Genomic DNA, 122,110 nt, shown 5'->3' with positions numbered 1-122,110 from the left:
ATGAAGAGAATTAAAAAAAAAAAAGCAAAAAGGCCAATTCCATATTGATGTCTACAGTTTTGGAACTGGAGTTATATAAATATCAGGCGCCTATATGAATGCGCTAAATACTGTATTTGCAATTGTAGCAGTGTGACCCTTAATCAGTCAGACATATTAGAAATCTCAAGTAGTTGTTATTGCTGGTTAAGACAATGTATGAAATGTTTTATTTGTTTTGTTCATTTTGGTGCTTTTTTTTTGGTGCATTTTTACTTAATCAAAATATTAATTTCAACAAATTGGTCTAACTGCAGTATAGTCATATTGGATATGCTGAGGAAGACATTTTATTTCACATCATATTTCAGTGAACAATTTTCCCTAGAACACTATATACTACCTAAGAACTGCTGCTGTAATAATAAAGATTGCTCTAAACCTATCCTAGCATCATTTTCACAATAAGCTCATACTGGACAACTTCTGAAAGTGGACTTTTTTTTTTACAAATATATTCTTGAATGATTTCTAATCACATTATTCAGTGTGAATAAGGATTTGTTTATGGTTCCTCCCGAAGGATCTTCTTCATGTCATGCAAATGTAACCTATTAGATGGTCATTAGCGATCTGGATCTGGATTCATTATATAATTACTTTTTTTGTCAGTTATATGTTCAGGAAAAGCAGATCTTTAATTAATGTCTAAAAAATAATAGTTCTTTAGAAAAGGTGGCATACTATATAAAATAAACAACTGTTTCACTGATCCTGTGATGTATGCAAATAAATTACAAGGTGAATAAATCATATTTATAATGTAAGACTTTTCTTGTGTTTAATCATCTCTTAATGCTATTTTTAGAAGTCATGAAACATACAAAAATAGATCATCATTTGATTAATGATAGTGTGAGATGACTCTATGAACTCTCACGACAGTTTCAAGACAATTCACATTTCTACATCTACAACAAAAATCTAAATAAACACTCTTGAATAGGTTTGGCAGTTTACAAATTATTGTCTTAAATAAATAGGTGTAAATAAGTAATTGTTTTCAGTTTCAGGAAAGTCCCCTAGGTGCCCACAGTGAGAAAATACTACTAGTACTGGTGTTTTAATGTTATAGGTCATTTAACATCTCTTATTTTGTAATAATTATCTAACAAGGGTTTCATAGTTACTTCAAAAGACCCATTGTCAGAAAGTTATTGAGACAGATGTTGAAGTTGGATTTCAATCTTTCTAATGACAGCAATCCAAACAAATCCAAATCCAGCAAGGTCAAGGTAAATTAGAAAAAAAGCTTTAATACAGGATCCATATTTGAACATTTTTGCAAAGGAAAAAAGGCATGCATACAAACAGTTGAAAACCAAGGCAACAAGCATAGACAGTCTTGGTAAAAGCTTGGTAAAAGTCAGATGTACAAGATGAATTGAGTTCTGACTGCAAAAATACTGAGAATAAAAGTCTGTGTGAGTTTGTGAGATTGTGATTCCTCTTTTCCTCCTACCTGGTGGCTCCATCTTCAGCATTTTTTACCAATATAATTCATGTCCCTTCTCTGCACATGTCCAAACCATCTCAATCTCGCCTCCCTCACCTTGTCACCAAAACATCCTACATGTGCTGTCCCTCTAATAAACTCATTTCTAATCTTGTCCATCCTCATCACTCCCAACGAAAACCTCAACATCTTCAGCTCTGCTACCTCCAGCTCCACCTCCTGTCTTTTACTCAATGCCACTGTCTCTAATCCATACAACATCGCAGGTCTCACCACAGTCCTATAAACTTTCCCTTTCATTCTTGCAGATACTCTTCTATCACAAATCACTCCTGTCACTCTTCTCCACCCACTCCACCCTGCCTGCACTCTTTTCTTTACTTCCCTAACACACTCTCCATTACTTTGCACTGTTGACCCCAGGTACCTGAACTCCTCCACCTTCTCCACCTCTTCTCCCTGCAACCGCATCACTCCACTGCCCTCCCTCTCATTCACACACATGTACTCTGTCTTACTCCTACTGACTTTCATTCCCCTTCTCTCCAGCGCATATCTCCACCTCTCCAGGCTCTTCTCAACCTGCTCTCTACTCTCACCACAAATCACAATATCATCTGCAAACATCATAGTCCAGGGAGACTCCTGTCTGACCTCGTCCGTCAACCTGTCCATCACCACTGCAAACAGGAAAGGGCTCAGGGCCGATCCTTGATGCAGTCCAACCTTCACCCTGAACCAGTCTGTCGTACCTACTGCACACTTTACTGCCGTCACACTGTCCTCATACATGTCCTGCACCACCCTCACATACTTCTCTGACACACCTGACTTCCTCATACAATACCACAACTCCTCTCTCGGCACCCTGTCGTACGCTTTCTCTAAATCCACAAATACACAATGCAGCTCCTTCTGTCCTTCTCTATACTTCTCCATCAACATCCTTAAAGCAAATAAGGCATCTGTGGTGCTCTTCCTCGGCATGAAACCATACTGTTGCTCACAGATGGTCTCCTCTTCTCTCAACCTGGCTTCCACTACTCTTTCCCATAACTTCATGGTGTGACTGATCAACTTAATTCCCCTGTAGTTACTGCAGGTCTGCACATCTCCCTTATGCTTAAAGATCGGTACCAGCACACTCCTTCTCCATTCCTCAGGCATCCTCTCCCCTTCCAGAATCCTGTTAAACAATCTGGTTAAAAACTCCACTGCCATCTCTCCTAAACATCTCCACGCTTCTACCGGTATGTCATCTGGTCCAACCGACTTTCCATTCTTCATCCTCTTAATCGCTGCTCTCACTTCCTCCTTACTAATCCTATCTACATCCTGCTTCACCAACTCCACATCCTCCAACCTTCTCTCTCTCTGATTTTCCTCATTCATCAGCTGCTCAAAATACTCCCTCCATCTTTTCAACACACTCTCCTCACTAGTCAACACATTTCCCTCTCCATCCTTTATTGCTCTAACTTGCAGTACATCCTTCCCAGCTCGGTCCCTCTGCTTGGCCAATCGGTATAAATCCTTTTCTCCTTTCTTAGTGTCCAACCTCTTATACAGTTCCTCATATGCCTTTTCCTTGGCTTTCGCCACATCCCTTTTAACCTGCTGCCGCATCTCCTTGTACTCCTGCCTACTTTTCTCATCACTCTGTCGATCCCACTTCTGTTTTGCCAACCTCTTTCCCCTAATGCTTTCCTGCACTTCCTCATTCCACCACCACGTCTCCTTGTCTTGCTTTCTATTTCCAGATGTCACACCAAGTACTTTTCTAGCTGCCTCCCTCATCACTCCTGCAGTTGTTGCCCAATCATCCGGCACCTCTTCACCACCACCGAGCCCCTGTCTGACCTCTTCCCTGAACCTCACACTACACTCTTCCTCCTTCAGTTTCCACCATCTTATTCTTCTTTCAAACCTTACTTTCCTCCTCTTCTTCTTCGCCTTCAAAACCATCCTACAGACCACCATCCGATGCTGTCTAGCTACACTGTCCCCCGCCAACACCTTACAGTCTCCGATCTCCTTCAGGTTGCATCTCCTACACAGAAGATAATCCACCTGTGTGCACCTTCCTCCACTCTTATACGTCACCCTATGATCCTCCTTCTTCTTAAAATACGTGTTCACCACTGCCATTTCCATCCTTTTAGCAAAATTTACCACCATCTGCCCTTCCACATTCCTCTCCTTAAAACCATACCTACCCATCACCTCCTCATCACCTCTGTTCCCTTCACCTACATGCCCATTAAAGTCTGCCCCAATCACCAATCGTTCTTTCCTAGGTACACCATCTACCACTTCATCTAATTCACTCCAGAATCTTTCTTTCTCCTCCATCTCACAGCCAACTTGTGGAGCATAGGCACTGATGACATTTATCATCATCCCTTCAACTTCCACCTTCACGATCATCACCCTATCAGAAACTCTCTTCACCTCCACTACACTCTTACTGTACGCTTCCTTCAGAATCACCCCTACACCATTTCTCTTCCCATCCACACCATGATAAAACAGTTTAAACCCACCTCCAATGTTCCTGGCCTTACTCCCTTTCCACTTGGTCTCCTGAACACACAACACATCTACTTTTCTCCTCTCCATCATATCAGCTATCTCTCTTCCTTTACCCGTCATAGTACCAACATTTAAAGTACCAACCCGAACCTCTACTCTCCTACACTGCTCCTTTTCCTGCCGTCTCTGTAGACGCCTTCCTCTTCTCCTTCTCCTCCTTCGGCCAACAGTAGCCCAATTTCCACCGGTACCCTGTCGGCTAACGATACCTGTGGCGGTCGTTGTTAACCCGGGCCTCGACCGATCCGGTATGAAATTCTCATTTGTGATCCGCATATTTGATTTGGCACATGTTTTACGCTGGATGCCCTTCCTAACGCAACCCTCCCCATTTACCCGGGCTTGGGACCGGCACTAAGAGTACACTGGCTTGTGCCCCCCATACATTAAACAACAATCACAAAAACACAAAACACAGGGCTAAGGACTAGTAAGTGTCCTCACCACATAAATTGCATGTGTGCAACCTGGAGCAAACAGTGCAAAGACAACAAAGGACAGTGTAAAGACAACACAAGACAGTGCAAAACAACACAGGACAGTGCAGGACAAAACACAAAACACAAAATTGCTCTGCCAGTAAACCTGTTGTAACGAGACAAAGTGAACAAAATTGAACAGTAGCCAAAATGTAAACAAAAAGTTGTGCAAACGAGCAATAAAGCAGCAGTTCAGGAAAGATGTGCAAAAACAGCATGTAAACAGTTTATAGTACTAAAGTAATGTAATATGAGTGGTACTGAAGTCATGGGTGTGTGAAGTGAGTACAAGTTTGTGTTGAGTCCGTGTTGTACAGATCAGTCATTACGGTTGTGTGTGCGCGTGTGTGTGTGTGTGTGTGTGTGTGTGTGTGTGTGTGTGTGTGTGTGTGTGTGTGTGTGTGTGTGTGTGTGTGTGTGTGTGTGTGTGTGTGTGTGGAGTTCAGCTCAGTTCAGTTCAGTTCTTTGTTGAGGAGCCTGATGGCTTGAGGGAAGAAGCTGTTACACAGTCTGGATGTGGCAGCCCGAATGCTTCGGAACCGCTTCCCTGATGGTAGAAAAGTGTGTGTGACGGGTGTGTGCGGTTGTCCACAATGCTGTTGGCTTTTTGCGGATGCAGCGTGTGGTGTAAATGTGCATGAAAGAGGGGAGAGAGACTCTGATGATCTTCTCAGCTGTTCTCACTATCCTCTGTAGGGTCTTGCAATCCGAGACGGTGCAGTTCCCAAACCAGTCAGTAATGCAGCTGCTCAAGATGCTCTCAATGGTCCCTCTGTAGAACGTGGTCAGGATGGGGGGGGAGATGGACTTTTTCTCAGCCTTCTCAGGAAGTAGAGACGCTGCTGGGCTTTATTGGTGATGGAGCTGGTGTTGAGTGACCAGGTGAGATTATCTGCCAAGTAAACACCAAGGAATTTGGTGCTTTTGACAATCTCCACAGAGGATCCATCGATGTTCAGTGGAGAATGGTCACTCTGTGTTCTCCTGAAATCAACAACCATCTCTTTAGTTTTGTCAACATTCAGAGACAGGTTGTTGGCTCCACACCAGGCTGTTAACCGTAGCACCTCCTCTCTGTATGCTGACTCATCGTTCTTGCTGAAGAGACCCACCACGGTCGTGTCATCAGCGAACTTAATGATGTGATTTGAGCTGTGCATTGCTACACAGTCGTAAGTCAGCAGAGTGAACAGCAGTGGACTGAGCACACGGCCCTGAGGTGCCTCAGTGCTCAGTGTGGTGGTGCTGGAGATGTTGTTTGTGATCCGGACTGATTGAGGTCTCCCAGTCAGGAAGTCCAGGATCACTTTATCAAGATGGGTGTGAGTGCGACAGGACGATAGTCATTGAGGCAGGAGACAGTAGACTTCTTCAGCATGTGAACGATGGTCATCGTCTTGAGGCATGTGGGAACAATGGCGCTGCTCAGGGAGATGTTGAAGATGTCAGTGAAGACATCCGCTAGCTGTTCTGCACATTCCCTGAGCTCTCTAACAGGAATGTTGTCTGGTCCAGCAGACTTCTGTGGGTTAACTCTGCATAGAGTTTTCCTCACTTCAGCTGTGGTTAGACAGAGCACCTGGTCACTGGGAGGAGAGATGGTCTTCCTTGCAACTATGTTGTTCTGCACCTCGAACCGGGCATAGAAGTCGTTCAGCGCATCTGGGATGGAGGCGTCACGGTCACAAGCAGGTGATGTTGTCTTGTGGTTCGTGATCGCCTGGATGCCCTGCCATATGCGCTGGGTGTCTCCACAATTAGACAGTGCAGTTGATTAAGGTTAAAAAAAAGCACATTTATCTGCACATCCGGCTTTAGTCCTTCGTTTCAATTTTCATACTGTGTGCTGATGCCTTTCACAGCTACCAAGACTTCCTGCTTCACATTCAGGCCTAAGTGGCTGTGTGTAGCCTTCCTGTAAATATACTATTCACTAAAAAGCATTGGAAAGGCAGCATAGTGAAAACCAGTATTACATAATGTAAACTTTCTGATTAGCTGCTGCTTTTAAAATAAATGCAAATTCCCACATTGGGAATTTAGTTTTCCGTTTTAGGTAACAGAATCTACAGCATGTGTTGTTTTCTGGCCTTTTTTTTTTAGAATTTAGGTCTTTGCTTCTAGAAGACTATGCAGCAGTTTCAGGGTGTGTCAGTGCAATAAGTTTCACTTAGCTGGAAACTCCAGGCTGTTATACAATAATAGGAACAGACTACATGCTTTTGGGATTATAAAATAGTATTACCAATAGCTCAAGTATCATGAGAGTGGCATATATAAATATACAGCATGAGGCTACAAAATGGTTCTGTTAACACCCTATTGTCATTGAGCACTGTTTGTTCATTATAAGTAAATTTGTGGGAATAAAAGCCTAAATAAAAAATATATATACTGAATTTATAGGTTTATATGCTTCCTGACAATATCTATAGTTAAAAACAATATGCAAATTAAAGTTTAATTAAATAGTGAACTAATGGTTGAAACTATCTCATACTTGAATAAATTACTTTAATGTGTGTGTGTGTGTGTGTGTGTGTGTGTGTGTGTGTGTGTGTGTGTGTGTGTGTGTGTGTGTGTGTGTGTGTGTGTCTCCACAGACAATCTCTAAAATGTCTTATATTTTCATAAAAATTTAAAATATTGAAAAGAGTAAGCCAACTTATTGCCCATGGTTTTGGAAGGTTAATTCAACAAGCACATATGTGTGATGGACAAGTATTGGGGCACCTGACCATTGCACCAACAGGGACTGTAATGATTTTAAAATACATGGACAGAAATATGAAGTTGGTCCCCACTTTGCATTTATAACATCCAATCTTCCGGGAAGACTTTCTGCAATATTTTTACCAGCACACTCCGTCTCCATTCCTCAGGCATCCTCTTACCTTCCAGAATCTTGTTAAACAATCTTGTTAAAAACTCCACTGCCATCTCTCCTAAACCTTGCCATGCTTCTACCGGTATGTCATCGGGTCCTACCGACTTTCCACTCTTCATCCTCTTAATCGCTGCTCTCACTTCCTCCTTAATAATCCTATTCACTTCCTGCTTCACAATCTCCACACCATCCAACCTTCTCTCTTGCTCTTACTCCCTCCATCTTCTCAACACACTCTCCTCACTAGTCAACACATTTCCATCTCCATCCTTTATTACTCTAACTTGCAGCACATCCATTCCAGCTCGGTCCCTCTGCCTGGCCAATCGGTATAAATCCTTTCTTCTTCCTTAGTGTCCAACTTCACATAAAGCTCCTCATATGCCTTTTCCTTTGTTTTTGCTACATCCCTCTTCACCTGCTCCCGCAACTTCTTGTACTCCTGCCTACTTTTCTCATCACTCTGTGGATCCCAATTCTGTTTTACCAAACTCTTTCTCCTTATGCTCTCCTGCACTTCCTCATTCCACCACCACGTCTCTTTGTCTTCCTTTCTATTTCCAGATGTCACACCAAGTACCTTTCTAGCTGTCTCCCTTATCACTTCTGCAGTACTTGCCCAATCATTCCGCACCTTCTCAGCACCACAAGCACCTGTCTTCCTCCTTCAGTTTCCACCATCTTATTCTTTTTTCAGTCCTCACTCTCCTCTTCTTCTTCTTCACCTCCAAAACCATCCTACAGACCACCATCCGATGCTGTCTAGCTACACTGTCCCCTGCCAACACCTTATAGTCTTCAATCTCCTTCAGGTTGCATCTCCTAGATAGAACATAGTCCACCTATGTGCACCTTCCTCCACTCTTTTACGTCACCCTATGCTACTCCTTCTTTCACTGCCATTTCCATACTTTTTAGTCTACCACCATCTGCCCTTCTGCATTCCTCTCCTTAAGGCCATACCTACCCATCACCTTCTTATCACCTTTTTCCCTTCACCAACATGACCATTGAAGTCCGTCCCAATCACCAATCGTTCTTTCCTAGGTACACCTTCTACCACTCCATGTAACTCACAACAGAATTTTTCCTTCTACTTCATCACACAACCCGCTTGTGGAGCATAGGCACTGATGATATTTATCATCACCCCTTCAACTTCCAGCTTCATGCTCATCACCCTATCAGAAACTCTCTTCACCTCCACTACACTCTTACTAATCTCTTCCTTTAGAATCACCCCTACACCATTTCTCTTTCCATCTACAGTGTGATTTAACAGTTTAAACCCACCTCTAATGTTCCTGGTCTTACTCCCTTTCCACTTGGTCTACTGAACACACAACATTTCTACATTTCTCTGCCCCATTATATCAGCTAACTCTCTCCCTTTACCAGGCATAGTACCAACATTAAAGTACCAACCCGAACCTCCACTCTCCTCCACTTCTCCTTTTCCTGCTGTCTCTGTAGATGTCTTCCTCCTCTCCTTCTCCTCCTTCGGCCAGAAGTAGCAAAATTTTCACCAGTACCCTGTTAACTAACAATACTTGTGGCGGTCGTTCGTAACCTGGGCCTCGACTGATCCAAAAATCTAAATCAAAATAAAAAAATTTTTGTCACATACACATACATACGAGTACGACATGCAGTGAAATGCTTTGTACGACTGTTTCCGGCATGAGGGAATAGGATGGAGAGAAAAAAAAAATAAAACAAAGAAAAAAGATGGCAGATAAAGGCCGTGTGGTGTGGTATAAAGTGCACTGTGCTGTGCAAGTCCACAGTTAAAGTGACAGTCCAGAGTTTAAAGTGTTGTAGTGTGAAAATAAATATTTGCAGAAATGTGATAATGGAGAGAGTGACCAGCTTTTAGATCCTGGGTGTTTCCTGGTTCAAACTCTGAATGGCCTGCGGGAAGAAGCTCTTCCTCATTCTTTCTGTGTTTGCTTTCAGGAAGCGTTTCCATTGTTGGGATTTATTTCAATTCAATTCATTTTAATTTGTATAGGGCTTTTAACAATAAATGTTGTCTCAAAGCAGCTTACACAGAAAATGTGGTGATTAAAAGTGAATATGTTCTTTATAAGTAAGTTTGTCCCTGATGAGCAAGCTGGTGGTGACTGTGGCAAAGAAAAACTTCCCAAGATGTCATAAGGAAGAAACGTTCAGGAACCAGACTCAAGAGGCAACCCATCCTCATCTGGGTTGCACCGAATGTCCATTTATAGCCGATATACGATGTTGCGGGGTACAGTGATGATGGTCAGAAGTGAAAAGAAGTCCTGAGTCAATGTAGCACTGTTGACATTAGCTACAGTCCAGGAAAGAGAGAGAGAGAGAGAGAGAGAGAGAGAGAGAGAGAGAGAGAGAGAGAGAGAGAGAGAGAGAGAGAGAAGAGGGGCGACAGGGGGAGAAGGATATGGATTATTATGTGTCTTTTTTTGTTGTATGAAAATTAATGTCACTGTGCAGTTTGGACTCCGGCAAGACAACATAGCATAGCTAAAAGGGAGAACCAGAAGGTAAGGCAGACATGAGGGATCTCTGGGATAAGAGACGACCCACTACACCACCATCAACAAACCTGAGCGTATGTGTGAGGGGACGACAGCATACAAATATCCCAATTCACCAAACACTTTATATCCATATTCCCTCCAGATCTGCGCCTTTACCTAAGAAAAAAAATCTACTGATAAATGGCTTGACTAAATAAATACGTTTTCAACCTCAACTTAAACAGTGAGACTGTGTCTGATTCCCGAACACTGATTGGAAGGCTGTTCCATAACTGTGGGGCTTTATAAGAGAAAGATCTGCCCCCTGCTGTAGTTTTCATTATTTGAGGTACCAACAGATAGCCTGCACTTTTTGATCTAAGTAGGCGTGGAGGATCATACTGGTATAGAAGTTCACTCAGATACTGTGTTGCGTGACCGTTAAGTGCTTTATACGTCAGTAGCAGTATTTTATAATCAATGAGAGATATGATTGGAAACCAGTGTAGACTGATCAAAACAAGGGTGATGTGGTCATATTTTCTAGATCTAGTGAGGACTCTTGCTGCTGCATTCTGAACTAACTAAAGCTTATTTATGCACTTACTCGCACACCCAGATAGTAAAGTGTTACAGTAGTCTAATCTAGATGTAACAAAAGCATAAACTAGTTTTTCTGCATCCTGTAACGACATCATATTTCTAATTTAAACAATATTACTAAGGTGAAAGAAGGCGATCCTGGTATTATTATTATTCATGTGAGCCTCAAAGAAAAGACTAGGGTCAATAATAACACCAAGGTCTTTAAAAAGTTGTACAGAAACACCATCCAGAGATGCTAATTAATCGGAAAGGTTGCTTCTAGCTGCATGTGGTCCTAGTAAAAGTACTTCCGTCTTATCTGAGTTGAGCAGTAGAAAGTTATTAAGTATCCACTGTCTAATGTCCTTTACACACTCCTAAACATTGTTAAGCTGATCTCTCTCATCTGGCTTTGCTGAAATATACAGCTGTGTATCATCAGCATAGCAGTGGAAGCAAATACCATGTTTATGTATAATTTCTCCCAGAGACAGCATATATAAAGAGAAAAGCAGTGGGCCTAAGACAGATCCTTGCGGAACACCAAACTTTACCTCAGAGAGTGTGGAGAACTCATTACATTAAATTTAATTAAATTAGTTTACATTAACAAACTGATAGCCAGTGTTGGGCAGTAATGCGTTACTTTTGACAGTTACTAATACTGTAAGGCGTTACTTTTAAAAATAAAGTAACTTTGTTACCCTTACCGTATGGTGTGTTACCCGTTACTTTTTTAAATGAATGAATTTCGGCTGAAGTGTAGTCTATAGTCTAACCTGTTTACAGCAGCGAAGCATTGTAGGATTGGTGGGTGAACCACTGTAAACACGATGAAGACGCACTGTGGGCATGTCTCCATTTATTCAGGTCTGTGCGGCAGTAATGGCAAGTCGAGGCGAGAGCAAGATGAGTTTCTCAAATTGGAAATTTGCTCATTATTTCACTTTAGTGAGCATAAAGACAAAAACTTTTTTGTTCGAAGGTCGTATCTACTGCGATAAACAGCAACTCCAATCTGTTGAAGCTTCTCCAGGAACTCCATGCTAGAAGCTAGAAGCTAACCCGGTGTTCTGTTGTACATTGTTGATAGTTTTCATACTTCAGCTGTGAAAGGAACATTTTTAAGAGCTCAACACAACAGCAGAAGCCACTTTAGTTTTTGATTCTGAATATATTATTCAGTTTGTTTTGTTATTTATTTCAGAAATCCTTGTATTATATTCAGTTTTTGCTGGTCTGACTTAAATAAAATAGTGTTTAAAAATTACATTGTGTTTAAGTCAGTTTTGTGTTTGTATAGACCATAACGCATAAAAGGGCATTAATGGGAACATTAAAGAACGTTCTTTAAAAAAGTAACTAAAAAGTTACTTTTAACAGTAACGCATTACTTTTTGGTGTAAGTAATCAACAAAGTGACTAAGGTACTTTTGAATGAAGTAACGAGTAACTGTAACTAGTTACTATTTTTTTGTAACTAGCACAACACTGCTGATAGCGATCAGTCAAATAAGACCTAAGCCAAGAGAGAGCTGTTCCCTTTATTCAAACAACGTTCTCAAGTCTAGCAAGCATTATAGTGTGATCAATGGCATCAAAAGCTGCACTAAGGTTGAGCAAAACAAGTAAAGAGACAAAACCCTGATCAGAGGCCAATAGCAGGTCATTTACCACCTTAACTAGCGCCGTCTCTGTGCTATGATGAGGCCTAAATCCTGACTGATACAAAAATGTTATAAGTACATGTGAGCATAACTGCTGTGCTGCAACCTTTTCTAAAATTTTGGATATAAAGGAGAGATTTGATATTGGCCTGCAGTTGGACAGCTGACATGGGTCAAGATCAGGTTTCTTAATTAGGGGGTTAATAACTGCCAGTTTGAAGGATTTAGGTACGTAACCAGTGCTAATGGAAGAGTTTATTATTTTTAAAACAGGTTCACTTACCTCTGGAATTATCTGTTTGAGGAAACTTGTAGGCAAGGGATCGAGAATGCAGGTTGATGGTTTTGATGAGGAAATTAATTAAATTAATTCCCATGAATTGGAGTAAAGCTTTGTAATTGACTGTCTATTAAAATTACACTGCTGTCTACAGGGTTACTTGAAAAATAATTTGGATTAAATTAATCGTTTGGATTTCTTGCCTGATGTTTTAAACTTTTTTATTCAAAAAGTTCATGAAATCATTACTACCTAATGATGGTGTGCATGTTAGTGCAGTGCTTTTATTTCCTGTAAATTTTGCTACCGTGCTAAATAAAAATCTAGGATTATGCTTGTTATTTTCTATGAGGGTGGAGAAATATGCTGATCTAGCAGCACTAAGAGATTTTCTATAATTCAGGAGGCTCTCCTTCCATGCTATTTGAAATACTGTTAATTTTGTTTGATGCCATTTACGTTCTAATTTCCGAGTGGTCTGTTTTAAGGTGCGCGTATGTTCATTATACCACTGTGCTAATTTTTTTTCCCTGATCATTTTGGTCTTAAGGGGAGCTACATCATCTAGAGTATAACGTAACGTTGATTCTAGGTATTCAGTGGCCCAGTCGAGCTCTGCGGGGTCAGACAGAGATCTATTAAATATCGTAATTTCTGGAAGATTATTGATAAAATGTGCTGCTGTAGCTGACGTGAATGTACGCTTAACACGGTAACGTGGTGAGGTACTAATGCAATGACTGAGGCAGATTTTAAAAGAGATGAGATAATGGTCTAAAATAGCTTCAGACTGTGGAATTTTGACAAAAAAATGTAATCCAAATGTTAACAACAAATCAAGAGTGTCCACCACGATAAGTGGGTCCTATAACATTCTGAATAATTCCAACTGAATTTAGAATGGACACAACTGCTGCTCTTAAGAAGTCTTCCTGATTATCAAAATGAATATTAAAGTCACCAATTAACAATTAACTATTAATACTTTGTCTAAAGAAGTAGCTAAATTTGTGATGAAATCTGCAAATTCTATCAAATCAAATCAAATCAAATCAAATTTTATTCATCACATACACATACATACAGGGTACGACATGTAGTGAAATGTTTTGTACGATGGTCCGGCAATGGTGGTCTATGATGGTCTATGAGAAAATCAGAGTAGGGCCCTGGGGATCTATAAATAATAATTAATGGAATTGACTGACTGGAGCTGCTTTTGGACACTGAATATTTTATGTTGGTGTAAAGAACTTCAAATGTTTTACATTTGTGTTAATTTTTGTGTGTGACGCTTAGATTATTATTATAAATAGCTGCGACTTCACCTCCTCTGCCATTTAGACAGGGTTGGTGTATGTAACTATACCCAGGAGGGCTCGCTTCATTTAATGCTACAAATTCATACGGTTTAATCCACATTTCTGTTAAACGCATTCTTTTAAACTCCTGGTCGGTAATAATTTAGTTTATAGTAAGCGCTTTTGACATGAGAGATCTAATATTCAACAATTCTATCTTTAGATCAGAGGTGTTGGCTGTGCGTTCAGTCCTATTTAATTTAATGTTAATCGGGTTACTTAAACAGACTTTCAGAGAATTCCTACATTTTGGTTTCACTTGGGGGACAGACACAGTCTCAATTTGGTGGACGACGCTACATTTGCGGCATTTAGCAGACGCCCTTATCCAGAGCGACGATGTTTCAGCCTTTGTTTGTAAACAGGTATGAGGAAGATGGCGGCATGGTCCGATTTCCCAAACGGTGGACGTGATTGTGCCTTGTAGCTGTTCTTGAATGGTGTGTAACAGTGGTCCAGTGTCCTTTCGCCCCTGGTGGGGCAGGTGATGGGCTGCTGAAAGTCTGGTAGTGCGCGCTTGAGATTGCCACTGTTGCAATCTCCTACCACAATAAGCGTAGCATCCCGATGCTGTGTTTGGTGAAGTGTTAGTGTTTCGTGTAAGTCCCATACTGCAGTGTCCGTGTCCGTGTCCGTGTCCGCTTGAGGTGGAATATAAACGGCACTGACTATGACCGAGCTGAATTTTCGAGATAGATAAAAGGGCCAACATTTGATGGTCAATAGTTCCAGGTTTGGTGTGCATGAGCGTGAAAGGGGAACGATGCTCACGGTGTAGCACTAGTGGTTGTTTACAGCTAGCTGGCCCAGAATAGCGTTGGCATTTCTCCGTCCTCTGATTGGTTGGTCAGAGGGAAACGGTTACAAGTTCGACTGGCAAGAAACTTGTGTATCGTGCTGCACACATTAATACATTTGAGTTCGACTTTTTTATGCCTACAGAGGAAGAGAAATTGATTTGGTCTTAGACATACTTAAAAATACATTTTCAAGAAAAGCTAGACATTGTGAGGAGAGACCGGCCAACCCCGAAGCTAGCTAGCTTGTCTCAGCCCAGGAAAGGGTTTGTTCACCACTTCCAGACTAGTGAATACGAGCGGTATCACTGGCTTACAGCCTCTGAGGAGCAGTGCAAATTATGAATATGCATCTCTGGTGATTTGGTTGTATTTTATTTACATTTTAATGTTTTTGTTATGTTATTTAACAAATATTGATTCTCAACTGCTCCAGATGATGTAGGTGCACAGTTGCGGTTGTAGTGTAGAGGTTTGGAGTTGTCTTAACTGGGTTTCTTGCTTTAGTAAAATGGTATTCACCCTTCATGTGAGATGTGAAATATCTTTGTGAAATGCCTCTCTCTCTCTGTAATGCCACGCATTGTTATATTGCATTTTTGTATAGTATTCATGGTTTCTATAATTGCAACATGATATTGGTGGTATTAAGAGGAGTATTAAGTCAGGTAAGTCCCCACTGAAGGCCCAGGTACCAAATGCACGGCCTGCCACTGTCTTTGATTTTAATAAAAAAAAATTTTAGCTAAAAGAAATTTGGTGAAATAATACACAATACTATAATAATAATAATAATAATAATAATAATAATAATAATAATAATACCAAATAAAATAATCATCATGCTTTATTTTATGTCCATTAATCACTCAAAAACAAGACTGACTATTAATATACATGCCTGCATATAATTTGTCAGTTATTAATTTTCCTTCACTTATAACTACAATGAGAAAAAAAAACCCACAAAGAACAATAGTGTTACAGAATATTTTTTTAAATTAAAAAAAAATAAAAAATATTTTAACAAAAATTAAAATAAAAACATTTTAAAAGATATACACACATATATAATTCTTCAGAGATTCTTGGCCATGTTTGACCCACAATGTAACAGTTCATATGGTTTTGACATCGTATACAAACAGATGTTTTTATTTAATTAACTTTTATTTGTTTAATGACATTGCTGTTTATTATAGCATGCTGTTCTTCACCCTCTCAAAAATCTGCTCCACCTTTGTTGCAGGGACACAACCTTCACGTAGAATATTAATTTTACCTGAAATCCAAACAGAACTAGTAAGCACATTGAAAAAGTAAAACTTGGGCATATAAATATCTTGGGAGTATGATTTCAGATTACCTTCATCAATTTTTAGACAGCTGACCACTGTTGAAGCCACTAGCTCATTGGAATGCCCATCACACAGTACTCCATGAATCTTATGTCCAAGGCGGCTGTCACAAAAACAAAAAGTGGTTCTGTCATGCCTTGATATCAGTTCTATCAATTACTGCCCAATAAAGCAAACATTGGCAACCATTGTACAATTGTTTACATTTTACAAAAAAACAGTAACGGTAACTTTAGCGTTACAGTCTTAAACAATATGAGGGAACTGAAATTGCCAAATAATTGCAAAATTAGCAAGGGGAAATTAGCAAGACATTAGCATGTTCACATTATGTATTAAATAAATCAATAATTATAAAAAAAATATCAGATTTGGCTACAAACAGCTGTGTATTTTGAACTTACTTAATAACCATATCATGATGAGTGCTGTCAGGTTCACCACTAGGGTTTGCAGATGTGATAGCCAAAGGCCCAGTAATGTTACAGAGGTGGGCAGTAACCGTGTGGTCAGGCACACGAATCATTATGCTATCCTTGGTACCCACACGTTCATATGCAGCCCCCACACCTAGAGAAAACAATAATTACTTGTAGCATACTCAAAAGAAAAACAAGTAAGTTTGATAATATATTGCATGCTTCTCTCTTACCAAGTTTGAGGAGCCAGTCTCCTTTTGGTACAATACAACTAATGCCTCCTGGATAGACATTTCTCATAAACTCCCATAACAAAGGACTAAATGGTGGTTTGGTTGCAGCAAGCTGTTCCAGACTAGAGATGCAGATACAAATAGGCTTCTCTGCAGGACGATCCTGTGAAGTGCAGTTTCGGGCAACGATGTGCAATACTCATTTATTTATTTATTTATTTATTTATTTATTTATTTATTTATTTCAGCACATATATAAATTAAGAATCAGTTAGTACTTACTTTGATATTGTAGATTTTTTCAATCGCACTTGGATTCTTGCAAGAAGCAGCCAGAGCATAGACAGTATCTGTTGGAATGCCACATACTCCACTGCATTCCAGCAATTTGGCAATCTGTAGGAGGCCACTGGTCCCACGAGATAATGGTGTTGGACATAGAGCTGTAGCAAGATTTTTTTTCTTGTTATTATTCTAGAAAAAAAGAACAAGATGTAATTGTCAAACATTTGATTACTCATAATAACTTTCTTAGTTCCATACTGATCAAAGTTTAAAGTACCTTTATGAGTGCAGGCCCAACTGGTATTAGAGTCTTGGAGAATAAGCAGTTAACAAGTGATGCCAGAGTCCCATATAAGCAAATGATGGCAAATATTGAAAGCATAGCAACTGCAAAATAATATTTATAAAATTATATTGGTTATTTAGTCATATTTAAAAGTTGATGAATATTAAAGATGCATTGTCTGCTATGGAAAAAAACTGTACCTTCCAGCTGGTATGGTAGTCTGTCAAGAGTGGAAAGAAGAAGGCACACCACTATGACCTCCATGATAGTGGTTAATGCTAACAAAACTAGATTGCCATAAGCAGCTGGAAATTACAAAAGTAGCATACTCATGTAAATACTCCACAGGAATGCCCTGCATTGTACATATTAAAACCAGTACTAATACTTACCAACTAGTATAAGGAAAGCATTAATCACCAAGAATGCTATTGCTCCTGCTGTTACCGCATTAGCTGATTCGGTTGAAAATTGCAGACGATGTCCTGTAAAGAATCATTCGATTTTATTGAAAACAATTTAAACATATGTAAATCATATCAAATGTTTCAGAAATTTAGTATACTTAATCTAGAAATATTTTCATATAATCTTAAAATACCTGCAAATCTGAACCAGGTCCAGGTGGCCCAAATGGCTAAATAGAAGGATGGGATAATGGATCCAAACCTCTGCCCTCCTTGAACCTGTAGTCGGCTTACATAACCTTGAATGATAGCCCCTGGAATGAACACCCAGGGTACAGTCAGGTCAAGAAAACTCTGCTGGGATTGATTGTTTTGAATAGCTGAGAGAGCTGCCACTCCATTGGTGAGGTAAAACAGAGCATCGGGTAGTTGGGTACCCTTTGCATAGTGCTGCTCCTTTTCAAATTTCCTATGACAACCAAGGCTACTCTGTAGTCTGTCAGTTGAGACAGGCTGTGGTCCAACTGGAATTAGTGATTTCTCAGCAATGGTGTTAATGAGGCGTGCAAAGGTGCCATATAGTGAGACAGCTGTGAAGATGGAGCAAGCCACACCATAAAAGATGTAGTATCCATTAAGAGGAATCTGTGAGATTGTTGAGATAGTCAGCAAAAAGAAGAAGCCATTGTGGACCAACTCCAGCATGTCCATGTTCAGACTGGCAACACAAAGGATTACAGCTGCAGCTAGGAAAAACCAGTTACCCACCATAGCTTGTCTTGCTGTAGCTGCTTCACTCCTTCCAGTTAGCACAGATATCACATACTCTTCCCAGGTCTTCACAAGCCAGAAAGTGCAGTGCATGCCAAATTTGGTTGCATGATAGCAATCTTGTCGCAAATAAGCATAATAACTAGAGAGGAGCTGAGCAGCAGAGTTGATGGATATCCAAACTGCAGATACTTTGATTGATGGAAAGTACCCAAAGGCATAAAAGGCAAATATGAATGGTGATACAGTATCACAGAAGAACCCTAAGGCCATGGGTTCAGCATATTTGGTGTTCTTCTTTTTTTCCTGACCTAAACTCTTGAAGTTGCTGGCATTGGTTGTTCCAAGAAGCAACACATTAAAGAGAGGGTTACCAAAACCCTTGAGTACATAGCGCTGAGCCACTCCTTTGATGAGTAGAGCTGTTGAGCCATATATGGCGAAGAGCAGGATGAGAAGTTCTAGCACTCCTGATACCACAAGAGCCCAGTCAGCCACCAGTCCCACAGCTTCAAAAACCAGTGTGAGGGTAATTGACCCAAACACAAAGGGCATAATGTAGTTAACTGTGGCTGAGCAAAATGCCAACAGTAAAGAGAGCAAGATGTATGGCACCAGTCCAGCTATTGCTGACTCCCTAATGTATGTAGGAATTAGGGTTTCATCAACAGAAGAAGCATTTAAGTGAAGGTTCCCCAATGTACTATTTATCATAGTGCTGTTAATATTGTGCTGATTTGCTCCTAGGAATATTCTTGTTGCACCGTAACTTCCCCAAAGTGCTGCATAGCCAATGAACGAAGTGCCACTGAGATGATCATATTTACGGAAGGACAACAAACCAGCAATCAGTTGGCACACTCCACCAATTAGAACCAGATGAACACCTAAACAAACATGCACAAAAAATAGGCCATCAGCTATTTTTGGTGTATATACAGGTTTTATGATCAAATTTGTATATTGGCATGGTCAGATATGCGATACCTAATATTTATATATCTCATAACATAACTATTTATATTTCTCATTTTGCCCTTTGTGTTATTTACATTGGAGCAAATTGTTTATACACAACTATTTATACTAAAATAGAATAACAGTGTTATTAAACTACTGAATAGCAGGTCTTTGAACTGGGGGGGGGGGGTTGTTAGGGTTTGAGTGGATATATGAATAAAACCTAGAAAACAACAATACCTGCAAGGATGTTTTCTACTCCAAATGCTGGAATGCCAGTTCTGGCACCATGAAAGTTCTGCAGAAGAACTAAGAATGCACTTATGCCATTAGCCAAGAAGCCAAGCACACCAGGCTCACTGTAGAAGCTGGCAGGAAAGCCACTTGCTGACGCCATTTGATCTGTTCACTTTAGATGATAAGAGTATGGTCAGATTTCAAGTCTTTTGGTAAGACACTGAATATCCCTATCAATCATTTAATTTAATTCAGGTAATATTCAGGTAATTTTTACATTTTCATCAGCTGGTTATTTGTTTAACAAATGTATTTACAACAATGTATTCTGTGAATTGATGTATAGTAAAAACATGTAAAATACAGGTTTTGGAAAAATCAAATAGTTTAATAGTAAAATATTTTTATTTTTATAATGTACATGTATATATTTATAAATTATGTACATATACACATACTGTAATGAAGTGGAATGTAGCTAATAGATCATTTAAACAAGATAGGTTTGCTTTCCTCTAAAATGCACGTCTCATTTAAAGGTTACATTTATTTTCTATTGGTTCTGTTTGTTTCTTCATGTCCATGCTCCACCTTATACATGTAAAACTTAGTCATAGGCCCTCTGCAGAGCTATTTCATTTCATGTCCCGCCTCTGCTTTGAGTTTACACAGGTGCTCTGATGTGCTACCAGTCAAGTGAAACCTGTGGCAGCTCTTAGGTGGCGTAGAGATAATGATATGGCTATTGACCCTGTAGCTCCACACAGAGGCAGAGTATAACACTACTTGTTTAAAAAATAAAAAAAAACTCTGCTTTCTTCTCTGTGGACTGACACTGTTACAAGTCTTGTAAAGAACAGGGTTTGAAGAAAAAGCTTTGGCTCAATACTAGTTCAAGATGGAGATCAATGCAGGACCTAAATGGGTAAGATTTATTACATTTTCTTAGAAGTTAAGAGGCAATATTGATGATCAGTTATCAAGACATGCTCTACTAAGCTGTTGTATAATTAAATACATTAAATATAAAAGCAGATACAATTTCACTTACCTGGTGCAAGTATCGTCCCTATTCGGTGATAGTGGAACGACTCTTTTTGTTTATAAGAAACATCCTTTAAGGGGAGTAGGAGGGGCTTCAAGGCTCTTGACCAATCTCTTGCCTTACCCTGAAGGATTACATCATTGGAAAATGGTAAGAAAATATGGTTTCTGGTCAGATCCTGTAAAATCCCACCCATGTTGCTAAAAAAAGATTTTGGAAGTTCCAGTCTTGCTTTGGTTGTGGACATCATTGTATATAAAGAGACCATGAAGACTCACCTGAACAGCAAGAGCATCACAGATGAACACTGCATCGTTAAGTCCAACAAAGGACAGAGGAAGACCTAGATTTCAATTTGTCATCCACAGAAATCATCTCAACCACACAATATGCTTTCCACACTTCAGGTAATTTGACTTTGCATTTGTTCATGTAAGTGTTAATGGGTGACAAAGTGGCAGTGTATACTGTATGTATATTTCAAATGGTCTTTTTGGTCTAAATAAATATTGTTTAGTGGCCTAATTGCTAATTTCTTGGCTTATTTATTTTATTCATAATGTTCTGAGCCACAATTGTTTATAATAGTAGAACTTCAACATCTTTTGCCAAACAAATGTACACATTCTTTTGAAGAATACTGTACAGGCCATTTATTATAACTGGTAAAATGCAATTATTCAGATATATGTTAATTTAACTAGATTAAATATAATCTATTAAAAACGAATTATCGAGATTATGTAGAATAAGAAAATTATTCATAAAATTATTATTTAAGGTGAGTCAGCTTTACATCAGAACATGGAACACTTTTGTTAATCTTAACAAATGTATTTTGCAATATCTAGAAAGCAACCAGACAAGTGTCAGCCCTGTCTGCAATTAGAAGTTTCCATAAATCTGCACTAGATGGTAAGTCAGCTCTACTACTCAATACATACATTTTATATTGATTAGGTTAGACTAAGTTTTAAGATAACATGTTATCAGATAAAACATATTTATCACACTTTTGGTTGCTAGGACAGCGATGAAGGCAGAAATGTCTCATCCATTCCATTCTTCCATCTTTTTTTTTTTTTAAGTCATGGAGCGCCCCGCCCCTGAGGAGACTGTAACGAGTAGCTTTGGCCGATTTATTCAGGGTGTGCAGCCAAGGCATCTCTCAGCAGTCGTACTCCATAGAAGCAAACGTATGGTGCTGGACAGCATTGGTGTAGGGCTGCTGGGTAGCACCACTGAAGTGTTTGAACTGGCACTCCAGCACTGCCAGGTATTGGCAAATAAAAAAACAGCTGCATGTTGAGCATAAAAATATACATAAGTAATAAACATATTCACTATTTGTATATATATATTATAGCTTGAAATAGCAAAACATACATGCACATACACAGTATCACAAAAGTAGGTTTGATTAAATGATCAGGTACACTTATCAGAATAAAAAGATACAGAACATTTCTGAAGAGTGCAATATTATACATAATAATCATTAAATGTTGAAACCTAAATGGTGGCCTGACCTTTACACTCTTCTTCACACCTCTCACTTCATTTGACTTCAATATGTATGTGCTTCGTCTAGACTCTCAAGCTATTCCAATCCCCAAACCCACATTTGTACAGAACCAGTGCTGTATTCAATGCTTACACAAAGTCTGTCCACAGACTATTTTGGCCCAGTAAAGTGTATGTAGCAGCAATCAGTCAAGTGATCCTTCTTTTCCCTTTTCTTCCAAAGCACATGTATGCTCCCGATGACATCAGCTTTGTCTATGGGCGCAGTGGGACCAAACTTTCCCCAACCCTGGCTGCATTAGTCAATGGAGTAGCTGTAAGAAAACTTTTTTATTAATTTCTATCCTTTATGTTCTTTAGAAATACTAATTCTTTTTCATAGTGTGTGGCATAGATTGGATTTAAAATCTTTCAAAAAAGCATGGACTTTTTCAATAACGTTGTTTCCTTTTCTTAGAAATAAAATATTTATGATGTTAATCGACAGGTTGTGAGAAGAGTGAATCGCAGTGTTTTATTTACTTTCATTTTCACTATTTCCTATTATAAGCCTTACTCATATTTTCCTGTGATCAAGTGTTAATCCACTCTTGTTTTTTTTTAAACATGGGTGAACAACTACATCTTTATAATAGAGTTAACATATCTTTGAACTATGTCTAGCAGACAACTTGCATTGCCAAGGATAAAACAAAACACACAGTCACTAGGCACTATATAATTAAAGCAATGTGCCAGTCATTGATAAGTTGGTCTTTCTCAGGTTCATTCCATGGACTTTGACGATACCTGGCACCCTGCAACTCATCCATCTGGGGCAGTGCTTCCTTCTCTCCTTGCCATTTGTGACATGTTGCCTCAAAACAGCAAGCCAAGTGGTTTCGACCTCCTGATTGCATTCAACATTGGAATTGAGGTCCAGGGTCGCCTTATGAGATTCTCCAATGAGGCTCACAACATTCCCAAGAGGTGAGAAATGTCATACACACAGTTCTCTAAAAAGCAGCATTAAAAAAACGTGAGCAGCCATCATAACAGGATACCTCAGTGCTCTCGAAATGAGTAATAATAATACTAAATGCAGTTTCATTTTGAGGCAGCCTCAACAGAAGTGCCACTGTGGCAAATAAAATGGTTATTCTACAAGCTATTAAAGAGATGGGAGAGGTTGCACCAGCTGGATTTACACTAAGTTTCTATGAACTTATTGAGACAGGTGTTCATACAAACAACTTGTGTTTATGTTGTGCTTATTGCCCTATTACTGATGTTTTTACTCCCAGAGTGGAATAAAATGACTAATAATGTGTTATTTCCCTTAAATGTTCTTTAAACAGAAACACTTTTCCATTTCAATTATGTTTGTGGACATCTGAAATAATTTTTTGAAAATGCTGACTTTGTTTTCAAAATGGCTTTAGAGAATCTTATGATATTTAATGATATTACTTAGACAGTTTCTTATACAGTTTCATGTATTCATATGACTGTGCAGGCTTTTTTTAGTAAAAGCATAACAACATAAATATGATATCCCTATTTATTTCTATTCAAAGGTTCCACCCCCCTAGTGTCGTGGGTACACTGGGCAGTGCTGCTGCATGTGCCCGGCTTCTTTCCCTCAACCAGACTCAGTGCAGCCATGCTTTGGCCATTGCTGCATCTTTAGCAGGTGCCCCAATGGCCAATGCTGCCACTCAGGCCAAGCCACTACACATTGGTAATGCATCTCGTCTGGGCCTTGAAGCTGCCCTACTAGCCTCTCGTGGGATGGAGGCAAGTCCACTGGTTTTGGACGGAGTGCCTGGGGTAGCTGGCTTCAGTGCTTTTTATGAAGATTACACCCCAAAACCAATGGTGTCCCCTGATGATGCAGAGCACACATTTCTTCTAGAGACACAAGACATTGCTTTCAAACGGTTCCCTGCTCACTTGGGCATGCACTGGGTTTCTGATGCTGCTGCTCATGTCCACAAAGCCTTGCTGGCTCTTTCGGGAGGAATCATCTCCCCAAGCTCAGTGCAGGAAATCCTGCTACGGGTGCCACACTCTAAGTATATAAATCGCCCCTTTCCAGAGTCAGAGCACCAGGCACGACACTCCTTTCAGTTTAATGCTTGCACCACACTGCTGGATGGGCAGGTAACAGTGCAATCCTTTCATTCTGAAGCACTCATGAGGCCAGAGCTTCATGCCTTGCTCTCCCGTGTTCGAGTAGAGCACCCCCAAGACAATCCAGCTAACTTTGATTGCATGTATGGTGAGGTGCAGGTCACTTTGGTAGATGGTATTGTGTTGCAAGGCCATTGTGACACTTTTTATGGCCACTGGAGAAATCCACTAAGTAAAGAGAGCCTGCACAAAAAGTTTTGCAACAACGCAAGTGTAGTGCTCCCACCTGAGAGGGTCAATGGGATCATAGAAGCTGTGGAGAAGTTGGAGTTTCTTTCTGACTGCAAACCACTGCTAGATCAGTTGCAGTAAATATCTTATTTAAGTTTTCTTTAAGCAATCTTTCTACTGAGAGACACTTTATATAAGGAATAAGGTTTACATGCAGAACTTATTTGTTTTCTTTTTAAATTGTTTTCTTCGAAATGTACTATACTAGCCAAAACAGTGCAGCTGTTTGCTCTCTTTATTCTCTGTATGCATTGTTATTATGATATTCTATTTAAGTTTTTGCAATATGACGGTACAGGAATACAATCAAATTCTTAAATCAACTATTAGTAACCAAAGAGCTCCCCTGCAAGTTATACAACAGACAACACTTTGAAATATTGTACTTGATATATACTAGAGATGCAGGTTGGCAAACAATACAAGGCTACTGTGTCTTGCTCATGGTAGGCAGTTAGAGAAACATCAGCTAAAGGTGTGTGTTTGTTTTTTTTTCCATAGTGATCTAAAGCAAGTCATACCTATCAAGTTAACCAAAAAATAAGCTTTATTATAATACCACACCTCTAATAATGAGATGAGTATAATGATGCAAGGAAATTATTTCCTCCTCTGATTTCAACCGGGATTCTACAGGTTTTTTACTTTTGTGACCACAAAGTGCAGATGCAAGTTGTAAAAGTTCTATGTATACAGTTCTTTTCCAAACGAAAATAAATAAATTAAATAAATAAATAAATAAATAAATAAATAAATAAATAAATAAATAAATAAATAAATAAATAAATTTAAAGACTTGTTTTTGATAGACTTTTTTCTGTATTCTGATATTTATTTGTGTATGAAGCAAAGGTGTTGAACAATAATGATAAAATAACCTGGTGACTAATAAAAAAAAGTGATACAGAATAACAATGTCCAATGAAATGTCATGTCTCACCATAAAGGGCTGGTGTTACGTTACTTTTACGTTTTTTCTTTGGGTCTTTATGTCTCCATGTTTTTTTTTTATAAATACAATATAGTATGTATCATATTCAGTGAAGCCAAAAGCCTAAAAGGAGCAGTGGGAATGCACGTTTTTCTCGAGTTCCGGTTTTTACGCCTGACCCAAATTTTCCATTGTAACACCCACTCAGGCCTGCTATTACCTTTAATTATATAACTATTAAATACCTACATATCTTCTGACATGTCAGAAACTTTTCTTATTTATCATGTAATACGCTATGTTAACTGATAAATTACTAAAGTACTGAAGAAATCATTAACAAAAAAACCCCCCTTGTATTTGTATTTTCCTGCTTCTGTATGATACGTCACATCAGTATGGTGCAAATGATCTACCCAAAGATCATATCTCTCACAAAGAGCCATACTATCTCTGTCTTACGCAAAAAAGCAAACAACTATATATATCTTCCAGAGCAGAATGTTTCCCCATGCTTTTGTCATGAGTAAAATGGTTTCTTTCCATGCGCATTGTCATCAAGTAACTGTTTGTTGAACACATCCAGACTAAAAAATTGCATCACTTTACAGAGTTTTGACACCCACATTCTGTTTGTTTTATTTTGGCATGTGAGTAAAATTGATGAATAGTACCTTCCTTATTATAAAATGTGATAAAACACAAATCTTGCTTTATATAATGCTTTCTGAAAATATGGGTAAATCTATTTATTCTAGGAAAAAATTACTTTAACTAACAAGCTGCTGTTTAATTTCTTATTTGCATTCAAATCCATCAGAGCAAGGCACACTTTTTTACAGTTCATTATAATTATTTGTGACAGGCCAGAATGGTGCAATTAATTAACATCTTTACTTAATTCAAAAATAAAATGTCATTATGAATTAAAATAAGCATTGAACATTTGCATGTGTTTGAAATGAAAATAAATGGCGTCATGAAACATCTAATGAGTCTCTTAAATATAAGTTAATTTTAAACTTTGGTTTACTAAAGCTAAGTGGAATGGTTTGCTCAGAACCTTGGATAAAAGAAAATGCTTGGTTGAGTAGTTCTGTGTAAAAGCTCATATCAGATCATTTCAGCTGATAAAGCCTTTTTATCATACTACAACATTTACTGATAAAAACACATTAGATCCTTGTTCCTTATAATAATCCAATGAAGTATTTTTTAAACAACATCCAGGTTTGATAAAATAATTAAAACATGACTATGCAAAGGAAAAATCATATCTTAACAAAACACTTAATAAAGAAATTATTTTACAATCAATAGAAGAAACTGTGCCAACCCTTATTCATCCAATTGCCTATTGCTGACAGGTATTGTGAGTAGTTGCAAATAAAAAAAAAATGCATATAATATTATATAAAATGTAATAAAAGTAAAAAAAAATTTTATTATTTTACTTTTTTATCTGCCAGAATCAACACAATAATCTAAGAAGCCAATTTTATAAAAACAATATAAAGAAGTCAATAAAATCGTGACGTGCAAATAGTTACAAACGGCAAAGTACAAGATACTCACTGTGTGGATTAAGGGATTTTATTACAGTAGCTAGAACTAATTCAGGGCTTTCATATCAAAAGCATGAATGATTACACATAAAACTTGTTTGTTTGTTTGTTTGTGTTATAACTGTGAAGATTTGTGACAAAAAAAAATATCATATGATCATATCTGTGTCTAAAGTATGGATAAGGAACTGGACTGAGGTGTGGATGAACGCCAACTTGGACTTCAATTTCAGGATGAAAGCTAACTCAGAACTGGAACAGAACTGGATAGGCAGCACATTAAATATAATTATAAAGGTTTATTATTGAAAGCATTATTTTCTTCCGAATTGATTCATTATCGAACTACGCAGATTGTGCCTGACAAGCTCATGTACAACAGCCGTTGCAGCAAAAATACAGAGATCAAATGATGTTTTCTGTCAAAATGGCATAGTTGAAAAAATTGTTTAACAGTTTTAGTAATAAAAGTGACAGTTCACATGAAAAGAACATTGTCTTAATGTCCTCAGTAAAATAATGCTTTTTATGTTTTAATATACTATATATACTATATTATAATAATTATACTATATTAGGTTCCCTGGTGGTCTAGTGGTTAGGATGCGGCACCCTCCCCGCTGTGGCCCGGGTTCGATCCCCACTCTCAGTGCCGGTCCCAAGCCCGGATAAATTGGGGATGGTTGCGTTAGGAAGGGCATCCAGCGTAAAAACATGCCAAATCAAACATGCGGAGGATCCGCTGTGGCGACCCCAAAAACGGCAGAAGCTGAAAGAAAGATAATAATATATTATGTATTTAGCCACCCTTTGCTCTCATAATAACCTTCACATTTCTGGAAAGGCTTTCCATTTTGTAGCATGGTTGTGAAGATTTCAGATTTTTCAGCCACAAGTGCACTAACAGGGTCAGCTGCTAATGTCAGTACCTGAATTTACTGATCCAGTTCGTTCTAAAGGTGTTCAATGGGGTTGAATTTAGGGTAGTCCTGTTCTTCCACTCCAACCTTAACAAAGGTTTTCATTCAAATTGCTTTGTGCACAGGTGCATGTGATGATGGAACATGTTTGGCTTTTTAAGTTAATGCAAATAACAGCATGAAAAGATTCTAAACAATTGTAGTGTATTTGATATTGTTTTATTTTATCATTTTAGACTAAATTAATATAATGTTGTAAAATACATATAATGAGCTAATTGTTTAGCAACACAACATCTCATTTAAAGTAAATAATAAATAAAGCAAATAAATATAATAAAATAATAATAATTTACGTGAAGAAAATGTTTTTTTCCTGATTATAAAAACATTTGCACTTAAAACAAATTTGTACTTAAGAGCAAGGGACATTAGACCATGTTTTTACAGTTCATAGTAATTATTTGTTGAGAGCTAAGAATTGGTGCAATTAATACACACCTTTGTTAATTCAAAATTCACCCAACACTTGAATGCATTTGAAATGAAAAGAATGTCCTCAAAAAACATCTTATTAGCACCTTTAATATAAGTTTAAAGACAAATAAGATATTACTTGAGGTCATTGCTTCCCATTTAATATTCAAAGGTTTACTAAAAATGGTTTGCTTAAGTGCTAAGGAACCTTTGCTAAAAATAAATGCAGTTCTGTAGTCATTCTGTGGGAAAGACCCATTAAACCATTTACTTTGTGGAAACCTATTTATAGAACTACAACCTGTACTAATAAAAACACTTCAGATCCTTGTTCCTTATGATAGCCTAATTGAGTCTTTCTGCAAAATAAAACCCAGGTTTGGTAACTTGGAAACACACAGCACTTCACATGAATGATTCTGTATAAATACCTGACACATGAATGATTCTGTATAAATACCTGACACATGAATGATTCTGTATAAATACCTGACTATGCGGAGGACCAATTCACTCTTAGCAACACTTCCTCAATGCACCTTATCACTTCCTTAATGCAATAAAAAGGTAATAAAGAACATCCAAATGAATAGATAAATATATTAAGAAATAATATAACTCCAAAATGATAGATATTGGGAGTAGTTGCAAAAAGCAAAAAATATATGTTAAATTGTTTATTATCTAATTCAGTAAAATGTTTAGTATGCATAAATAATCAAGGATCATATAAAGTAAATCATCCCCTCTGCCTCCCTTACACCCAAAATATGTTACAGTAATTAAGCTAATTATTTTTTCTTTATTAAAATGTGTTAATATAAGATAAGATTTGATTTCATTAGCTAACACAACTGGATATGCAGCTCATTAAGTATCATTATGAAGGTGTATTAATAATTATAAAAGTATAATGTTCATCAGATTGATTCATTATCTAACTATGTAACATTAGTATTAGTATTAGCTCACGTATAACAGTAGCAAATGTGCAGCAATGGTCAGCAGCAAACATGCAGAGATCAGATCATGTTTTTGGGGGAAAATGATAATTCTATAATAGAATGTTTTCAAATAAAAATCATCTAACAGTTTTAGTAATAAAAGTTACAGTTCACATGACAACATGAAATGTAAATTTCCTCAGTAAAACAATGATTTTTATGTTTTAATACTAGGTTAAAATGAGCAGTTTCTTTATTGTAGCTGGTATAATATAATAACAAAAAATCTCATTATAAAAGAACCATACAGAAAGTCTCGACAATGAGCAATAAAAAGGTAGACGACATTTCACAATAGCAAAGGTAAACTTGATATACCACCCTGTATAAAGACCTCTAATGCTCCGAGTAGCAGTCTGTGCAGTTCGTCCACTTCAACCTTAACAGAAAAACTTGCTTTTTGCACAGAGGCACTATTTTTTCTATCCTTTTTGTTTTGTGCAAATGTGTAGAAATTTGTTGGCAACAGACATGAGAAGACCCATATATGCTTGTGATGGTCAGATATAAACTGGTCAGATATCACTTACTCAGGTAGCAATCTGGCTGTATAGTCAGAAATAATAATGTGTCATTATACAAACGTAATAAATGAGCTCATGACCCACACCTTTTGTCTCCATTTTATTTTTATTGTATTTATACCTGGTACTACATCAGTAGAATTCATATAAAGCATCTTTTCTGCCTCCCTTAATACAAAAAAACATGTTGATGTAATTAAGCATGTATTGTGATAAATACAAAAAAAAGGCTTATTATGAAAAAAAAAAAACAAAGAAAATTCCCACAATGAGCAATAAAAAGATAGGTGAAAATGAACAATAGCAAAGATAAATTTTAAATTTCACCCTGTTTAATAACCTTTCACACCCTGCGACAAGTGAGGTCTAAATTTCTCTCATGTTCACCTGAACATCACTTCTGAATACACTTTGTAGGTAATATACAATATTATGGATTTAGTTCCTTATTTGCTGTTATAATAACCTCCACACTTCTGGGAAGGCTTTCCATTGATTTTGTAGCATAGCTGTGAAGATTTATGATTATTCAGTCACAAGTGTCTTAGTAGGATTAAGTGGTGATGTAAGTGCCTGAAAACACTGTTCCAGTTTTTCCTGAAGGGGTTCAATGGGAATAAAGTCAGGTTCAGGACACTCCATCCATCCATCCATTTTCTTCCGCTTATCCGTAATTCGGGTCGCGGGGGCAGCAGTCTAAGCAGGCCCCCGCCTTCGACTGCTGCCCAATCCTCACAGCACCGTCCCTTACGGTCCCTCCTGCAGGTGGTGAGCCCACGGGAAGGCGGCCCCACGTCACTCCGACGTCACGGACCTTGATATTTCCCTCGTAAGGGACCCCCGGAGCATAGAGGGTTAAGGGCCTTGCTCAAGGGCCCAAGAGTGGCAGCTTGGCGATACCGGGGCTTGAACCCCAGATCTTCCGATCTGCAACCCAGCGCCTTAACCGCTGGAGCCACCACTCCAAATTTGTACTATCATACTATTTATACCATTTACACAATTAATACTATTCTTGCCTGTTATGGTGACTGGTTTTAGTGTTCTAATTTCCCTAACCTATGTGTTAACATTAAAAACACCTGAGAAAAAGACAGAAATTGGTTTTTTATATGCTAATTAAAATGTGTAATGCTAGACCTGAGGTTAAATAGAAAGAAAAATATATGATTAATGGTTTAACATCATGTGCCTGGTACATGGAAAATTGACGATTTTGAAGAATTTACATGTCTAACAAAAAATTATTCACTTTCTTGAAAGACATCAAAGTTCTAAATACACAAAGTACAAACAGTAAGCTATTAAAAGAACCAGGAAGCACATTGTTTTAAAACTCTTTTGCATATGCAGAACAGTTTCCAAACATCCTTAGAAGAAATTCTACTGTTTTATAATCTTTATTGGTGTCTTGGACTTTTACATCATTTGTTTATTCTAGGGCAATTAAAAGCCAATTTATTAAAGTGTAGGCAAAAAATCTACAATCGCAGCCAATTTAGTTATTACAGTTTATTTAACAAGTGCCAGATTGTACATTATGTAGATTTTTAATTTAAATTTTTTTTTTTTTTCCATTTTCTGATTTTCTATGGGCTAGTACCATTTTAAGGCCTGAAACTCATAGTTGCCTCTCAAGGGCCAAACAAGATGTGAATGTATGTCTTGTCCACATCTTCTGCCCTTGCACAAGAAAAACAAACATTCCAGACTTGAGCACATGAGCATAGGACAGGATGTAGCTGTGGGCACATGGGTGTGTATTGGGGGAGACATAACAGCATAACAATTTGAGGCATGAGACTACTCTGTGGCACTTTTCTGGACCATTCTGGACAAACTTCCTGCACTCTCAATCTTTGTTTGAGTGCATACCACAGAGTGAGGTCACAAAATCTACAGCTTCTCCCACACACACACAGGTACACGTGCACACAACCACACGTGGCTATAATAAAGATAGTATTCATCCCATCTTGAGTTTCCATTGCTTGATGGTGACAATGATTATGATTATGATAATGTTGAACGGAAATAGTGCAAAAGAGTTTCTGTTGCAACACACTTCCTGAGAAAATATTTACTGTAAAATAAATCGATATGGGTGTTGTTCATTTACAGTCTTAATGACTCAAACTTGTCAAAAGTTAAACCAAAGTTGCAGGGTAAACTAGAGAATTTAGATTTCTTGGGTCATGTGCTTTTTTTCAGTCTAAATATAAACAAAACAAGAATAATTGCACCTAAACCTTTACCTGAACCTAAACCTTTATAATTAAAAGTGTATTATGTGTAACATAATATAGTAAAGCTTTAGAAACACCAAATAAGTAAACGGCTCCTCTATCAGGTTGAAATAGATGTTCAACCATTGTGTGTTTTCTGTATTCTCTTGATCTGTCCTGTATTGGGGAAAAAAAAGAAAAGAAAGTCTGGCTTGCCCAAAACACAAATAGAATGGTAGTCGAAGTGCATTTGTTAGTCTGCTCTGATGTGAATTTAACCATTACACTCTAACAATAGTTAGAGTACTGAAAACTGCTTTTTGGTATCACATATATGTAATGTGTGATTAACAAACACTGAAAAAATTGCTTCAAAGTAATGTATCATTATTATTATTATTATTATTATGATTATTATTATCAAAGCACTGTTACACTACTAAATCTGATTGATCAACAATAGATTTAATTCAAATTACTAGTTTATATTAATGTGCCTATTCTAATTAGTTATTATTTAGTAACAATACCATGTGTATACTAGGCTCTAAATATAAGACTAATTATAAGCAAATATGAAAAAATAAAAAATTTACAGTCTGGTTTTCTAGAAGATTATTGTATAATTCATATTAATATTTTACAAGGAGTTTCCAGTGTTTGTGATTTTTAGTGTTTCTGTCACTTTATCATTAAAAAAATGCAGATGTTCTACAAATATTACATGTCCAGTTCTTTACATTTGTTAAAAAAAGAAAAACTTTTAATGAATTATGAGCTATCAAATATTTTAGTGTGGGAGTGAGCATTGTAAATGTTGCTGAATCAGTGTAAACTAGTTGAGGTAATTGATGACTACAAAATAGAAAGTTCAAAAGGCTCATATCAGATTGTTGGGCAGAAAAGCACAACTGAGAACTCAACTGAGTCATCCAGATTGCCAAAATGTAGACCTTTGAGATACAAAGATAGAGTTTAAAGGTCAGTTGCAGATGAAGACCTCTATGTCACTTTGGACGTTTGCTGTATAATTCTCAAAAAAAAAAATTTTTTTTATTTTTTAATTACCAGAACATACATTTTATAGAATAGAATTATAAAATAGAATTTATTACATTACATGTGCTGTTAGAATGATTTACATTACTTTTCACATTACATTTTACAAGTTTTATAAGATTCTTCTGGGTGATTTTGGTCTTGTTCTTAAAGTTAAGATAGCAACAGCCAAATGTTCCCTTCACAGTTAGACTGCACTGGACCAGGTCTTAGTTGCTGTAGTTTGAAACTTCTATCAGGTTGTGGTCAGGGTCTCGGAAGTACAGAGAATTGATGGGGCCTACCGCTCCTGTCCTCTCGACTGGCCCTTCCTCAATTTTCACACCACATTCCTGTCAATGGATAAGATGAAAACAGCACAATTAAAATTATAAAAGCAGAAATCAATTATGCATGTTCTCCTGCAGTTTAAAAAAGAGTTTTCTAAAGTAGACCTTCAGATGGGCAGCGACTGTTTCCAACGGGGTCTTTGTGATGAGACAAAGATCTGCTGAGCCTGGCAAAGGATTATTGGCTTTTGGCTCAAACTCTTTTCCAGCTTCATGTAGGTTGAATTTCTGCTCTCCAAAGCTTAAAGCCTTACGGTTTCCCTAAGATGTATAGCAGAGTAAAGATGGAATGTAGGGTAAAGCTTATCAATGCAGAAAATCAGCAAAAACAAGTAAACTGTTGTGTCAATTTCATTGGACTGAAAGAAAGAAAGAAAGAAAGAAAGAAAGAAAGAAAGAAAGAAAGAAAGAAAGAAAGAAAGAAAGAAAGAAAGAAAGAAAGAAAGAAAGAAAGAAAGAAAGAAAGAAAGAAAGAAAGAAAGAAAGAAATTTAAAGTTCCGTTTTGAGCATGGCTCCTGTTAAAGTTTCTTCCTCATACCCTCTCATTTCTAAATTTTTCCCTGCCACTGTTACCATTGGTTTTCTCATTAGCGATAAGCTTATAAATTATTTTTTTATAGACTATGTAAAATTGATTAAACATAAAAAATGCTATACAAACAAAATTTAATTGAATTGAATGAATAACTGCAACTTCTCACCTGGTAGTGCACAATAACAGTAATAACCGAATGCTTCATCATATATACGAAATACTATAGTAAGCTAGAGACATCCTCTAAATTGTTTAAAACTAGTTATTTATCTATTCCTAAATTCTAAATTTTACATTTTACAACTGCACAAGCCTATAACCATTGGTTTGAAAGAGGCAGATGTAGAGGACAGATATGGAGACGGATGATACGCTGTGGCGACCCCTATTGGGAGAAGCCGAAAGAAGAAGAAGAAGAAGAAAATCCTATAAACAATACAGATTGGTTTAAAGTGCATAAATTATTTTCATGAAGTAAACATTTAAATTTAATATTGTCCTCTCGAAAACACATCCACTGCTTAATTTTAAGAAACATCACTACATCCTATTATTGAAAAATTGTTTGTGGGGCTAATTTCGGTACAACGTTGCCACCGTGTGGTTATTGTTATATTGCAACAATTACACTCATCAGTAATAGAAGACTGGAGAGGCCGCTGATGCTGCAAGATCTACCTTAAATGTAACTACACCCATTCCCAAGACTGAGGAGTAGAAATCTGTGCTTCTCTTTACATCCCGGACCGTCAGCACGAGATGATCCAGATGGCTGATCTGAACCGGACACGAGCTTTTCAGGCGAGCTCGGACTGCTCCAGTCAACACAGCCGACTTTATAAAATATGAGTAAAAAAAAAAAAAAAAAAAACATTAAACAAAGCGCAAAATAAACACACACATACTATACAGACGTTATGTCAGTGATCTGAAGAGAATCACGTGTATTACATTTCTTGTTCGCTTTCTCCACGTTATTCGAGTATTTACGGTACAAGGAAATTCGCCAACTGAGTCAGCACGTCAGACTTGTTAAAATAACAGTATTTCCGTGTTAAGCTTTGAATTGTTTATTAAATATCTAATTAATAACGATATTTCTAACGTGTAACACATCCAACAATCTTATGACGTCTTTAAAAAACTTAATTCGAAGGCTTTTTTTACATTAGGAAAGTGTTTATTCATTCACAAGCACAGCGCATCGATCGCGGTGTTTGATTTTACCGTAGTGTTGATTCCCTGACGGAAAAACGAGCAGAGTCGTAAAGCCATGAAACCGCTGAATAAACCCGGTATGGTGTGGACCTGAAGCTGCCTGGTGATTGTGTTGCTGCTGTTGCGTTCAACAACCGGAGTTTAGTTTCAAAGGATATTACCGTAATAACGGTAATAAAGATGTTGGACTTCTGATCAGAGGATTATGGGTTCATATCACAGCACCACCAACCTGCCACTGCTGCGCGCGTGAGCAAGGCCCCTAACCCTCAATAGTTAAACTGGGATAACTGTAAATCTCTCTGGATTAGGAGCTATAAATGTAATTGTACTGTAACTTACTAAGCAACTTTAGAACCATGAGGATTGATTTGGACTATAAGTAATATAAACAGTGTAGGACTGCAATTTGCATGAGCAGTTCTGCATTTAAAGACTGAACAGCTCACTTCAATGATGAATCTATAATGAATGGACATTCAGTGTTTCCCAGATGAGGATGAAGTTCCCATTCTGGTTCCTGTCAAGGTTTCTTCTTGATATCGTTTTAGGAAGTTTTTCCTAGCCACTGTCACCACTGGCTTGCACATTAGGGATAAACTTATAGGCACTAAATCAACTTTATCTTTGCAAAGCTTCTTTTGGGGCAGTGTCCAATGTTATAAGCGATATACAAATAACAATGATTTGAAAAAATTCAGAACTGCAACTGCTCACCTGGTAGTGCACCAGACAATAATAGTAATAACAGCATACTGTCTCGTATACGTATACAAAACACTAATGTAAGCTAGAGACTAGAGAATTGTATGAAACGAGTTTATCCATTCCTAAATTCCCTTTTTATTATTTTTCTGTTAAGCAAAAAATGTAGTGTGTCAATTCCTTTGAACTGATGAAGAAAGGAAGGAGTGTTAAAAGTGACAAGCCTCTACAACCCTATAACCAATACATTGTGGTGAAAAATGCCTGAATATGTTTTTATTGTATGAATTATATGTTCATCAAGCAAACATTTCAATTTAATCTTGTTCTTTCGAAAGCACATCTACTGATTAATGTTCAAAAAACATTAGTACAGCATGCTATTATTAATGGTTGTTTGTGGAGTTAATTTCTGTACAATGCTGCCCCCGTGTGGTAGTTCTTACAACTAATCGAAGACACTGGAAAGGCCACTGATGCTGCAAGTGGTTTAGATCTACCTTAAATGTAACTACACTCATTTCCAAGACTAAGAGTAGAAATCCGTGTTTCTCTTTACATTCCAGCACGAGATGATACATTATTTAAGGTTCATATTATTATTAACAGACTGTAGACTGCATTGTAGACTGTAACAAGTTACACTAGAGCGGTTGTCCAAATGTTAGCTAGATGACAACAATTTTAAAGTGCGATAAAGAGATTACCTGTATAAATAATTGGAGATGTAGTCACTGCATAAACAAAAGTGTAATAAGAATACCATTTGGATAAAATATCCCTGCTCCAGAATACTTGTTACATGTATTCTGGACCAGAGATGTTTGGTTGCTGTCATCTTATAGACAGTTTGGGGGCAGGGCTTTGTGGACATGGGTGGGTATCAAAGACTCTTGATCTTTAAAAGAGTTATTATATGTCCTGGGAAGCTGGTAAAAGTAAACTGGGACTATGTGAAATATTAATATATATGTATGTATGTATGCAAAATGTTAATAAAATAAAATAAAATAAAATAAAGAATTCAGCCTTTTGAACGGAAATCATTTCCTTCACCACTATTAAATGCTAGAATCTTACTGTAAAGGTGAAATAATGCAATATTGACAATAATACCAGTTGCAAGACAGCACTTGCTCCATTCCACAGTTTCTCCAGTCCCAATTCACATAGGGCCTTGTATGGCACAGATTTTACAACCTTAATTCCAAAAAAAGTTGTGATATTGTGTAAAATTTTCAGTGCCACCCAGATGAGGATGGGTTCCCTCTTGAGTCTGGTTCCTCTCAAGGTTTCTTCCTTATGCCATCGCATGGAGTTTTTCTTTGCCACAGTTGCCACCGGCTCCTTCATCAGGGACAAACTTACACTCATAAAGAACAGCTTCATTTTTTTCACCACATTACCTGTGTAAAGCTGCTTTAAAACAATGTTCATTGTTAAATCAATTGAATTGCATTAAAATGTAAATAAAAAACATAATGCAATGATTTGCAAAATCTCATAAATCCATATTATATTCACAATAAAACAAAATGCATATCAAATATTTAAATTGAGAATATATACCATTGTAAGGAAAAAAATAAGGTCATTTTGAATTTGACGGTGTTGTCTCAAAAAGGCTGGGACGGGGTCATGTTTACCACTGTGTAGCATCATGTCTTCTGTATGTGCACATCTGGAAACTTTTCCAGTTGGAGAGGTTTTGGAGAGGATTTTTTTTTCTCATGTGTCTAATATAGGATGCTAGCTGCTCAACAGTTCTGGGTTTAATTGTATTTTTGTTTTTCGTTAGTTTTTTAGTTTTATGATGCACCAAACTGTTTTCAAATAGTGAAAGGTCTAGACTGCATGAGGCCAGATTAGCACCCGGACTCTTCTACTTCTAAGTCATGCTATTGTAACAGATGCAGTATGCAGTTAGCATTGTCTTGCTCGAATATGCAAGTCCTTCCCTGAAAAAGACATTTTCTGGATGGAAGCATTGGTTGCTCTAAAAAAAACTGTGCATACGATTCAGTATTGATGGAAAAGCAAAGGTGAAAGCTGCCCATTTCAGAGGCATTAATGCACTCTCATTCCATCAAAGATTTGGCTTTTTGAACTGAGTGCCTTTATTCTGGAGGACGTGTTTCCAAAAAAAATTCACATTTTAAATTGTCTGACCACAGAACAGTTTTCCACTTTGCCTCAGTGCAAATTTAAATGAGCTTTAGTCCAGAGAGGACTAACAAGTCTCACATTGCCTGTATTGTCTTGTCTTTTATGTTTTGTCTTGTAGAGGCCAAGCTGAATGTATAGTGTTATATCTGTACTTTGATTCACTAACAGCTGGAACCAAATTCCTTGTGTGTATCAACACACTTGACCAATAAACCTGATTCTGATTCTGATGAAGGTATTTCTGGATCATGTTCACACATGTCTTCTTCTCTGCATGATAAAAATTTAACTTGCATTTGTAGATGACATGGCAAACAGTCTTCACAATGATTTCTGGAGGTGTTAATGAGCCCATTCAGTGATTCTTATTACAAAATCATAATAAAGCCCAAAGAGGACAGGCATCCAATATTGATTTTTCCCCTTGTCCCTTGTGCACAGGTATTTCTTTGGAAAGTTTGATGGCATTGTGTACGGTAAATTATGAGAAATTCAACTGTTTTGCAATTTCATGTTGAACAATATTCTGAAATTGTTCCACAATTTGTACAGTCTTTCAGATTGGTGAAGCTCTGCCCATCTTTACTTCTGAGAGACTCTTCCTCTCTAAGATACACTATTTATACCCAATCATCTTACTGAGCTGTTGTCAATTAACCTAATTAGTTCTTTATGTGGTCTAGTGGTTAGGATGCGGCGCTCTCACCGCTGCGGCCCGGGTTCGATCCCCGGTCAGGGAACCGACCCCAGCCATTATTGTTGCACAAGCCTTAGTGCCGGTCCCAAGCCCGGATAAATGGGGAGGGTTGCGTTAGGAAGGGCATTCAGCATAAAAACATGTGCCAAATCAAACATGCGGATGATCCGCTGTGGCGACCCCTAATGGGAAAAGCCGAAAGAAAGTTTTAGTTATTTAGGTCTTTTGTTGCCCCATCCATATGTTGCAGCCATCAAAATCGAAACTTTTTTTCCTTGAAAATGGCACATTTCCTCCACTTTAACTTTTAGGTTTGCTATGTTCTATTGTGAATACAATATGGGTTTGAAATTTGCAAAACATTGATTTTTTTTTTTACATTTTACAGTGTTCCAACTTTTTTTGAAACTGGGTTTGTACAAAACACATACACTGATCAGCCATAACATTAAATCTATTGGCAGGGTGACATAAAAAAAAAAGTAATTACAGTGGCACCTGTGAGGGAGTGGGAGAACTGGTCAACCAGTGCCCGGGTCATGTCTTGTCTTTCATCTTACAGAAGACCAGACTGTGTGTCCATACTGAACATCAAAAGCACCTACAATGAGCATGTGAACATCTGAACTGGACCATGAAGAAATTTAAGTAGGTGGACTGGTCTTTTGATGAATCACATTTTCTTTTCTACCATGTGAAATGTCGATAAATTATCTCTGGGAAAACTGGGTCCTGGCATTCAGGTGGATGTTAGTTTGACACGTACAACCTACATAAACAGAGTTAAAGACCAAGTTCACCCCTTTGTGGCTAGGATATTCCCTACTGACAGTGTCTACTTTCAGGATAATTTTTGCTACACTTGAACATGACACAGACTTTTAAGTGAGCTCTTGGCCTCCACATTTTCACATCTCAATCTTATAAGGCATTTGTGAGATGTGCTGCATAAACACATCTGTGCCACAGAGGCCCCACCTCACAACTTACAGGACTAAAAGTATCTGCTGCTAATGTCTCGGTGCCAGACATCACAACACATAGAGGACTTGTGGAGTTCATGCTTCAAAGCTGTTTTTGGCAGCACAAATGAGACCTACATGATATTATACAGGTGTTTTTAATTCTTTTTCTTAAATAAGTTTGTTATGGCTGATTGGTGTATTCATTTGCTTTGATGCAAATATTTCTGCAAATGTTTGGAATCATATTTATCATGACAAAGGAAGAACTGGTCTAAAAAAGAAAAAAACTCGTGTAAAGCCAGTTATAGTACTGTTAATACTGGACACCTTCATAATCTTCATTTCAATTTTAAACACCAAAAAAAAAAAAAACTAAAAATGAGAGTTACATTTTCAAGGATTAAAAAGAACCTTAAGCGTTCAACTTTTGAGTCATATATCATTCCAGTTTGAATTAGGGCTGCAACAACAAAAAAATCGATCAAATCAATAATAATCAATAATGAAATTCATTGTCAACGAATGCCGTTATCGATTAGTTGGGCTGGTCAAGATACAGGTTAGCATGATGGCAAGATGACACAGCCACTTTGTGGAAATGGCAGACAGTACAGTAGTACTGTATGTGGAAGTTATACAAAGCGGAGATTGAATGGGATGGAAGTACCACAGTGTTGCACGAGCACGTGAAAAAAAAAACACATTGGTGTCACGGATGAAGGAACAAAAACTGTGAGCAAAAACTGTATTTCCTCATCATGTGGAAAGGGTGTAGTTTAATGCAGTACTGTTGTGTAAACTGTTTGTTTGTAACTTCGGGACAGTCGCACTGGATATGTTCTGTCGTGACTCGCGAGCATCAGGTTGATTCAATTCAAAACGATGCAAACAAACTAAATCCAAAAGCAGCAAACGAATACATTTTTAGTCACTGTCGTGGCTTATGCATTTGTACACCAATGCATTTTTTTTTTTGTTTTTTTAAATTAAGCCTGTTAGCTTGAAGCGTTTCTCCGTTCCATTCTCTTTTTATAGCGTTTGTTTGCTACATAAAACGTAGGTCTTTAATTGTGATTTATTGCGGCTTTACTACGTTCAAATGCTTATTTTCAATGTTTTTATATTTTATTTATGCATATATCATTTATTATAGAAAATGTAATCAATTATATATTCTAGATGCTTATATCTTCAGAACTGAACAAAATGTGTATTTTTTTTAAAACAATGTATTATTTTATATAGATTTCTTAAGCATTGTTGTCAACTTGCCATCTGAAAAATACAATACAAATGATAATTTACACTAACTGCTTCACCTTTTATACTCAAATGCTGGTGGTTTTTTGTTGTTTTTATTACAGAAAGAAATAAACCCAGCATGAGGGAATTTGTTCAAAGGACAGTTTTTGTTTTTTTAAATGGCTGAATTAAAGATAGTTAAACTCAATGTGTGGTTTTTGCAATTTTAAGTACACTTAATATTATATATATATATAAATACCCTGAATTAGGGTTTGATATACTTCTAATAAACTATTAAACTAATAATAAACTTTACAAGCAAAACTTTTATCCAATTAACCGAAGAAGAAAAATCGTCCGATTAATCAATTAACAAAACGATCGTTAGTTGCAGCCCTAATTTAAATACAATGGAAGAGACTGTTTGCATTTCATTTGCTGTTATAAGGTCCATATGGTCAATTTTTCTAAAAAACACAAATGAAAATATCTAATTGGATAAATAAATACAAACACATGAGGTCCATTGTAATATGCACAGGTTCTGATATGGTTTACTCAAAAAGTTAAACATTAAGTGACCGACTTTAAGTCACCAAAATGCAGGTTTTACAAACACAATCCATAGCTTACATTCTCTTTTTAAACCAATGAATAAAAAAGCCTTCAAGTGAAGCTCATCCTTAACTACCCAAGCTTATTTAATAATAATAAAAAATAGGATAGTGCAGTTAGTTTGTTATGATTCACATTCTATATAAATAATTAGGCTTTTGTGGTTTCACACTGTATATTTTACACACACACATACAACATGGCTTGAAGGAACCCATATATACACTAGTTGCAGCAGAATATCAGCTTCTGGGGAGAACATCCAAAAATCAACTTAATGAAAAGAAGGGCCAATATTAAACCAAGATCCTCACAAAACAAATTTAGGAACATCTATTAAAAGTTTAAAGCCTGCGTTTTCCTTCTTGAATTCAGATGCACACCTACGCACACTTTCCTGGAGTTCAGAAGCTCATATAGTGACTCATTCAGGTTAATAATAGAGCGAACTGAACATAAGGTGAGAGAACACACAAAAATACTGACAATGTGCAGAACTAGAATTCATTTCATTAAAAAAGTCCAAGGGGTCCCACATTAAAATGTATTAAATGTCACCATCACAGTCTCAGAACGCGCCCAAAGTAGGAAGCACTATGGGTTCAATTAGCACAACACACTGCTATGGGGTGATTTTTTGTTGGGTTTTTTTATGTAATAAGTTTGTCAGCATAATTGAAGATTGAAACTTAGTGGGTTAGCCATACAAACGACCAACAAAATATTTCAACTGAAGGCCTATACATACTAAAAAAAAAACTCCACCCTCTTGACTATAATGTAACTTGTATTTATAAAACATTCTGAACTATAGTTAAACTGCATTAAGGGAGGCTGCATGCCAAAAGTGCAACAAAAAAAAAAATAATAATAATAATAATAATAATTCATAATTGTGAATTCCTGCTGTGACCAGGCAGAGAGAATACATGGGATAATAAGCTCCACTTCAGAAGGATTAAGACAACTTTATGCTTGTTTTTTTTTTTATCCATCTTTACTTATTCTTCTGTACTTTTCAACCAGAACCTTTATTTACCAAATACATTAAAAACATACTATTGTATAATATGAAGAAATAACCTTCAGTGTTTCAGTTCGGCACAACAGAGTAGTGCTATTGCAATATACAGAAGACAGAAAGTGTTTCTATGAGATAACTCGTCAAATTAAACTCACAGTCTGTATCATGTTTATACAGATCAAATCCTTTGTTTATAAATATTGCACTAGCAATTGTGATATGTAGGCAAGTCTTTTACCTTGTTCTGAAATATGAAATGATATGAGTCAGTATCCTAAACGACCTATTTTAAGATGAAAAGCCTCGGGAGTAAATATGACATTATTATAGGGCTTGAAACTCGCATCTAAACAATTTTTTATTTTTTTTACATAATACCCAGGAAAGCATTTTCTACAAAAACCAGTAAAAGATATTCCAGAAACAGATTAAATTAAGGCTAAAAATGCTTTTTTAAGAACTCCCAGTGACAATATATTAGACTAAGCATAATTGATGCTTGAGGAAACAATCCTTAGTTGAAGTAAAGGTTCTTGTTGGCCAAACTGAAAACTCACTTATAGATCATTTAATAGCATTAAATCTTTTTACACTTATATTTAATAAAAAATAATAAAAAAAAAAAAAACGTATTTCGCTGAGAACCTAAAATGGTGTCCAAACTGTAATTACACTGGATCGAAACAATTCTTTAGATAATCCAAAAGCAATACATTGTACATAAATATATCTTTCGACTATCAGTTTGCCTGATTTCCATCTAATCAAATTGTACCAAGTCTAACATATAAGCACAAATGATTAGTTCTTAATTCTTAAATCACAAGGTTGCAAGGGAATCAAACATATTTTGGATAAAGAATATTTACTATTTCACTGAAACCTTCAGGCAGTAAAAGTCTGGATTCGAGCAGAAGTGAAGTGTCTCTGTAAATGTATTCTACACATCTTGTCAAATTGATGCTTTAATATAGTTAGGGTTTTCGTGTCTACAAGACACCATTCGTTACAAGGTACCGAATATTATAGTAAGGCGAAAGAATAAAGAATAGTATGAAGAATTATAAGTGTCTAGACAACACTCTCTCTGTTGGCAGTAACAAGAACTGCCCTGCGGCAGATGGGGCAAGTTGAATTCTCCGAAAGCCAACGGTCTATACAATGCACGTGGTACTCGTGTGAGCAGGGAAGTTTACGAAGCTTGTTGCCTTCAGCATACTCTGTAATGCAGACACTACAGGTCTTGAGTGCATCATTCTCACCAAAATTGCGCATAGAAAGGTTATCAATTTGCTCTTTGGTGAGGCCCCTGGGCTGATCATCATCTTCATCGTTGAGCAAGAAGAAATGTGCAAGTCGCAGAAAGGGCAAAGAACCAGACTCCTCTAGGCTGATAGGAGCACGTTGCCTTGCCCTGCTCTCTCTTAGACTCGCACCAGTTTCCTCCCTCTCTTCAGTCTGTGCTTCTAAACCACTCTGATTTGAGCCTCCTGCCCCAGGTGATGGCTCAGTTACAGTAGATGGACTTCCAGCATCTGGATTTCCCAGAGCATCAGCGAGATCTGCCGCAGGATTGGAGCCACGGCTTGAGTCTGTGGAGTCTGAATCAGAGTCCATAAAGTAGCTGAGTTCACCAAAACCAGTCATTATCTGCCGGATCATGGACTGCAGAGCCATGGATGTGGCTTCACCAAGCCCGGCATCTGAGATCCTCCTGATGGGAATACGGATAGTGCTGACATACGTCCTCACACCAGCCCGCTCCGACCGTGAAAAGGTCCTTCGAAAGCCTCCACGCTCTGTTTCATACAAGAATGTGTTGTTGGAGGTCTGTGATCGTGAGCGGGTACGGTTAGCAATGCTGTCTCTCTCTCTGTACTCACCTGGTCTCACCCGACGAACCTGCAAGTCCAGCATTATTGTTGGGGGACGTCGTCCAGAAGCACCCGCTTCACCTGAAGGTGTTTCGTTTTCCTGATGGGGCTGAGGTGCTGGTTGGGGCTCCGTAGATGCTATAGTTTCCTCGCTTTCTAACTGTATATTCTGCCGAGAAAGAACATGTAGTCGTGTCCTGGAGCTGCCATCTTCATGAACTTCTGGGACAGGATCTGGACTTCGAGCGGGTAGTCCATGGCGAGACTGCGGAAGCCCATCTAACTGGTCCAGGCTGACAGCTAAATGACTCCTAGCTGTTCGTGCCCTGGTTCTGCGCTGTTCTGGGCTTGGGCTACGAGCTCTAATCTGGCCTCTACTTGGGCGCTCTACTTGAGGAGGATTTAGAGAAGGTGGGGGTTGCTGATTTTGTGGGCTTGCCGGCCGAGTTACAGCTGGGATATTAGGTGCAGGAAGCTCGGGTTCAACTATAACAGCCATCTCTTCTACCACAGGCTCTTCAACCACCTCTGCCGCCTCCATGGGTGCCTCAGGTTCATCTACAGAGTCTTCAGCACGGCTTTGGTCTGTGTCTAGCCGATCAGCGTCAGTCTGTGTCTGCTGCTCGGCTAGGTTGCGATTGATGTTAATCTCCAAGCTGAAGCGGAAGTCTCCACTGCTTGGATTGGTTCGGCTCACTGCCCGCCACGACTGGTTTCCCCGGTGCCCGCTTCTTGTGGTGTTTCCAGTTTGACGCACAGTGTTGAGCCAGTCAAGAAGTGTGTCGCCATTAGATGCATCTTCGGTACCCTCAGTCTCAGAAACTGGGAATAAAAAAAAAATAAACTGTTTAGGTACATGTTGTGATCAAATTCTCTAAAACAAGCTCACACTGTGTGATTGCTATATCATGTATTTGTGAATTAGAGGACAAACAGACATACCTCTGGGCTCTCCCCTACTGACTTCAGGACTGTTGGTACTGCTGCTGCTACTATGTGGCTGCTGCTGTTCAGAACCATCCCTAATTTGATGAAGGCGGTTCAACAACTCTTCCTCTGTAATTTCACCTAATAATAATAATAAAAAAAAAAAAATACATTCATGGTTAAAATATTGATCAATCTTTATATCTTTAAGGTCCGTCTGTGATTTAGAACCACATGTATACGTGTATGAGTGTTGGGAGAATGGGTAAGAGGGATGCCAAGGGCTTTCAGCATCACTTTATTCAGCGACTTCAGGCAAGTACAAAGACTACTGAAAGCAAGTAGCGAAATTAATATACATTACCAGAAATATTAATTCTTTATTTAGAAATTATAGACATGTAATGACATCAATAAGTAGCTAAGCGCTGTATAAGAATTTGTAAAATGCTGCATATCCGACTTTTAGTCTTTAGATTATCACTAGTCCAACAACTTGGCTATATTAACTAGAGGGGGAGGGGGGGGGGGGGGGGGGGACAGTACATGAGAACTGTGAAATTATACAGTTAAAGAAAGTCCAAGCTAAATTATAATAATAATGAAAAAGAATGAATTAGATTGTCTGGTGGTAGACTGGCAAAATAACAGACAATAGTATTGTCCATTTCAGGATGCGACTAGCTTTAGTTTCTACTTCAGTTTTTTTCCAGCAAATTAAACGACCATAGACAATTAAAGGGGGAATTTATAACCAATTGCTTTGGTGCAAACTCCACTCAAAACCCACAATACCCTAATATGGTAAATATGTCTGTTTTATAAACTTTATGTTTAGACAAATGCAAACCAGATTTCCTTGATTTGGTTTCCTCTACGGCAGGGCAATATTCATCTGTTAGTCTCTGAATGCAAAGTGCCAAAACATTTTTCATGACCAAGGACTAGTCAAATTGAATGAAATCATGCATGTACCTGAACCGCAGAGACACAGTTTACAAAAGAAAGAAAAAAAAAAAAAAGAAAAAAGCACCAGAAAGCTAATATGTAAAATTACTCAACTGTCATCTTTTAATGAGAAGGAACAACTGCATCTAACAAATATTCAACACTATGTAATGAATGTTATATTCCTAATAACAGACAAAAATGAAGTAAATCATGGATGCATGAAATGCTTTGCTAAAAACTTGAGGGACAAACTATGCATAAAATGGTTCCAAATCAAAATCTTAATTAAAAGGGGCGAGATCATACCTGGCCCTTCAGATTAATTTGTGCCAAGATTCACAATCTTCATTTCTTTCGGCTTCTCCCATTAGGGGTCGCAACAGCGGATCATCCGCATGTTTGATTTGGCACGTTTTTACGCTGGATGCCCTTCCTAACGCAACCCTCCCCATTTATCTGGGCTTGGGACCGGCACTAAGGCTTGTGCAACAATAATGGCCGGGGTCGGTTCCCTGACCGGGGATCGAACCCGGGCAGCAGCGTTGAGAGCGCCGCATCCTAACCACTAGACCACCAGGGAACCTGTGCCAAGATTCACAATGGCTCTGTATAGTGCTTTCCATTTTGACCAAGAAGCATAGGCAAAACATAAGGACCAAAGCTGTTAGATCTGTCAAGACAAAGTCGAATATGCAGAATATCACAGTGTTTCCGTAACGTAAGTGGACGATGTGTTTGGTTTAAAAAAAAAAAAAAAAAAAACTTGTGAACCAGGAACAGGACATTACTGAAAACCACCAGACTTACCAGGACAAGAATTGTCCATTCAATGCCATCTCCTGGCAGGGGTCTTGGCTAAAGGATGCTCCAAAATAACATTCCTTTCCACTATCCTGGGACAGAAATGAATTGGACATCTTCAGAGGGTCGTAAAATTGTGTGGTTTTGTTTTAAGCAATTAAAACACACTTTTAACCTAACCACACAATTATAACTCGGTTGCTTCTGCTATGGTTTTCAATAGCTTTCCAGAACTTTTCCAGAAGAGAAAAATACTACACGTAAACCTAATATCGTCCCACCCCCGAGAAAAAAAATTACAAGTATTAAATCTGCACACATAACTGCAAATCCAAAATCCACAATGACAAACACTCATCCTTAATTTGTGTGTTACCAGGATTTAGAGTGTGGGAGGTAAGTACATACAATGTACCCAAAGTTTTTACTCTTGTACGTTGTTCTGGACAAGGGCGTCTGCTAAATGCCATAAATGTAAATGGCATTAAGTATTGATCATACCCCACTTTAAACAATTTAAGGTAACCCCCTACTGAAGAAATGAGAAAAGTACTATATGAAAGGTCTGTAGCGATACCAAGCAACAATGGATAAAGCGTGTAGAGAATCACTTGACTTTTAAGAGTCCCCACAAACAGAAAGAAGCAGTAACATACAAAAAAACAACAGTAATAAGCAAACAACAAAGAAAAACAGCACAGTTACCTGGTGTGCCAAAAAGATTGTTGTCTCTCATCATCCTGTAGTCCTCCTCACTCAGATTATTAACAAACTGGTAGAAAGCCTCTTCTCGGTTGAGGCGATCCTGCTGTTGCCTGCGTTGCGAATCGGCCTGTTCGTTACTGCCTTGATCTGAATTGTCTGAACCCTCCATTGCAGACCCAGGAGGAAGAAGTCAGCACCACCTGGTGAGACAAATCAGCAAACGTGTTCAACACAAGGACAAAATAAAGAGTTATAAACAAAGCATTTGAAGCTCAATACATGTTCAGCTGTAGCAAGGACACAGAGGATACCGTTCTTTCACGCATGTGTTGAAATAAAATGACTGGATCTGGATAATACTGGATACTGCTCTTAGATGAGTACAAATGACTCAAGGTCAAGAAGCAGCTGGTACGATTGATCTAACAGAACAAACCTGTCTGTCTTTCAGACATTACAATCATACTAATGACATTTTATGCATCCACATCAGATTATGGAACTCAAATCAAAAGCAACTCTACCACTCAATCTTAAAAATGGTGTAATAATAATAATAATAATAATACTATGATAATAATAAGTGTTACAATATGCTGGTCTACCAGTCTGGCCAGCTCAGCCTGTGTGTTAGCAGCTTCTGGCTGTTATGAAGCCTATCCAATCATTTCTAACCGGTTAACACGTTTCTCTCGAACTGGCCTTAAAAATGGACCCTGACAGAAAAAATGGAAACAAAATGGCACCATGAAAGGAGACCAACACGACAACTAACCGAGACTAGATCACCCTCAACCAGGCAACACATCCTGAACTACACCGTCCACCAAAACCGATGATCCAATTAAAGCAGCAGTCTGGCTAAACAGCTAGCGATCAGTCTTTTTTACGTCATAAACCAAAATTTAACAACGAACAGGAGGATCTTGGTATTTAACACGATCATATCCATAACTATGGTGAAAATGTTTAGTCGTTTATATCACCAGCGACAGCACGTATTCGTATTTATCGGTGGAAAAAATGTTCCATTGTTATTAGCGTCACCTAATAAGTCATGTCAATGATAACCAATAGGCTAATAAAATAGCTAGCCTAGTTTGCACACAAATAAAAAGTGAAAGACAAACAAATACACAATGGTACTACTGTCAGTAAATTTAAAACTGGCTAATTGTCAATGTTGCTTGAAGACCAAATGATTCTTACCTTTGTTTGCCCAACCAAATCTCGTTTCCTTTGGAATTGGCTACCTGCTAGTTAGCTACTCAGAGGCCTTCTCACTTCCGACAGGTTTATAGCCTGGAAAACGAAAAGGATCCCCTCAAAATCCGCAAATGTTTTACTGATTAGAGTTTTAAAGACATCGTTTCAGACGCTGGCTACGTAGACCACTAACGAAGGAGAATATGGGCAGATGTGATGACCCTGGCCTCAAACTGCGTATTTAGCCAACGAGTCAGTTAGCGTAGTTAGCCGAACACGAGCTACACCTCACAGGTCGGTAGAAAAAAAAAAAAACTAACCACTGAAATAAAACCTTTTTAAATCCGTTACTACGATAATAACCCGTAAGCCACTGTGTCTAAACGTGTATTTCAACAAACAGTGATATTTTCCGGCATTAGGAATCTATTTTCTCGAACATCAGACCATCCGTTATCTTCACACTTATTTCCGTTTCCGGTTTGAGGGACTGATGGGAAATCTTATGAAATACAGGACTCGGAGAAAGCGAATGTGACGTGATTTTTTGCATCTAGAAGAGAGGGGTCCAAAGTTTTTTTTCCTATAAAGGGCGTAAAATCTAACTTAAATATCAGATATGGGACAAACAAATAAATGTTGAATTATACTAAATCATATGACATTATATTAAAGTTAAAGCTGCCCATAGTTTCCATAATTTCTGATTTCATAATATTTAGGAAATAATGACTGTAATTATCTGGAAAGTAAAAAAAAATACAACAAAAACACCTCTATTAATTAATCCAGTTTAACTTTTACATTTTTCTAGTTTAATTAAACGTATAAATAGTACACCATAAAAATAGAAACAATCCCATTTATAGTACAATTGCAATCAATGCCCAGTGCAGCGATCAGGCTATAAGGTAGACAGACATTTGCTTGTAATATCAGTGACCTCTAATGAGAGACATTAAGCAGCTCCTTTAAAAAAAAAAATATTTGTACAAATTGGACTGATTACAATTCAATAATATTCTCTACATTTCACCTTAATTTACATTTCTGCAGCTTAAAAATAAAACAAAATATTATATTAAGTACTAAATTATAAATAAAGATTTCAATTAGTGGCTTTTTATTAATATTATTCTCATATGAAGCATTGCAGGCCAAATCAAAAGTGGGCTCTAGTTTGGGCATCTCTGATATAGAGGTACTCAGTGTTAACCATTTATAATGTAACCTGCCAACCAAAATAATACCAAAATGGTGACCAAAATATGAGCTGAAATTCAGTAAATAAACCTTTTTTTTTTTCCATTATTATAATACTAACATTATTATTTCATTACTTGGGCTTAGGTTTATTGCCATCTCTAATTTCTTCTTTCAGCTTCTCCCAATAGGGGTCGCCACAACGGATCATCCTTCTTCATACCCCCCTGTTCTGTACACCTGCCTCTTTCACCCCAACCACCTGCATGTCTTCCCTCACCACATCCATAAACCTTCTCTTTGGCCTTCCTCTTTTCCTCCCTCTTGGTGGCTCCATCCTCAGCATTCCCCTACCGATATACCCATGTCCCTCCTCTGCACATGCTCTGCTACCTCCAGCTCCCCCTCCTGTCTTTTAGTCAAAAAGCTCTAAACCATACAACATCACAGGTCTCACCACAGTCCTATAAACTTTCTCTTTTACTCTCGCAGATACTCTTCTATCACAAATCACTTCTGCCACTCTTCTCCACCCACTCCACCCTGCCTGCACTCTTTTCTTCACTTCTCCAGCACACTCTCCATTACTTTACACTTTTGATCCCAGGTACCTGAACTCCTCCACCTTCTCCACCTCTTCTCCCTGTAACTTCACCACTCCACTGCTCTCCCTCTCATTCACACACATGTACTCTGTCTTACTCCTACTGACTTTTATTTCTCTTCTCTCCAGCGCATATCTCCACCTCTCCAGGCTCTTCTCAACTTGCTCCCTACTCTCACCACAAATAACAATATCATCCGCAAACATCATTGTCCACGAAGACTCCTGTCTGACCTCGTCTGTCAACCTGTATATCACCACTGCAAACAAGAAAGGGTTTAGAGCCGATCCTTGATGCAACCCAACCTCCACCTTAAACCAGTCTGTTGTTCCTACTGCACACTTCACTGCTGTCACACTGTCCTCATACATGTCCTGCACCACCCTCAAATACTTCTCTGACACACCTGACTTCCTCATACAATACCTCAACTCCTCTCTCGGCACCCTGTCGTACGCTTTCTCAAAATCCACAAACACACAATGCAACTCCTTCTGACCTTCTCTATACTTCTCCATCAACATTCTCAAAGCAAATAATGCACCTGTGGTGCTCTACCTCGGTATGAAACCATACTGCTGCTTACAAATGATCAACTTTATTGCTCTAACTTGCAGCACATCCATCCTAGCTCGGTCCCTCTGCCTGGCCAATCAGTACAAATCCTTTTCTCCTTCCTTTTTGTCCAACTTCTCATACAGCTCCTCATATGCCTTTCGCCACATCCCTCTTTACCTGCTGCCGCATCTCCTTGTACTCCTGTCTACTTTTCTCATAACTCTGTCGATCCCAGTTCTGTTTTGCCAACCTCTTTTTCCTTATGCTTTCCTGCACTTCCTCATTCCACCACCACATTTCTTTGTCCAGATGTCACACCAAGTACCTTTCTAGCTGTCTTCCTTATCACTTCTGCAGTAGTTGCCCAATCATCCAGCACCTCTTCACCACCACCGAGCCCCTGTCTGACCTCTTCCCTAAATCTCATACTACAGTTTTCCTCCTTTAGTGTTCACTATCTTATTCTTCTTTCAGGCCTCACTTTCCTCCTCTTCTTCTTCAGCTCTAAAACCATCCTACAGACCACCATCCAATGCTGTCTAACCGGATTCTGTTTGTTGACTTTAGTTCAGCTTTTAATACAATAATTCCAGGAATTCTCCAGTCCAAACTCCTAAACCTCACTATACACCCTGCCACCTGTCAATGGATCACCAGCTTCCTGACAGGCAGAAAACAACAGGTGAGACAGGTAACTCTCTAATCATACCTGACACACAATACTGTCATTTGCACTACCATGCACTCTCACACTTTATGTACATTACTGATCTGTATCCCTATTTAATACCCACACTGTCTATACTGTCTCACATTGTCTGTATTGTCTTGTATAGTCTGTTTTTGTCTTGTCTTGTCTGTTTTGTCATGTATAGGTTTTATTTATGGCTGTACTTTTGAGAGTCACTAACAGCTGGAACCAAATTCCTTGTGTGTGTCAACACACTTGGCCAATAAACCTGATTCTGATTCTGATTCTGATTCTGAACCCAATCACCAATCGTTCATTCCTAGGTATACCTTCTACCAGTTCATCTAACTCACTCCAAAATTTTTCCTTCTCCTCCATCTCACAGCTGACTTGTGCAGCATAGGCACTGATAACATTTAGCATCACCCCTTCAACTTCCAGCTTCATGTTTATTACCCTATCAGAAACTCTCTCCACCTCCACTACACTCTTACTGTACTCTTTCTTCAGAATCACCCCTACACTATTTCTCTTTCCATTCACACCAGGAAAGAACAGTTTAAACCCCCCTTCAATGCTCCTGGTCTTACTCCCTTTCCCCTTGGTCTCCTGAACACACAACATATCTACCTTTCTCCACTCCATCATATCAGCTATCTCTCTCTTTACCAGTCATAGTATCAACATTTAATGTACCAACCCTTATCTCCACTCTCCTACACTTCTCTATTTTCTGCTGTCTCTGTAGACGTCTTCCTCTCCTTCTTCTCCTTTGGCCAACAGTAGCGGTCATTGGTAACCTGGGTCTAGACCGATCTAGTATGAGATTCTGATTCCTGATCCGCATATTTGATTTGGCACATGTTTTACGCTGGATGCCCTTCCTAACGCAACCCTCCCCATTTATCTGGGCTTGGGACCGGCACTAAGAGTGCACTAGCTTGTGCAACCCTAATGGCTGGGTTCTCACCATACTACTGAATATTTCAATAATTAATAACTACTTGTAATACACACATAATACAACTTGTAAACAAGTCTTTTGTCATGCAACCAAACACCCTAGATGGGCATTAGTAATGTAAATGAATATGTATTAATTTCTCAGAATACATAATTGCTAAATTATCAATGGTTTGAGTAAATTTATGCATAAATTATTTTGTCGGTAATTCAAATCTGGGGACTGGGAAGGCCACTGGGATGGCCCTACAGTTATATAAATAAGTAGGTTTAAATGTGTTTCTAATAAAGTGCTTTAGACTGTGTGTACACATGCAGCAGATTGTTGACAGTAGATTACGCCATACCAGATCAGACACTTACAGTATCAGTCATGAATAGTTTTGCACTCAAGTCTCCATAAGTAAACAGTTGATAACCTAAACAACTATTAAAATATAATTAATAACTACTGGGAGTGTTTCCTTCCCGGTATCGCTGCTGGCTCACTCATTGGAAAAAACTTATAGGGAATAATTTCTTCTCTTTTTCTTCTTCTTTCGTTTTCTCCCATTAGTGGTTGCCTCAGCGGATCATCCGTCTCCATACCCCCCTGTCCTCTACATCTGCCTCTTTTAACCCAACTACCTGCATGTTTTTCCTCACCACATCCATAAACCTCTTTCTTGGCCTTTCTCTTTTCCTCTTACCTGGCGGCTCCATCCTCAGCATTCTCCTACCGATATACTCCTCTGCATATGGAATAATTTATGGAATAAAATGTATATTCTTAATATGTTTACGTCTGTAAAGCCGCTTTGTAACAATGCCCATTGTTGAAGTGCTATTCAGATTAAATTAAACTGAACTGAATTCAATTGAACTTATCTGTCTTTAAAATGACACCATGAAATGCAAGCACTGGCAAAATTAATTTAGATATTTGAATTAGCCAACTGAATGAAGTGTTACATTGCATTAAAAGAAAGTGAAAGATGAAGAAGAGCCAATTCATAAGGCAACTTTGGCTCTTAGAAGAAAAAAATGAATCATACTGGACTCAAAATTCCTTCCTTCTTCCTGGCAGCTCCATCCTCAGCATTCTCCTACCGATATACCCCATGTCCCTCATGTCCAAACTTTAAACATTAAACTACTGACTTTAATGATCAGCTTCTGACAGGCCTTTAGTTCTTCTGTTAGTTCTTTGGGTGTTTTTTTCCTTTTATGATGTTAAACAAATGCTCCGTCATATTCAGCTTAGGTGATTGTCATAACCATTGCAGAACATTCTCTGTGTTCTCTCTCTGTCTGAATTGGTATAGGAGTATTCTTTGGGTCTTTTATCTACATTATTAAGTACCATCCAAAAAGCTTTTACACATATGCTGATAATAGCAGATAATATAGCACTACTGTACACTCAACATTCTTTTATTTTTATTTTTATAAAAATTCTAATGTTTTGTTTCATAAGCAGTTGATTTCCGTCTGCATTTTGAGTTCCCCTTTCATCATTGTGGTACAATCTGGGCTTTCTTTCATCTTTGTCAACATTCACAGTATGTTGTTCCAGGACATTTTTCAGACCCTTTGTCAAATTTTAATCATGTCTTCTGGTGTTTAAGGCTTAGACATGGATTCACTGTTATGGTAAACTGTACTCTAATGAAGTCCTTTCTTGATTGTTGACTTTGACACAGATTTACCTATCTCCTGCTGGATGTACTTGATCTGGTCAACTGTTGTATAGGGGTTTTTCTTTAACAGACAAGAAATTCTTCTGTTATCTACTGCAGTTGTTCTGTGGGTTTCCAGGCCTTTAATTGTTCTTAAGTTCACTGATGCCTTCTTTCCTTTCAAAATGTATAAATAGTTCATTTGACCATGCCTAATGTATTTGCTATCTCTTAAACTGCTTATACAAACCCGATTCCAAAAAAGTTGGGACACTGTACAAATTGTGAATAAAAAAGTAATGCAATAATTTACAAATCTCATAAACATATTTTATTCACAATAGAATATATAAAACATATCAAATGTTGAAAGTGAGACATTTTGAAATGTCATGCCAAATATTGGCTTATTTTGGATTTCATGAGAGCTACACATTTAAAAAAAGTTGGGACAGGTAACAATAAGAGGACGGAAAAGTTAAATGTACATATAAGGAACAGCTGGAGGACCCTTTTGCAACTTATTAGGTCAATTGGCAACATGATTGGGTATAAAAAGAGCCTCTCAGCGCAGCAGTGTCTCTCAAAAGTCAAGATGAGCAGAGGATCACCAATTCCCCCAATGCTGTGGCGAAAAATAGTAGAGCAATATCAGAAAGGAGTTTCTCAGAGAAAAATTGCAAAGAGATTGAAGTTATCATCATCTACAGTACATAATATCATCCAAAGATTCAGAGAATCTGGAACAATCTGTGCGTAAGGATCAAGGCTGGAAAACCATACTGGATGCTCGTGATCTTCGGGCCCTTAGACGGCACTGCATCACATACAGGAATGCTACTGTAATGGAAATCACAACATGGGCTCAGGAATACTTCCAGAAAACGTTGTCGGTGAACACAATCCACCGTGCCATTCACTGTTGCTGGTTAAAACTCTTTAGGTCAAAAAAGAAGCCATATCTTAACGTGATCCAAAAGCGCAAGCGTTTTCTCTGGGCCAAGGCTCATTTAAAATGGACTGTGGCAAAGTGGAAAACTGTTCTGTGGTCAGACGTATCAATATTTGAAGTTCTTCTTGGAAAACTGGGATGCCATGTCATCTAGACTAAAGAGGATAAGGACAACCCAAGTTTTTATCAGCGCTCAGTTCAGAATCCTTCATCTCTGATGGTATGGGGTTGCATGAGTGCGTGTGGAATTGGCAACTTATATATCTGGAAAGGCACCATCAATGCTGAAAGGTATACCCAAGTTCTAGAACAACATATGCTCCCATCCAGACGTAGTCTCTTTCAGGAAAGACCTTGCATTTTCCAAAATCACAATGCCAGACCACATACTATTCATTTTATTTGTATAGCGCTTTTAACAATGAACATTGTCTCAAAACATACTTCATCAATTACAACATCATGGCTGCGTAGAAGAAGGATCCTGGAGTACTGAAATGGCCAGCCTGCAGTCCAGATCTTTCCCCCATAGAAAACATTTGACGCATCATAAAGAGGAAGATGCGACAAAGAAGACCTACAGTTGAGCAACTAGAAGCCTGTATTAGACAAGAATGGGACAACATTCCTATTTCTAAACTTAAGCAACCTGTCTCCTAAGTCCCCAGATGTTTGCAGACTGTTATAAAAAGAAGAGGGGATGCCACACAGTGGTAAACATGGCCTTGTCCCAACTTTTTTGAGATGTGTTGATGCCATGAAATTTTAAATCAACTTATTTTTCCCTTAAAATGATAATTTTTTTCAGTGTAAACATTTGAAATGTCATCTATGTTGTATTGTGAATAAAATATTTAAATTTGAAACTTTCACATCATTGCATTCTGTTTTTATTCACAATTTGTACAGTGTCCCAACTTTTTTGGAATCGGGTTTGTAAATTGATTTTATATGCAATGGCATATGTTAAAGCTTTCCAACATGTCCAGTGAATTGGCTGACACATAAAACAATTATATATTATCAGTTCCATGTGAGATATACTTTTACATAATCACCTAAGTACAACAGAAATATTTTTTTGTCCTCTGTGTACCTGTCACACAATTTTCTTAATTCACACCTAATTTTTCAGCTGTTGGTACACGGCTAAATATTTTTCTTGCTGTAGAAGTGAGTCAAACTTTCACGTCTACCTATATGCGCTCACTTTTACCAATTAGTTGTAAATTTATGTTTTTTTAATAAACTGTGTTGGCAACACACTTTATATTATGAGTGATTAATATAGTTAAGCAATTTAACACACACATTACACATTACTTTAATAAAAGACTGATAAATGAGGTCCATTCAGATTACATGGAACCATTTTATGCACTTTTATACAGACATTGGTTACACCTAATTATTTATGTAATAGATACTATATTTATATCAAATATTGTTTAGTACACTGTATTTTGCTGCTGTTGATTATCTACTGCAACTGATTTAAATGTAAGATATAGAGAGTACTTCCCGTGGGCTCACCACCTGCAGGAGGGACCGTAAGGGACGGTGCTGTGAGGATTGGGCAGCAGTCGAAGGCAGGGGCCTGCTTAGACTGCTGCCCCCGCGACCCGAATTACGGATAAGCGGGAGAAAATGAATGAATGAATATATAGAGTACTTCTTGTATAATATCTTTAGCAAAATTAACTGCTCTCAGAAGGTTTTTTTTTTATGCTTACACATCTTTTACCAGGCAGTGAGCTGTAAATATGCTCTTGTTGCTAGTGGCAAAGTATTGATATTGGTTATTGTAGCTACATAAAACCTTTTTCTTCACAGAAACATTGAGTTAATGCTTTCTCTGATGTCTTTTTCATCCAAAAAGCTTTCACGGTGAGAATGTAACCTGTACCTTTGAACCTCTTTTATACAGTCACAGACATTTGAACATTTATTTAATTCAGCAACTGTGAGTTTGCAGGTACACAGGTTTTCTGTTATTTTCCTTAGTAAAAGAAACATAAAAATTCTCCTATACTGCCTGGCAAAAAAAGTCACACACACTAATATTTCCTTGGATGCATTTGCCATGCCATTGTTTTGATAAGCTTATGCAATGTCATTAAATGTATATCTTTCCAGAACGGCATTAATTTTTTTTATTATCTTGTACTGATGATGGGAAAGTCAGGCCACTGTATAAAGCAAATATTCTAAGTAAAGTTAAGGTCTGGATTCTGTGGTGATTAATCCATGTGTGAAAATAATGTCTCATGGTGTCATGCTATCACAAATGAAGCTTGTTGAATCCTGGCACTTTATCATGGATAATGCCTGTGCATATTTTATGCACTTTTGCTGAAACCAGACCTGACCAACTAAAGCAACCCCAGATCATAACACTGCCCCACAGTCCTGTACACTGATTGTATAGTAAGCATTAGACATGATGGGTTAATCTGCCTCTCATCTTACCCTGTTGTGTCCATCACTCTTGAACACATAAATTTAGACTCATAAACCCACATGAACTTTTTCCTTTGCTCCAGAGTAAATTTTTTATGCTCTCTAGCAAATGAAAGCCTTTTTTCAATTAGCCTTACTGATAAGTAGTTTTCTTAAGGCTACACAGGTCTAGGCTACCATTGCCTCGAGTTCTCTTTGCACTGCGCATGTGGAAATGCTCTTAATGTAACTATTAAACATAGCAGTGAGTTCTAATATTGTTTTTGTATGATTTGTTTTCACCAAATGTTTTAGTGATCTCTGATCACAATAATTTATTTTTTTCTTTGAAGATGACTGTTTACATACACCGTAGTATCCAATCTAGCTGTTTAGTTTTTTTTGGCCCGGCATGGTAGGTAGTAATTGCACATTAAATGTGGTAGACCAAAACTAGTTTGAAGAATACTGGGAAAGAAAGTGAAATTTCAAGTTTAGATTAGTGGATAAGAGGTCAGATTATTTAGGTTATTAAGCAAACATAGGCAAAGGGTAAATCTTAAGCTGTTTAAAGATCAGGCTTTTAGGATGTGTTGAAGCCAAACTGAATCATGTTGAAAGTAGCCTCATGTTGTGAGGTGATTTTCTTCAGCATTGTCCGGAGAAATTGTCAGTGCTTTTTTTTGCCAATTGGGCAGTGTCACCCCCTCTGTAGTGCCAGAAAGCTTTACACATTGAAAATAAAATAGTCTACAATTAATAGAATCGCATGGTATCAAACTACACCTCCGATCCCTGGAAAGAACTCTGTCTAACAATCAGCTCTAAAGAATTCGGAACAAGACAGATGAAGTAGAGGAGCCTCATTCATACACCAACAGCTTCAAACTTCAGGCCAACCATATGGTGGATGGACCTGAAATGTTGGATGTTTATGAGAAAAAAAGTCAGAATTAGTCAAACTTTTTTTTACGTGGCAGAAATGGGCTTCCATAGATTCAAGCCAAAGAATAATCAGCAGAATACTCGAGTATTAAAATAATCGATAGCTACAGCCCTAGTACTTACTGTAGGATAAGATGGTGATTCCAAACAGATTCTAGACGAAAGCCTTTTTAGACTTGCAAAATAATTCAAGCTTGAGGAGACGGTTAATCTTCTGAGAGAACGACCTTACACGTACTGCTACAGTTACAGTGGAGTGGTTCAAAACTATAATGTCATACATTTCCCCAATTCAAGCCCAGATCTTAATCTAATTGCAGCAGGACCAAAAACTGCTGTTAAGCAATGGCCAATCTGACAGAGCTTGAGCAAAATATAAAAATTTGCAAGTGTGACCAACATCCAACATGTCTGCTTGTATTAGTTTTTGTGTCACAGTAAAAAATAATTTGCACTTTCAGTTGTTAAATATTATTTTAATCAAACAGTAAAATCTTAATTATGTTCATTGTATTTCTTGTGAAATACAATGTATCTAAGCAAGGCACTGGACATGGTTGGGCTGCTTACACTATATTATGTAGTTGATATGAACTTACGAGTCATTAGTGGAACTCAAGTTCATTCACAACTACACCCAGTTTACACCATACCAGTTTTAATTTGAATCATTGTCTGTAAAACTACAGATGCCATTAAAAAAAAAAAAAAAACATATAGTAAATTATGTAAATAAAAGAAACCCAATTTATATTAATTACCAGTTATCAGTTCTTAATTTTTTTATTTTATTAATCAAGAAGGTAAATTTTTTTCATCGTTTTTTAGAAATAGAAAGTAATTTGTGACCACAGTAGGCACAAGCCTTCACAATGATTTTAAAATACAAAAGTTGTTTTCAACTTTTTATTTTAAAGACAGATGTTGACCTGAGAAGTTACAAATTGTGTTAAATGACCAGAGTGGAAGCGTTCTGAAGAACTAGAACTGTCTAGTTAATTCTAAATGCTGCAAACAAGGAAAATAGAAAAAAGTAATACACTGCACCCACGTAACAAATGTTCAGTATGCCTATGATTAAGAACAGCATGTGAACCGCCATGGTTCACATCTACAAGTCAAGCAACCCAGAAGATTCGGGCAGCTAAAAAACAGCGACAGGACAAAGTTTGACAATTTCCAAAAGCAGCATTCAAAATCTCATTTTAATTTGTATATTTACTCCATAAACATTATTACAAAACTCAGCAAGTTACCAATATTACATTGTCACCATACAGGCGGGTTCACAAATATTTAAAACTTTTGCAACAGTTACAACATAAACCAAAAAATACTAGAATAATTTACATGAAAAAATCTATAAAACAGCAAGTAGTTCACAAATTAGATTTCGTCTTCATTTTTCTTCAGTTATGTATTTGTGTTTTTCACAATAACACAATACTCCCACAACATGTTAAATTTTGTTGTACAAAACTCCCAACAAAAATGTCGATTTTTTTTTTTAGGTTACTTGACATTTTGGTTTTTAAAACCAGAAAATTGTGTATTATCCATCCTTTTCACTGCCTGCATAGGCACAAAAAAGGTTACTCACACATACTAATACTTCACAGCACTTTCTAAGAAAAATATACACTTACAAAATATGTTACAAATTGGCACAGAGAAAAATATACAGTGTTTTTTGTTGTGTCAAGAGTTTGTAAAGAATCCCTCTGATATCAGCTCTAGACAATATTTATAAAGCTCAATAATTTTTTTCAAAAGTAATCCAATTAACGTCAAATAATTAATGGTGTGGATACATCAAACATAACCATATATTATACATTCATAAAGAGAGGATTAGGGTTTACTTTTGTTTATAACTATATATATTAAGATATAGTCATATTAGGGAGGAGAACTTTTGCTTTCTTAGCACCAGTAAGAAGAGGCAGCTTAACAGTGGCACACTGTAAATCTCAATGAAGTACATTCAATTGAAAATAGGCAGAAATGAAAGAAGGCAGGCAAGAGGGCATGACAGCCCATGTGCAGTTTTTTTCTACCACCAGCATGTCCTGGTCCCTAATTATAGCATGCTAAACAGAATGAAGAGAGGCAAAAGGACACAGAGCAAAACTGAGCAAAAAACTGTTATGTTGAAATGTTGCAGTAATGAGTGAACATACTTTTAATTATTAAGGCATTTTCCATGTCAATTGTCCTTCTCAATATTTTCTATAATATTCGTTTTTTTAATCAAATGAGAATAAATACAACATGCACATATATTTACCAGCAACTTTAATAACATTCATGTCATTGTCCAATCATGTGATAGCAGTGCAATGCATTCAAATATGAAGAAGTCAAACGCTTCAAAAACATCAGAATGGTTAAAAATGTGATCTTAGAGACTTTGTGGCTTTTGTGGCCTAGTATTTCAGATACTGCAGAATCCCCTGGGATTTTGTATTATGTGAACAGTAAATGAAGCTCTTGAGCTGTATGATTTTATGCATTGTGCTGCTGCAACAACTGACTGCATAACTGCATGGACGTGCAAGAATACATGCATTCCTGTTAAAGTGGCTGGTGAATGGTAAACGGAAAATTCAAGGTCAGTGTTTGATTCCATACTTTCCCCAACTTACAAATGACTGAATAGGTCTGTACATATGTAGAACTAAACTAAGTCACCAAATGCAGCATTTCCTATGCAGAGTAAATTTCTTGACCTTCATAGATGTTAACAAGTGTGACCTGTTTTTAGCATTTATAAGCAGAACCTTCACAGCTGAAATTCCAGACCAAGCCACATTATATACCTTCTGCACAATTTCCCCATTCACATATACAACATGCAGGTAGTAACTGCACTGTACTTCAGTAATCACCAGAAAAAAACTGTAATGGCTAAATATATTAGGTACAAGTGCATGTGTATGTGTTTATGTACAATATATATGGATGATCATGACCAAGTTAATTACTGAATGTTGACATTATTTCACCGGTTAATGTGTTCGATATGTTAAATGCAATGTGGGGGAAAATCTCATTCACATACAATCATAGAAGTATTTGGACACCATTGTATTCCACTACCAGGTGCATTTAAGGTTTGTAAGACATTTAAGATTAACAAATTTTAAATGTACAGAAGGTTTCACTTGGACCTTCAGTTCATGCAAACTTTCCGCTTTCATTCAAGGCATTACACAAAATATTGCATTATTTATTCAATATTGTAACCAGTTAGGAATTACAGCCATTTTTTTTACACAGTCCCTCCCATTAATTACTTAAAAGTAATTGGACACTTGATGATTTGCAGTTTGTTATTTTATTCCAAGTCATATACTCATGAACAGAAAGTTCAGATTAGTCTTTGCTATAAAACATCTATTAAAAGAAGCCTGTTCAATTCTTAAATAATTCTTTGGACAGATATAACCAAGATTATTGGAATTATGTAAAGAGAGAACATTGAAGAAAGGAAATGAAGGTCTAAAGGGCACTATTTTTATCTGTCAAACATGGAGGCAGTGTTATGGCAAAGGTTTGTATTGCTGCCCGTGGAACTGGGTCACTGGTGTTTATTGATGATGAAGTCTAAAGCGTATAGAGCTATAATTTCTGCTTAGGTTCAGTAAAGATAAATAAAGACCCAAAGCATAATGTGAACCCAAGAGTTTCTTAAGGTGAGGAAAAGGAATGCTCTCAAATGGCTGACACAGACATCTGACCTCAACCCAATTGGACATGCTTTCCGTTTACTGAAAACACAGCTGAAGGCAGAAAGAGACACAAACAAGCAGCAACTGAAGGCAGCTGCAATAAAGACATGCCAAAGCAATTCAATTTGGTGATGTCTATGGTTTCCAGACTTCAGTTGGTCAAAGAATGCAAATGATTTGGTCTCACGTATTTAAAATTGTTACTTTGTCCCATTTTTTTCTGTCTGTAAAAATGGAGAAAACACTGTAATTCCTAGAAGTTTGCAATATGTGTTGTTAAACATCTTGATTTCTTAATTTCAAATACATGGTTGCAGTGACCTTAAAAGTCTTACAAACAAATCCAACTTGTGGTAAAAGTAAATGATCTTCAAATACCACCAACTATCAACCAATTAGGGCAAAAAGCATGTCCTCACACATTTCAACTAATACTGTTTTCCAAATAATACTCTTTCACTTTATTACCTAAAATAAAATAAGTAAGCATTTTAAAAATAAAGATCAAATTGTATTTTCAACCAGTCACTGCTAGCTTTCAGTTTTGTAGGTTAACTGGATATAAAACAGCTTGTTTTGTTCAACAATATAATAAAAAAGATACAGGGATCCATGCATGCACATTCACACCTTGGAGCAATTTAGTATCACCAATCTGCCTACCTGCATGTTATTGAAAATCAGTAAACCCACACAGACAGTAACCCATGCACAGACATAACCCCAGGGCCTTTGGGTTGTGTAGCAGCAAAGCTAGCCACTATGCTATTGTACCACCATTTGAGCTAAAGATTTTTAAGAAAGTCTGCCTGATAAGTTTATTGTCTCGACAGAACAATTTCCTACCACATGATTATGTGAAAATTAAGTTTTTATCTGATGATAACTGGAATGTAATAAATGGATGGCTGCAGAATCTTAATAAATCAATGCTTATAAGCTTTCATATTAAGTTTGTTAGCTATGTAGTTTCTGAAGCAGAATCTAAATACCAAATATTTTAATAATTCAGTTAGATTTTCATAGAGATTAATCTTTCTTAACCTGCATTAAAGGCATGAAGAAACTTGAATTTTTCCAAAAATATTCCTTTTAAATTAAGCACTTCCTTAAATAGCTACAACCATGCATTCCCATAAATTTCATTCATTACCATGCTCATCCTTTAATATCAGTATGGTGTCCTTGTCTAACTAGAAGTGACAGTGTCCTTATCTTCTGTGCTTTTCATCATTCTTTGTTTGTCTTTAGTTTCAAACGCCACATAATGCTGAGGTAAATTTATTTTGGCAAGTCAGTGGAAAAAAAAAAAGAAGAGGATAGTTCAGTCTTGTTTTGGTTACGTGAGTGGCCATGTACCACTGTCAGCTGCAGGTGCTCTTCACAATATCGGATCCCAAAAAGAAAAAAAGAATAATCTGGAATGTTAACTCACAGTCTTGAAAGGGTGCGCCCAAAATTCTCGTGAAAAGTAAATTCAACAGCCAGTGTTTATAATGATAATAAATTTGCACAGATATTACATTTGGCACATTGATCTTTAGAATTCATGTCGTCATTAAATAGTGCATTTCTGTACAGGGTCACCCAAAAAAGTGAGTTTCCATGGCTTAGAAATGTCCCTCTAAGATAAGTTCCAGTAATACTCCTGTAAAAGCATAGTAAAAGCATTAGAATAAAATTATGATTCCATGCCATTGGTAAGAAAAATAGGACAAAATGTTAATCTGATATGTCTTCGATACAAAATGGTCCCAATATGTGCTAGTGATGTTTTAGGGCCTACAAAGGATGTTGCTTATCCAAGATAGCAGGATGAGCATTTCGATTTTAAAAAGTCAGGCAGTATGAGAGAGAGGGCAAGATGAGGTCATCCTGTTTATGCATACAAAATGTAATAAGGGAGCTTACTTTACACAACACAATTTTTTTTTAAATCCAAATAGCTACGTTTTAAACAAAGAAGTATAACACAAAGTTAGGGTAGTAAATTTCACTTTAAAAAAATGGCTCCCGAGAAGACACGTTGCATTAATGAAGGATTTTTGTTTAACTTCAGACAAAAAGAACCAAAACAACTACAAGGAAAAAATTGCAAAAGCATGAAAAAAATGCAGCCATGGTAGGTTAAAATCTCAATCAAGCCTTGCACAATCACTCAATAGGTAGTTTGTAAGTACATATAATTTCTCATGCAAGATATCTATATCTTCTTCAAAGGGCCAAAATAAGGAGGGTGGGCCAAGGGTAATTTCCATGCATCTCTGGCTTTGAGTCAGTGCAGGTATACCAGGGATTGAGGGCTGAGCAGGAGGTTTGGGAAAGTGAGGAACGTGCATCAGCAACTAGTTACAAAATATTACCTCAGTTTTTCAAATGAGGTCATCAATGCTATGTCCTTATTTGGGTCAGCCCTCTTGCCTTTAGGGTTTTCGATCCGAGGGAATTTTGCGCTGGTTTTGTGACGATACATCTTTTTGTGTGCAGGTCCATTTATGCCTGGTACCCCAAGATTAGACTTATCGAACATGTTACAGCCCAAAGCTAACTGGGGTAAAAGTGGATGAGAGGCATTGAACTTTGCTTGATTTTTTCCACATTTTCCCCCTCCTTTCTTGCCTTTTGTACCTTCAGCAGACACAGCACCTTTTTTCCTGGGCTCTGACGAGGTTCCTGCCAGGATTTTGAGAGTCTTCAGCTTTAGACTATTTGCCTCTGAGGGTAAACACATGTCTGTTGCAGGGCCCCATATTGGCTCAATTGAGGTCATCATGAAACGCTGCACTTCAGCCATCCCTGACACTATGTTAGAAAGGATGTTGGATGGCTCTTCAAACTCTCGCTGGTCATCCGTGCAACTGTTGGCCTCTGACCAGCCCATTCCTGGCCAGTCCTCAGAGCTGCTATCTGTCAGCTGGTGTGTCATACACTTTGAATCCCCATTCTGGCCTTTAGTCTTTTCATCCAATAAGGCTTTTAGTTTTTTGGATGCACGTGAATTCTGTCGTGGGGTCTTGACTTTCTCTCCCTTTGCAGCTTTTGGTTTGGTTGCTTTGCTTTTTTTACCATTTTGTCCTGAAGTTTGCTTGTTGCTGCTTTTCTTCTTTGAGCCTTTTTTGCCACTGATCATGTCAGCCCCTTGCTCATCAAAATCAGTTTCATTCTTGGACTTGGTTTCCAGGCTTACATGGTTGTCATTATTAGAACTGTGCAACTGATACTTGTGATTATCTACTGCAAATCCAGCCAGATGTTCTTGGTGTTCTACCGTGTTGCAATTCCATTTCCCCTCTTGAGCACCCTCCAATGTAATCTCAGACCCATTCTGGATAACTTTGGGATTTCCTAATCGCTTCAACTCTTGCCATGTGACCTGCGGGGACAAGTTAGGTGTTTCAGGAGGTGAGAGCTCTGACAGTGATGCATGTCTGAATTTATCAGGAGTGAAGTTTGAGATATCTAGTAAGTCCGTTGACTCCCTTAGTGGGGTGATTGCATCAATGCTCTGCTGAATCACCAGTTTGGGACTACAGTGGGCCAGAAAGTTCTCGTTCACATCATTCTCGCTATCTTTCTCACAAGACTTGAGACTTAGCGAGCTGTAATTACTGGATGTAGCTGACAACGAGCCAACCGAGTCGAAACTGATGAGCCTTCCATTGTCACTGTGCAGTGTCCCTCTTTGAAACTGTAGCTGGCCTTCCATACTGGGAACCTGACATGCTTGAAAATCTGAATTAGGTGGCAGTGCCTGCTCAGGCATGTAATTTTTTTCATAAAGCATTCTGTTAGTATCCAGCCCCAACTGACTGTACCCTGTAACTGTAAGGTTCTCTGAGATTGGCAAAGGCATGGGATTAGGAAAGTTGTTAGGCAAGACTGTTGTCTCAGGGATATCAGTAGTAAATTGCGGATTCGGGTCAAGCTGGGTGTGCCACATTTGGGTGAGACTGGGGCAGTTCTGAGGAGACTGCTGGAGCTCTGATTCAGAGGGTGGAGAGAGTACACAGCTTTGGGCTAGCTGAAGACTAGCAAATTGCTGCTCTTCCAGAGTGAGACCCAGAGATTGCTGCCTGGGGTTCTGTTGAGAAAAAAAAGAGCCACCAGAACCACCCAAGGAGTCTGAGGCTTCCAACAATGTCTGCAAATAGCCTCCAGGGATAACAGACATACCTGTTGCCACATCATCAGATGATGTAGCTTTGTTATAGGAGCAGGTGTTAGACATGAAAACTATTTTTTCAGTGGTCTCAGCTGTTTGACTCTGAGGACTGTGTGCAGCAGAGTTGATCTCAGTTTCATTTCCACCCCCTACAGTGTCCTTATTTTCTGTCACAGCACAAGTATCAGTCTTGTTTGTCTGGCTTTCTCTGTTCTCTTCAAATTTCTTCATTTTCTCTATTCTGAGCCTTGCTTCACTTTTAAATTTACGGATTTTGACCATTTTATTTCCTATTCTTCTCTCCTCTCTCTCCTGTGATCTGCTCTTTGGGGTAACAGTGTGTATAATGTCATCTGGGTCTAATGTACTTGAACAACTTGGGTCTAATATTGGTAATGATTGTACTGTGGGAGCTGTCTCTTCTTTAGATCCAGAATCCTGTCTCAGATCAGAGTAAGAGAAGCCATGCTTGTGGGGTGATTGTAGCACAGCTTGAATTCTCTGAATCCTAAGTCTGTTTGCTAGCTTGTGTTTCCGTTTGGGAGGGCTAGACCTAAACGGTCGATTCTGTCCATTAAGATGAAATTTGTGTTGATCTGCTGCGTGCAGTCTAAGCTGTTCTTCATGTTCCCTCTGTTTTCTCTGCCAGACATCCTTAAGAGGAGCTAGTTTTTCATATTCACTAATTGTGTTCTCATTTAAACTTACAGTCATGGCTGTTGGATCAGTTTTGCAGAGCTTTACACACATGTATTTTTCTCCTTTGAACCTGTTGATAATAATATATTTGATTATCACCGGTGGCTCTTTACGGGATGATTTTCTTCTCTTTTTAGGGCACCAATCATCATCCTCTTCCTGTCTTGGACCAGAAGGTATCTGCTCACGCTTTTCATTGTTTTTTTCACTTTCAATAGAGTCAACATCATAAAGGTAGTCATCACTGTACCTGACTTTCCTTTTTGCTCTTAATCCATAGTTTAGAGGGTTGGAAGAGCAAATATTCTTTAGTGAAAATACATTTCTCTCTTTGCTCTCATTAAAAGTGTCAATGGAGTACCCAGTGCTAGAGCTGTCATCGCTATAGTCCTCCGAGTCTTCAGTTGAGTTGCTAGAATCAATAAAGTAGTTCATTTTTGGACTGTACTCAGATGCCCTCTCTAAAGAAATATAACTGCCATTTTCTTTATGTTCATTTTCTAGTGCAAGTTCTTCAGGTTTAGCTAAGAGGTCATCTTCACTCTTCTTTACCACACTACTCTCTGTCTTTGTGGCATTTACCAGGACACTGGGAAAAAAGTTAAATTGTGTTTCCTCCTGTAGGACATTTGTCTTTTCCCTCATATTGTCCTGGAAAGACTCATAGCGGATTTTCAATGAGCACATGTCACTGCTCAGGGCAGAATCATCATCGTCATCAAACATGTAGTTATCCACATCCTCCTCTGAGAAAAGGTTTACTGAGAGCTCATTTTTTGAGCATAAGTCTAGCAACTCCATTTTGCTCTCACTGATAAATGACTCGATGTATCCCCAGTCTTGGTTGGAACTGGGGAGTAGACCATCCTCTCCATTGCATTTGTCCAGCATTAAACCTTCATACATGTTTCTGGATGTCTGATCTTGGTCATTTTCTGTTTTATCTAAATTCTTTTTCTCTCCCATCTGGGATTTTGGCATAGGAAAGCTCAAAAGCTGGTCAGCCAGAAGCTGCTCGGAACAATTGCCTGTTTCATTGAGTCCCATGCACTGCATGGAAGAAATTGAGCAAGCATCGTATTCACGGTTCATGTCAGCCATTTTTAGGTTGATAATGGGCTCATTATCCAGTGCATCCTTGGTCTCAATGATACAGCCCAGGCAAGTGCGACTTTGCTGGATTAGACAGTCCTCGGTCATCCCAGATATGCCCATTGGTTCCATCATGGTGAGGAGTGGTTTATTAGTGTCCACTGACAGGGACCAGGGATTTACATCCTTGGTAACACAAGCTGTGAGGGATATGGCACAACTGCTGGATTCATCAGTGGGCTGCTCAGGTGTCTCAGTTAGAGTCTGTGGTGAAGGTAGGCTTGGGAGACAGTACTCTCTTAATGCCAAAGCTACTCTGTGGCCATCTGAACCACCTCTTTGGGCACTCAATACGGCAACCGAGGAGGAGAGGGGGAAGGAGTTATCTGCAGCACCATACAGCTTTAGATTACCTTTCAGCTCACATGATCCTACACAAAGAAAGAAAAAATAATATCAGCACCACACATATATTTGACCAAGAAATAACCATTTTTTGATTAGCTTTATTTGACTCAAGTATCAACAATTAAGTCTATCATTGAATCGATATAAAGACACATTTCCTTGTATACTATATAGCCAAAAATATGTGGATATCTGGTCCTCTTTCCCATAAATTAGCACTAAGTTGGAAGCAGTTGTCAGTAATGTCTTTTTTATATGCTTAAACATTACGATTTCTCTTCATTAAAAAAGAGAAGACCAAACCTGTTCCAGCATGACAACTAGCACAAAGCAAGGTTCATATACACATTGTTTGCCAAGGTTGGAGTGAAAGATCTCAAGTGGCCTGCACAGAGGCCTGACCTCAACTCCATCTACACCCAGTAGCAGTATCTGACCTTCCTAACGCTCATGTATATAAAAGCAAATACCCAAAGCCATGCTCCAAAATCTAATGGAAAACCTTCCCAGAAGAGTGGAGGTTATTATAAAAGCAAAGGAGATTTAATCTGAATTTTGATGTTCATCCCAAGCACATATGAGTGTAATTCGTAGGCGTCTATATATATTTGGCCATATAATGTATATCAAGGGATGGAAGCTATCTCATTCAAAGATATATACTTGTTTGCTTTGAATAATTCATCAGTATCAGCTGAAGCAGTGAACTCACATGCGCACACACGCACACACGCGCACACACACACACACACACAGACACACACACACACACACACACACACACACACAGGTTCATTTTATAGGCTTGAAATTAATTATAAAGGGGCTATCCAGATTTGTTTGTTCTGCTGCACACCATTCTTTATGCAAATAGTTTTGCCAGAGACACTCTCTTGACTTTCCAGAGGTTTCAACATCTATTTTAAACTGTTCAATTTAACTGCTTGAGTTAAGACTGAAAATCAAAGTTAAATTACTTTAGAGATTTCTTAAAAAGAAAAATTGAAAAAAGAAAAAGAAGATGTGATTTCTAATAAGCTATTTCTTGAGAACGGATTTATTTTTTTTTTTTTTCGCTTGAATGCACAGAAATATAGGATAGCATGGACTATAATGTAGCATTCAGAAGTGCTGCATAGTATGCTTATCACCTGAAATTACATTGCCTTGTGGAATACTTTAAGGAGTAACTCATTTCAGTGCCACATGAGTACCACTCTTAAAGCCTATGCATGATTGCTAGAATGATTAGCTCTTGTTTTGTTTTTTTACCATATCAGCTCCTCCTACAAGGCGGAACCAAGTATAAATTATTTAAAATTTTAAATTATTACAACATTAACTAATATAAATTCCAATAAATTTTACATATTGATGTATGCTATATTTAAGGTAGCTCACTCTGAAACTGCAAAACAAACATAAACAAATATGTAATATGTAATATGTAAATGTATGGAGTTGACCTTACATGTCACCAGTGAAAGATGTGTCAATTAATGCAAATATAGCACTGCTATCTAGTCCTTTAACAGTTACATTCACTGTGGAACATAATATAGATTATGACACATTATGTCCACTTTGTCCCTATAAATAAATAAGATATACAGGAAAACACGTTTGCGCTTAGAATGCTAGTAGTAAGTTAATAGAATCCAACCTTTTATTTTCTGACACTGGGTTAAAATTTCATTCAGGACAAATAGACAATGTCTTCAGGTCTTCTAGACAATGGATTGCACTCCATGTTCGTGACAATTCGCTGCCTAATGTAACAGTTTTAGCTGTTATGTATTGGAATCGACTTTGCATGTTCGTCCAGAATCCTCAGCTGTTCCAACAGCCGATTGCTCCTCTTTCTGCCAAGCTGTGGAGCAGAGTATCACAGGGAGTTGACAGAAGCTCACTAATTGGTTCTGACACTAGAGGGTGAGAAGGAAGTAGCATCACATATTTTTTGCTTGCTCTAAAAAAATCTGAAACATTTAATAGCACGCATACAAAATAACTAAATGTGTTTTACAAATAGTGGTCGTTTTTATTGTATGCACATCACTTTATGTTCTTTTTTTTTTCTTTTCAATCGCTAGGCAGCCATAAACCAGCATATGGGGTTATTCTGACTTTTGGCAATAGGTTACAATATCCTGAGCCTTCACTTCTTAAATTTTTTTTATGCTAAACACACAGTAAGGTGAAGAAACTAAACCTTGTTTCACTGTTAGGATTTAAGGGGTTCTAACTAAATACCCTCTCTAATGCCACACATGCTCGAAAACAAATATTGTTGGTTTATAGAAGTGGTCTGGACACAGGCTGGTGGAGGCATCCCCAGACATTTGCAATTTGTAGTCAGTCTCTAATCCCCAGTCCAGGTTTGGTTCCTGCCAGATAGCTCTGTGAATAAATGACCACATGCCTGCTTGTTTTGAATTGGCAGGATGAAGATTCTGGCTTGTATCCTTTTACTCAGAGAAGTTTCTCTTCCATTGATTTGAGACAGAGCTAAATTTTAGCATGTCAAGACAACCGACAGGCTTTGAAAACCTTATAATGTGGCGTTATAACAATAAGTCCCATTGTGAAATAATAACTGTGAATACATTCTGAGGATGTCAAAAGGAAATCTATAGCTGGTGCAAATTCAAATATGGCAATTTTCCAATAACTGTGTAAAAGTGAAGTAAAAGCCACAGTGAACGAACACCATTTTCATTTCTGACAGAGTGTCTTGGTCGTTCCCTCAACCAACACTGCGGAACACCAAAGCGCTTAAAGGTGTGTGTGTGAGCAAGCAACTACCAGCATTTGTGTAAAACAGCTGTCAGTCTGGTCCGTAATGGCCTTTGGCATTTGTGAATTGTGGCGAAAAATCTATTTATCCGCACCAGATTTTGGTAATGAGCGCCAAGTAACTGCAGTATGATTCATCGCCTGAAAAAAGGCTCTGATCCAGAGTTCAATTGTTCTGTTTTTCACTTGGTCAGAGTGAAGACTTGCTCCAGTTCTTATCTTTGTGACTATGACAGAGGGATTGGCTCAGCTCTTAGATCCAAATCCCTCTGCTGGAATCGAGTAGGGGGCTGCTCATGATAAAGTAAAGCCTGACAGGCTTATAGACATGGCGTAGAAACGCAACCTGCGCTGGAGCATATCACTGTATAGCAAGTGAAAAAGGGATCTCGTAAATAAATGCTAAAACTAATGCAACATTTAGATAAATCCAGGCAGAAAAAAGTGTAATGTCATGGTAGCTGTACAACCTCAGAGCATTTTAAATTTTTGTTCTTCATTCAACAAAAGAACACCATAATCAGCCATAATCATGCTGAAATGACATAATGCTAAAAATGTGTCTTTGGGCAATCAGATGAAAATGAGTTAAACACTAATGGATTTAAAAGAAAAATAAAGTACCAGATATTGGATTTTTTTATTAAATAAAAAATCCCCTTACCGGTCTGGTCCAATGCATTAGTCTGCATTGAATTCAAAGCCGGCACAATGAGACTGGTCTTCTTTAATACATCCATCAATGAGAGAGGGTGTTACTCCACTTGTGCATCATCTCCACTGTCCCACCTGAAGAAAGAGGCAAACAGAACTTGACATAATTTCTTTGTGAGCATTTGCACACTGTCATAGCTACACCTATTAAAGCTATTGGTAGAAAGTAATGAGGGGTTGTTTTTTTCGTATGCTGACCCGTGTAGTGATTTGACTCGCACCTGAGTCAGTCACAGTAAATAGCTGCATCTACCATCACCAGGGAAACACAACCCAGCATGTTTCTCTCAATTGCAACTTGACATTATAGTTGTTAACCCCATGCACCTTGCAATGTAAATATAGATTTCAATTTATTATAAATAAAGTACTTGGGAACAGACGCCTCCTAATGTGTCAAATTAACATGCACTGAAGGATCACGTGAACCATGGAGCTGATTTTCAGGTACAATAGGTTAAAGCCAAATGAGATTTTCAAGTAGAACTCTAGCCATTATGTACAAAAAAAATAGGTCATGCATTATACAATGAGCAAAGGGAAGTATAAAAAAAAAGGGGATGAAGAGATTGTTCTTATAGAAAACATGAGCAGGAGTTTATGAGCAGAGAAGTCAGCCACGGGGCTGAAATAATACAGTTTGCACTGTGCATTGTGTGTGCTGTCAGCGAAGGTTGCCTAAAGCGTTGGAGAGCAAAAGAGGCCCTCTGCAGTGGTGCAGTCATGCACACAATGTATTAAATGTCAGTTGAGGGATGTTGATTGCATGAAATAGCATCCCTCTGGCTTTTGCATTCAGCTAAAGAATAAACCAACAGCCAACAATGTGCCCCTGGCCCCCTAGCACAGGAAATCCTCCCATAATTGGCTTTGTGTTAAGCCTGTCTGTCACTCAATTTCTTTTTTTAATGCTGTGTTTATTTAACCTTTACTTAACGAGGATAGCCAATTAAGAACAAACTCATTTGAATGAATGAGTTATAAAATCAGTGCCTTGCCCTTCCGTCAGCAACCTTTCAAATTTACAGTTTAATGATAATTTATTAGACATGAATTTCACAGCCGTTACAAATGCCAAATCTATTTCAAAAGGTTTGTTTGCGGGGGGGGGGGGGGGGGATATATTTGCACAGTGATTCAGTTCAATAATAAAACGATGGCATCGAAAAGATGCTTATCTATATGAGACAAGTTAACAAAAGTCAATTGTGGGACCTTATTTCCAAGTCCAGGTAGAACAATAGATGAGAAACAATGTGGGCGCAAGTGGGCAATTCCTCAGCACTCAGAGTCTCACTGGGTCAGTGAGTAATTACCATGCTGCGTGTGGTAAGCCTCGTCTTTGGGCAGAAAGTCAATTAGGCTGTTTTGCATTTGTATTGCTTGTACAGGGGAAGTATACACTTAGGGATATTCACTAAGAGAGACAAACACACAGCAGAGAAATACAACAAAGCAAAGTTCTCGACTAAGAGAACAAGAGGCAGTGCTTATCGTTGATGACAGCAGGGACCACAAAGATGGAACTTTATATTGTTGTTTATTTTTGGCAAGACCTAGGTTTTGCTTTGTTTTGTGTGCTGACCAATTATATGTTTTATGTTGATTATATATGTTTTTAAATGTTAGTTTGGTATTAATACCACTATCTTAGACAACGTGATATGATGTCACAGTGCAAAATCACAGCAATATATATATATATATATATATATATATATATATATATATATATATATATATATATATATATATATATATATATCGCAGGATTAAATAAGACCATTAACGGTGAGAGCAGCTGATCTGAGTTCAAAAACCGTATTTGCGAGCATGGTCGTCAACAATGAGTGCGAGGTGCATGTGCTGGAAGGTATTTTCTGAGCACGAAGAGTTGATATAACCATGCGGAGAAACTGTCAGGTGTGAGAGCACTTCAGTTTTGTGAGCGCTGAGATATGCAGGCTTCCTTTTACCAGGAAACATTTTGCTCTTGAGTCAAGGTGCATATTACAGTACCTTGCACTCATTTTTAACGACAATGATCTCTGGCACTGCTTTATGTCCTCTAGCTGCTTATCCTCATGCTTAAAGACGCTGTTTACACCATAACATCTTAAACATCAACTAATTACCTGCATATACAGGGCAAAATCGTGAGTAAATTGCTATTGATGTCATTACTGACTACTAATGACCACATGAAAAATATTGTTAGCAGATGTTTGGTTAGCATCATCCAAAAATGTTGCATATAAAATGATCCTGATATTTAACAGAACAAGGAGCATGCAGAGGTTGAATAAAAGTGATGATGGCTAATCGTGCGATAGTGCCCGAGTGCGCGCCTTAAACACAAAGCTAACAGGCCTGGACAGTGGTGTGATTCATTCAAGTGGACTCTGAACTCATTATCTATAAAGCCTGCCATTTAGACATCCAGGCGCATGAAACCCGCTCAGCCCTTCACATCCACGTCTATAATTACCATCCCAGCTTCTTGTTCATTCATAGCTTTGCTCGTGTGACAAATAGTAATTTAGACAATAATGGCAATATGTTGAGATATATATATATATCTCAACATATTGCCATTATTGTCCAGTATTATTCATGCTCTTGGACAGGTTGTCTTCAGCAAACTGTTTGAGGGGATTTCTTGTAAGCCAGATTCAGAAAAGGCTTCCTTCTGGGACAATGGCCACCTCTAAAGCAATGCTGCAGCACTCATGCATTTTCTGAAGCCAGCTTCTGCACATGCTGTGCCTCAGGTGCAGAAGCCAGCTTCTGCACCTGAGGCACAGCATGAGGACTCAACTTTTTTGATGGACCCTTGCGAGGCCTGTCCTGAGTGGAACCTGTTCAGAAAACCTCTGCATAAACCAGGCCACTGTACTGTAACTCAGTTTCATTGTGTTACCGATCTTCTTATAGCCTGGGCCATCTTTGTGGAGAGCAACAATTCTAATTTTAATGCATGTGTTGAACATCTAGTGGTCAGTACGAGAGAATTGTACTCAAAGCACAGAATTTTAACTGCTCTTATACAAGATACACAAATTTGTTTGTTCCTGTCAAGCAGACAAAAACATGAACATGATAAATAGGACATGTGGCTTTGCATGGTTACACGACATACAGCTGTTATCACTTAGCGTGTACTCATTTTGTTGCCAGTTATTTTGACAATAATGGCTGTATGTAATACTAAAATGGTTGCTGAACTGTGAGGGGTGTACTCACGCCTGTGAGATACTGTGTGTGTATATACCAGCTTATCATAATGCTTCTTTTTCCTTTTTCAAGCAGTAGTTGAGATTTGAAATACAACTACTCTGTATATGCTTTAGTGAGCAGAAAATCTTTTCTACCTGGTTTAACACTGCAGTGAGGTTTAATTGCCATAATAAAACAAGCGAATGGTTGTTGTGGGAACTTGTGATACAACATAAGTCTTGATTTTTCAGTTCAGAAGAATGCAAATCATGGGAGGGAACCCAAATCTGTGAACCAGGATAAAAAAAATAAAGTCTAAAAATGTTGACTGTGTGGTTAGTCCCTACAAGGAAAACTGCTTGAATGCTTAAAATGTGGATTTCATAAAAATAAAAAATAGCATTGGTTTAGGGATAGTACTAATAAAACTTTCTTTTCGGCTTCTCCCGTTAGGGGTCGCCACAGCGGATCCTCCGCACGTTTGATTTGGCACATGTTTTACGCTGGATGCTCTTCCTAACGCAACCCTCCCCAATTTATCCGGGCTTGGGACCGGCACTAAGAGTGGCTGGGGATGGTTCCCTGACCGGGAATCGAACCCGGTTCGCAGCGATGGGAGTGCTGCATCTTAACCACTAGACCACCAGGGGACCTTAGGGATAGTACTAATAAACAGCATTAAATTCCATCCTTGAAAAAAAGTGAGACAAACGTATATGTGGTTGTGTATTATATTACAATTTTACAATTGTTATTTCCATTGGTGTCCTGAAGACCTGATGTTATTGTCATTGTTATTGGCTGTCCATTTGATAAAAAAATACTGATGGCTCATTAACAATTGCTTTTTACAGAACAATCCTTAAGAAACACACAACAATACATATTACAATAATAGTATAATCAATCATTTATTTCTTTAATTTATGCATAAAAAAATCTCATTACAAATTACACATTACAAAAGTAAATCATTTTTCCTAAGTATCGTGTACTTGGGGAAAAAATCATGGTGTAATTAGAGGTCCTATTTCTTTTCCACTTTAGCGTAAGTAAATAACCACAAACTTTGTCAAAAGTTTAAACAAACAAAAGAAAATCAATATTAAAAAACTGATGAAATGCAGTGTGCACTAATGAGCACACAATCCCCTCCCTGTTTTATGTTTATTTTTAGGATTAAGGGAATTTTGGGTCATCAAGCCACAGCGATTTTCACCAAAATTATGCAAACCAAATATCTCCTGAGATCTCTTGCTGCTTCACCATCCTCAGCCTGCATCATAAATGTTTATTTAGTTTCAGGTGTGGTCTGTTTTGTTCCTGTCTATTAGAAATTGGAAATTTTCACACAGCATGCTTTAAACGTTGTATTGAATATGCAGCATTACAATGTTTAATGTCTTATGTGTAGATCCTAAGCAGTGACCCACCTGTAGAATTAGTACTATTTTGCCTATTTTTGCCTATAAAATGAAATAAAGAGGGAAAGAAAATTGCAAAATAACTCCACAGTCTACAAAAATGTTAAAATGACTGATCTACGATTACACTAATTGACCAATAGTATTACTTGTAATCTTCTGGGAAGGCTTACCCCTAGATTTTGGGGCATAGCTCTGAGGCTTTCTCATTCAGCCACCAAAGTCTTCCACACCAACCTTGGCAGACATTTTTTTTTTACCATGCTTTGTGCATTCTCATTTTAGTGCTTGTCTTGGCTCCTTTGGTCCAGTGTAGAAAAAGTGTTACAGCACAAAGCAACAACATCATGGTGTGATGGTCAGGGGTCCACAAACCTTTGGTGACATAGAGTATGTTATGAAAGGAATGTCAAATACACAGCACCATGCTGGGACCAGCCCCATTTAGGTTCTAATCTGAATGGATTCAGAATTGATCTAAACTAAAATCGTATTGTGGCCCATGACTGAATTAAAATGGTAAAAGATTGCTAGTCTCTGTTTTTCCACTAGAGGGCAAAATAAAGCAATAAACATCATTTCATTAACAAACAAAATTGGATTCAGTAATAACTTCAAAAAAAACAAATATATTAACAATATTATATTGTTGATATGAGGTGATTACTTATCCAACCCAATGTGCCTGCAGTCCTCTTCAAAAGAATTGGAACAGAAAGCCCAGTTCTTTTGTTTTTTGCTACACCCCGAAAATATTTGGGTTTAAGGTTACACAATGAACATTTCAGCTTTTATTTCCTGATATTTACATGCAGACCTGCTAAACTCTGTAGAACATGACACCGTTTAAAGTCATCCATTGATCAAGTAATCTAAATACTGGAACATGTGACTGATAGGTATTGTTTGTTGGCCAGGTATATATACTGTATATCTTTTTTAAGCCCTGAAGTTCACCTGCATTTGTTGTTTAAAAAAGAAAAACAAACCTGAAGCCCAGAGAGCTGCGTAATAGAAAAAGAAGCAAAGTCTTTATACTTTAGGTTTGTGTTATTATTGCTATTAGGTAGGATCTGAACATTTGGCAAAACCAGGTCTCTAATGATTAAATATGTAGAGTTGAATAAGATTTTAATACATTATTTAAGATTTCCACACGTGCAAAATGCTATTTGCTCCACCCACTGATGAAAGTTTTTTTTCACCCAGCAGTAAAAACATCTACCAACAATTTCATAATACACTGACTGGTAAATTGGCATGTGTGAATGTAGCATTAGCAGGCTACATACAGCTAGCATACACAAGTACTTTCATTGCAACTCTTTATAAGTGTGTTTCGACAATCAGTTGATTGTTGGTATACAACATACAGACCAAAAACCAGGCCTGACCAGTCTCTAGCATCATCCCTTTCACCAGTAATAAATGACTTGAACCACTGGAAATGCACTGGAAATGTTTATTATGGTTATACTGTGTTTCTTGTCATTAAGGTTTTTCAATGCACAAAGTGTTTTGTTCTCAGGAGACATAATCTAACCACAGACCATAAACATAAGCAAGCCTTCCAGGCCACAACACTGTTACCAGATCATGTAGTACACTGGCTGAGGCCATGGATTAGCATGATATTTATCAAAGAAATGAATAAAATAACTGTTATACCTTTAAACTGAATAATTTGATTCTTACTCAATTGCATTTCCAAGAAAAACTTTACCTTCAAAGTCCTTTATACAAATCTCAAAGCTCTCATCCAATATCATCCAGTCGATGGCTGAATGCCATGTCAATCAAATAGGGTCCATTTAGCATTCGCGTAAATCTATTTCAGTTTCTCAATTAAGATTATCAGTGCAGAAAAAAAAAATAACAAGAACTATCATGGAAATTCATTCATTGACCTTCTCAAACTACACAATGTATTAAGCACGTTATCAATATAATATAGAGAAATATGTTTAGTGTATGTGAGTCACTCATCCTTTTTCAAACTCCAGGCCTTACCTCATTAAAATCTTTCAATATGCTGGAGTAAGCAACAACTTATATAAAAAATTGTTGCTTCATTGTCATGAACAGCATCTTTCCTGAAAAACTAAGTACTGTAGTAACTTTCCTTAATTTTCTAACATTAATTTACTATAGTGAACTAAGTTAGCATGTTTCCTACACTAATACCTGGTAGGCTAGCATTAAAAACCATTAGTTATTAACAGTATATTTAACTTGTGATTCATTAATTACCAAACTACATAGCTATAATCACATATAGAGATAGGTTTGATATTAACTTAACATTTAGTTGGCTTTTATAAATCTATTAAGTCCTGATAGACTAATTACCTGATAATCCACTAAAATTTAATATAACGTTTGCCTCGGATTCACATTTACAAGTTGACACTAAAACCAATTATCTATAGTTTAGTACAAGGTTCACACTTGTTTTTCATTAATTACCTGAAAATGTTTTTCAGGTTCAAATGTTTTTTATGCTTTAATGAATAAATGCTTTTAATTAATTACATTCTGAAAAGCCAAATCTATACAAAAACACAAAATAATAGCAATAATAATAATAATAATAATAATAATAATAATAATAATAATAATAACAATAATAACTGTTATACATTTATTTATTAATATAAACTCTCCAACCACTTTGATACGAACAATTGTCCACCTGCTTATTAATGCAAGTGTTGAATGTGCCTGTAGTGTAGTAGCAGCACAATGCATAAATTCATACACAAAACCAACAATTAAGCCTAACAAACGCCAGAATGGGGAAAATTAGATTTCTGTGACTGACTGTGTCATGGTTGTTGGTGCCAGACTGGCTAGTGTTAGTATTTCAAAAACTGTTGATCTACTGCAATTTTCACACAATTCTTTGCGGTTTTGAAGTAAAGGGGAAGAGGAAAATTGGCCAGACTGGCTTAAACTTGCAAACAAGCCTATGGTAACACAATCAACTGCTCTTCTAACACCGGTGAACAGAAAAGCATCTCAAAATGCACAACATTTTAAAATGTTGAGGTGGAGATGCAACAACAGCAGAAGATCAGATTAGGTTCCACTCCTGTTGCCCAAAAGACATCTACTGAAAATACTGACACATCTTCCAAATCTTGTTGTCCAGCTTCTCTACCTGGCATATTTTATTCCTCATTCACTTAATATAATTATTAAGGTATCAAGCAGATTGGCACAGACTAAAAATAAGAATACTTCAGGGTTTGAACACTTGTAAAGTACATCTTGTCTTAAATATAACATAAATCCCCCAAGTCACCTATTTCATTTGCGATGACTAAAGGGCGATTATTCATGCTGGGCTTCTACCTTAAATTCTAATGCAGAAAAAGAACTTGGATTTACTGGCATGCTCATGCTGTGATAAATGAAGATAGTTTAATTAAAAAGAATAGGTTCAGCATTTGCCATGCCATTTTATGTAACTTCACACGTTTGAGAAAAGAAAAAAAAAAAAAAAAAAAAATCATGCTGGCAGCCAAGCTAGACTCTGTACCAGCCCAGCAAGCTAATCAACCTGAGTTCAAATTAATTCATTGGTGCTAAAGAAAGAAATCTTTTCCATGACTGTCTGTCATGGTTAATTTGAAATGAAGTTATATAGCAGCGTTAGTAACCCTTCATTGTTTGCAGGGTGCACAGGCTTTGGGGAAATGCTAACTGTGGACAGAAGGCGACGGCGCCCACTGACGCAATCTCACCCGACTGGGTGCCTTTTCTTGGAAACAGTGTTGCTGTTAGTGACAGCAATGTGTCATCCTACAACTATTTACATTTCTTAAAGATCACATCCATAATGATACTGTTTTAAGACAAATGTAAGGCCTTAACAATAATTAACAAAAGTTCGACCTTTCCTTTCCATGCACCCCCTTCCTGTTTTAATTATTGTCATGCAAAAGAAAGGATTCTTTATTGGAAAAGTAAAATACAGGAAGTTAGTGTGTTAGTATTAACTTAACCGTAATGCATCATACCAGCATAAATACTAACAGAGGAAATGTGTTAATTTTTTCTTCATAAGTCTTCACTGTTTATGAACATATATTTAGCCTTATATTAGAAGAAAGCAGTCAGTGGATACATTTAAATGTAATGTGGGTAAGTTATAGAGAGGCAGCGGCACCTAATAGAAGTGGTTTAGACTTGGCAAAAATGAGTTGTGTCATGTAGAAGATGGTGCTTGAAACATAATAGGCTATCATATTCAGGCCATTTAAGCCACAAAGTTGAGCTGTGACAATATTCATCTTTGTACTTGACACGTCAATCCCATTTTTACAATCAGCATGGGTTGTCAAGCAGAAGGCTTTGAGGGCCTTCAGCTTTTTCTGTAGTGCTAACAAGCAAAGGAATACAATTTGAAACTGCACCACCAAGTAATGCAGGCTTTGTAAAGGCAGCTTTAAATTAGATTTTTCTTCAAATATCAGGCTCTTTCTGATCCAGACAAATTCTCAGTAGAGTGGCACTTCATCCCTCAGTCAGGGGGTTACACTAATCCTCTAAAAGTCATTCACTTGACAGCTAATATTCTGTTTGCTACATGTCTGGAAAGCTTCTAGAGATGATGTTTAGATAAAAAAAATCAAGTCAGAAACTACAACTGGAACTATTTGTGAGTTGTAATATTTCAAAGTCGGTGAATTAAGTCTGTAAATCCTCCATCCTTGGACTGTGAAATCGTGTTGTGCTGCATACTCGTCTGTGTGTTCAAGCCAAGAGGATGGGGAAGGGTTGAGTTTCACCATCTGTTCTTATCTGCCTCTCATTATCCCCACTGTTGACATTCACTCGTTAATTGATGGGTAGCTTGGAGAGGCTCTCCTAGTACTGTGACAGAGATCTCAGGAAAAAGGCTTGTGTGTATTCGACTAGCAATAGTAAACCATCTTATTGTTTGCTTTTCCAAAAGGTCAAGAATGAGAAGCTGAATAACTTTACCCTTTCGGGAGTACACATGTGGCCTTATCAATAAGGTGCTTCTAGTATTCTGAGGTCCGAACATGTCATCTGCAGTTTTGTCATTTCTGCCTTGTTCCTAATGTTTAAAATACTCCTGGATTAGTGAATAGGGAACAGTACATAAATGAATTGTCAGAGAGGAAAACAAAACACGCAACGTACACACTGAGAGCCTAATACTCCCTACTAATTCATTCCTTGACGCGTTTCTCTGTTTCCAACAAAGACTTCACCTTTGACAGATGACAATACTGATAAAATGTTGTGAGGGTGGGTTTTGACAAGCCATGCAACGCAAGAAGAAAGGAGGCAGAGAAGCAGTGGCAGGCGCTAACAATAGCTTTCAGAATTCCAGACGTTCTTTCTTTATGCAGAGGCAGCAGCGCGACAAATAACCACCCTCCAAGCACGTGAGTTGGTCAAAACAGAACAGCCATCCCTACAGAGAAGATCACACAACCTTATTTGCTTCTAAATTTACCAAACCTCGAGGAGCTTTGCCATAACACTTCTGTCTTTTATTACAAGAATGTACCACAGCCTCATGAGAAAGCACCCTCTAAATTGAGCAGATTTTCTCTGGAGTAAGGAAGGCGAAGGGCTTGTCATGATGGCACCAGGTGATTCTGGGCCACTGGCCATCTTCCTTCCTGTCTCACCAGGTGACGGGATCCAGTGAGGTGTTAAAAGTTGATTAGGTGTCTAAAGGTCACCTACCCACGGCCGTGTCAGAGTCCCAGAGGCCCACAGTCTTACAGTTTAATGAGCCAAAGCTAGCTGCATTCAGCTAATGGAGCTGCTGCTCAATGGTCACAAAGGTCTGGGCAGGTGCGCCATAGCGGTGGATACTCTGATTGATGAAATAATTCAGCCAGAAAAATAACAGTAATTGATGGAAAAACACATTTGTTTGTCTTGATCAAATATTGGAAAAATACATGGCCATCCAGGATGGCAATAATCATATCTGTGTGCAGCATGTGCATTAAGTGATATCTAATAGGAGGCAAAAAAGGTCATCTATTTGAGATGTAATTATCCCCACTTGCGAGCTTGCTTCTCAGCACGTCATTTTTTTGTTTGCTTGCCTGAATCCAAATCAGGAGCGTGGAGGGGGGCAGGATACGATAATGCTGCAGTGATCGCTGCTAATACAAGGCACATCATGTCCTGGAGGTGTTGCAAGCAGCTCAGGCATTCCATCAATGTCTTTATCTACTCACATGCTATTGGAGCGACACATTATTGCTAAACTCAATCAATATTTTTTATTACTGCCACTTTGTTCTGCCAGTGCACAACCTGCAAACGAATAAACATTTATAGCATTAAAAAAAAGTTCCCATGCCTCTGATCTATAGGTGCATGTTAGTGTGAGCACAGGACTTGTTATCACTGACAGTAACAGTCTGTGCTTTTAAAAGAAATGTTCAATTAAGATGTATTTCAAATCTGTATTCCTAAAAGACTAGGAGGTGCAAAAAGGAGCAAAAGTGTAATTTACATTTTTGTCAGTGTTGAAGTGGTGTGTGTATTGCTCATATCTGCAGTTTTGTAATAGTTATAATTATTTAAATTGGCTTGATTGTCTTTTGGCTATAGGTTTGTATTAAGCCAGTATGGCTGCAGGTGCTACGGGTACAATATAGGCATTACATGTGACTGCCTCCTTTGGCATCGATGACATTGAGTCACTGATTTAAGAAGTCGCTTTTGATTAGTTCCCCTTGTTTGGAGCAATGACTTGCATTTTCCACTGTGCTGTCAAGCCTTCACAGCCTATTGGAGAGTAGATGATCCGGATTCATACTGTGTACATGATCAAACCCTCATAGCTTGGGAGGAAGTTTTTTTAGGTTTGCTTGCATCAATGCTCAAGACATATAGCAATATTTACAGAATAAAGCTATCAAGTATAAATATAACCATCCTGCACCCACTTAACGAGTTGCCTATATTGCCTTTATTGAATGTCTCTCAAGGTTTCTTCCTCATGTCATCTCAAGGAGTTTTTCATTGCTATATAAATAAATTAAAACTGAACTGAACTGAAGAGCACCAAGCTTATTGTATGCAGGACATCAATAGCTGGAGTTATAATGTGTGCGTGTGTGTGTGTGTGTGTGTGTGTGTGTGTGTGTGTTTAGGGGTGTGTAGGGTGGTACAGCAACAGTGAACTGCTGTACAGGCCTGTCAAAAGTGTTATACATTTATCTGATCATGTAAAAGACACAAATATGCTAAGTACATCCAGTTTTTATTCGGATGATAGCACGTTAGTAGGGATACATAGCAGAAACATCAGGCAGGTGTGAAAATAACCCTACCCATGACAGCGGTGTTTACACCAGTCACACTTAATTTGCTGCAGCGTCTGAATATGTCCGCCAAGAGATAAAAAAAATAATGCACACCCTTGCATTGACGAGGCCAGCGTGGGGGTGAGATCTCAATTTTGACTTGACTGCCACTAAAATCAATGTAAATCCGACTCTCTGGTTTCCCTGAGGGAGCTAGGTCGGTTCTTGTGCTGCATGTCAGCTGCAACAGTGATGAAATCTGCTCTTGTCTTGTCTATCTCGGGGTGATGAGCTCACAACACTGTTCCAGCCCATTGACAAGCACAGATCAACGACCAGTGCAGGAGTCTATTCCATCATCTGCTCTCAGGGGAGAGAGAGGCTGATCATTCGTTTATTGCAGGACCTTTGACCAAAGCCAGTCGTGGCTGATTAAGAGTGTTTGCATTACACATCTGCTCCTCTGCTGTAGGAGGTTGAATCTGACTGCATTAAGCCACACAGCCTGTCCTCACTTCACCAAGCTGTCTGAGTGCTTCACTTTTAACTCTGCTTAACTGTACATATATTTAATTGCTTTTAATTCGGTTAGCAGTTAGCAGCGTTCGCTACGTGTGATTTATTTATCTAGCTTTCGAAAGTGTTCCCATGATTGGATTTGCAAGCAGAGCAAAAGTAGTTGCACAGAAATAGAAAGCTGTTACAAGAGTCTCTTAACGCAAATGAAACACTGCTTAGAAAAACAAGATGCTTGGAAGTTTCGTTCGGATAACATAACGTTAAACATCAGCCTACCAGGGTGCACTTATTAGTGCTAAATCTACATTTTGCAATCTGTGCCACATTTGAATCACATCTCTGTATTGATTAACATGCACATTAGAGTTGCTAATTAATGAAATAGCCATTATAATAAATCCTTCTGAAAAGCTCCACCTGGGTTTTATTCGTTGCCTGTCTATAGCTGCTGGAGCCAGCCAATTACTCTGAAATTTATTGGACCCCGCCGCATCTGAAGTGTGATTGGAATAACAACGAATCTCCAAATGGCACATTTTAGCTCCTTCACCACCGCATGGCAAAGTGTACAGAACACAGGCACGAGAAAAATTTTGGTGCAAGAAGACTCCCTGGCAACGCTGTGGCTCATGCCAAAAACAGAGACACAGAGACAGATCGAGAATGAGAGAGAGAGAGAGAGAGAGAGAGAGAGAGAGAGAGAGAGAGAGAGAGAGAGAAAGAGAGAGAGAGAGGGGTAAAAGAAGAGAAAATAGAGAAGGGCAGGGGAGAGAGTAAGAGAGAAAGACAGTCACAACAGTAAAACAGAGAGAAGGAGCAAAGAGATATGAAAGAAGTGATCAGGTAAGAGGGAGGGAAGAGAGCTAGAAAAAATCCAAAAGGACATAGGACAACAGAGAGAGCAGATGATCAAGATAAAATAAAAAAAATAAAAAATAAAAGATAGAAGGAAAGAAGAAACAGGCAAAGAGAACACAGGAGAAAAAAAAAAGCAGGGGCAGGAAAAACAAAGGAAAAAACGTCAAGAAAAAAACAAAGAGCATATAAAGGGACAGAAGAGTTAGAAGGGACAATTTAGTAAAAACAAAAAACAAAAATAGGGATAAATGACAGCTCTGGACAGGACAGAAGAGATGAGTGCCATTAAAGCTATGAGAAACGGATAAAATAGAGGGAAGGATAGAGACAGAATTTACAGGATACAGGATACAGAATTTGGGAGTGGAGAAAAAAAGAAAAGTGTAATGAGAGAAAAACATGAAACATGAAGCATAGGAAAGAAAGCGAGACAAGGAGAATAAAAAATAAAAAGGAAGAAGAAAGATAAGGGCATAAAGAAGAAGGGAAAAAATGAGCTTACAAAAGCAAAGAGAGTAATGTATGAAGGACCAATAGGAATTAAATTGGATAGGTAATGATAGATAAAGAGAAAAACAAAGGAAGAAAAGAAGGAGGTGCACACAGAAAAAGGAAATCCGTGAGTTAGAAGGACAGAAGGAAAGAAGGGAGAAAAAAAACTCTCACTCATATCTGCACTCAAGGGAAATAACCTCTTAATCCAGCGTGAACTATTATACTGACAGACAAGCAGCTTTCTCCAACAAGAATATGAAAGTCTTGCTGGTGATTCAGATACCGGCCAAAACAGAGTGACGCAATAATCCAGGAGGAGCAATTTACCCAGCATCCTCCTAACACACACTCACACACACTACACACACACACACACACACACACACAACACTACCTCCACCACAGCTGATAGATTTCTACAGTAAAAGTCAGCTGCTTGCCTAAAGCACTGCTACAGAATGATTTTAAAGTAAAGTGCTGAAGGAACTTGGATGTCTGCTAACGCCTTCTCTCTCTCTCTCTCTCTCTCTCTCTCTCTCTCTCTCTCTTCTATTGCTTCTGTACCTGTGACTGCTGACACAGCCTACTCCACCTTTCTGCACACTTCATTTCCTAACTACTGTGCCTGGCTCTTTTCATTATCTTTTGAAGCAATGCTGCTTCTCAAGAGACAGGCGTGTGTTTAAAGTGTATGTGTGTGTGTTTGTGCACTGGAGGAGGGGTGTTTGGAAGAACCACAAGCATGTAGGTGGCTTTCTTTCTTCAGCCCAAACTACTCATTCATATTCATTTAAACATCTAGATTGAGAAACCAGTGCTTTTTTTTTGTTAGTTTTTTTGTTTTGTTTTTTAATAAAAAATCAGCCACATCGTTCATAACAATGAGCCAAATCAAGAATCCGATCGAATTAAGGTAAAAAAACTAAAATCCTGCTTATCGGGTACAAACCTTATTATGTTCTGTCAAGCATTTTTTTAATGTACAGAGCAAGAGGATTATACACTGTGCTGTGTGCTTTGGGCCGAAGTTAATTAACTGAACGATGCACTGAGGCAATAAGGAGAAATCAAAAAAAGGGGGCAGTGCAACAGAACGCAGTGGCAATGCTGGCTTTTTAGCTGTGTCCAAGGGTGGCCGTTTCCTTCTCCATAATTCCTGTTAAATCATGCAATTGCAATGGAGCACAAAATGCACAGGCTGTGCTGGCCCTTACACGGTTTGATATTATATTAGCATTACAAAGGTTTTTTTTTTCCACCATCTGTGACACAGCCAGGGGACGGGGGGGAAATCATTTTGCTTTTCAATGCCAGAAAATTGTTTCCATAGGAATTCACTGCTAGGGTTGATAAGGCCAAGAGTCAAAAGAACTGTGTATTGCTATTGTTATACCTTTTCAGTGTTTACTGTAAAGTAAAAGGATGCTAGTCATGTAGAAATTGTCCTACCTTCGAAACCAAGGATGTAGTGAAAAAGAGAACATACTGCCTCCTACAGTGCTGCATGTAACAAAAACTCACACTTAGTAATCTCAGTACACTTTACTCAGATATATAGTTCGGGAAATCAACGCTTTTTGGCATGCATGTGCTAATCAGAAGAATAGACTTGGCACTTCTACACAGATCTCTCTCTACTATCGGCTGTTGTCACTAGCCCCTGGGCATGTGCCAGTCGCCTACTTGGCAGAGTAAGCATCCTCACACAGAAGCTGGCAGGTCTGAGGAAAAATTTCTGATAAAGTGCAAAAATGCAACTGTTCCAGGACGCTGTTCTGACCATTGTGAAAAAAAAAGGAGGAGATAAAGAGACAAATGTGCAATAGCATTGGAATCCAAGCTTTCAAGGTTCATATGCTGTAATGCCAAAGTCAAACAAGTCAAACATTCAGTGAAATTTCATGTCCTTAATTAGAATAAATATTACTTTGTCTATCATCACATTTCCCAGGACTTCTTTTTTTAAGATCAGTGGGTAACAAGTAGGATTCTCCTTAATTAAAATAAAAAGAACTAATTACAAAGCTAGGCCTACTGTGAGCAAATGTGCAAATAGAGGACATACCAGGGTCCAAAACGTGTCAGTCCCCTAGAGCTATATCATAATATAAAATCATGAGAGTTATATATCTTAATGTGACAAGTTCTCAAAAAACAATTTAAAGTAGTTTTCTCTTCGTTAAGACCGATTCTGAATCATACCCAGGAACACTGTCAACAAACTAGAGGAAATCAATGCTGGCTTGATTTAAAAAAAAAAAGAAAACCTCCACAGAGTAGGCAGTAAGGTCTAAGTGATAAAGTAATGATAAAGTTTAGGATAAATGTCAGGACCATACGCCTGCTGCATGACACAACTTTCAGTAAACACTTCATCCTGGTCAGGAAGAAGTAGGAGTGGATCTGGAGTCTATCCCAGGAAAGGAACACTTGGCACAGGGTGAGAATATGTCTGTCACCTTTTTCCGCATCGGAAATGTGATTACACAGAAATGTACTGGAACGCAAAGTTAAAGTTATTATGTCCAGGAAAGAAATACCTCAAAAGCAGACTTAAGTAAAGTAATTGTACTTTTTACTTCCAGCCTTGTTGGTTTGGGGTTTAGGCCTTTAGACATTTAGCCCTTTATACAAATAAAAAGGTGCTATAAATGTAATATAGATGTGTCTAGTCATTATATATTATATATAGGAACAGAGGTACACATTGCGTCAGGCAGCCTCAGCTAACAGTCTTTGTTCCCCTTTAATGAATTCCTGGTGAGGAGCTTCCTATTACTGCCAGCTATCGTCCCCTTAACCCTTTCTAAAATCCAGTAATAAGATACACCCTTAAAAAAAGGAAAAGAAAAGCAAGAAGCCCCAAGTTAATTACTGTTCTACCATCCTTCCTGTAAATCAGAATTTTAAAAAAACATAAGCAGTAAACAATGTTTTTAAGATCCTGTAGACAAATTGAGAAAGCCGTGTTCCCACAGCTGAGTTGGACTGTGGTAATGCGATCATCAATTAGTGCTAGCTATCTTTAGTTCCACACGAAAGCACACGCAGTATGAAAAGAGGGAGGCAGAGAGAAAGGGGAAGATCCTTGTCAATCAATGTGAGTGATGAACAAAAGTGGGTTGGGGTAAATATTTAAAAGAATTCTTTTCAGAAGTGAGGAGAATGAGCATAATTACAGGACCCTTGTCATCTAAAAGAAAATTAGACACAAGGGACAAATTAAGACCATTATTTATAATAATAGTTTTTTTTTTTTTTTTTGCATTCTATCCAGTACAAGATCTTTTTCATGGCACCTGATAAGTGTCTTATGTTTTTTGGTCATCTATAAAAGTTCAACTATATGAAGTATATCTGTAGCCAGCATTTATTATTGTAGTAAGTGTGTAATAGCCATATTGCATATTGTACTTATATACACATTAAATGTGTAAAGTGAAGTAAAATGAAAGCATTTTAAACTGAAATGACAGTAAATTAAATTCAAATATTGCACAGGAGCATCACAGGAATTTGAAGTGCTGGTGTCTGCATACAAACTAAATTGATTAGCCTTATGTCACAGCTATTACTTTAATTACTGTAATGACAATCAGTCGTGTTTTTTTTTTTTAATACCATAGTGTGGTTATAAATGTATAAAATAAATGCCATGGATTCAGAATACAGTAGAAGCTCCTTTAGAAACCGCAACAAGGTCCCGAACCACGATCAGTGGTTCTCATTAGATGGCTGCAACACATATATTACACTTATTATTTTATTGATAAAAACCATATCCATGTACATTTGAATAATAAGAGACATCTTGTTAGCATAATGTGGATTTGAATTTTCATTGGATCCATAACACTGATACTCCTAAGAGCTAAGGTATTTTGCTGGGTTAGTGTTAATGCTGGTTTAGGAAGGGCTTGTGTTAGTATTAAAGCCTGAAGCTGTAGCTACACACTCTGACCTCCTGGTGTGTACAATCCGATTCTGCCACCCTTCACTGCCGACCTCACACACAAATGCTGGCTTTTGTATCAGCAGCTTGCCTCAGGTGGCAAAACTGCTGTAATTATTCATGTTTACCAGTAGGTCTGCATTGAATCATGCTGCATTTGTCAATTCAAATCAGGCATCGGATATGGTGCTGTCATATGAATGAATGCACTCAGTGATTAGGATAAGGCTGCTAAAGTGCTGTTTTAACTTGGATGAAATAATTACTCTGTAAACCATGGATGCTTTGGCTATTGAAAAACCCTGATTACACACACTCATTCACCAGTCACCTTTTTTGGGAACCTCTGAACACCTGCTGATGATGAACTATTCTAATCTTCACTTACAGTACACATCAAACATCAAAATGGAAAAAGAATTATGGTCTAACTTCGACTTTGACCATGGCATGCTTGATGGTGCTAGATGGTCTGGTTTGAGAACAATGATATAAACTGTGCATAATCTTGTGGATCCTGGTTAATCCACAAGAGTATGTCGAGTTGATATCAGTGCGCAGCAGTTCTGCAGGTGGAAATGGATCGTTGGCAAGAGAGGTTACAACTCACTTTCAACCACTTTTTGCAACCATGGTGAGCAGAAAAGCACATCAGAAGTATAAAGCCGTGAAGCAAATCAGCTACAACAGCAGAATAACATATCAGGTTCCACTCCCGTCAGACAAGAACAGCATATATTCGGCATATATATCACTTGAACTGTACACCTGAGGGAAATATCACAGAGTCTGATCCAAATTTATGCTTGTATGTGGTAGTTTATGAATCTGACTTTGATAGCATTAATTCATGAAACTAACTGGCAATGTTTAAGCAAATAAAGCTGCTGGTTGTGGTGGAACTGTATGTAAGTAATGTCCTCTCTGTGTTCTTGTGGGTTCTCTCCTGGTTCTCCCGTTTTCTCCCACTTTAATACATGAATGAATGAATGATAGATACAGAATGGATATAATAAGATGTTTTGGCCCCAATAAGCCACCAGATTCAGTGTGCCTTGGCAAAAATTTAGAAAGTTCCTGGATCTGTGCTGAAAGCATGAACCCCATTCTTCCTTTAAACATTCTCTCAGTTGATGCTTTGATAATAATGATGAAGAACCCTGTCTAACAAGTCAGTCTAAAATCTTTCACTGGTGTACAACTGACAGTGAAGGCCATACCATATAATTTATATGGCTTACATCCCTATCATATAATTCAGTGAACCCTGAATTGTCAGTCTGGAAGAGACTCCTCCCTCAAAGAGGAAAAATAAAATCCAACCATTAAAAGTTTCTCAGACAATTCCTTTAATTTGTCTTTTCTGGTTCTGTGGCTACAAGTTCTGGAATCCACATGTGCAATGATTTTGATATCAGATAACAACAAGCTCAAAGTCTCGAGCTCATCCATTATGCACAAAAACCTGTTAATGCTGAAGTTGTTCAATTGTTCTTCGGAAATAAATATAAACATATATTGCAAACTACTGTCTATATTCTCTTAATCAAATCGCCTACAGCACAAGAGACTCAGTAATTACAGTGGTCAATGAGAAACTCCCATTCTTTTCTGCTGGATCTTATGGTTAAACTGTATCGTATGGTTAAACATACATCAGTGTAACTGAATAGAAATAACCAGGGAGAAATAAAGCCAGTTATAGACAACCAAACCGAGAAAGAACTCGCACTGGAAAAATACCAAAAAACAAAGCAAGAGAGAGTGAAACAGTGTACTTGGCATTGACGATAACTCGGTGCGCATTTTGCAATAGTGGTGCGCAGCCAGAACAGCACTGAGTTGTGTTTGCGACGTGGATAGCAGGTGATGCACTCCTGCTGACCCAAAGCTGTGATGCCACTTTTTTTTTTTACAGTAGTTGCAAAGCGCTTTAGTTCATCCCAGAGTGCGTTAACCCTCATTTCACTATAAATGCTAGGAATTAAGCCAGAGTTGAAGCGTGGGCCACTTAAAATGAAAATGCTAATTTAAATTCCATTAAGTGCATTAATGGAAATGCATCTGTTAGTGTAATAGAAGGCAAAAATGATCAAGTATAACAAGTCTTGTTATGCGATTGCACCCCACGCATACATTGCTAGCTTACAACATAACTAAAAGGAATGCCACTACTGCCTTGTAAAGATGCAGGTATGACACTATCATAAGTAAATCTCTTTAACTATGTCTGGTATGTTACGATATCTGCTGGTGGAAGTGTTTTTATATTTGTATTTTGCTTCATAGTGCAGTACTATGTGCTAACTTTGAAAACAGCTAATCATTGTATTTAATGTGTCGCAGCATTGTTTGTTTCAGTTAAAATGCTTATGCGCGTTTATTGATTCAAAATATTAGAAAATGTTATTAGAAACACGGTACATGTAAGTTATGTAGTTGATAAATAATGGTGTAATGTTTTTTAAACTCACGTTTTCTTTTTCTTTCTCTTAGTAGTTGTAGTAGCTGGAAGTGGTGATATTGCTAACGGAAAGATTTACTATCCAATGGAGGTGAATCCTACTAGAAAAACCTAATGTACATTTGGTTGGCTTAGACAGTCTATATTTTTCCAGATGCATCTCAAGCATCATAAGAAAACAGCAAGTAAATGATTTTTCTCAAATCACTATTTAATAAAAAGCAGCCAGAATAAGCACTCAAGGAAACCGCAGTCCTGCCTTCTTGTTTTCCATTAACACATCCCTTCAGCTAGAATAGTCAATCTAAAGCAAAAATACATATAGGGTCCTTTTGACTTAAAAGCAAATTGATGGATTTAACAGCTGTTTATTAAAAACTAAGTGTTTTGTACTTTGCTATATTTTCATATCGTCACATTGGAGAGCTCTAAAAAAACAATGTAAATGCTACACCAAAGCTGTATAGCACATCTACAGATGTTTTGTGTGATTTTGTTTTCCTTCATCCAGGCACAGGCAAGCTGTGCCAATCCAAGCATAACATTGAATATAGTAAAAGTACCTTAAACTGTACAAAAGTAAAGGGTTAGAAAAAATTTGAAGGTTCACTGCTATTGGTCAATTGCAGTTTAATACTGAGCTTCATAACAAGTAAGTACACAATAAAAGAATGTGTGTATATAAATGGCAATACATTTTAGCTGTAATTCTGTCCAATGATATAATGAAAGTGATGACAGATGAATGTATGGTCCTTTGAATTCTGCAATCCAGAGATTTATTTAATATATTCTGCTGAATCTTGCTACTGTGCCTTATGTGTGTATTTATATATCACAGAATGTCACATAGGTTTTATGAGTTTAGCTTTTAAGTGCAAATCTGAAATTGCAGAGTAACACCATGATTCTCCAAACAGTGCATAGAGTGAGGGTTCTCTCACTGTGTGTCTGCAGCAAAACAAAAAATTAGGAACATTAGAAACATATAATGTACTGAGAATAAAAGGTTGAACTGCATAAATGATTAAACTATCATTGATCGCTACGTTCGGTTCTGACATTTAAATATAGTTCTCAAAGATCAGTATTTTTTTTTCCATCTAGAACTTTCCTTACAGATTTTTTCTGTGCGTTGTTTAGTCTGCTATATTCTATATTTAGCATAATATCTGTATTACATCTGCCTGTATGACATGGTAATGAGTATTGAATATTCTGCTTTGATAATCATGGACATATTTCTCTTCTGCAAAATGACATTTCCCACATCTGGTTAAATATTACCAAGAGAACATGACATTATTGTGTGTGTGTGTGTGTGTGTGTGTGTGTGTGTGTGTGTGTGTGTGTGTGTGTGTGTGCGCACACAACATAGATAAAGAGGGAGTAAGAGTGTAAATGAAGAAGAAGTAGAGACACAGAAATCCAAGTTTTTTTTCTCTGCCTGATGGCAGCCAGAGCTGGAGCAACCCAGATTACAGCATTCTGCTCACACACACACACACACACACACACACACACACACACACACACACACACACACACACACACAGTCCACATGCATTGTTTGTCAGAGCTTTTCCCTTACATACATTTTTGCAAGAATTTATTTTCTGCCTAGCCCCTCTAAACCCAAACGCATGCTTAGATTCTCTGTACGGATATTTTTATTTAGACTACTTTAATCGAGTGAAAATAAAGCAGCTTTAAAAAAAAAAAGAGCGAGAAAATTGTAACTTACATTGTAAAACAGATTCGCAAAGAGAAAGCTATAGTTGTATTAACCAATCAACAAATTAGTGTTATCGCTTTAGAATTCCTAATCTTAGCTTATTGTCTGTGTGGAGTTTTGCACATTCTTGTGTCTAGTGGGTTTCCTTGGATCTCTAGATTCCTCCCATAACCATGCCAGAATGTGGACTGGTTAAGCTAAATTGCCATTAGGTATGAACGAGTGCTTGCAGGGTGTGATGTGATGGACCAGTGTCCCATCCATGGTGGATTCAAGCCTCACGGCCAGTTTTACTAAAAGCCAGTGTCACACTGATCAGGAAAAGCAATTACTGAACATAAATAAGAGATATTTTAAGAAAGCAGGAACAGAGGCTTTTTTGGTTTGTTGTTGAATAAGACAAAAGTTTGAACCTAGATTAGCACTCAATTTTCTGTAACTACATCTAATTCTAACTATTAAATAAAAACGAAATTAAACAGATTGCATCTACTTAACTCTTTTACATTGTAATTAATACAATGAAATAAAACTGAAAATAGCCTGTTAATTTAAATTGTGCGTGTGTGTGTGTGTGTGTGTGTGTGTGTGTGTGTGTGTGTGTGTGTGTGTGTGTGCGTGCGTGTGTTGGTTGGTTGCCTCTCGCTCTAACTTTTTTGTCTGCTTAATGGTTAGAATATCAAAAAGAAAAAATTATAGCACAATGACAGAAAAGAAAAACACATCCAAGCATTTGAAGAGTATAAAAGGTGAAATCAGGTCTATATAGAGATTAGTAGACATAATCCCCAGTGCTTTGTAACGCCTCTATGCTAGCTTTGTATCTGTGCAAACTTTGTATCTGTAGCGAACCTTGTTATGTATTTGTGGGGTTTTTTTAATTTATGCTAGCTTTGTCAGTTTTACGGCTTTTTCCCTAGCCTTACATTTTTTGTTGATTTTGACTTTTGTAATAGCTTTACGCTTATGTACATTTTCAGCTTTATCCATACTTTGTACTGTTGCCTTGTATTCTTATAAAAGTCTTGTATTGTTGTATACATTTTCAGCTTTGTGATACCCTTCTGTAACATTAATTTTCTTTTCAGTCTCTGGCTCTATGTTAGCCTTAGCCTGGGCATATCCTATCCCTTCCCCTGCTGGTTAAATAATACTAGTAATACTACTTCTACTACTACTACTACTACTGATAATAATAAAAAAATAATAACAATTATTAATAATATTATTATTATTATTGTATCATTATTATTATTTATTGATAATAATTAATAATTATTATTATTATGCTAATAACAATCATTATTATTATTATTATTATTATTATTATTATTATTATTATTATTATCCTTATTAAAATCATACTTTTATTTGGAAATATATGCAGCTTGAAGGGCTTTAAAGGGAATTTTAAAAAGACAATAAAATTGAAAAATAAGCATCAAGTAGAGATGGTCAAAGTATAAATAATTGAAAAAAGGTTTTTTAACTGTTTTTATATATATATATATATATATATATATATATATACACACACACACATATACACACACACCGCGGCTTAAACAACGAAGCGGCCAATTTATGGATTTTTCCTGGGTTTTTCCCGGTTTCACAAACTTTAAGACAAAAAACTGAGCCCCATAACATTAGACAAATGAAATTGCCGAACGGGTTCAGGTGAACTAATGAAATTCTTTATATTACATCGGATGCGCTCCCACTGAATCGGGCCGCACCACATCATAAACATGGATGAGGTTCCTCTGACGTTTGACCTGCCGCTCACTCGGACTGTCTACAGGAAATGCGAATCATTTTCACGCTGAAAACAACCGGGCATGAAAAAACACACTTCACCTGTGTTTTGAGCTGAACGGCATCGGGAGAAAAGTTTCACCGATGGTGAATTTAAACGCACGACGATGCCAAAAGAAAAACTCCCGAGAGAAAGGAAGGAGGAAGACAGTGAACAATGACTTTCTTGGTAGGCTACTGTTTAGATACAAGCCGTGTTACAGACACTGTCTTTTGTTAAAGCCTGTGTAAAGTTCATTAGTTTCAATGTAGGAACCTGCGGCTTATAGACAGATGCGGCTTATTTATGGTCAAAATTTAAATCTTTGTAAAATTCAGTGGGTGCGACTTATATTTGGGTGCGCTTAATAGTCCGGAAATTACGTTATATACATATTATGCATACTATGTATAAATATTATGTACAGTACATAAAACTGAATTCTGAATCGAGTCTACAGTAGCAGATCTAGTACAATTTAGAACAATTTATGTATACCATATTAAATAATAGTAATCGCATTCAGTGGGATTCCTATCTAACAGCAGATCATTGTTACTGCGTGGAAATCTGTAAGAGCTGTACAAACTTTAGTAAAGAACATGGATGAAAGGACACACACACACACACACACACTGACACACAGCTAGCATCACATGCAGCGGCTTTAACAACTTTTCACGAGTTCTAAGCTCAGCTGAGCGTACAATGCTTTAAGCTAAAAGCTGTCAAAAGACATCTAATATGGCTGTGCCTTTTCAGCATGACTGAAATAGGACATACTGCACTTCCTAATCTATACATGATGACAGCTTGATCATACTTCCACCAGAGCTCGGAACCAGAAACAACAAAAAAAAGGTCTTTGGTATTGTATAGGAAGTAGAATCATAATCATTTAATTTTTTATTTTTAATCTGTTGCTGGTTGATACAAATATTTTTCCAGTCCACTAGATTATCATTAATATTTTACCTTAACATCTTTCGAATCGTCATAACATCCTGCGTGATTTCATTCAGCGTAACACACTATTGCTATGATTTTATTCTTAAAAAACCAGTCAGCTTTCTTGCCTGTATATTTCTTTTCCACTGACAGTATGTACCTTTGGGATATTCATTCATTCATCTTCAGTAACCGCTTTTATCCCGGGTAGCATCATGCTGGATCGGGTGCTAGTCATGGCAACTCTTGGAGTGGTAAGAGAATACACTCTGCATAGTATACTAGTCAATCTAAGGGTACCATAAACACAGATATGAACAGAAGAAATTCAGTGTAGCCTAGTTTAACTACAGACATGGTGGGAGAAAACCACCAGAGAAAACCACAATTTCACAGTGGTAGGGATAACCATGCACACAAAATCAGTAAAAGCTAAGGATCAAACCAGGGACCATTGGAGCTATAAGGTGACAATTCTACCCTCTGCGTCACTGTGTCACTGATGGCAGTAAATTACATGGGCTTTTCTTTATAGCTTTATGTCAGAGCTCAAACTGTAATATTCCATAGCGTGTGTCCGTGTCAAGACAAGCACGTCTTCTGCATCAAATAGCTTGCAAACCATTTTTTCATTATGTTCTAAACAGTTTTGAAATGCAAAAATGGAAAATGTTCAATACTGTTCTTCTTAGAAATCATCATAACCATGTTCGCAATGCATTCTTAAAAAAATCTTTCTCACAAATCATTATTCCCTAGAGGCTAGCAGATTCTTATTATTTCATGTACAGGACGTCATGAACAACTAGTCATATTAGAATGCTACTAAGTATTATTAACCAACGTGAAACAAGCTTTAAAATGTTTTTAAAATCAACTGACCTATGGACCTGCAATATTATTCCACATCACTATCAATTCACATGCTATTCGTGCAAACCTAAATTAGGTCCAGCGGTTGATATAGCACTACAGGGCGCTTGCATGAACCGCAGGACTCGTGCGCTTAACTGGCATCAAGGTCTCCGGACGCCATGTCAAAGGCTCTGAAAGCCACTTTGCTCGCTGCTTTCGTATTGACCTTGTTAGGTTTCTTTAAATCATCATATCACCATGGCTTTCTGTCTCACCACGATCTTCTCCATTGAGGCCACTGGTTCTTTGATTGACAGTCACTAACGACTGCATAGATGTCATTGGTGCTGTGTTTGCCCACTTTGGCCAATGCTTTTAAAGAAAAACCACAGAATAAAAAGAGCGAACAGCGCAAACACACCCATCAGAACTGCTGCCTATTTAGGCAATTCACTGAAAGCTTTACTGAAAAAAACATACAACTACAGCATACTCGCTTCCATATAGCAAAAACCATCAATGCCATCTGCAGTGGATTGAGTTAGATTTAAGTCCTTGTACTGTTTTAAAAGAGACACAAAACTGTGTTTAGGTCTGCAAATGACAGGAGGGGGGTAACACATGGCAGTCATCCTAAATACAATGAGCTGCTTTAAGATCACAAAAGAATCTTAAAACAGCATCACAAAAAAATGCCATCAATCGATGTGTGCATATATAAAAAAAAACCCAGTCATAGGTTTCGCAAATCCAGCAAGTCTTGATACTTTAGCCCTTTAACATACGAGCGGTGTTTCGCTTACTGTGTATGAATGGTCTAGCATGAATGGCATACCTAGCATTGGGATGCTGCTGCATCGAAAAGGAATAGCCTTGCTAATTGTGATTCAGCTTCTCCTCTCTCCTCTTGGTCTATGCTCAGGCAGCTGCCTCCATTTATGCAGGGCACATTTCATATGAAAGGACAGAGAGAGAGAGAGAGAGAGAGAGAGAGAGAGAGAGAGAGAGAGAGAGAGAGAGAGAGAGAGAAAGAGAGAGAAAGAGGGAGGGTATTAAACTTGGCTCAGTGCTCGAAGGGGGAGGGAGATGAAAGGGCGCACAATGGTTGCACAGTAATTCGTAATAGAAAGCCTGGACACTAAATGCAAAAGAAAAAAAAAAACGAGTTATCGAGTTAGCCTAGCCTGGGTTATGTGTCTCCAAGAACATCCGCACACAATTCTTCCAGCCAATGGGAGCGGAGTTCACACCAAACAGTTAAATGACGTATAAGGACGTATTCCACTACAAACCTCTTCACAGCTCATTGCAACTGAAGCGGCAATGATAAGGGGAGGAGGGAAAAAAAGTGCCAATAATCTGTGTGTGGGCCCATGTGAAAGACTATGCCGTTTTGTGTGTGTGTGTGTGTGTGTGTGTGTGTGTGTGTGTGTGTGTGTGTGTGTGTGTGTGTGTGTGTGTGTGTGTATTTGTCAGTGACTGAAGAATCTCTTGGCACAACTCTCGCTGTGTACGCTGCAGAGAGGGATCAATGGGATGCTGTTCCTCATCTTTCCTTCGCGTCTCCTCTCGTCGCACGGATCCACAGCTCTCACGTCTCTGGCAGCTCCGGCACATGAAATCTGATGCTAGTAAACAGTCTATTTATCAAATGAAGCTAGCTGTCCAACTTTATCAGCTGTAACAGGCAGCAGACTTTGCTACTGAGAGGAGCATTGTAAAAATGACTCCATGAACCATGTTATTATGGATATTCTGTTTTCTCGAAGAAGCGTTTCATAACTCCAAAGTGGCGGCTCGGCTCGGCAAACTATGACATATGACGAGTTCATAGACAGATAGCTACTACTTAATGGCACAGATGGACATCTCTACCATGCTCAGATCATTAATTTCCTCAGCTTAGCAGAAGGGTAGAGAGAGATGAAAAAAACCAACCCCCCATCTCAAACCAGCAGCATTCATAATTACCCATCCAAAACATCTCCCAGCACTGACCTGGAGAGGAATCAACAGCTGCTTCACCCGAAAGCAGCTCTTTCTAATACACCTCATTGTCCTTGTTTTTATTTTTTTTTTCAGCTCATAATTTTAACTGTAAATCCACCAGGCACAATATAGCACTCGTTTGAGTGTCATACATTAATGACATCCTGCTGTAAAGATCAGACTTTATCTAATTTAGCACGTCAGAAAATTAGCTGTAAAATAAACACTGTCATGCCACGCATATGTACCAGATGGGATATTTTGTCATCTATGCCAAAGCTATCCTGTCTCAAAAAAAATGTTCTCACATAATTTGTTTCTTTTATTCTATGTTTCAGAACCTTTGCCATAGCTTAAGAAAACAACCCTTTCAGCTGGATTCACCCCAAGGACATCTCTCAAAGGTAGCATAATTTCACATGTTCAGCGCCTTTTCTTTTCTTTTTTTTTCTAACCTTACAACACTGTAGCTAGACTGCTGGATCCAACATTGTCTTTGATGTGCTTTTGCTTTTCACTGATCTGATTATTTATGATGCATGACTCAAATACCAGATCTGTACAAACTGGCCGGTTCCATTCTGCAGTAACTGGGTCCATTTGAAATTATTATGATACTCATTGTATATGTCAGTAACATATATATATATATATATATATATATATATATATATATATATATATATATATATATATATATATATATATACCACTGTGTATATAATGAATCCTTTCTGGTTTTTAATACATTTGAAATCATTCTCTCTTTGAAATAAATTGGCAGCACTCTATCAGCACAGACAAGCAGACCATAAGAGCTTTCATGTCATTTCATTCTTTCGGTATTTTTATCTGCCGCCGTCGGACTGGCAGTCCGTCACATGGAATGCTGCCATTCACTGTATGGCTTTGGAAGGAAATAAAACAGAATACCAGGTGGCAAGGTGGAGCATTTTCCATATTTTGACACTACTCAGTCACTATCAACCATTCCACAGTGGCACGACAGAATTAAAAATAATCTAAACGATAAACGTGTCCAATTTTATTTTTTATTTATTTCTTGTCGTACATGTTTAAATATGTGCACAAGAACATGATTACTGACTCTGTGCTGATTGCTGTTTTTGATTATACCAAACAAACTGGTAATGAGACTCTATTAGAAGGAATGATTTAATCCCAGCACCTCTCAGAAACATACACCTGATGAATCTTTCATTACTGCATATTACTTGATTATTCGTGGCACACAATAACACGTTTAATCGTACTCTTTATGAGCGGTACTAAAATAAGAAACTTAAGTTAATAAGTCGGCGCGCATGAGCCTTGTAGAAACATGCTGCAGATCATTACCTTTAAATTTGCTACATGGTAACATTGCATGAAATTGCAGAGAGAGAGGACAGACTGCTTTAAGCTAAGCGACATATCTGCAGGGCATCCTTCAAGAGAACAAATGAGTCCAAAGCCCCTGCTCTTTTCCCTTTCTTAATCAACCATATTGATCGGTCTGTGTGGGAGCTTTCTAGAGGGCTTTGTGCATCCGTGGATCGGCGTATATACTTTGGGGGTGTTTGGCAGGTTTATTTGCGCTGCCTCAAGACAATAGTGCCTCTGAGTGAGGTGATTAAAAGTGCCTTCTCATTGAGCTCCCCACTTTAATCAATGGCTCTCTGTGATCCCGAACAGAGCTAAGAGACAACCTCTGAACGTTCTACTAGCAAAGAGGGACAAACGCTGGGGTAAGCAGGTGCCAATTCCTACTTTCACAGTGGCTCATGAAAAGAACTTGCCATTTTAGGTTGTGTAATGCCCAATTAAACAAATCTAATGCAGGGGAAAAGGGGGGTCATTTCATTAAGTGGATAAGGTTAATGAGTTATTTGTATGGTTGATGTCTTCTGGCGGTTTCAAAGGTTAGGTGCCTCCATCCTGCTGCCCTTTGGAGTTATGGTTAAAATGTGCGCTTTTACACGCTCTCCCAAGCAACCATAATGAGGGTCAAGACACACTCTGTGTACAGATGTAAGACTGTTAAACGAGAAGGCTAAAGAGGGATGAACACTGGGACCCTCTCCCATCAACAATTTCTTCTATTTTGTTATAGAAAACCTCACTATTCTGCACTCAACACAAGGTTACAAAGTCATTCTTAGTGGAAAGGTAAAGGATGTATAGCGTCTTGTGAATTTCAGTTCAAAAGTCATACTAAATGGACATCATATGTTGCTTTCTACATATGCAGTTTTTAAATCGCCTGACTTCAGGTTGAAAGCACAGCTTTATAGCATTTATACAGCAAGGAAAAAAAAAGGTGGGATCATGAATCTAGCTCAATCAACCCAGCCTGATTCGACTGGCTAAGGCAAAAATGCAAGGCAGCTACAATCTTTTTGTCATGACTGTCATATGAATGGGCAGCGGGTGCTTCTTAAGAGCAAGTATTGGACAAACACAAACAAATGAGGCAGCTCGCAGTGACTCAGTGCTCTAATGAACCAGTGTATTGACTCACTGAATTCGCTTTCTGTCTACAATGGCTGTGTGGATCCCAGCAGCCCATCTGAATATCAATAACTGTGTGCGTATGGATGGACGGACGGTGGGTGAGGGGGGTTAACAGCAGTTATCTCACAGCAGTGTGAGTGCACCGAGAAACAAGAGGTCCCTGCGCTCTGCATGTGCATGCAGCTTTGTGAAAACATAGCATCAGGAAATTGTGTGGTAGCTTTTTTTTTTTTTTTTTTGATAGCTATAGTTGTGATGATATACTGTATCTCATTCTCGTGCTTAACATCCGATAGTTTTTCAAAACACTGTGTGTATACTATAATCATCACAATTCTACTATCCAGTGTCACACACAAGATGTGTTACATTCTTCCTCATGTTGCCTAAAGGAGGTGTTCCTTGTCACTCTCACTTCTGGCTTGCTCATTAGGGATCTCGCTCTATAGCTAGATTTCTGTAATAGTGCTTTGTGACAATGTTAATGGGGACTTAATCTTTGAAGCACATATTTGTCTAAAATGTATTTTTATGCTGTAGCATTAAAAGTCCCCTTCACTAGGTCCCATAGGCCCAAACCTGTTCCAGCATGACAGTGCCTCTGTTTACAAAATGAGGTCCATGTGGACATTTTTGGACAAGTTTGGAGAAGAAGAACATAAATGGCCTGGACAGAGCGCTAACCTAACACCCTCTGAACACCGTTGGGATGAATTTAAGCACCAACATCCATGACTTCGGTAATGCTCTATGGGGCAAATCACCACAGCCAGATTTCCATATCTAGTGAAAAGCCTTTTCAGAACATTGCAGGTTATTACAGTAAATGGGGACATATCACATTTAACATATCCCATTGAGGAAATATGCATGGTATTACACAGAAAATACCAGTAGAACACACCATTACAGAAAATAAAAATATTAAATATCATTATAGAAAATAATGACTACTTTTTATCATTATTCTACTGGACCATCTTTGTTTTTTAGATTGATCCACCACTAATCACTAACACATAATGCTTTATGTATAGGCCTTTAAAAAAGGCCTACACAGGCCCTTAAAATCCTGAAGGATAAACCCAGAGGAAGACCATGACCACACGGACCCCACTGAGAGCCAACAGGGACATACTTGGAACAATGCAACAACTTTACAGTTCTTAATGAGCATCTTCACATTCCGCATGATACCACTAATTTGAGAAATTTCCAGCACAAAGACATAATTAGACAAACTAATTAGACGCAGACTTTGTTGCACAGAGAGCCTCCGCAGTTCAAGCTATCCACCTACCTGCCGCGTGCTAAAATAAGACGGAGCCATCAAGAACATGTACGCTAATTCCCTTCGACAAGTGCACCGTGGCATACATGGAAAGGATACATTGTCAATGCACCTAGGGGACTAAACCACCCCCCCTTCCTCTGCACAATACAAAAACAGCTTCTATCTGTGTACAAATGATATAAAGCATAAAGTGAAATGTGTTGCCATGCGTCCATCTGTAGCCCCAAACAAGATATGGAAATAGCCACCTCAAAGGGAAGGATTCAGTTGCAATCGATAGCTAAGTACAAGTCAAGCCTGGACATTTAAGTCTCTGGGGGGATTCATTATTCATTGCTGGCAGTCCTGGAAAGGACAAAAAGAAATGCCTCAGAACAAAATAGGTTGAACCGGAGGGGCACAACCCAGAGTCCAGAGAGAACAGGAAACACACAGATGAAGAAATATAATTGATTTAAAGAATGACAGGGAAAAGCCTGTCTCTCGGGGAGTCTGGAGCTCATCAGCATGGAAGTGGCAGGGGAACATGGCTTGACGAAAATTTAAATAAAGCTTCAGCCGGTATTGAGCAGTCTAAGCAGTCTTTTAATACAGACACTAAAAGAAAAAGCGCTATAGAACGGACATGGATGAAATGAAATCATTAGTGCTTGAACAGTTTCTCATTTTGAAGCTTTAAATCAATGCTCCCAATATGTCTGCACATTAGACAAACTATAATTATATTCCTTAAAATATGGGTGGTGTTTTTATTCCAGAATGAATCAGAGTAGCGAAAAATACGTTGTTTTTTATCTGCTTACCCGATTCAGAAATAACGATTTTCATATATTTGAAATTTCTTTCTTTCACAAGAATGTGTCACTGTAAATCAAGGCTTTTGAACTCAAATATGTGAAGGTCCAGCTACTTTAAATTCTTTGATTACAAAGGTGTTAATAAACAACGAACAGCGCTGAATGACAACAACAGATCTCTTTTGGTTTAACAGGCCATGTCATTGCTTCACTAATTACAACAGAGAAGGAAAAAATGTAAATTAAAAAAGAATGAAAAAATATCCTTTGATAGCTGCTTTCAGTCATTCAGTAATAATTGCTATAAATGCATGTGATCAGCTGCAACAGAACATACTACAGAAACTGAAACCATAATGTCAGAACTACAACCACACACTGAACACTCCAACCACACTACACTGATTGCCTGGTTAGATCTGCTTTCTATTTAGCCAATCATATTACAGCAGTCTGGAATAGTTGATGATGATAGACAGGCGGTTTTGAGACACTTCTGATCCTCAAGAATTATCACACACCAACGCCCAATGGAATCAAAATAAAAACCCATTAATAGCATTTGTGCGAAATGAAATTCTTTGTTGATTAAGGATGGAAGAAAAATGGGTAGACTTTTCCATGGAAAGAAGTATTTGGTAACTCATATAAGTACTCTATACATCTGTGGTCAGATCAGATTCAGCTCTTTTCAGCCAAGTACTGAAATCTGAGGCTACACTGAGGCTACAGACTTACTAAAACTGGACAGTTGACAATTGGAAAAAGGCAAAGTTTGTCCAATCTGCGATTGACAAATGCCACACCCCACTAACAATGAGCAATTAAGCATGAGCTGCCAAATCTAACTATTTCCCTCAGTTGCACATGAATCATGTGGTCCAAATATGGAACTTTTCTGGTTGATCAAAAACACACAAGATGTACACCACGTTTAATGTATTTGGAGCGATTAGGACAACAGGATTTCCTCTATTTTTGATATCATCCACCCGTTACTGTTTCCAAAAACAATCTGCCCACCCAAAAGAGGCGGCCTTGTCGCTAATCGAGTGTCTGAGCCTGCCAGGTGCCAGGAGGAAAACAAAAATCCTGCCAAGCAAGGTTATCGGTCCACTGCAATAAACGGACTACATTCATTAACAGAGCCTGGAGCTGAGGGGGATCTTTCAAATTCTCACAGCTCCATGTGTCTTCCCTCACTTTCATGTGCTAAAGATTAAAGCTAAAGGCCATCTCCCTGTGCTCACACACCCATTTTTACATCCTCTCCTGTCTCATGTCTCTCTCACTCTCTCCTTCTCGCTTAACCTGCCACGCCGGCACCAGGCCTTTCTCCTCATTTTGCTGAGGAACTGCTGAATTAGGTGCCTTTCAATTCCCCCTAGAAGAGATATTAAAGAGGTGAGAGCTCTGTGCATCAGCCTTAATGCTTTCTATAAGCAGCTCACAAACAAGGGAAAGAACGAGGGGGTGTTTTCTATTGGATCATTTCTCCATTGGATCTTTTCTCTGGAGTGTGGGAGGGGGCTGTTTTTCTACTCAGCCTTGTCCCATATGTGGCACTCCGGAGTTAATGCCTGGAGTTGTTGAAACGTGTCACACTAAGGCTTGTCTTTCAAAGGCATCAAAACAGAAGGGGAAAATTGTATATAGTAATATGTTATAATAATGTATATAATAAAGTGAAATGCCCAATGTCTTTGTACAGTAATGGATACATTATGCAAAAAGACTCAAATATAATGAAAATGCAGTCTTAGTAAAAACCTAGTACCGAAAAAAACAACCGAATGCAATGTAACACACAGGACAACACTAGAGAGTAAATATGGTATTTGGAAATTCACACTGCGCAGCCTGATCAAGGACCTGCCCGGTGAGAAACAACAAATTGAATCTGACAGGAAAATTAACTGCCCATGTCAAAGTATAACCTGATAAAATATTTTTAATGGAATAATGAATGAGATGAGCTGAGATCTATGTTTTGGCTACCGACTGTTTCTTTTCCCCTGAGTGAGAGCAAGAACGGAGAAAAAAATAATAATAATCAGACCGTACAGGCCTTGACAGTAAAACCTTGACAGGTCCCAATGTGGAGATGCATACTGATTTCATCCATGCTTTGCCAGGCATCTCGAGGTTTCCAGAGAAGACAGTGTGTCGGCAAACAGGTGAAAGCTTTCTGAGCTTAATCTTGTTAATCACGCGCTCCCTGTCCCCATTTAAACACTCCAGCGAGAGAGTTTAGGGTGATAAAAAGGCTCGGCTTTCAAGAATCATGACTCATCCTTGTTCGCCAGTTAAATAAATTCATTTAGCGTGATTCCTCCCCCATGTTTGCATCTGCGACATATATTACCATCTGCGCATCTCTGACATGTATCAAAGAAATATACTACCCAAAAGTTTTTTATTTTTTTTATTTTAAAAAAGCCAGCAAAAGCTAATGGAACAAAATTACCATAATGCATAATGCTAGCTCTCTTGTACCAGCTTTAATTAGATGTTGGATGGTTATGATATTCATAGTGTGAAATTTAATGACGAGTAAAGAAATGCGCTAAAGTTTGGAAGACATTTTAGAACAGAGCTATTTTATGCGGCTTGGACAAGCATTCCTTAAAAAAGATCAGAACTTCTGGGAATCATAGCTTTGCAAAGATTTACTGACGTGAAGTGCAGGAGATAAACCGAAGCTATATGCCGTGAATAAATCATAGATATATATTCTACCTGACTTGCGATAATGCAGCAAACCCACAATCTCTCTCTGTTACTCAAGGCCGTACTGCAAAATAAAAAAACATCAGCGCTGAAAACGCATGATGCAATAAAGCTCGTACAACTAAACACAACACGACTGAGATCTCGGTGTAACATTCAGTGAGATCAAGGCTGGCTTAATCAACTTTATGTTTTGCTCAAAGGCAGTAAACTGGCAGTAAGAAGAACTCGTTTGTGACATTTTAATCGTTAAAAATAGCGGAATAACCGTATCAATTAAGGCTTGTTTTAATTACTTGTATTTTTGTGTGAGTGTACAACCAAAGAGCTAAATAAATAAATAAATCCAAAGCCAAAATGTTCATTTGAAATGTAATGACTAGTTAGAGCAGGAATTCAGGCGAGACTTACACCACAGACAAACATTTCAGGGCCAAGCCTCTAGCACTGGTTAGTTAACTATGGCTTCAAAAAATGCGCAGTGACCTTGACGAGATGAAACAAAATACAGTTACACACGTGTTATGCAGCGAAAGATGCTTATATAACTACTAACAGTCCAAAATATGGGTGGCAGGGTGGTGCGGTGGGTAGCATTGGATAGCACTGGGAGTTGTCCCACAAGGTATATGGTTCAATCCTAACATGTTGTCCACGTGGATTTTATATGGTTTCCTCCAACCATCCAATACCACACCACATAATGTACTGACTATGTAAAATAACACCTCTGGTGTGAATGAGTGTGTGTGTGTGTGTGGTGCCCTGGAGTCCCGTCCAATGTGTATTCTTGCCTCATGCCTAGTAACTAGGGATCCACACACAAGAAAGAGCATACTGAAGATTAATAAACACACCATCACCAAGCCACACATCACACAACATTTCAAGTAGAAATGGAGACAGTGACAGTGCAATATTAGCCAAATTCTAAAACTAACACCCGAGACTGCGAAATATTGTTGAGGTGAATTAAGGAATATTGGGTTATAGTTTTTTTTAAGTTATAATTAATTAGGGTGGAACATCTATGAAACGTTATTTCCCATTATCACTTTCATTGTAACAGCTGTAAACAGTTGTTTCCTCACCAGCTTCTCTTCGGTTCTCTCTCTTTCTCTCTCTCTCTCTCTCTCGCTCTCGGCTAAAAGGCAGAAAAAATGCAGGTTGTCACAACCGTAAGTGCAAGTGCTCACTCCTGAAGTCATCAAGAAAAAAGTTAAAGGAACAGCTATGGATGAAAGCCATTACACTGAAGTCACTCCATAAATATATGTTAACGTCAAAATCTCCTACCCTACATATCGCCAGAGCATCGTTTATATGTTTTACATTGTTTAAAAAAAAAAAAACTTCGTTGGAAAAATAGATATTTATTATGATGTTTATATTATGTAAATCACTACTGCCATAACAACAGAGCATTCATATAAACCTATGATTTTCTTGCAGACAGATCTGTGTTTGTGCTTCTCTTTTAGACAAAGAAAAAGCCAAAAACAATCAGATGTAAAGATTTCCACAGGAAAGGGCTGTACATTTGATTATATAAATTATTATAGATTATATTCTTACTTTTGTGCAAGTGAACCATTCTCCACAATTCACACCACAGTGTTTTTTTTAACAGGGTTTAATTCCTGACTAAATACTATTTAGATTTGGTGCTGAACAACTATTTCTGTGTTCATTTTGAAGCTTATGGTCATTATCTGGCTGCAAAATCCATCAACATACAACATCTTAACCTTCAGGCAAAGGCAATCAGGTTTTGATCTAAAATATCCTGGTACTTCTCTGAAAATCAGGAAACCATTAATCTTCCCAAGAGCCCCTGGACCATTAGCCACCACACACTCCAAACCATTCATGATATGAGTATATATATATATATATATATATATATATATATATATATATATATATATATATATATATATATATATATATATATATTTCCTCTTATAATATGAATTTTATGTATACCGTAGTTTCCGGACTATATAAGCAGCACCCACTGAATTTTACAAATATTTTTATTTGTAACATAAATAAGCCGCACCTGTCTGTAAGTCTACACTAATGTCCGAATAACGAAAGATACGTTACACACGGTGTAACTGGTAAAATATGTTGCGATTCCTTTAAGAGCAGAGCGGTATTTTGGAAATAGCCTGCCACTGTATTCTTCCGGTATTACTGCATATGTGCAAGGCTGAGGAATATGTCCTTATTATTTTCTGATGCTACATTTCTAAGTTTCTTTAACTAACCCATAACGCTGTTGCCAAGAAAAATAAAAAAGCATGAGTTTTGGAAACCTGTCTGTGCTTATATGATTTCTGTTGCAACTGGAGTTAGTGAGCTATCCCTTCACCCAGACTCAACGCGTTACAGCAGCTTGTATCTAAACAGTAGCCTACCAAAAAAGTCATTGTTCACTGTCTTCCTCATTCCTTTTACAACCATTTTTCTCGGGAGTTTATCTTTTGGCATCGTCGTGCATTTAAAAATTCACACTTTTTAGCAATGTCCTAATACTGTTTGATTTGATAGCGGTGATTTGCATCCATTCTGTCTGTTTACTATAAGCTTCTTCTGTATTTTTTATAGCAGTGGAAGACAAAAGGATAATACATGTACAAACTCATTTAATTAAAGGTAACAATCAAGTTTGCAGATACAGAAAGTATACTTAATTTCTTTATAAAAAGAAAAAGGCGTAGGCAATTCATTATATTCTTATAATAAAATATATCAATATAACAACATCTTTTTGCAGGTTTTTAATTAACTTTGAAGCACTGCACCCTTCTATATTTCCTTTTTTTTTCTATTAGAATTTGGCTCCGTTTGTTTTAATAACACAACTGCCAAATTATATCATGATTTGGCTTGTGTATCCTCCAACATGTGCTGAACATTTATTTGTTTGTCCATCATTAATTATAGAAATGAGCAATTGTAATGGTCATATATATTTCGCATTATTGTAGGCATTAATTAACACAATAAATCCAAGTTATTCAAGTAGAAACATTATGGGTGAGCGCCTAATCACTGCTGCCTATTCAGGAACAGAAACAAAACTGGATTTGATATGTACTATTTTAAAACTTCCCCATCATAACTGAATGCAAAATATAATCTCAGATCTGCAACTTTCACTCAAACTATTAGCTTGTTATTTGCTCCACACTAAAATCATTCTGAGTTTAAACACGAACAATATGTGAGTGCCTTGCAGGAGCATTAGCATGGCTAATTATATTTCATGCATTTATTGGCACAATAATAACGCATAAATTAATTAGGAATTGAACTCACAGTGGCATCTAATTCAGGAGGATGTAAAAAACTTGGAGGACAAAAAAATTTTGTCTTTTCTTTTCACAACAATTTATGTTAAAAAAAAAATGTTTACGTGAGAAACCGAGCATGAAATTGACTTGTTTTAAATGTTAGCTTAAATCTTTAAGTGTTAATGCTTTCTGGCAATGAAGTAGAGGTTGTCCTGGCAAAACTATTCAGCAATGTACAAAAACTTTTAGTTCAAAACAAAAGCTTCAAACTAAAGTAGTGCTAAAAAAACTAAACGAATTAATTATTATATAATAGATAATAAATCCTCTTAAATTTCTCACGAGTTTATCAAGGACAGAGCACTGACATATATCATATATATATATATATATATATATATATATATATATATATATATATATATATATATATATATATATATATATATATATATATATATAAGCCAGCAAATGAGTCATCGCAGCATCTAAACAACTGGAATGCCCTCCTACTTCCTGCGTGCAGATTTCTGTTAAATTGTAGCCATTCTACGAGGACAAAACCACCTTTTCCATAAAAGAATGAGAAGTGCAGGAAACATCCTAACAACGTCCTCTTGCCCCTTCTCCGGTCCTCTCTGTTCCAGAAAGTGGCCTCTTTGGCCTCCGTGCCAAAGCCTGAAACAAGAGCTTGAAGCATGAAGGGCCTGGGTGCACAAAGAAACTCCTGTCATTCTCAAAGTCCTGGGCAGGTCCCAGTTTCTCTATCACATGGGACATGCCTATTGCTGATCCAGAGGGAATGAACCCCCGCTATCTGAGTTGCACTTCCAATTCTTTCAGTGCTCTGTAAAAGGGGACGTGCACTTACCACCTAGTCAAAGCCTGCTAACAAAGGCTAATTTCCCCCTTTTGAGAGGCTGACAGGAAGGACAAAATGTGAGAATAATTAAAAACCATCTTCAAACCTGCACAACATAAGACAGGGTGTCTCAAAGCTAGAACAAATCTTTAAAAAAAAATTAACATTCAGACTGGAAATAAGTCTATAAACATTGACGTGCTTATCCATCTCTTTGCCTTGCTTTCACAGACACAATCCATGCCTTCTGCACCTGCAAACACCCATTGCTGAGTCATTTTACTGCTGACAGCACTGATGATAGAGCCATAATTTAATCAAGGAGCTCTTGACCACAACTACTAAAGTAGAGTAATTTACATGAAGTGTGAAAAAACGTGCACTACTCACTTCCAGATAAAAATGCTGGCTTGATGCTAAATAAATAAATAAATAAATAAATAAATAAATAAATAAATAAATAAATAAATAAAGCTAATACGGGCTCGACAGTCATTTCCTAAATAGTGCTGCTTATCCATTTGACTAAACTTGCTACAGTTCCATTTATTCCACTGGAAAGAAAGAAGAAAAAAAGCTTACCAGAATACAACATTAGGTGATACATGAGGTATTTACTAAGAGAGCTGCTGAATGTGAAGGATGTGAGGGTAAGTGTAGTGTTTGCATGGTAGTCTGTGCCATGTGCACTCTGCTTGTCTGCTTGTCTGTAGCATAAAAGGCAAAAAGCAACATCTTAACCGGAGGCTTACGCTGCGGCAGCTGCTCCAATACTGTACAATGGCAGACATGCAAACTCTTCGTCGTGATATTGTTTCCATTAAGCCCTGGTCAATCACAAACACGTCTAGCATAGATTACAGTACTGAACTGAAACATGTCTGTCTGAAAAGAATAAAAATAAATACCACATATCATTTTGCCACAGCTTTATTTATTATGAACGGGGCAAGAGGAAAAAAAATGCTGAATATAAGCAAATATGAAAGCAAGCGAGAGGAAGTCTGGAAGGCAGAGTGCACACGGATATGAAATGCAATCAAGGCGTTGAGAAAAATCTCCCCTGGATCTCACCTCTGTGTAATTACAGAACGCTTTAGCAGCCCTTGTGGGGGAGGGAGTGTTTAGGGGAGGGCACGGATCTTATGGAGCAGTAGGGTTGAGGGTGCAATAGGGCTCTCGTTAGTGATGGGACAAAGGCCCAATCTACACTATCATGCCATTGTCAGCATTTCTACCAACATCCGTGACCCACTTTCAGGAATTTTGCCTGTTTCTGACGGAGCATTCCGAGCCAAGGAGAGGCTCCTTATTCAACACAATCAGATTAACACACAATAAAGACTAAGTGTGTGATCCTGTAGCCTGAGATAACACAAAATCTATATATTAGTGTCAATAGGTCAGTGAATCCAGCTTTCGAACCATGAACCAGTGCAGCTTCTGCAGATAAACTGTAGCTGCTCTGTTGTGGGTTTGTATAATTGTGTATCATGTATTTACATACTATATATTATCAAGGTAAACACATCTCTTCGGACCAGAGCCTAGCTACAGCTTTAGAGACATTAGCTCAGAAACTGATAGCAAAAAATTATTATATATAAAAAATTATTTAGAAATGAATGGACAAGAAAGTTTTTATTTATTCCTTCCGCATTAAATTCGCGACAGCTGTGTATCAGTCTCAGACTCGGTCTGTGATGCTAGAAAAAATAAATACATGAACCACAACAAACCAAACTCTAATTATTTCTTGTAAAACATTAAAACCTGTCACAATTCAGTCAGTTGGAAACTGGACCATCACAAAAGTTGACTGCGTAGGTTTATATTTATTACCCAATTAATTATGATATATAGTACCTTTATTACCTATTATACGCATTAGTGTAAAAATGTTTCAGGAAAGCTTGCTTGCGTGCTCAATGCAAGCATGTAAGAAGATAAGCGTGACCGAGTCTTGATTTGCTATGGAAACCGTCATGATTATGGGTGTAGGTAAATTAAATCACCTAAGCTTCTTGAGGTGGTGTCTGTAAAGATAGAAGATTAAGTTCCAGACCGCTCGATGGAAACTGAATAGTTCAAAAGAACTGCCTCACAATTGCTGTAACCTTAAAAATCTCCCTATGGTATGAAGATTGCACAAGACAATCTGTGACCTGGAGGCCAGGAGTGCCAGTTCTGAGTCGGAGTGTGTTCAGCTGCCCTGTGATGTAGCATATGCAGCGGTTTGGTGGTTGGCTTCATGTGATTTTCACACTCCTCGGTTGTTAGCTGCCTTAAAAAAATTTTGCTAGTGAGCAGGAATTGGACGATGATTAAAAGTTAAAAGAAATGGGGGCAGAATTTCTTTTCTTCAAAATGCCTGTGATGAAATTGCACAAGATCGAAGACGCGAATGCTACGTTTTAATATGCAGCTTGAAACCATTTCTAATTAAATTAACAAACGGAACCTATTTTTTGAATGTTGCTATGCTACAGATATAACGCGGCTGTGTAAAGAGACTACACTAATGCGAATCAATATTATATTGTTCTGACTGGAAACAAGCGAGTCATCACATGTGGGATGAAAAATGATTTGATGAAAAATTGTTTGCTTTGCTTTAATCTGAGAAATAAATTTTTTTTTTCTTCTTGCAATGTATGGTGCTCTAGAAAGCAACGCCTTAGGCCAGACCTGGGCAAACTACGGCCCGCCGGCCACATCCGGCCCTTTGTACGTCCCTGTCCGGCCCGAGTGAGGCCAATCATAAATTACAGGGATGTATAAATTACCGAAATCCAAACATCCTGATTGCCTTCTAAATATGAGAAGAACGCGGCGCAGAAAAGTAAAGTCGATCCGAGCATGCGCACTCCGTCTGTAGAGGACGATTTTGAAAAGGCAAGAAAGTTTCCAGTGATGGTGCCAAGGCAAAAGGCATAACACAAAAAATTATGGATTTCATTGCCTTTTGAATTTAATTTTCATTTCGGTGCATCCCTAAAATATTATCGTTGGTGTGGCCCTCTGACACAATTCAGGTTTCTCATGTGGCCCCTTGTAAAAATTAATTGCCCACCCCTGCCTTAGGCCAAGGTCGTTTCAGTAACTTTCTTTAATGAAGAATGTACGCCCTCAGCTGTAAAGACGAGCACAAAGCAAAATAAAATAGAACAAAACAAAAAAAAAAAAAAAAAGAATGTGAGCTGCTCTGTTTAGGAACAAAACCAAACCAAACAAAACAAAACACAATGATAAAAGTAGAATTGAAATAAGACACCCAGTATAAAAAAAGCACAAGAAGCACAGCATGTCTTCAAGCAGGCCATAATTGGCATGGCAGGCCTATATTCAATAGTCTAATAAAAGATGCACAAACGTCGCTAAAAGCCTACCCGCCAGGCACGGTTTGTCCAATGTATGGTAAGTTAGATCAATATTAGCTGCAAATTTCAAAAGGAATCAATACTGAAGACGGAATTGAAGCCCGAGAAAATGTTGCTTGCTTTTTTTCCCCCGACAAATTTAGGTCAACAAATTGATGTAATAATCACAAAAGTCCAGTTTTTGATGAGGGATAACAACCAAAAATTGCTGTAATGGTGATTCAGTGAGAGAGAGAGAGCCTTTTTGCTGGGTGCAGCGCCAGGCTCATTCTCTATTTACATAAGCGCGTTTCTCTCCTTTACACATTGTGCAGCTCAGCTTAGTTCCTGGTTCAACCACCATTTGATTTTGCCATCTGGTCAACCTCGAAATGAATTCAAATCATAGCCACTGTCCAGACGACCATTGTTGTGATGACCACAGTGAAAACAAACAAGTGCACATGACTAAATAGTGAGTGGGGGCGAAAAAAACAACAACAACAAAAAAAGACCGTCCCATTGATGGACTTGTGAGTCAGCCAGTAAGCAAGACAGAGAGACAGTGATATAATGCTCTATTCAGTTATCTCTTGATACTGCATCCAAATCCAAGGCCATTCACATAGTTTGTATACACCCAAGATGCATTAATACACCATTTATCACAAAAGTAAGAGGTTTCGGATTCTGATCATTATTGCTGAATAGGAAGACACTTCCAAATTGGGTAGCATTTAATGGCGACAAATCATTGCATCAAAAAAATGTAATAGAAAGATGACGTTTAAAAAGACAGCCTCTGTAAAAACGTCTAATTTTTTTTTTTTTTTTTTTAGCAATTTTAAAAAGTAATTCCATATTTCTGTATTAGTTTCTATGATTTGTGAATCTTGATACTACTGTAATGGAAAGGTTTCTGTGCTACCCCAATCTAAAATCTCGTAAGAATACAGATTGTCCTGGCAGAGGCTTGTCCAGTCATGCTACACACACATGCACACACACACACACTACTGCCTTTATTGCAGATTAATCCTGATTCACAGCACTGTACATTGGGACAGTGGGGGGATTAGTCAACTCTTATTCATGCAGGATTTCACTTACATGCAAACGATCCTCCGAATGCATGCAGCCTGGTCAATCTCTCTCTCTCTCTCTCTCTCTCTCTCTCTCTCTCTCTCACACTCTCTCTCATTTAACGGACACGCGAGATCAAATGCACGCGTGTTTATGTCCAGGTACCGGAAGTGGAATGTAAGCGCGTGAAGTTGAGGCGGTTCTCCGCTTACCTCTGACTCGCTTCAATCACTCCGCATTGAATGAGAGCTCGGGCCGTTCGGATAAACGTTTCCCACCGTCTTCATCGCACCCACTTCTCCATGTTTTCTTTTTTTCCCGGGGCCTCGGCTCGTAGCAGGTGGACGCGCCTCTCTCGATCTCTCTCTCTCTCTCTCTCTCTCTCTCTTTCTCCCCCTCGATCTCTTGAGCTGTCTCGCTCAGTGATGGAGACCGAGCCTCGTTTCTGTCCTCCCTCCAGATCTCACTGCTCCATTTTAAAACAGGAAGTCTCCCCTTTAAATCCCGTTTCTTTCTGGGTTTTTTTTTTTCTTCTTCTTCTCATAAAGCCTCCCTCGTGCTGTTCGTTGTCTCCTCGCCGTCTTCTACCGGCTGCTCGAGGCTGCTTCCATTGTCGTATCAAGTCGTAGCGCTCGCGCTCTCTCTCTCTCTCTCTCTCTCTCTCTCTCTGCAGCTGGACCTCTCCTCTCCTCCTCTTCCCTCCCTCTCTTCTCGCTAACCCCCACCCTCCACCTCCCCACCTCCCCTCCTCCCCACCTGCCCTGTTCGCACGCGCTCTCGTAAACTCACCGTTACCTGTTTACCCCCGGTACCCTCGCGCCCTGATCAAAAATAATCACAGCAGCTGAACAAACACCGATAATAATAATCATTCATTCATTCATTCATTCATTCATTCATTCATTCACTTATTCATTCTGGTTATGATAATAATAATAATCATCATCATCATGTTATGATAATAATAATAATAATAATAATAATAATAATAATAATAATAATAATAATAATAATCATTCATCTATTCTAGTTATGATAATAATAATAATAATAATAATTATTATTATTATTATTATTATTATTAATATTATTATTATTATTATTATCATTTATTTGTTCATTCATTCATTCTGGTTATGATGATGATGATTATTATCATCATCATCATCATGACAATAATAATAATAATAATAATAATAATAATAATAATAATAATAATAATAATAATAATAATTCATTTGTTCATTCATTCATTCTGGTTATGATAATAATAATAATCATCATTATCATTATCATGACAATAATAATATGAATGAATGATGATGATGATGATGGTAATGATGACGGATGCTGCTGCTGCTGATGATTATTATTATTATTATTATTATTATTATTATTATTATTAATATGACCACAATGAATGAATGAATGAATGAATGAATGAATTAATGAATTAATGAATGAATGAATGAACATATGAATGATGATGATAATTATTATTATGTTAATTCATTCATTCATTAATTCATTCATTCATTCATTCATCGTGGTCATAATAATAATAATAATAATAATAATAATAATAATAATAATAATAATAATAATAATAATAATAATAATCAGCAGCAGCAGCAGCATCCGTCATCATTACCATCATCATCATTATCATCATTTATTTATTAATTATGGTCATGATGATGACTGATGATAATTATTAATAATAATAATAATAATAATAATAATAATAATAAAAATAATAATAATAATAATAATAGGAATAAAAATAATAATAATTATTATTATTATTATTATTTTTATTTTTTTATTATTATTATTATTATTATTATTATTATTATTATTATTATAAGGGTTGGGCAAAATTACATTAAAATGTATTTTGAAATAAAATACTAAATACCTAAACTTTAAGTGTATCAAAACAAGCTACAAAATACAGAAACCACACCAAGAAGCATGACATTTCTTTGCAAACCTTCCATCAATTTGCCTGTTTGATCTGTTCCTTCACCATTACATGATTTAGTTGATTAAGTAAACAATGTTTGATCGCAACAGCTTTTCTATGGCAGAGTCATACAATAAATCTGACATATGCAACGAGTTAACAGATCAAATATTCACATACATAAACCCTGTGATCTCCCAGATGAAGATTAGTTTTAAAGTAACCAACAGTTTATTGTTGAACAGTTTGCGAATGACTCAAAATTGTATCCTAATTCGGTCACTTGGTGTTTGGGAAAGAAGGACCTACTTTGCTTCAGCAACACTGACTCACTGACAAACATGTCATTCATAAGAATACACTGATGGCACCTGTATTCATAGCAACTAGTTTATAACTAATGAATCATTTGATTGTTAATTATAAATTGTATAATATTATTATATTTCAGGCAGTATTTCATGCAATGGTATGCAAAATCACTGTCCTACTAAACAGCTACTTAAATTAGGGTACAATATTCAGCAATCAAATATTTATTTATCAATCATTGGACACCTATTTAAAAGCTGGCATGCTGCACGTTTCTTCACCACCTTATTCCATATAAAATAATTTTCTGCTCTGATTTCAAGAAATCTGGGCAAAATCCTGAGCAGGCACCAATCAGAGGCCGCATTTTTATGATGTCATCATGTCGACTTTGTACTTTGTAGATAAAACATTTTACAGTATTTTAAAACTATTAATAATATTATCATCATCATCATCAGCAGCATCATCATCATTATTATCATCATAGTAATAATATTAACCTTCATCCTTCACTTCACATTTATTCATTCTGTTTAGGGTCGGGGTAAAATTTGAGCCTCTATCAAAAACAGTTCGAGCAAGGAAATAACACTCTCTGAATGGGACACCATAAACACACACATACACACACACACATATACACACACACACACACGGTCAGCAAACAGGCTACTACACAATACCTCGAAACCCCAAACATACCATACAACCTGCCTTTAGGCTATATGTATATGTATCCATATTTTTTTATGGAAAGGATGAAATGCCTTAGAGATGAAATGGTCAGAGTGGAATGGTCAGACTAGTTTCGAGCAGTTAGGAACTCAAATAACCACTCTTTACAACTGTGTTGAGCAGAAAAGCATATCAGAATGTACAGCATCTACTCTAGAGGCAGATACATCGGGTACCGCTCCTGACTGTGTAGAACAGTAGTCTGAGGCTACACTCAGCACATTAAAGTGGACAGCTGAAGATGGGAGACACATAACCACTCTATTATAAATTGATAGAGGAGAGTGCAGGTCTTCATTTTCTACTCAGGTAGATGTAGCACTACATCTCACTTAAACTCAAGTAGAAGGGTCAGGACATGAGCTAATTAAATAGATAAGTTAAAGAAAAAAAAATCAACAAAGTCATCATTTTCCACCAATTCAATTCTCCCATTTGTACATATGAATGAATACATTTGTTGAGTTTAAGACTGAAGGACTAAAGTTTTATTAATCTCTTCATTAACATAAGCATTTTTTTGGTTTTGTTTTAGTCTGTGTTTAAAGTGTATTGTCTATTGTATATTTTGTTGAGTGTATTGTTATGGATGGTAAAATATATGTGTTTCACATCTTAATACATTCTTAGAATATTTGACATAAATCGGTTATATTTGCTCACTGCTGATATATGGTATATATTTCTACACATGAACATTTGGAAATTCGTTTCATGAAGTTATTCAGCTATTCATTCACCTTCCTCAACTTACATACTGTATATCCTGGCCAGGGTCGCTGTGGATCTGCTCTGGGTGTGAAGTAGCAGCTCACCCTTGATGGGACACCAGTCCATAGCAGGGCACCACTACCCATTAACGTCACTAATCAGCATGCTTCTGGGAGGAAATCAAGGAACCTGGAGGGACCTAAGTGGACACAGAACATGTAAAATTCCACACAGAGAGTGAATTATGCATGAAGCAATAATGCTACTCCTGCAAGAGCAAAAAAAAAAAAACCCTACCATTTAAGGTCATTTTCATGATACCACTACAACCATTTATTTGTTTGTTTGTGTGTTTGTTTAGGAGGAACATATATATTTAACTGTGCTTTTAGTGCATATTGGTTGTTTTAGTTTTAGTTTTATACAAAAGCAGTTGAAAAAAATTTATGTTGTCTGCAGCTGTTGCTTTAACCAATCAGACTACAAAGCTCTTTAGAAGGTGTCAAGTCACATCAGCATTTTTACGTCCTTTAATTGGATGGTCAAAAAAAGGACTTAAAGAGTGCAACCCGCATCTGTCGCAAACTGCAGAAGCTCAGATGGATTAGTAGCTGTTTTTTCATTCCACAATGGATGACAGAGGAGAAGAAATTAAGATATATTTACAAGGACATTCAATATACACAGATATACTTACAAGGACATTCAATAAAACGGATTTAAAAAAAAAAAGCTGGACATCACACGGAAAGGTCGGCCAAAACAGTTCAGAACAGTTGTTAAGCTTTTTCATAAACAATTTATACTTTTGAGTTTTCGTTCCCGTAGAATTTGCACAAAAACACAATTTTCCTTATTTTCGAATCCCTAGGAAAATCTTAATGCATAGAAAAATTGCACAAAAATGAGATTATTATTGATGCTTCTGTTAGAGATGATGCACATGGTGCAGTGCAGCTGTGGCTGCAGTGAACAGAGACTTGTTGTGTTGTGCTAATTGCGTTTCTTGCCATTGAGTTTCCTGCTTTAATAATGGCATTCATTCTCACTGTATGGGATACCGGTCTATGATGCAGCGCGCCGTTATATTGCATTTCTTACATTATTGATCACTTTTGTAGCCGTGGCATCATAATGATGGCATTATGAGGTGGATTAGAGTCCAGGTGTGAAATGCACGGGCCACCACTTTAAGAAATATTATTCTTTCTTTCTTTCTTTCTTTCTTTCTTTCTTTCTTTCTTTCTTTCTTTCTTTCTTTCTTTCTTTCTTTCTTTCTTTCTGCAGTTGGTTGGTTGATTTTAGTTATTAATTAATCATACAGCTGAGCTGAATCTTCATCAAAGGTCTAATATTCTTTACTAGTCCTGGGATGTCAGCTCATAACTTTTCCATTTCGTAGCACAGGGTTTTAACATTTAACAATCGCTTTCTAAAATATAGCTAAAAGAAAATATATAAAATAACTAAAATAATAAAAATGTATATTCTAATATGGAAAATAAGCATTCATTCTTTTCACATTTTCAAGCTCAGGCTTAGTCTCTGAAGGCCCTGTTGTTGGTTCCCTTTTCTTTACTGAAAATATGCTAATTTCTTGTGTTTAGATGACAGTACATGTTTATTTCCTTCACATCTATTTTGGTCTTATCTTATTACATTGAGAGATTTGAAGATCTCAGATGTCACTTGACTTATTGCACTTCTACCATCGAATTTTTCATGTGACCCCCGTGACATTTCCAAATTAATACCAAGAAAAAGGTCATTTATATTTAATAATATGAATGTGGCCCATGTTTATAACGTACACCCAGTTTTACATTTTATCCTTGCTAATACTTAACGATCTTCATTAAAAGTATATATTTTTAGAAACTAGTAAAGCTATTAGAGCAGGGCAAGCATTTAAAAAATATTTAGAGTAACTGAAATGAATAATAAAGGAGAAGTTTAATTGTTATAGCAAATCAAATAGAAAAGGAAACGACTTTCATAAGTTTACTGTGAAAGTTATTGTCA

General features: G+C 37.7%; 5 protein-coding genes and 1 long non-coding RNA gene across 9 annotated transcripts; 2 read left to right on the top strand and 4 right to left on the bottom strand.

The window, feature by feature from the left end:
- Window positions 1–15,473: 15,473 nt before the first annotated feature.
- Window positions 15,474–20,683, bottom strand: LOC310737387 (uncharacterized protein). 2 transcript variants are annotated; one of them, XM_083561694.1, is made up of 11 exons: window positions 20,652–20,683; window positions 19,604–19,772; window positions 17,827–19,290; window positions 17,618–17,710; window positions 17,426–17,530; window positions 17,217–17,326; window positions 16,937–17,128; window positions 16,655–16,817; window positions 16,407–16,572; window positions 16,011–16,105; window positions 15,474–15,926 (listed from the first exon to the last, which is right to left on the bottom strand). In XM_083561694.1, the coding sequence occupies exons 2-11, from the start codon at window positions 19,758–19,760 to the stop codon at window positions 15,841–15,843; spliced, it is 2,631 nt and encodes an 876-aa protein (XP_083417820.1). In that variant the 5' UTR covers window positions 19,761–19,772; window positions 20,652–20,683; the 3' UTR covers window positions 15,474–15,840. The 2 variants fall into 2 exon arrangements, with proteins under 2 accessions (XP_083417820.1, XP_083417819.1); XM_083561693.1 differs by lacking the exon at window positions 20,652–20,683 and having other exon boundaries at window positions 19,604–19,785.
- On the top strand, window positions 20,291–24,893 carry irg1l (immunoresponsive gene 1, like). The gene is made up of 6 exons (XM_083561695.1): window positions 20,291–21,052; window positions 21,497–21,560; window positions 21,734–21,921; window positions 22,393–22,485; window positions 22,933–23,138; window positions 23,726–24,893. Exons 1-6 carry the CDS (start codon window positions 21,035–21,037, stop codon window positions 24,651–24,653), a joined length of 1,497 nt encoding a protein of 498 aa, XP_083417821.1. The 5' UTR covers window positions 20,291–21,034; the 3' UTR covers window positions 24,654–24,893.
- Window positions 24,894–33,316: 8,423 nt separating this feature from the next.
- Window positions 33,317–35,531, bottom strand: glod5 (glyoxalase domain containing 5). Its single transcript, XM_083561445.1, has 4 exons — window positions 35,370–35,531; window positions 34,821–34,976; window positions 33,712–33,867; window positions 33,317–33,609 (listed from the first exon to the last, which is right to left on the bottom strand). The coding sequence occupies exons 1-4, from the start codon at window positions 35,415–35,417 to the stop codon at window positions 33,487–33,489; spliced, it is 483 nt and encodes a 160-aa protein (XP_083417571.1). The 5' UTR covers window positions 35,418–35,531; the 3' UTR covers window positions 33,317–33,486.
- Window positions 35,532–37,801: 2,270 nt separating this feature from the next.
- LOC310736742 lies at window positions 37,802–43,405 on the top strand. The gene is made up of 2 exons (XR_014536646.1): window positions 37,802–38,896; window positions 39,240–43,405. It is a non-coding gene; the product is annotated as an uncharacterized lncRNA (long non-coding RNA).
- Window positions 42,732–49,771, bottom strand: rlim (ring finger protein, LIM domain interacting). Of its 2 annotated transcripts, XM_083560303.1 has the most exons (5): window positions 49,245–49,739; window positions 48,036–48,235; window positions 45,594–45,719; window positions 44,661–45,473; window positions 42,732–44,576 (listed from the first exon to the last, which is right to left on the bottom strand). In XM_083560303.1, the coding sequence occupies exons 2-5, from the start codon at window positions 48,202–48,204 to the stop codon at window positions 43,849–43,851; spliced, it is 1,836 nt and encodes a 611-aa protein (XP_083416429.1). In that variant the 5' UTR covers window positions 48,205–48,235; window positions 49,245–49,739; the 3' UTR covers window positions 42,732–43,848. The 2 variants fall into 2 exon arrangements, with proteins under 2 accessions (XP_083416429.1, XP_083416428.1); XM_083560302.1 differs by having other exon boundaries at window positions 42,732–45,473; window positions 49,245–49,771.
- A 10,670-nt stretch (window positions 49,772–60,441) lies between these two features.
- On the bottom strand, window positions 60,442–117,198 carry nexmifb (neurite extension and migration factor b). Of its 2 annotated transcripts, XM_083560190.1 has the most exons (4): window positions 116,574–117,198; window positions 72,808–72,932; window positions 65,350–69,370; window positions 60,442–64,634 (listed from the first exon to the last, which is right to left on the bottom strand). In XM_083560190.1, the coding sequence occupies exons 2-4, from the start codon at window positions 72,881–72,883 to the stop codon at window positions 64,478–64,480; spliced, it is 4,254 nt and encodes a 1,417-aa protein (XP_083416316.1). In that variant the 5' UTR covers window positions 72,884–72,932; window positions 116,574–117,198; the 3' UTR covers window positions 60,442–64,477. The 2 variants fall into 2 exon arrangements, with proteins under 2 accessions (XP_083416316.1, XP_083416317.1); XM_083560191.1 differs by having other exon boundaries at window positions 60,442–69,370.
- Between the last annotated feature and the right edge of the window lie 4,912 nt (window positions 117,199–122,110).

This window comes from Silurus aristotelis (assembly GCF_946808225.1).
Source record: "Silurus aristotelis genome assembly, chromosome: 14".
NCBI lineage: Eukaryota > Metazoa > Chordata > Actinopteri > Siluriformes > Siluridae > Silurus > Silurus aristotelis.
The sequence above is the reverse complement of the archived record's forward strand: the minus strand, read 5'-3'. Positions and strand labels throughout refer to the sequence as shown.

What these genes read in the sequence shown, in the direction of transcription:
- rlim (XM_083560302.1), bottom strand. Translation starts at nt 48,204, where the DNA reads ATGGAGGGTTCAGACAATTCAGATCAAGGCAGTAACGAACAGGCCGAT. An exon ending in CAATCTTTTTGGCACACCAG is followed by an intron (nt 45,720 to 48,035) that starts GTAACTGTGCTG and finishes TATTATTATTAG; the next exon opens with GTGAAATTACAGAGGAAGAG. An exon ending in CAGTAGGGGAGAGCCCAGAG is followed by an intron (nt 45,474 to 45,593) that starts GTATGTCTGTTT and finishes TTTTATTCCCAG; the next exon opens with TTTCTGAGACTGAGGGTACC.
- glod5 (XM_083561445.1), bottom strand. Translation starts at nt 35,417, where the DNA reads ATGGCTTTACGACTCTGCTCGTTTTTCCGTCAGGGAATCAACACTACG. An exon ending in GTCAGGGAATCAACACTACG is followed by an intron (nt 34,977 to 35,369) that starts GTAAAATCAAAC and finishes TATTTTATAAAG; the next exon opens with TCGGCTGTGTTGACTGGAGC. An exon ending in TGGGTGTAGTTACATTTAAG is followed by an intron (nt 33,868 to 34,820) that starts GTAGATCTTGCA and finishes TATACATCTTAG; the next exon opens with GGAAACCGTAAGGCTTTAAG.
- irg1l (XM_083561695.1), top strand. An exon ending in TGGCACTCCAGCACTGCCAG is followed by an intron (nt 21,922 to 22,392) that starts GTATTGGCAAAT and finishes TTTCTTCCAAAG; the next exon opens with CACATGTATGCTCCCGATGA. An exon ending in GCTCACAACATTCCCAAGAG is followed by an intron (nt 23,139 to 23,725) that starts GTGAGAAATGTC and finishes TTCTATTCAAAG; the next exon opens with GTTCCACCCCCCTAGTGTCG.
- nexmifb (XM_083560190.1), bottom strand. Translation starts at nt 72,883, where the DNA reads ATGGATGTATTAAAGAAGACCAGTCTCATTGTGCCGGCTTTGAATTCA. An exon ending in TAATGCATTGGACCAGACCG is followed by an intron (nt 69,371 to 72,807) that starts GTAAGGGGATTT and finishes TTCTTTGTGTAG; the next exon opens with GATCATGTGAGCTGAAAGGT. An exon ending in ACCTCATTTGAAAAACTGAG is followed by an intron (nt 64,635 to 65,349) that starts GTAATATTTTGT and finishes ATGCTTTTACAG; the next exon opens with GAGTATTACTGGAACTTATC.
- LOC310737387 (XM_083561694.1), bottom strand. Translation starts at nt 19,760, where the DNA reads ATGGCGTCAGCAAGTGGCTTTCCTGCCAGCTTCTACAGTGAGCCTGGT. An exon ending in AGTAGAAAACATCCTTGCAG is followed by an intron (nt 19,291 to 19,603) that starts GTATTGTTGTTT and finishes ATGTTTGTTTAG; the next exon opens with GTGTTCATCTGGTTCTAATT. An exon ending in TGCTTTCCTTATACTAGTTG is followed by an intron (nt 17,531 to 17,617) that starts GTAAGTATTAGT and finishes TGTAATTTCCAG; the next exon opens with CTGCTTATGGCAATCTAGTT.